The sequence below is a fragment of the Mustela erminea genome, chromosome 9 (genome assembly GCF_009829155.1).
Source record: "Mustela erminea isolate mMusErm1 chromosome 9, mMusErm1.Pri, whole genome shotgun sequence".
In the NCBI taxonomy this organism is placed as follows: Eukaryota; Metazoa; Chordata; class Mammalia; order Carnivora; family Mustelidae; genus Mustela; species Mustela erminea.
The window spans coordinates 28,757,977-28,902,155 of NC_045622.1; the positions used below are offsets into that span (position 1 = coordinate 28,757,977).

General features: G+C 48.3%; 1 protein-coding gene across 10 annotated transcripts; it reads right to left on the bottom strand.

Annotated features, from left to right (window-relative positions):
* Positions 1-17,673: 17,673 nt before the first annotated feature.
* Positions 17,674-73,962, bottom strand: IGSF9B (immunoglobulin superfamily member 9B). 10 transcript variants are annotated; one of them, XM_032358274.1, is made up of 21 exons: positions 63,750-64,656; positions 62,322-62,519; positions 60,344-60,490; positions 54,998-55,149; positions 54,606-54,723; positions 53,102-53,243; positions 52,610-52,755; positions 49,886-50,028; positions 49,428-49,568; positions 49,228-49,344; positions 48,800-48,950; positions 47,574-47,697; positions 45,032-45,207; positions 43,769-43,995; positions 42,804-42,888; positions 40,207-40,368; positions 39,787-39,832; positions 37,561-39,210; positions 36,808-36,897; positions 36,017-36,062; positions 29,744-29,856 (listed from the first exon to the last, which is right to left on the bottom strand). In XM_032358274.1, the coding sequence occupies exons 1-20, from the start codon at positions 63,970-63,972 to the stop codon at positions 36,017-36,019; spliced, it is 4,284 nt and encodes a 1,427-aa protein (XP_032214165.1). In that variant the 5' UTR covers positions 63,973-64,656; the 3' UTR covers positions 29,744-29,856. The 10 variants fall into 10 exon arrangements, with proteins under 10 accessions (XP_032214164.1, XP_032214161.1, XP_032214162.1 ...); XM_032358275.1 differs by lacking the exon at positions 29,744-29,856 and adding an exon at positions 29,994-30,090; XM_032358273.1 differs by lacking the exons at positions 36,017-36,062; positions 36,808-36,897; positions 63,750-64,656 and adding exons at positions 17,674-27,125; positions 73,640-73,962 and having other exon boundaries at positions 29,735-29,856.
* Positions 73,963-144,179: the final 70,217 nt, after the last annotated feature.

The window sequence follows — 144,179 nt, forward strand, 5'->3', positions numbered from 1 at the left end:
TGTGCCTGGTGCATTTTCCTTTGTATTTACTTTCTTTATGATTCATTGAGCATCTTGAATCTGTGAGATATCTTCCACAAGTTTAGAACATTTCTCTGACATTATCTCCTCCAATATTGCTTCTGCCCATTCATTGTCTCTTCCCTGTCTGGGCCTCCAATTATATGTACTATTAGACCGTTTTGTTTGTATTCCACATGTCTCTTTTACTCCATTCCTTTCTTTCCCTTTTCCTTTTTGTCTCTGCACATCTATTATCCTGGCTTCTGGTTTCTTAGCCCTATCTTCTGGCATGTCCAGTTTTCTCAATATATTTTTCTGTTAGAAATTTCTTAAGCTCTTTGAAGACTTTAACTTTAGTTCTTCAGTCTTCTTCCCCCTTACAGTTTCAAAATCTGACAAATGCCTTGAGGAAAAGGCAGACTGTATTTGAGGAGACCCCACTCTCTATCTAGATTTAGTCTCCTTTGAGATTATAGAATATTTCCCTCTGCCTTTTCCAAGTCCTTGCCTACTTCCCCACCCTCCTGTGCACAACCCCAGTATCAGAAAAATATCCTTTTGGGAGAACTTAACCATACATTTGGGGATCCTTGCGTTTCCAATCTGCCACACCAGCTCTGTGTGAACCCTAAAGCTTCCTGACTTCTGTTTGCCAGTATTGTCCCTTTTGTGGGGGGCCAAGACTAAATATAGAACTGGTCCTAAAATCAATAAATGCCTCCAGAGGAGAAAATCACCAGCAGTGACTGCCTTTCCTCAGAAGGGCTCCATTCTCTCTGGAATCCCAATTCTTTTCTTCCTTATTGCTTACATGATCTCCAAAGTCTTTTAAAATACACTCGTATAATGTGTCTGGCTTTTTTAAAGTTGGGCTGCTGTCATCCAATCTAGGAGAAATTCTAAAATCTATTCTTATTTCCCTTTCTTTCTTACTTAAAAAGTATATGCACATGCATACGCACATGCATTAAAAATCAACCATAAAATGTCGGTGGCATATAACAGTTAAGTGTTTGCTCCTTGTCTATCTAGAATTGTTAGGTGTCAGCTAGATATCTCTCCTGAGTCACCTTAATTTCTGGGGATCAGTTGATCTGCTCTGACTTCTACAGAGGCTGGCTTCAACTGGAGCAATTAGAGCACTCTGCCTCCTAGTCCAGCAGGCTACCAAGGGCATGTTTTCATGGCAATGGCAGCCCTAAAGCACAGGCTCATTCAAGTTTTTGCTTGAATATCTGCAATATCTGCTGATGTCCCATTGGCTGAAGCAAGGTACCTGATCAGTTCCAGAGTTCAAGAAGGAAAGCACTAGAAAATTACATGGCAATAGGTTTGAACACAAGAAGGGATAAAGAATGGACGACATCTACTATATCCTGATGTTTCCCAGATCCAGTTTATTCCAGATCTCCTCTTATCATCTTGACCTTCTTCAAAGTCTTTATCACTCTCTCCATGTCTTCATCTCCCCTTTAACCCAGTCCACTGCAATTTGGCTTCCTCTTCTGATATTTCCACCAGACCTGTTTTCAATTAAGGTTGCCAGTGGACTCTAAATTTCCAAATCCAGTATGCATTTTTTGGTCCTTATCTTATGTGACAGAGCCTGTTCATTGAGCATCAATCTAAGTCTTACATTCTGTAGGTAGATACGTTTGTGCCAGAACTCCTCTGATTGCCCCTCACCATCCATTCTCCACCCCTCTCCTCCATTCTTGCTTCTGCTATATGGGTTACATCAATGAATTCCTGTACCCTCTGTCCTCTAATTGGCTCCAACTTGGAATCCTTGTCAGGAGATTGGAGATAGAAAGGAGGGGATCATGGTATTTATTCTCTTGGTTCTAAGCCTGTGAGGTCACCTGGAGCTGGCTCTCTCCCTTGTCACTGCTCTTCTCAAGGTGGCCTGCTCTATATGACACCTTCTCCTTCCCAGTTATGGTGACCACTCCTTCTATTCTTGCCTTCAGGCATAAGATGGTGTCAGTCAGCCACTAATTGCCCTCTGTGCCTGTGTTACCTCACTCTGATCTTCCTACATCCCTCCCTCACCTATAAAACAACCTCTTTATAAGTAAACCTTACTCTCACTATCTGCTTCTTTATGGAACACGAACTGATACAATGTAGCATCATTCATTATTATCTCCATCCCCGTATGTCCATTTACATTTAGGACTGAGATGCTGCTCCTTTCACTCATGCAATCACATACAATAATTTATATTGAGGAAGAGAGGGAGAAAATGCAGAGTCCCTGATCCCTATCCCTTGGAATTTTAGGAATTAAGATGTCCTCACAGGAAACAAAAACAAACACCTAAAACAGAAGGAACCAGCACTTCATGTAGGCAATATGTGGCTTTCTCTAGACTGTGGAGCACAGCATTCATGTTTGTATCCTTCCTGCTTATTTGGCAAATGAGACATGGAGTCATTGAAATACTTGGTTTCAATGGAAAGCTAATGTGATTTCACCCCAGCTTGTGAAGACATATAGATGATATTTATATGACCTTTCAATTATATTTTGACTCAACTGACCACTTCCTCCTTGAGACTTTCTACTCCCTGGTTCTCCTCCCCTTTCTGACCTGTCCTTTTAGGTCTGCTTCTTAGGTTCCCTTTTCTCTGCCTTCCCCTTAAATATGGTGTTTCCCAAAATTCTGTTCTTGGCCCCCTGCTCATCCCTCTTGCCATGTTCTCACAAGCAATCTTGACCACTTCCATGATTTATCATGAGGTTTCATTTGTTCTTCCTCTGCAACGTATTAACTTAGGTACAAGTGTTGAGAATATCGCAAGGTCAGGAGAGGAAATTGGTGCGCAGAGATACCTGAGCCCCAGGGGAGAAGTAATAATAGCTCATGGGACTGTGCCTGTTCTCTCAGTTCTCCAAGGAGCAGAGGAAGGGCTGAGCAAATGAGTTCAGTGTTCTCTCTCCCCAAGCCCAGAAAAGTGAGAGATGATCAGAGAGCTGAGAGGCTTCACTCTGGTGCCTCAAAAGAGGGTTGAAAACTCCCTGCTGTTGTTATCACAAGGAGTCAAAAATTGTATTTGCACCTGTACCCCTGGGGCTAATAATACATTATATGTTTATTTAAAAATTAAAAAAAGTTGTATTTGCAGATAGACATGGTCCAGACACTATAACACCTACGACCCTATATAAGAAAAAAACTTGAGGAAAATCCTTACTCTCAATTTTCTTTAAGTCAAAGACTTCAAGATGGACAGTGATGGAGATAAGAAAGTGGTGAGTAATAAATACACACCTAGATGTCATTTTGACTACATATGCACATGTAGTCAAATGCATATTAAAAATGAGTATCTAAGAATATATAATCTAAGAAATAGGGATTCTTAAAACAGAAGAGACCTATTGTAGGATAAATCTTAAAAACAACTTAGAGTAAATGTATTGAGCTCGCTCAGGACCACATATTAGGATGGGGAGGTAGAAGAAAAAATATTCAAAGCTATTATTTCAGGTTGGAGAAAAGGAAGGTAGGAAAGTGAAATGTTCTAAAGCCTCATCTTATGCAGGGTGTAGGAAGCAGCCAGACAATAGATGATCGGGGTTGTGGGGGGAGTTGTTGGCATTTGTCACCATTTAATAGTGGTGAAGGAAAGGTAGACTTTCCCTAGACTGAGTACTCAGGGAAAGAAACATAATCATTAATGGAAATAATATTTAAACTCCCAAATTTAATAGAAGGGCAAAACAGCAATAAGTAGTAATCAAAAAGTAAATAGCAAACAAGCAAAAATACAGAAAAGGAAAACCAAGAGACCACAAGATGAAATGAAAAAAATATATGAAATAAGATAGAATGCTATAGAAAGTGTAATAGCTGTGACTCAGTGTGAATAAAATGAATTGAATGTTCCTTTGGAAAAAGACACCATTAGACTGAGTTAAGAAACATATTATAAATATGTTATTTAAAAGAAAAGAAGCAACATACAAAGACAAAGAAAAACTGGAGACTGTCAGTGTTGGTATGAAGGTTAACTAGATGGCCTAGAAACCTTCCTGCCTCAAAATTCTAGGATGTTGGGGGCGCCTGGGTGGCTCAGTGGGTTAAAGCCTCTGCCTTCGGCTCAGGTCGTGATCCCAGGGTCCTGGGATCGAGCCCCACATCGGGGTGTCTGCTCGGCGGGGAGCCGGCTTCCTCCTCTCTCTCTGCCTGCCTCTCTGCCTACTTGTGACCTCTGTCTGTCAAATAAATAAATAAACAAAATCTTAAAAAAAAAAATCTAGGATGTTGGATGAAATACAGCACATATATTTCTGAGTGCGGAGCTAGATCATAAGAAAGTACTAGTAATTACCAGTAGCCAAAAGTTAAAAGGGAATTGGAAACTAGAATCCTAAGCTTAAGCTGATGCTATGGTTGACCTGAACTGACGGCAGGGGAGGGAAGGAAGGGTCCAATCCTGTAAGTAAAGAGTGGGGGTTTTAACACCTGGAAACAAGATCCAAGGCATAGTCCCACATAAGGTTGAGTGTTGGTCCTCACATGCCACATAAAGCCAGGATCGCTGCAGAACCATATCCTCAGTGAAAAAAACAATCAGGAAAAATCCAGCCACCAACACAGGGAGACAGAGGTACTTGTCTGTGTCAATCTGTGTTTCACAGATTTCCTTAGTCTTCCTTCCTTCCTTCCTTCCTTCCTTCTTTCCTTCCTTCCTCTCTCCTTTTTCTTTCTTTCTTCCTTCCTTCCTTTCTTTCTTTCTTTCTCTCTCTCTCTCTCTTTCTTTCTCTTTCTTTCTTTCTTTCTTTCTCTAGATTTTATTTATTTATTTGTCAGAGAGACTGAGAGCATACGCAGAGGAAGTGGCAGAGGGCGATGGAGTAGCAAGCTCCCAGTTGAGCCGGGAACAAGATGTAGGGCTTGATCCCAGGACCCTGGGATCATGACCTAAGCAGAAGGCAGACACTCAACCGACTGAGCCACCCAGGTGCCCCTTCTTATGTCTTTCAGTTAAATTTTACCATTCAATCCATAAAGGTTTTGCCCAACTTTTGTTAGATTTATTCCCATGTATATTATTTTGTTGGTGACATCACTATTATAAAGGTGACTTTTAATTTATATTTTCTGTCGCTAGTATAAAGAAATAGCACTCGTCTTAAATCCAGCAATCTCACTTAGTTCTCTTACTATTTCTTTTTTTTTTTCAATTAACATATAATGTATTATTAGCCCCAGGGGTACAGGTCTGTGAATCATCAGGCTTACATACTTCACAGCATTCACCATAGCACATACCCTCCCCAATGTCCATAACCCAATCACACTCTACTATTTCTAAATATCCACAGATGCACACGGATTTTTTATGTAGCTATTCATAGTATTTGAAACTAAGGGAAAGTATTGTTTTACTTTCTAATTTTTAACCCTCTTATACTTTTAACTTTTTCAACTACAGTGGTTGGATTTCCAGTACAATATTTCATAATAGAATTGATGCCTTGTTTCTTTTCTTATTCAAGGCTTTAAAAGGATGCGTCTAATGATTCACCATTAATAATAGTACCTTCTACAGGTTTTTGGTAAACATTCTGTTCTGAAAGTGTGTGATCAATTACCAGCCCCAGCCTTCAGAGGACAGCCACTGCTGAGCTTCCCATCCATCCGGGTGCCCTTCTCACCAACATATTCCTCTCCACTGGTTAAACCGGGAATCCTCCAACCCAGTCAGAAGACAAAACAGGCCAGTGGATTTCCTCATTCTCTATAATGGTGCATTCTAGCATGCCCTTTTCTCCAACCCTCTTGATTCCTTCTTCCACATTCTGCAGTCGAGTTCTGATGTATTTATTTCACTTCATGTGGGCCATCACATTCATCTAGCCTTCAAGATCATTCAAAAAAAAAAAAAAAGATCATTCCAGCAGCTACTAGAAGCACCTTCCAGGGCTCTTGCAAGATTGTGAAGTCCTGTGTCATGGGAGAGTTCTCCCTTGCTAACAAATTTTCCCACAGAGAGAGAGAGAGAGAGAGAGAGAGAGAGAGATGTTTTTATGTTCTGGCAGTGGAGGGGGGAGGTGGTTGTTGGTTTGTTTTGGCTCCTTTGATTCAGTCCCTACTGAATCAACTTGCAGACACACTCTCTCAATCCCTTCCCAGGGCATATTATCCAGGCCCCAGGGAAAGCCCTGTCTTCTCAGCAGACTCAACAGTTGCCCAGAGGTTTGACCCTTATTATTTTGTCTGATGATAAGAAGGGAACAATGAGGTAGCTGGTAAGGAAGTGTCTTACAAGACACCTGCCTCATTTAAGGAATCTGCATGTTCTTCAAGCGAGGAAGGTGTTCTTCCTTCCAGCAAGATGTCAGAAGTTTGAGAGGAACCTGGAGGTTTAGCAATTTCCAATGCATTCATCTATATATTCCCATTCTGGATTACAGGGTCTCATGCCTTCTCTATCAAAGCTCTGACTAGGTAAGAGACTTGCCAGGCTGAAATTCAGCCTTCTCCAGAACTCTTCCAGTCTCACAATTAAGTCCTAGATTTGCTCTTCAGCTTTGTTTTCCCTCCTGCTGCAGGACATGAAGCCTCTTTCTAGGTGCAAAGGAAGCATTTGACTAACATTTTAATTTAAATTGGTTATTGATTGCTCTGATCCTGCATTTTTCTCTCTTCAGAGGATCAATGGCATTCTGCAGCAGCCACTCAATAATTTTCCCCAGTATCTCTCAAATAGAAGATATTCTACAATATCTATGATATCTACGATATTCTACAGTTCATCCCATTCACGTGAACTCTGTCTCAGTTCAGCAGATACAGGTGGTATCTTAGCATTTACGCTGTAAGAACATGCCTGGGGAGTAAAGGGACTCTTAGCACTGTATTCAGCACCATGATGGAATCATATTGCCAGAAAGTTGGCAAATGACCCAACACCAGAATGCTGTCCTTAGAGTCTCCTAGCAGCCAGTCTTAGAATGGGTTCCCTATGTGCAGAGCCTAAGGCAAGCAACTGGGCACATGTGGTATGTGGTAGAAAAACCCTTCAAGAGAAACACATAAGAGGGTAAGAAAGGCTAGACAGAATTGGAGAAAGAAGGGTATGGACTGGGGCACCTAGGTGGCTTAGTCAGTTAAGTGTCCCACTCTTGGTTTTGGCTCAGGTCATGATCTCAGAGTGGTGCAATCGAGACTCACAATGACTCCATGCTCAGTGGGGGGTCTCCTTGAGATTCTCTCTCTTCCCCTTTCCTTTGCCCCTCCCCCTGCTCACAAGCATGTGTTCTCTCTCTCTCTCAAATAAATAAATAAAATCTTTTTAAAAACAAAAAAAGGAGAGATGTGGTCTCAGCCGAGTTCTAGCCTTGCCCTAATCCAAGGAGATCACCATAAACTTGCCCTAGTCCTCTTGACCTACCCTCTTCCTAAGACTTAAATACCATGTGGTCTTTTGTATCCCTGTGCAGTCATTGTCCCAGGAGGAGGGGTATATGATCTCTTGGCAAAGAGACTCTGTCAGTCAAGGGCGCTTCTCTAGCAATGGAGAACTTGAGCCATTAGTTACCACCACCAGAGAAGCTGGAGGATGGAAGCACCTGTCCAATACAGGGGATCAAATTAGGACATTACAGCACCCACTGTGCTCCTAAACCTTTAAACAATGCCCTGGAAAACGTCCATTTAGTGGTCAGCAAATTCTCCCATGTTATCAGAACTTTCCCTCTGCCTCCTAGCCTTAGATTAGTCAATAGTCACTGTCTTGACTTTCTTAGCCCACTTCAGCTGAACTGCTGTCTGCACCGTTCCACTGAGGCTGCCTTTTTCACCACCATTAATTAGGTACCTCTACACTGCCCAAATCTATAGTCACTTCTCTGTATTTACTTTAGTTTTCTTCACTCAGTAGCTTTTAGTACACCCCTTACATACCCCTTCTCCTCTCTACCTACCCTCTTCCTAAGACTTAAATACCATCTCTCTGAGGATGATCCCCCAATCCATATCTCTAGCCCTAGTCTCCCTCTGGAATTCCTGACTCATATATCCAGTTGGCTACTTGACATCTCCAAATGGATATTTAATAATCATGAGATGTTACAAATTCTTGATTTCCCTCCCCTTTCATATCTCCTGCTCCTTCTGTCTTCTCACTTAGGTAAAAATTTTAGGAGTCATTCTTAACTCTTCTATTTCCCTCACCTCCCACATTAGATCTTTCGGCAAGCCTGTTAAAACCTCCCTACAAACATGTAACAAATTGGCATTCCTTCTCTCCATCTGTACTATGACTGCCCTAATATGTAACACCATCTTCTCAACGTTGGACTACATGCGTGGTCTTCTCACTGGTCTCCCTGCCTCTGCTCTTACCCTTCTACAGCCTACTACTCTCCACAAGCAGTGGAAGGATCTTTTTAAAGCATAAATCAAAAAAAATAAAAATAAAAAAAGCAAAAATCAGATCATACCTTTTCCCAACCTAAAACTCCCCTAAGAGTTTCCATCACCCTAAAACAAAATCAAATTCCTTATTCAGGTTTGCAAAGTCCCAGTGTATTTCTCAAGCTTTATCTTCTGTGCCTCTGCCACCCTTTCCTGCACACTCACATCTCACTGCTCTTTGTTCCTCAGACATATCAAATTCATTCCTGCCTTAGGGCCTTTGCATTAACTGCACCCTCTACCTAGGATGCTCTTTTCTGGTTGGTCCCTTCTTACCACCAATGAGACAAGACTCAAATGTTACTTTGGAAAGGCCTTCACTAAACATCCAATCTAAACCAGCCAAATAATTATTCTCTCTGCATAATGCCCACTACAATTTAATATCGATGGATTAAGTGATTGACTGGTTGACTGGCTTCCTACACCAGAATGTAAGTTGTAGGAAAGCAGAGACTCTACCTGATGGTTCCAGACCATTTCTCTTCCCTAAACCTGCACCTTTGAGATATGTGGCTTTCAAAGATACCACTTCCTCCCTCTCATTGTTGCTCACATCTCCCATCCTTAAGACCCTTCCATTCACTGAGCACATGCCTCAGTCTTCCTTTCCTCCCAACTTCTGCCATCACTTTCAATGATGATCTGCCCAGGTAAGCCATTCAGCACCCTTCTTAACTCTTTGGGCTCTACATCTTTAGTGAATTTTCTCTTACCCTATTTAAGCCATCCATCCACAGTGACAGCATGGACCTGGTCATTACCGGAATTACGCTTCCTTTAAATTATGAATACACTATTAACAGGATCTAACCACAAGCTCCTATTTTTCAACCACTATGGCCCAAACTGCCTTACCCCCCAAAACCAAGTAGCAATCAAGACTCCAAACCACTGGACTTTATCTGTAATTTATCTGTACTTTATCTGTATTTATCTGTATTATACTTTATCTGTACTTAGCGATCTTGTTCTATTTTATTTACTTATCAATATTAGATTCTCTGGTTTATTATTACTGTTATAATCTCCCTCAACTATATTGTCCGTCTTCCTCCAAATCACACTTTTCTAGAAAATCCCCAAGTCTGGATAAAGCACAATATATTGTCACCAACCTCAAACTGACACACAAAACAGCCCAGCAATTCTCAGCATTTCTCAAGGAAGTTAATTTATTCTTCATATTTTTTCCACCACCACCACAACCCCTCTGATCTTTCATCTTTCTGATAACCTTGTCTCTCACTTCATAAGAAAGCACAAATGAGAACTCTCCACTATTCCTGTGACATCCTGGCATCATCTTCCTTCCCATCCCAAAGGATAACATATCCCACCCTTTCTCAAGGCCAGTTCCTTCATATGTGGTCTGGATCCTCTTTGTTGATATTTAATCAAGAACCGTGTTACTTTTTTTACCATCCATTCTTTCTGATATCATGAGGCTCTTCCTTCATTGGCTCATTCCAGTGGCATAAAGCATACTTTAATCTCCTGACTTGAAAACAAATAAAACTTATCCTTGTGACATTATTCCTTCACTCCCATCCCATTTTGCCGCTCCCCTTTGCTACAAGCTATATTAACTCTGTCTTTTGTTTCCTATACTCTGAGGCACTGACATCTGCAACACAATGACCCTGGAGGGACTATCCCTCCCAGGGCTAGCCTATACCTACAGATAGTAGATAATTCACCCACAAATGCATTTTTCAAATACAAACTAACCTATCCAGTGTCTACACCCCAATCAGCTCCTTTATCAAACTCTCACACTCCAGGCCATTATCCCCTGCCAGAATTATCCCAGGGCCAGGGACCAGATGACTAGGAACAGCCCCTGTGCCATGGAGCAGGCCAAAATTATCCAAACTAGCCAATCCTTCACCTGTTTCCCCTGTTTTCCTCATTCCTTCCTATGGAAACTACAATAAAGTCTCATGCTCTCAGCTCCCCCCTCCATCTGAACGACTCTGGTGTGCCCCTGTGTGACCCCTAATGGCATGGCATGTCCCCTCCCCTAGGGAACTAGAACAAACCATCTTTCCAATGACAATTGTCTACTGATCTGTTGGCCCTACTATACCTCAGATATTCTATTTTTTTGAAACTCTAGGCTTCTTGAAAGTATTGCTTCTAGACCTGTCTCTCATGCTCATCCCCCCTGCCTCAACTGATTCAGTCTAGTTTCTTATCCCACCAGTGCACTGAAGCTGCTCTTACCAAGATCCCCAATGAGGAGCAAATTCAATGCTGCCAAACAGAAGAGGCATTTTCTGACCAGTCACTCATTCTTTCAATAAGTATTTATTAAATCTCTCTTGTGAGAGGTATTCAGACGCCAGCAGTGAAAAGGTCAGATAGGGCCCAATCCCCAAGGAGCTTACACACAAGTGAGGCAGACACACAATGAGATAGTGTAACAGTGTTAAGGGGCACATACCAGGCAACACTCTTGCTGTCTTCAAATGGGCAACTAAGGCTCCAAACCAAGGATAAAGGGAAGCTAAGTACTCTCCTTCTCAGGATAGCTGCGGTTGTCAAGAGGGCCAGTGACTCTACCACAACCTACCAAGAGGCAACACCCTCCACCCCATACCTCTGTGCTGGTAAGATAGAGGCCTGGGGAAGGAAGAGAAGGGACAGACTCAAGTCTACAGTCAGTGCCTTATGGGGAGTGTCTGTCAATACTAAGAGGCTTATCTCTCACCTCCCTATCTGGGCAGAAAGGGTATGCTTTCCACCCAAAACCAAATGAAATAAGGGCTCTAAAATAACTTGTCATAGAGATTGGGGTTGCCAGCAAGAGGGAAAGAATGTTGTCTCTCTCCTTGGAATGGCTACTGGCCGAGCCACAGAAACTTGTGGCTCAATCTGGTACTGCTAAGGGAGCTCCCCAAGAGAGAATGACCAGTGCATCCTGATGTTTGAGAGTAAGCGTCAACACAGAGAATGCATACCTCCCCCCTAGTGTTTCTTAAAGGAGGGGTGCTGACAAGAGTAACTCCATCAGAAAGGTTAAATGATTTCCCTAAACTCATCAGACTCAATGGCAGAACCAAGACAAAAGGGGTCAGGGATCTGGGAGGGATGGGGAGCAAACCATCATAAATACAACTGGTTTATAGACTGGGGCTGAGGGAATAAAGGAGAAAGGCAACTTCCCAAAAGCAGAGTGAGCTACAATTTGAAATTTCAGGGTCCTGGGGAAAGATCCTGCCCACCTCCCTTGATGAAGAAACTAAAGTATCTTGAGATCTTTCCTTAACACCATGTTTGTGGAAAGAAGGGTATGGGGCACTGAACATAGATTCAATGGATTCAATGGAAACAGGGCAAAGGATCCCAAAAGGGAAGGCCAGGGATACAAAAGGAAACTGCTGCTAGTTTATAAGTCTGACGTGGGCTCACCATGCAGTCTGCATGAGTACAGAGGTCCCTTACCGCCCAGGACCAGCCTGGTTTCATTCTAAAACCAAAAAGCAAAGGGTCTTGACCCCAGAAATCAGTCGTGTTTTGAGGTTTATACAGCTTACAAAGTTTGCTTATCACGTGATCTTTCCCCATCTTTCTTTGTCACTGTCATTTAGCTGAATTCCCACTAATAAATGTACTGGCTTTGCTTGGCAGGGTCCCAGAGTCTCATTCTCCAGAGTCAGCGGTCCTCACTGGGAGAATACAAGTATCCAGGCACTGGGTCGTGTCCTTCTGAAAGGAAGCCTAAGGGAAAAAGTACAGGACCAGAACTAATGTCTAAGGGCTCTTCTTATTTTCTAAGCAACTTCTTGCTGCCTTAAAGCCTTTGCAGAATGAGGAGGGGTATTGGACCGGCTGGAGGAAAGAAGAGAAAGGGGGAGGAAGTGATGCGCGAGTGGGGGGGGGGCGGTGGGAGGAGGGAGGGGGAGGAGAAGAGGAAAAAAGGGATATTGATTGGTTGACTCATTTGTTGGTTCTCACCCTCTCATTCCTCTATAAAAAACAGAGAAACGCCCAACTTACTTAAGCCGTAAGGTTACAATGAGCTGCAAATGAAATACGTGTGGAAGAATTCTTTAAAGCATAGAGCACTGGGTCAACGTGAAGTTACGGTCAATTTTAAAAATAGATTGAAGTCCCTAAAATGACACAATTTAACACAGAGAGGGGGCCTCCTGACCCATACTACTTATTGTTTTTTTCCCCACTAGTTAATTTTTTTTTTTTAACTCAGCTTTGCCACAGAGCTGACAAATGTGACAAAAATGTTCTTTTCCGTCCACAAGTTCCTCCTGTCAAATACACACCACTGGGAGATGAATCGACAACTGGGGTTTGTCACCTCACGTGTCAAAATTGAGCAGCTGGCCCGTGCAGGGGTGGGTTTGACGATGTAGCCACACTAATTTATGTGACTAGGAGGCTGTAAAATGGTCCTTCATGTATCGGCTTTTAAAAATCAAGTCCAGAGTCTATAAAAAGTATCAAAAAGATTTTCATTATGGCCTGCTAAGAAAAAGGGAGGGCAGAGGCCGTGGAATGGAAATTAGGTAGGGATGAGAACTGTGACCAGTAATCAAGGACAAGACAAGCTACCTGGACGCTAGATAGAAAGGTCCCAGGCATCACAGCCCCGTCCTACAGCATTCAGGGAATTTTATATGGAGACTTTTTACTCTATGGCAAATGTCTTTAAATTCGCAGATGGACCTATTTTTGCTTTGGCTGTGCTTGTTTGGCTGATGGGTTGGTTGGTTGGTCTCTTCACTTGAGACTCTGAGCATAAAAGGGATATCACGGTATTTGCCCTGCACCCAAAGACCAAATGAAATTAAAACCAAGCATCCTATGAGATGATAGATAATCAGAGAGTACTGGAGAGATAGAACACAGGAAGGATATCAGGAAACAAGAAAAGGGCACCTGGGTGGCTCAGTGGGTTAAGCCTCCAACACTTGATTTTGACTCAAGTCCTGAGATCAAGCCCTTCCTTGTGCTCTGTGCTGAGCATGGAGCCTGCTTAAGATTCCCTCTCCTTCCCCTCTGCTCCCTCCCCCAACTGGCATATGCATACACTCACAGGAGTGCTCTCACTCTCTAAAAAAAAGAGAGAGAGAAAAATAAAGAGAGAAAAATAATAAAGATGGTGTGTTAAGGGAGGGAAAGCATGTTTATTTAGGCCATCAAATACACCAAATCAACCTTGGGAATGATGGACTGAGATGGGAAGCCTGCTCATCTTTCAAGTGAAGGGAAAGAATAATTGAAGCATAGAAGAGTCAGGGCACTACTGACTCCTGTGGTGACATTTTGCCTCAGGCCATCTTCTGTTAGAGTGGGGGTCCAGTTAGACAAAGATGGAATCAAACAAAATCTGTCTTCATCCCATAATTGAAAAGCCAGCATATCTTCTAGTTTGTAAGGATCTCGGGCAACGTAAAAAAATCTACCAAGTTTAAGAACTTTACCGGCATTAGACTGAGCTGAGCTACCCATTAGTTTTTGCTCGAGTGTTATCCTCCCAGAGAGGCCCATTCAGGCAATGTTTTAGGGTGCAAATAACACCCTCCCTCTGCACTCCACCTGTCCCTTATCCTGCTCTATTTTTTTCCCCAAAGCACTTATCATCTTATTATAGTCTACGTAATTTTCTTATTGTGGTAATTGTTTATTGTGTCTCCCCGCCACTAGATTAGAAGCCCTAGAAGAACAGAAACCTTATCTGCTTTGCTCGCTGATGGATTCCAACTGAATGGAACAGGGACTCACGCATAATATACCCTCAGTACATATTTGCTCAATGAATGAAGAGTCCTTCCTTAATCTCCAAGCCTCAAATCCTTCCAGAATCAGGTTTAGTCATGAGTTTAAAAATTTTAGGGTTAATCAGAGATACCTAAAGCCAGAGGTGAGATTAGAAGATACCAGAAAATACTTCCTAGGTATAAATAAAATTAGAAAATAAACTTTTTTAGCAAATGTTTATTTATATCAAAATACAAAACATTTCTGAAGCAGAGTAATGTTACATGAGGAGCAATTGAATACTCAACTTCTTTTAATCAGTTTAACTTGCAACACTCCCAGGATACCTTCACCGGCTACACATCTTGTCGTTTGATATGCCCTTTGTCCTCTTTTTGTTTGCGTATGTACGTGTTTGCTTGTTTTGATTTTTAACTCACTATATGAACGTGCAGTGTTACTGGCGATGAGTTGGTTAGTATCCAGCAAGCCTGAAAGCACCAGCAAGTGGAGCCTGGCATGGCAGCCTGAGCCAACACAGGCTGCAGATCTTCTCCCTAATTGAGTTTGGGGTGTCACTCGGTTTTTTAACTGGCAAGAGTCTAAGGCCAAAGAAGTCCTTGGTAGCCAGGGCAGGCATTATTGCTTAGGGCCACAGAGCAGGTGTGGCTTAGGGGTCATCTCAAACCGGGTCTTCTTTATGGTTTGGGAAGCAGGGGTAGGACAGCCAATTGAAACCCATCTGGAGGGGTGGCAGCTAGAATAGACCTGGAGCCCAGGAATGGAAGTCAAGGGACCCTGCAGGAGGAGCCCCTTTCCCCAAGAAAGCAAGCAAGAGCTGGAGAGATGAAAGGTTTCTCCCCATCTTGGCAGTCTGTGATTTGGTGGTTGGAGGTGCCTGCCTCTTGGATGGGCTCTTCATAGATGCTTAGCATTTGGAGATTTTGAGGGGAAAGCACCTGGTTAAGAGTGTAGCTGTTTCCATACACCTCCATTCCCCGACAGAGAGGAAAGGGAAGGACAGGAAATAAGGGAGATGACACACTCCCCCTTTCATTACAACTAACCCACTTCCAGAGCCAACCTGGGTCTCCCTTTCAGACCCCCGGTTAGTGTATTCACTTTGGCATTGTACACCTGTAAGCACACACACGTACACATCCACACAGGCACACATACACAAATGCCTGGTTTCCCTTCAGAGCAGAACAGTGTCCCATCTTCACCATCATTCTCTGCTCCAAGGTGTCCCCTTGACCGACAGGTCCCCCAGCCCTAGCCCCAGCCCCAGGCTTGGCACACGCTGGCACTCCCAGACTTTTGAGAAGAGGGTGAGAGAGAGCAGGAAGCTCACCAGAGACAGGCTATACAGAGTGTAAGTATGTTCATATAAGGCTTTGGTACAGCACCGATTTAATGTTCTTATAGTTTGATTTCTAAATTGTCTCTTAGAAGAAAAAAAAAAAAAAGCTTACTGAAAAAATAGTGTTTTTATTTACTTTTGAGTTACATACCTGAAGTTCAAAAAGTAAGCCTCTAGTTGCCATTCAAATTCACACTTAAAGGTGTTCTGTGTGCAGCTGTACAATTTGTTGGTTTGTCTTTAATAATTAACCAAAGTCAGCCAACCAATACCATGAAGTCAGCTGCCCATGATAACTGACTTTAACCAGTCCATACATAAAGAAAAGGGAGAGAACACAAAAGCCACCCCCATGTCTCCCACCCCCAACCCCTAGGGGAAAAAAAAAATCAAATAGAAGACAAAATACAGCAAGATTTAAGGAACCAGTGGGACGAAGGAGGTTCAGGCCAGCTGGCCTCTTCAAGAACAGCACCATAAAGCACCCTAGCGCAGTTATGTGGTAATACTTGACATTCAAGAATGGAAACGAGGTTTGAATGGTCTTCACAAGAAGATCTGGCATGGGTGGGGAGCAACTCCCAAAGAAAGCTGAATAAGGGGAAGAAAGAGGTTGAAATGAGAGCAAGAACTGCCATGATGAAACTGATAGTCACATCCAGGTTCCTCAGAAAAGAACTCATAGAAGAGCCTGCCAGGCATCTGGAGGTATGGAGTTTTTAAGAGGTCTTGGGGAGGGGGCATTGGGAGCCCCTCCCCGCCCGCACTGCGTAGCCACCCCCACCCTCTGTGTGTCTACAGGCCACCAGGTGAAATGGGCAGAAGAAATTCATACAAAATTGCCTCCAGGTGTGTGATGGAAGAAGTCTACTCAGGATGACAGACTCTGTCCTGGTAGAAGAGAAAAAGCTGAAGGTGAAGAGATCCAAGCATCCCTGGCATGAAGCAGGATGTGGTCCCTGCGAGTCAATGGTTGTGGAAAAGGAGCAACGGGGGAAAGCGCATGCCATCCGTGCTGCCCTTGGTCTCTGGCCCCACAGATGGTAGTGTGGAAATGAAATCTGAATGAGATGTCAAAAGATCTTTTGAGATTGATGTATACAACTTGGTACATGAGGCTTTAAACTGCTATTCTTCCCTAAACCAACCATTCCATCTAAAGTTCCAGCAGTTGAGATCATTCCATAAAGCATTCCCTCCCCGTCCCTGGGCACTGCAGTGTGGTTTACTAAACAACAGGAGAGACCCCCACCGTCCAGTATCGTGGCCAATCCCTTAAGGACAAGAGGAGTGCTGTGCAGGCTCTCCTGTTTCCCCACCTCCCACTTTTTATATTTATATTGCCCAAAGTGGGGCAAAATGGACATCTACAGCTAAGGAGAGTGGAAGGGCCTACCAACAAGCCAAAGAGCAATAGATAAACCCTTCTTCCCCAAGCTCCTGGTTGGTGATAAAGAGGGAAAGGATATGACCCACCCAGATCCCTGGGTGAAAAATTCCCAGTGACTGAGTCTACTCCAAACTCTTGTTCCATCTAGCAGACAGAGGTAGCAAAAGTAAAACAACTCCACAGGTTCTGCCACCAGCTACCAAAAGGGAAAAGCAAATCCCTTCTACCTTCAAAATCCCTTCTACCACAGGGGGACCAAGGAGCATGGTGCAAGCTTATAGAACAGCTCATGTTCCCAAAAGGGGCTATGGGCCTCGCAGGCCTAATCAGAGCACCCATCCCATCAACCTGTCCCATTCCATTAACTGAGAGGTTCAAAGATAGGAAATCTTGCTTACTCCCTATATAATCAGATCTCAAACCATTTTGCTTCCTGTGCCTTTGTAAAAGGCTGGTTCTTCAGAGAAACCGGAGATCTACATTAAGTTATCTATCCTTCCCCCCTTCAGTGTCTATCTTCTCACCATCTTTCTGAGGGCTTATGGCCAGGATCATGAAAAGGGTAGAAGAAAGCATTACATCCCCTCCAAGCTCCAAAATTCCAAAGTAAGGGCTATGTCCCCTGTCTTCACTTTCCCTTCCCTAAATGAAGAGTCAACTAAAGGTTAAAGAATGAAATGGGAATGTGGTCAACAACTTCTGACCTTGTATACTTTGATGCTGCTGAGGATTCTTAAGGATCAAGCCTTGAGTATAATGTAGATCTACTGAGGGTACTAAATATCTGAGAGGCCTGGGATGTTAAAGTGATTTATTTTGCCGGTTGCATGAGTACCATAAATGGGAAAGGGCTTATGGAGAAAGAAAGGATGATCACTTTAAGAGAAACAACAAACAAACAAACAAAAGCCAATAATGGAAAGCCCTCTTTGTGTGGAGGCTTGGGTAGGTTAGAAGGGGTTAGGTTGTGAGCTGGGAAGGGACATAGAATGTGCTGCTTTGTCTCTTGCCCAACCTCCCTGAAAAATCTTACTAAGAAACACCTGGCTATATCCTCCTTTGGCCTCCTGGAAGACTGCAGAAAAAGTTAGTGAAGGATGGACACACAGCCAATTGGACTCATATTAAAGCCCTTCCTGTACTACATGGACAAAGCCCATTTTCCTTCAGTATCCTTGGAAAATCAGAAGTGTTTTGAGCAAGTTATCCTGGGGCCTCTAGGATAGTGCCTGAGAGAATGTCAGAGCCCTATAAGGTCTACACGGGGGTAGGGGGGCAGTCAGGTCAGAAGTCAGAGTCCAGTTCCATCCCAATCTACTCTTCCCTTAAAACCCCCAAAAGATAAAGAGAGCCCCTTCCAGTGGCTGAAGCATCGGAGTCTGTCTAATGATCAGACTCCCTAAGACAAAAGCTCTTGGGTAACATGACACTTTGGTTGGGGAGGAGGAGTTAGTATTGCCTTTTGTAGCTGATGAGCAGGATGAGAGCAGAGAGATTGCAGCCACAAGTCTCTCCCAGGCTGCCTGTACCATCTGGCCCTTTACCAGCTTCAAAGACATTACTCTGAGCTCTTGGTAAGTCGGAAGAAAAAGCTAGCATCCAAGAGACAATTGTTGACTCTGCGAGGTGCCCAGCCCTTGCAGCATATGAGGTCTTGAATTCTCAAAGAGGTATTCTTCAGGCCACACAGAGTTTCCTCCTCCAATACAAGTGAGCTCCCACTCTCTAGAATCTCCAATTCTGGGCCAAATTCTCCCAGTATATTGTTGGGTTCTGTTGGTTCCAGGCCAGGTGGCAGGAGGTTCTACACAGCCTCATCCTTCCCATCGTGCCCACAGTTCTCTCACACCTCATCTTCCACTCAGTATCCCAGGATCGGACCATCCCATTTCCAACAACACCTCATTTTCCAATTAAAATAATAACTGTAAAAAGCATATACGATATATCTATATTAGATATCACATTCACAAGGGTTCCAAGAATCTGCAGCAAAAATGACCAGGGTATTCTTCTCCATGTCTGAGCCTTTGCAGGCAGCCTGGCCCAGCTCTCTCAAGATGCTGCTGTCTCACAGCCACACCCTCCAGGAGTGTTCTGAGTCAGGGTCCTACAACCAGGACAAGTACTTCTGTAGGCCCACAGGTAATCCTAACCTTCTCCTTTCTAATGCTGCTAAGAAAGATTCCTTCAGAGGAACTGGGTGCCAACCCTCAGCAATAAGAGGATAGATTCACAGTCTTCAACTCTCCATACTCACTGTAGTAAGCACCTGTGCCAATGTGCTCAAGCCCCAGTGTCCTGACTAGTGACAAGAGATACTGGACCTGTGTTCCTTGCGGCTATCAGATCCAGCAGCTTCCCACAACCTTCAGCTCACTTGTCCTTTCTGCAAGTGTATTATTTGTTTTGCTATTTTTTTAAGATTTCATATACACACATTTCTATCAGAAAGACCCCAGCAGCTCTGAACAGAGAGTGTATCAGAGGAAGCAAGGCATGGAGAAAGGACGGGGGAGGTGGGGACATCAAGGCATGAGCTAGTATTCTAGACCACCTGCGGAAGGCAGTCCTGCTCAAAACATCTCTAAGCACAGGTACAAAAATAAAGCAAACTATGACTTCATATAGATATATAGATATATAGATAAGCTAGCTAGATAGACTTTATATAGGTTTTCTGTATATTTATATATGTGCACCAAGGGCGTGAGCCCCACTCCTCCTGCCTAGCTTGAGTCTCCTGTCCTCCCACTTCCCACTCCCCAGATGCCCCGTTTGCCTGAAGCCTCCCACTCTTGACGACTGCATCTGATCCTTGCACCCACCCACCCTTACATAAGTTCCCCTCTCTCCTTAAAATAGAACAAATTATATGTACTTATATAATTTTATATACAATCTCCATAAAAAATACACTAAAGATGGTATACTCCTAATTTCACCCTCCTACCTAAACAGAAGTTGCCTATCAAAGAGTCAACCAGAAAGAGGGTCATCTAGGCCTGCCTGATGCTACTCAGGCAAATTAGTGTGTCCTTATAAACCCTACACACACACACACACACACCCCGAACCACAAACACACCCCATACCAACACACAACAAACGTGCCAGACACAAACACCCACATTCCACAAACACACATACCACACTCTGACATACACATACCACAAACACGCCAAACAAAAACACCCACATCGCACCACAACACACGTGCCCCCAAACACCACATACACATCATACCCACTCACATCCACACACTACATACTCTCACACCCCACACATTCACACACGCAGACAAACCGGACACCCTCACACCCACACAGCGCACACATTCTCACTTCCTGAGCCCAGGAAAGGAACACAGACTAGACAGCTGGCTGGGACTGGAGGCCGGGGACATGACCTGGCAACTTTAGAGGGGCATGTGAGACAGCCCCATTTCTCTGACCAGCTAGGATGCTGTCTACTCATAACAGACCTCTGATGGTTCACGTAGGCAAGACAGATATTCATTGACAGAATGGCAATTGCCTTCCAAGGGTTGCAGGATGACCATGAGGAGGTTTATTCCTCTCCATCACAGATGAGATTTCTAGATGACCGAAGCCAAAAGGAAGCAAAAAGCCTCTAAGTCCTCATCACCCATGAGGGGGGTCGGCATTTGCCCCTTCCACTACTATGGAAAAACCCCACACATCACCCAAAAGCATGCTCACAGTATTTCTAAGGCTGAAAAATGTAAGTCCCCTATCCCAGCCCCACCCGACTCCCCTCCCAGATTCCCTGCCCCACCCAACCATCTCCCCATCATAAACCATGCACAAGTTCAAGATCCCTGGAGCCATAAAGAAGTGGGGTAAGAAAGGAAAGGCCTAACTGGTGTGTATATGGAGTGGAGGTGGAGAGCTTGCCCTAGTTCCTAAAATAAATCCAGGAAATCCAGTGCCAGGGAGAGGTGGGGATGGTAGAGCACATTTCGAGACTAAAAGGAAGAGGCCCAGACAGACATTCACGTCCCTGTCTAGGGAGACAGGAAAGGCAAACAGCCAAGGTACCAGGGACAGGGACTGAGAATCCGTACCCGATTCTCCCCAATCCGGCTCTCCCAGCCAGGAGTCCAGAGCTAGCAATCACTTCTTCAGCCCTCTTCAGAAACCCCAGCTACTAGTATACACCCATCACAGAAAAGAATACCTAAGTGATTTCAATTGCTGGTTGCTGTCCTACCAACGTATTTATTAATCAAGATATTGCAACTTTTCCTTTTATAAGGTATGACAAGCTATTAATGATATTTGTACTAATGCCTAATTTTTCTTTATCCTACCCAGAAATCTTTGGGGTAAGGAGGGTCTTTAAATCAGACCCAATCTATTGGAAATTATTTGATCAGCTTAAAACAAGGTTATGAAAATACTTCTACCCTCTCAGCAACCCAAAACACCGAGCACATGGTGAGGATATTTGTTCATGAAAGACTTATTTGAAAGTATAGACAGGGGGCCCAGAAATAAAGCACTGGGCCAGTTTGGTTTTACAACTAGTCGGAAGGAGGGGTGGTAATGGGTCCCCTCCCTAACCCAGCATCAAGCTGGTAGGAGGGCTAAAGTCCCACCTGGGCTTGACTTTTATGGACTTCTTCTAAAGAAGAGATTTTTAATTCTGCCTCTCGATCTGAAAAGAGGCAGGGTTGGAGACATCAAAAAGGACCGTGGAACAGCTGGTCTAACTTTAGGGAGAAACTCGTTTGTCCTTCTGTGTCAATCAGACTGTGGCCATACCCTGTCAAAGGAGGAGAAAGTGAGAATCAAACCTCTAGGTATAAAGCCACTGTGTGGCTTCATGGTCTGAAGGCGGTCTCTGTGCCTCAAGAAGAAAAGGTGACAAATAAAAAAGCAAACCCCAGTCCTTCCTCTCCATCACCAGCAACATCTTACGAGCAGTTTAAGATCATGGGAGACAGGGAAAAGGCCATCTGCCACTTCCACTTATGAAAACAAACTAATGAAGCTTATGAGAATGAGTCCTGCTTCTCTAACGACACAGAGGGGGCAATACGATGGGGATCTCAAGACAAGTCTAGCTTTGGGCCTGAGGAACTCTTAAAAACAAACACATGAAGCTGAAAGACATCACAGAGAATATGACCATGTTTGGTTTGGGCACTTAGTGTTATAGGCTAATTCTAGAGGAAGCAAGGAAGTCCGGCTAAGCAGCAAGACCTCTTACAAGATCCAGTCTGGGCCTATGTGCCAAGACACCTTACTCTTTTTTTAATGACTATATCACCCTCCCACACCTGTCCCACCAAATGACCTTCACTGTTACTACTCTCCAGCCTGCCCCACCCCAGACAACTGCTCCTCTTTCTTTTCTTGGGTTGACCCCCCCGACTTGTACACTGCACCCTTAGGGGTAACTAAGTTATCACATGCCCCATAGAGAAAGGTAAGGCTTAATGTCCCTCCACTTTGGCCTGTCGTATCTCAGAATCCCCACCTTCTTTCTACTTTGCGATTGACCGAGCTCTATATTCCCTTTCCAGCCTTACAGACACTACGCCAAAGAATCTGACCTCCTTTCTGTGCTCCAACTCTCTCCCTTTCTTGAAGTACCCCACCCGATCAATTCCCTTATTCAGTTTAGATCTGGACCTTCTCCCCAAAGCAACAAGTGCAGCCCTATAGGGCTCCAGCCCTCCGGCCTGCCAGAGCCTGTCTCTCTTTATTTTGGAGAAGATATGAAGGCAGAGCTTGCCCAAAAGGGCTGGTGAAAATGCACACTCTTCCCCAGGGGGAGCAGTGGGGATGCACTCAGGGGAGCAGTCTTTCACTCCTACCCATCTCTCCCCTTTGACTCCTTCCTACTGCTTCCTGGAAATCCCTGTGATGGCGCCCAAAGCTTTACATGCAAGCAAAGCAAGCCCAAGAATAACCATTAGCTTCTCTTTTCTTATGTTTCTATGTAGTAATAAAATGTACTTTATGTACAATTCTCCCCCTAGCCCACCCCAACCCCCCAGAAGGCTTTTCTAACAAAACTGGAAGAAACAGCTACAGCCACGCATCCCTTGGCCCTGGATTCTAATCCCGGCAAGTGGCAAAGTCACCCTGATGCTTTGTGAAGTCTGTTTCTCCCTTGAAGCTATTGTTTTGTCAACTCAGCAAAAAAAGCCAACCAAACAACAACAACAAAAAAAACTCAAGATTTTTTTTTTTTTTAAAAAGCTTGTCAGAAAATTCCACATCTGAACCCTACCCAGTTTCCTCTGTGTAAAAGACATAGGAAAACAACTGGAATCAGTACAACCCTAAATATTTTCAATCCCAAATCAAAATAAAGACAGAGAGCCTTGAAAAATATTAAATAATTACTCACCCCAATCCACCCCTGTTTGAGATGCCCCTAAGAGCATGATCATTGGACACAGGCTCTTCAAAGTGGCGCACAGACCCCACCAGGCCTGTGGGATGAAGCACCCTTCCTTCCTTCCTATAGAGAAAGTAGAATCTCCAAAGATCTCTCATACCACCCCCCACCCCATCTCTCAAGGAAAGAAGCTAGGGAGGCAGGTGGGGAGACACAGTGGTGGGGCTCACCAGCACATGCTGAACTTGGTCACAAATGATGATCCACACACATGACCCCACGTAAGCCATGAAACCCACTCAGTGTGGTCAGCCAGCAATCAAGAAACAGGATTCGCCTTCTCCTTATTGCTCATTTATTCCCCAAGCAATTGCAGTCTCAGACCCTCCTACAGGCTTTCAGCTTCAGGCTCCTTCAAGAATCATGTACCCTTGTCCCAGTCTGCAAATCACTTAACCCTGAAACAGTCACAGTTTCTAGTCAGGGTGCAGAATGAAGGGGCAGGCAAAAGTCTGAGACACAGGAGTAGGTTCTTATCCGAGCTGCTTCTACAGCAAAGGTACCAGACCATAAAAGACGAAGTCTGGAAGACATTTGATGGCCCACAGAGTGGAGCACAAAAGTCATAGGAAGCTCACGAGTGCACATGGCAATTGTTCAAGGGCAGAGTACAAAGGACATTTGGTCCCTAGAAATGGCTACACCCCCATCACACAAAGGTGCACAACCACACCCTCACATATGTGCACACACCCAGCATGGGAGTGTGTACCTACGACCTTTACCCTCCATCACACAGACAGAGGGGACTATATTCTGCCAATTTCCACTGCAGCTCTTCAAGGAAGGACTGAAATAGCTCCCAGGGGTACAGGAAGGCTGCCAGCCTTCAAGGACACTGTCACAAGGAGGCCGTCTTGGGAGGAGAAGTGAGTGTGAGGCCACTGAGAGATACGTTTGTTGTGTGTCCTTTGCCTAGCGTTGGGGATGCCCCAGCACAACTGCCACTGGGTGGCCAGCAAAAATCCCAGCTCCCACTATTTGGTCTGATGTGCTGAGGTAAGGGGCACTGCCAGAGGAAGAAGAGAAGACAGGAGTCAGCACCTTTGTTAGCCCTGGAGAGAGCTTGCTGGTGGGCCCCCTGGGAAAGCACAGCCACAGTCTGAGGCACCTCAGCCCAAAGACTGGCTCTCAGCCTTGTAGGATATCCAAGAGAGGCAAAGCCGTCCACCTCATCTTCCCCTCTTCTTTGCTAAGCTCAGGACCTGGAACTCCTAGTGCATGGGGATCAGAAGATTGGCCCAACTCACCCTGAAGTCCTACAGCTCTGGCATCCCACATTCACATTTCAGCCAGGATCCACCCTGGTCAGCAAGCCACACACCAAGAAAGGCTACAGACTGAGCCAGTGTGAGACCCGTGTCCGTTCCCCACACGCCCTAGGAGAGGTACTCAGCGTGTCACCCATCGGGCACAGTAGCAGAGGTAGTGCTTCCTCGGAAAAGCAGACGGAGTTGCCCAACCTCTGCTTTCCCGTTTCGCTGGAGCTGCTGCCCAGTGGTAAAGTCAGGGGTTTTAGATGCCCAGAGAATGGCGTTAGCCAGAAGGTCCAGGATCCACCCCAAGGGCGCAGGCCCAGCCCAGAAGAGTAGAGCAATCAGCAAGATGAGGGCCAGAAACTGCCCCCTCCCTCCTCCATCACAATGACTTATCGCCCTCAGAAATGAACTCTGGTTGTGTGACATGTGACAGAACGGTCCCCCCTCGCTAGGCGAGAGAAAGGAAGCACCAGGGCTGGTGTGGCAGAGAAGAATCCACTCCCCTAAGATGGAAGCTCCCAGTAAGGAGCAGCTCCCCAGCTCTCAGAGCCTCCCCCTGCCAAGGTCATCGGAGCTAAGCCACTAGCAACTGCAGTGAGACCAGCAGAAGCCTCCTGGGCTTTGACCTGGCCAACATCCAAGCAGACAACAGGGGAGAGGCAGATGTCCCCAAACCCACCAAGACAACAGCACCAAGAAGGAAATACTTCAAGGAACCTGATAGCCACCTTTATTCCCAGGCAGCCAGGGGGCAGGCTCCAACAGAAGAAGAGGGGAAAGAGCAGACACACCCCCATATATCTTCAGGACCTTCTGCCCTGCTCTTGAGCAGCACCATTATCTCATTGGGAGAGAGAGATCCATCTTTAGTCACTGTAGGACAGCCCCACAGAAGCTTCTGGGTGCTAAGAGCTTGAACTAGGACAAGATTTTGGCAGAAAGAAGGATCAGAGCCCAGGCCCCTACCTACCACCCCTTCCACCTTCACCCTCCGCCTCCGCCAGCTCCATGTAAATAAACCTCGAGGGAATGAGGGGTGTCAGGGGACCCCCAGAACCCAGAAGCCTGAGGCACCCTTGCTTCATCCGATCCCATCCTGTTGGAGCTTGGGTCACGGGTTGGAGGAAGGCCCAGGGCAAGGAAGAGTCTGCAGGCGGCACGTGCAGAGATGGAAAGGAGCCGCAGGCGGGCTCCCCACAAGTGGCAATTAATCAATCTGGGGAATTAGCTCCCACAAAAAGAAAGGAGGAATCCAATCAGCGCCTTTGGAACAGCACTCCAGAGGGTGCCGAGCCAGAGGCAGGATATAAATAGAGCCGCGGCAGCCTGGCGCTCCACACAGATGGCTCCAGAACAGGAGCCGGCCCTTGGGCCACAGGGCCCCTGGCCCCAGCTGGACCAAGAGGGCCTGACAGATGAGCGTGCGTTTGTGCAGGACCTGCCTCTTGGCCCTCCTGCTAAGCAGCTTCTACTTCTGTAGCAGGAGCCAACCCGTGGAAGAAAGAAAGACACCAGTCTGCCCTTTGCTGGCCACCCTCTCTTCACCTAGGAACCAAGAAGTAAGGGCTTGCATTTAGTTCTGTGGTAACTTATTACCTCCCCCCCAGAGCAGGCAGCTGGCCGTCATGGGAAGCCCCATTTCTGCTCTGGAAGGGAGAAGGTAGAGAGATGAACGGTGAGTTCAGCGGAGAAGGCATGAATCCTGTTTCAGGAGGAATGACACCCTGGACAGACATCAGGACGCCCAGCCGGCTCTCTGCCGATCCTCCTTACAAACCGCACAAGTCTGCTGCCCTGCTCTTCCTTCCTTCACTGACCACAGAAATAAACAGCACTTTGCTTCAATGTACATATATATACATAGAGAAACCCACAAACTACATACAGATGCATTTGTATCTATATCTATATATATGTAGAATTGGAAGATGGGGTGGGCAGTCCAGCCCTCTTCCAGGACTTGAAAAAACTGAAACAGAAGCAGAGAGCAGTAAAAGCCTTTGCTTTCCCCTTCTTCACTTCCAAAGGTATTTGAAGAGGTGAGAAAAATCAAGCCAGTGAAGAGGGGAGAGGCTGTCCCCAGTTCACTTCCTGATCTCTACCTACAGGTCTGCCCCTGGCCCGCTGTCCCCAAAGTGAGACCAGCTGGCCAGGATTTGGAGGAGGCTGCGCTCTCGCTGGAGAGAGAACGAGCAGAACGAAGGTCGGAGCAGCCCCCCAGACTATCCCTCAGCTGGCACACCGTCATCCTCCCTCCCCCGCCCCTCAGCCCGGCGGGACCACCCTAGGACAACTTAGAGTTGTGTCGCGTCACAGCAAGGTGGCGTGGCCAGGGTCATCATGATCCACGCTGTTAAGAATCGCCGTCTGGTCTTCCGGAAGCTGGCGGTGGCACAGGTCTGAGAGGCGGGCGAAGGGGTCAGGCCGGGAATGTCTCTTCTTCTTTCGGAGGCAGACGGCTTCATCGGGCCACAGAACCTGGGAATCTGGAAGCTGCTGAGCCTGGGAGGCAGAACCGTCTAGGGAGAAGGGAACAGGTGAACCAAACAAACAGGAAAAAAATCAAGTGGGTGAAAAGGAAGGTGGTCCCCCTCACACGCTCACCATTTTCATCTGCTGAGACATATATCCTGGCTCTCCAGTATGAGAATAAGAATCACCAAGTGCAACAGGGCCCGGGAGCCTGGTGGCCAAAGGGCCTCCTGTTCTAGAGTCATCTGTGCTGAGAACCAATGACCTGAGTCTGCTCCCCTGGTCGTTCCGAGGGTCAAGAAAGCAGGATGGGTCTAGTCCATCAGCATTTCTTTTTTATCTTTTATTTAATATTAAATACTTTTATTTAAATCTGTTATCTAGTATTTCTAGTATTTAAATTGTTATTAGAGTAATATCTGTTTATTTTTTAGTGCCTCCTGGGAACCAAGCATCAGTCTAGGTTTGAGGATCCGGGCTTCTAAGAGTGGGTTGGAACTCAATACACTTTCTTCACCCCCTTGTCCCCGAGCAGTGACAGACTTTACCCAAGATTTCCATCCTTTCAACAGAGCCAGGTGTGGCCCTTCCTAGACTCCCTGGGCCCCTCTTCTATCGCATGGCTCTTCTGCAGATACAGCAGTGAAGTGCTGGGTGTCTAGAAAACTATACTTTAGTGTGGAGTAAGAAGGAAGAGACAAACATTAAGGACTTAAAAAATACAGAAATGAAATTTCCAGACACTGAAAGACCTACAGAGAAAGAGGCAAACAGGGCCACGTGAGGGCAAAGGACTACAGCACAGTTCTAGTCTCAGAAGAGGAGTAGAGTCTCGAATGACAAGCCTTCCAAAGCTCTGAGGGAGAAGGGTTCCCAGCAGAAGGAGGGGCAAAAGTGAAACCCACGGCTTCAGAGCGCATGTGCCGTACTCGAAGGACCGAAGGAAGGCTATCATAGCTGAAGCAGAGCGCGCAGAGGTCAGCGAGGCAGGGAAGACGGAGAAGGGTATCGTAAGGAGTTTGAAGTCTGCTCCGGTTGCAGTGGGAAGCTTCTGGAAGGTTTTCATCAGATGCGTGTGTGTGTGTGAGTGTGCACACTGCCATGACTGAAAGAGGATGCTATTACATCTTATAAGATCACTTCGGTTGCTGAGTGTAGAACATACTGTCGGAGGAGCAAAGGATGAAGCAGGACAACCGGAGGCGAGTGCAAGTGTCAGGGTGGGGAGGGCAGTAACTCAGAGTTCAGTTTCAGCCATCGAGGTGGAAAACAGTGGTCGAATTTAGGATCTGCTATCAGAGTTGGGAGCATAGCCCTTACCAAATGGATTGGACGGGATGTGTGAGAGCAAGAGAAGGAGCAAGGCTCACTCCCCCAGCAGCGAGGTCGGGAGTGGTGATCTTTAAGAAGCTGGGAAGAAGCGAGGAGAGACAGATTTGGAGAGGATGGTCAATAACTCTATTCTGGACATTGCAGAGGCTTGTAAAACATCTAAGTGCATGTTCAGCAGGCAACTGGAAATATGAGATTTGAGCTCATGGAAGAGACCGGAGCTAAAAACAGACATTTGAGAGCCCCCAACATGTTACAGGGCACAGGATGGCTCTTTCTGTTAAAACAAAACAAAACGTAAATACATAGGTAGGTAGGTACATGGCTCTTCAAATGCAATGGGCTTAAGGGGGCTGAACATTCAGCTTTAGGCTCCAATTTCTCACCCAAACCCTAAAAAAATCATTTTCCTCTTTTCTGCCCCAGTATTCCCATCTATAAACCAATAGGATAAGAGCACCACCCAAAGGCTAAGTGAGAAACAAGTGCTCACATCTTCCAAAGATTCCGGGGGCCTCTGAGGACCTCTTTTCCATAACCCAGTCCCTAAAGAAAGTTACTCTCCAGTAATTAAAGATCTGCAAGGAAACGGTTCAGCTGCCTTTTTTTTTTTTTTTTGACACCTTGTGACAAGATTCCTAGAACCATTGATTAAAAGAAAAAAAGAGTACATAATAAATATTAAAGAATGTTCTAAATGTAAAAAAGGGCTGAATTTTTTTTGCACTATCTTAGCAGCTACTGATCAATGCTGGATATAAACATCAGACATACTTCAATAGAAATGTCCTTTCTATGTTAAGGAGATTTCATCCTATCTCTCTAAGAAAAGTCTGGTCATCCTGCAGAGGCTGCGTCATGCCATGATGTCCCCTAAGCACTGAGTAGGACCCCATAATTCCCACGTCCGACTAGAAGGTCTGAAATAATAGAGAAGAAATATATAAAGAAATAGAGATAGTTCCAAAAGATATATGGCAGAGTGGAAAAAATTAAGATACTACTTATGTTGTTTAAAAATGCGTTAAAAAAATACAATGTATTTTATCAAGGTGTATGCATGGAAAGTCTCTGAAAGCATGCATCCTGCCAAGAAGGACACTTCCCAGAAGGGAAGAAACAATCAGGAGGATGATCAGAGACTTTACCTTTCTAATTTTCACATGAAAATTATATTTATGTATTACTTGGTAATTAATATTAAAAAGAGACAATAACACAAGCTGGTGCATTTAATTCCAGAGAAAACCCGAAGACGGGATCCTGAACCAAACAATCTCACAATATCGGCGGAGAGGGCGGAAAGAGAGGATCCGCCATTTACCGGATCGTTTCTTTGACTTCGAAGAGCCCTTGGATGACTTTTTGGGCTTCTTTATCCGTTGGTATTTCAGAGCCTCCAGCCTCTCAGGTGCAGCAGCATTCCCGGGTGCAGGTGGATGTGTTCTGGAAGGGACAATTAGAGAGGCACAGGTCAGCTCCCAGAAGAGGGAGCTTCTGAAGAGGGGCTGGAAGAAAACCATACAGCTGACCCAAAGGAGGACAGAGTCCCAGGCATCCACAGTGGTTCCTTGACACCTGCCTCTTGATTGCTCCTGGAAGGGAGAAAGGCCAGTAGAAAGCTCCAGCGGTGGGAGGCCTGCCTCAGATGGAAACCAATCTGCAGGGCAACCAGAAGACCTAAGAAAGGGAAAGAGAGACTTTAATTGAGTTTCATCACATGTCACTCAAACCAGGAGGAGGAAAGTCAGAGAAGAAAGCAGCTTCAGTGACCAAAGTTGTTCGAAAGCATCATAGCAAAGACCTTTAAATGAAAAGTAAAAGGGCAGGTTAAAGCAGGAGGTGAGGAAACCTACCCCAGTGAACGGACTATCCTCCTTTGGAAAAGAGAAGGCCAGGGCCAAAGAGAAACCCCAGATCCAGTGAGACGGAGGGTACATAAAACCCAGCTTCACTGGGCTTCTTCCCGTGTGCCCTCCAGAGTTAGGCAGAACCCCAGCAGCTAACAGCAACAAATATTTGTCATCTGCCCACATTTCAACAGGGGGGGTCTCCCTGACGCTCTCAGATGTCACCAGTCATGCACGAGAATAAAAGAAGGTGGGAGTAGATTACGACAGTTAGTGGCCCAATTTGGCAGCCTTGCAAAGCCCTTGCCTTCAGTAGCAAGTTCCCAGTGAATCTCTGCATTTTACGATTCAGTAGAGAAACGGGTTGGGAGAGACGCCACGTGTGTCGGTCTCTCCTCCTCCCTCAGCTGCGGGACGGATGCTGTCATGTGCCTGATGGATCAGCCATGAGATTAGAACCGAGCCCACAGTTCCGCTGGAGCCTGTGCAGCCCCTGTGACAAAGGAGACCAAAGGGAGCTGAGAGAATGGACTGTCTGTGACAACCGGTAGATACTGGAGAGACTTTTCCAAGAGTCATAAAAGAAAATCTAGAAGACAGGGATCAATGTCATTTCTTCTCAAAGTAAGCCAAACGTGGAGCCCCAGGAATAAAGGCAGAGAGAGAGGAGTTGCTCTTTCTTTCCCACCAGGGCTGGCCTTAGCATGCCATCAGGGGAGCAGAGACATTCTAGGGCCACAGTGCACAGAGGTGAATCACATTCTTCCTCAGTCCCTGTATCTCCCTCTCCCACCTCCATCACATTGGTTTTGGGTAAATCCTGATTAAAAGGAGGACAGCCAACCCTGTGAGGGGAAAAGAAGTGCCCAGTGGTGAGCAAGCAATCTGAAGCAGAACAACAAATGACAGAGGATGGGAGGTCTGCAGCCCCATCTCCCCAGTCCTCATCACACTCGTGGGGATAAAGGAGGAAAAACTTACAGACTAATTGTTGATAAGCCTCTGGTCTCTGGGATTTCCTGCATTAACTGGCAATGAAGCAACCCCCATCTTCTTTGATGGATGTCATCACTCCATAGCCTTTTAGTAAATAAAGTATCAAGAAGCTCCTCCAAAGTTCAGGTCAGAGACAGCTTCTAGATTTTCCACATTACCCTGACAGCACGGAGCTCAGAGGCCCCACCTACACACACACACACAGGCAACACATGGTCTCGGAGAGAAATCCAACTCACCATGAGGTCTTCCACCCCCAAAGGCCCAACCTGCAAATTCCCCGTCCCCTCCTCCTTCAGACTCTACCCACAGAGATCCTACATAGCAGCAGTGGTGGCCGCAAGGGAATCTGGAAGGCGGGCAAAGGGTGGCAATGGCTAGGGTGGGAGGGAGCATGACTCTGCAATGCTGGCAGGATGTCCTCACCCCCTTCTCATCCTTGACTAGGGCTTCAGCTACCTAAAAGGAAAATCAAAGGTATGAATCAGCCGTTCAGTTTACCTCTCTCCTGGCCCTGGCCAGCCTCTTCAAAAGAACCACACAAGGTGAGCAACGCATGGTCCAAGGAGGCATCTGACAAGCAGGCAGCCCCAGGGAGCAGTGATTAAACCACATAACCCAGGGTGCCCCATGAGGGCATGAGAGAAACTGGTTCAGAACACTCCTAGGGTTTTTCCAAGCCAGGTGAAACTTCCAAGGATACTACTACTAAAATTAACATAGCATTACATTTATCATTTCTATCACATAGCATTTATTTACCACTTACCATGCCCAGCACTGGTCTATGTTCTCTACAATAGCTTGCATTCATCCTTACAATTCCCCTAAGAGGTAAACACTAGACTGATCCTGTTTCTCAGAGGGAGAAATGAACGCGGAGGGTTAAGCAGCTTGTCTACTTAATCCAGTTAAAATGCGACAGAGACACGACTCTCAACATTAGGCTAAACTGCTCTTCCAACTTCCTCCTCAAGGAAAATGGTCCAGAGGCTCTCTAGAAGCAAACAGAGTTCCCACACTTCACCTGAGCGGTAGGTCACTTCGCCGTGCTGCAGTAGTCCCAGACATTCTCTGCCCCGGTGGCACGGCCAGAGTCAGACAGACCAGGGATGGGAAAACGCTGGCTGAAGTTATATCTTCAGGCGAAAATTCCCAAACAGTAATGATCCATGGAGGAGGAAAAGCCAATTTTCCCTTGTGAAACAGCCAAGCGCCAGCCCTTCCAGGACACCTGCTGTCCACCTGTTTTCACTTGGGCTCAGTGCTCAAACACAGAAACATGACAGAAGGCTCCTGGAGGCACCAAGACACTCCACCGATGCAGGAGAGAAAAATAAAAGCAAATGTCTGGAAGGACGGGGTGGGTGAGGGGGCAAAAATGGATCTTTATTTTTAGCAAATGATACAGAAAAGACATGTGAAACAGGGCCCAACAGACTTTACCTGCAGCATGTTAAGCCCATTGGAATCAAATTGCCTCTCTTTTCTAGGAAGGGTGACCATGTCCCCAGTCAATATCAAGCCCACGGGGACCTATCAGATAATGAAGCTTTTGATGCTGCTGTCTGTCAGACAGTGGAAAGCATGGGTTAAGCAACTTCATCCTATCCCTGGAATAAAGTTGGTAAGTGAATCTGAGGTTGACCAGCAGGTTAGCCTGTTAGAAAAGCATCCAAACCTGGGCTCTCTAAGAAATGGAGGTCACTGTTCTCTTCCCAATCAAATTCAATTCTTCTGAAGTATACAGGAATCCAGCAAACTCTGGCGCTTTCCTCCTCACAGGAAGTCAGAGTATGAGGCCTAAAGGCCCAGAGGTTTTTCTGGATCTTCCACGTCATATGGAGTTCCCCGTGAACCCCAGTTCTCTGTCCCAGCGATGCTTCTCTGCAGTTCAGAACTACCAAAAACTGCCTGGAATTTACTCTCTCTCTCTGTCTGTTTTCATAAAATCCATACAAGACCCAAATCACAACTATTTAGCCCAGGGCCTTGGCTGCTTAGCTCTCTGCTTACCTAGGATAGTGGAGAAAAAACACAGACAAAAAGGTTCAAAAAATAGGCAAACCACAGGTCAGAGAAGTCAGAATCCACTGGACAGTTCCTGCTCTTACTGGCCTAATTGCTGACCACTCCAACATTTGTCGACTGTCCCCAGTCAGCAGGCAGAGGCAGTGATTTAAGGAGTGTTTTTCTCCTCTTCATAACTGCCTGACAGCAGACTCTGCTCACCTGACCTTAGACCATGGAGGGTGGATGAGGACATCCACTTGTATATAAGGCATGGCCGGGAAAAAGGTCTCCCCACTCTCCACTTATAAAACAGAAAGCCAGGATTGCAGAGGTCAGCTCCCACCCAGCAGTAATGACAGAGGGCAACCTTCTCCAGTGGGATCAGGGGACAAACCCAGTGTTTGGCCTCAGTGCTTGGGAGACTCTTGTTTCCAAATGGGAGCTCCTTCCTATGGTCCACCCAGTAAAATGGGGGCCCCATTCACCCTTCCAGACCCACCTGATTAGAGAGGCCAAGGTCGGCACTAACAGGAGAGGGGGCTTGAGGGGGGAGGTGAGAAGAGGGCTGCTCCTGGTATTGAGACAGGAAGCCGAGAAAACCACTGGCCTCCCAGCGGGCCCCAGAAAGGGCTGGTCCACGCAATACAACTCCCCACTCTGAGATGGGAGTTGGCAAGAGGAGAAAAAGGGGAGAGAGAAAGGAGGAGAGGCGGGAAGACCACTGCAGGTACAGGGGAGAAGGAACAGGAGAGAGACTGAAGGAAACAGGAACAGAGCAAGAACGAACGTAGACAAGACGTGTCACACCTTCTCCAAGCAAGACCAAGTGGAGACACATGCAAAGGAGCAGCATGAAGACAGCGTCTGAAGAGGAGCCTGACGCCTCCCAATGGCCCCAGCAGCTACTGCGCCCGGGGGAGGCTCTCAGCAAGCGGGAGTGAGCGGTGGCTCTTGCTGCCCAGCACCATCAAGGTCTAACTCCAAGGCTGCAGGGAGCACTTAATTCTCCTAGGCTGGGGATGCTGGCCAGGCCCCCAAGGAACCAATTCGCCCTCATCACTGCCCTTGGTTTCTGGATTTGCCACAGCAGGGAGAATATGATAGCTCAGCTCTCAGATCTGGTGCAGTGGGGAGGTTGTGCAGGGAGGGGTCAATGACTGGTGAGGGGAGTGGTGGTAACAACGGGGAATGGGGGTCCAGGCACTTTCCAGGAGTGGAGTAACAGCTGGTGCTGTAGCTATCACCTCTCTGGGGGTGAGAGAAGGGTCCTAACTGGGGTTCAGGGAGGGAGAGCAGGAAGGTGGGGCATGGCCCAGTCATTGTCACTCTGGAGCATCCACCCAGGAGGCCAGAGGAGGCCCCTCAAGAAAGTAGGCCCATAACTCCTTCCTGACACCCTCCCTGCTCTCCAGTGCTAATGGCCGCAGTGTGGTACCCAACTAGCCTCAGACACAATCCCACGGCCTCCTGGCTGTTAACGAGTTTATAGCTGCAGATCATAAAGAAATGGCAAAGCAGTCCAATCCTTCTTCTGGGAGGCCACTTTTCTGACCGAAGCCTTACAGTCCTGAGTTAGGATAGTCAGCCTCCCTTGACATTTCTAGGTGTGCAAGGGATGCAGATGCTTCTCACCTAGAGAAGCCAGGAAGCCCTCCTGTTCCCACTCTGCTTGTTCCCAGAGGCACAGGCAATGGTGTCCATGGCAAAAAGAAGCATCTTAGTCACCAGAAAGACAGTCAGTCTCGGGCGACCCTAAGCCTCTTAAAGAGACTTGATAACCGTCTAAACTGCCCAAGTTCCTGAGACCTCCACCTGGAAGAACACCAGAAGAGGACCAACCTCTGTGGAGAGCAGAGGAAAGAGCACAGCGCTTCACTGCTCAGCTTCCTCCTGCCGCGGGGGAAGCCTGTCCTCTACCCCTGGGACTCTCCTCCCAAGACCCCAGAGCTGTGACACAAGGAGATCAGGAGTGGCTACTACAGGGATCTTGAAAGCAATTTGGACCTGAGGGCGAGGTCCACATCTCAGTCCTGTAACAACCAAGAACAGACTACCAAAGGCAAGGGACATGAGACATGGTGACAGTCCCCTGCCCTTGCCCTCACAGGACTACAGGTGACCTGGTCCTGAGGATGACCCAGCTGAGGGAAGGAGCTGGGCCACACCCCAACCGTGCATTCCTTGAGATTAGAAAGATCTCAAGAAGACTGTGAGGGACCAGCAACCCCAGAGGAAGATCTGAGTCTCTGGGGTACTAGCATGGAACTGGGGAGGGGTGGGGGGCGCTGCCTGAGGTTGCTGGGAAAACAGGGCAAGCGGGGGGTGGTTCTGGATCTAAGTGTGGCCTGATGTTTCCAGAGGTGCAGAGATGCAAAGCGGCTCTTAGGCATTCTAGCCCCTCAGGGTGCATGCAGGGTCCCAGGGGGCTTCTGTGGGAGGCCCTGGGTGTGTGGGCAGCAGGGGTCCAAGTGAGGAAAACTGCAGGGAGGCTCTGGGAGAGGCTTGGCATGTGAGGTGGGAGTCAGAAGCTGCAGCTAGGCAGTGCCCGAGCGTGGCCTGGTGAGGCTGTGGGAGCAGCATGATGTGGGGAACCCAGAAGCCGTGGGGTCCAGAGCAGCGGAGGCTGCCGCCCACAGAGGGGGTGAGGGGACATGGTTTGGATTCCCCTGTAAAGGAAGCGATGGCCCTGCGGAAGCCCCGTCCGCCTGTCCGCCCCCCGCCCCGCCCCAGCCGCGGAGCTCCCTTACCTATTGAGCTGAGGAGAGGCTTGTCTCGACAACACTGCCCAGATAGCTGAGATCAATCAGAAACAAAGCAGTTATCAACACGGGCGTGGGGGAACCACCCACGCACACCCAGAGGGGAGGAGGGGAGGAGCACGGGGGCCAGAGAACCACAAGCGAGGCCAGAGAATGGGGTGAGGGGAAGGAGAGGAGAGAGACAGAGAACCAGACGGCACGATGGACGAGGCAGATGAGCGCTGCACAAAGCACAGACGACAGGGCTGCGGCGCACAGCACCTCCTGCACAGACGGAGGCACGGGGTCCTGTGGGCGCGCCACGCCGGGCGTCCCAGCTAGAGCTCTCCGCCACCTTCTCCGCCTGCCAGGAGCAGGGGCAGTGGGAGGAGAACCCGTACTTCCAGGTACCAGAGAGGGTGGGAGTGCCTGGGGCAGGGGAAGGGCGCTGGGCTCCTCCTCTCCAACCGCCTCCCATCCTGCCTAAGACCAGGCCAGCCTCCTCTGAAACACTCTGCTCCCCTGCACAGGCGGCCACATCAAGAAGAGAGACCAAAGGACGGAACCAGAGAGAGCGAAAGGGAGGGAGGGCAGGAGGGACCAGGGGGCCCTACGGAGACTTTGCAAACCCTTCGGAGCCAGTCGGGCCAACCCCAAGAAGATCGAGGAGGAAGAGACAGACAGAAAGAAAGCCAGACTTGAGAAGGAAGGGAGGGAGGGGGGTGGAGGGGAGAGGGGGACAGGGGAAGAAAGACGAGAGAAAAAGAGGCACAGACGGGCGTCCAGGCCGACTCTGGTACCTGGAATACCAGCTGCTACAGTTTAGAGTGTGCTCTCTCAGGCAGGCTGATCGCAGGAGCTTGTCTGTCTGTCTGTCTGTCTGCAGCTTCCTGCGAGGCACACAGGTTGGGGTAGGGTATGTGGCTCCAGGATCACAGTTCACAGGCCTGAGATTTTGCTCTCCCAGCCTCCAGGATGTGCCCCCTGGAGAGTTTGTTGGGTGGGGGGGACCCCGCTCACTAGGCTGCTAAGGTCAGGAGATTGGGAAAAGGAGCCCCAGGCCTGGTGGTCCAGGGAAATCAGGCTTCAGGGTCCTGCCTAGCAGGGAGGATGGGCTGGGAAAGAAAAGGAGGCTGGATACAAGGTCTCTGGGTAAACCCTGGAATCACCCAAAGCCAGGATCACAGGGATGCAGAGAGCCCTACACTGCAAGAGTAACTGAGGTGACCTTTCCCTCAGACACATCACACTCCCCCCCACCCCCCGCCCATGTGCGTCTACTCCCCATCACCCTGGGGGCCTCCTGAGAGCTCTGGGCTGGGTGGAGAGGCTCCCTCATGCTCCTGGCAGGGTACCTGGGCAGGTAAGCCCCACCCTCAACCCCATGTCCACACCCCGCTGATGCCAGGACCAGAACTCTCCCGAAGGGATGCTGCAGCATGTCCAGACAAGCCCTGTCATTTGGGTTGATGGAAGGGGCGGAGGGTGGGTAAGGAATGGGGGGTGGAAGATGACCAGGTGGAGGTGGGCAGGAGAAACCAGCTCACACTCACCCTGAAGTAGGTAATGGCGGTGGGGGGGGCTCTGGTCTGAGCAGTTCCTCCCCCATCCTTCGAGGGGAAGGCGTCTGTCCAAACACATCCAGGTTGTCCGCAGGCCCTGCAGGGCCTGGCGGAGGGGAAGGGTAGCCTGTGGCCAGCGTGGTGAAGCCCATGGTGGGCCGGTAGCTGGGGCTCCCGCTGCGGCTGCTCTGGGAAGGGGAGCCCGTGGATGGCGTGGATTTGCGAGAGAAGCTGACAGCGGCCGGCGGCTGCAGGGTGATCTCCGACATCTCTGCCTGCTGCAGGAGGCCCGGGCGAGGCCGGGCCCGGGCGGCAAGCTCAGGGGAGCCGGTGCGGGAGCTGAGGGGGCTTTGGGTCAGAGGCGAGAGCCGGGAGGGCTGTAGCACCACTTGATGTAAACTGGGCTCGGCGCGCCTGGCCTGCCGGGGGCTGGGCCGGGGCCGGGGCTGGGGCTCGTACCACCGGGTGTCCAGGCCAAATGTGCTGGGGCCGCTGTGCCCCCCGGGCTCGGCTGGCTCGGGGTAAGGCAACACGGGGATGCCCATACCTTGGCTGGTATGTCTTAGCTGCCCTTGGCTCACCAGAGGTTGCATAGGTCTGTCCTGCCACTTAGCGGAGGTGGGCACTGGGACGGGGCCTCTGCCCGGCGATTTGCCTGCCCAACCCTTTGGCGCCTCCAGAGACAGGATGCCTGGGTAGGCCGCGGGCACCTGCAGGGAGGTGGGGGGCAGTCCTCGGGGGAGGCAGGCCTTGGGCTGCAGACTCTCGGCTACATCACAGGGGTGCAGCTGGTGGGGAAACATCATGGCCGGGGTTTCCAGGCCCCCAAAGGGGAATTCTGGCCGGCCCCAGGGCTCAGGGGAGCGCCCTCCTGTGGGTGTCTGAGTCAAGGGCAGCGTGCTGTTGGAAGCATTCTCTCCGTTTTCCTCAGGAATGGTGGGGTGGCCGAAAGGCCCCTCAGTGTGCAGGGGTGGGGAGGACATGACCGAGCTCAAGGGGCTGCCCACTTCTGGCATGTAGAAGGGCGGCGGCTCCACCTCCCCAGGGCTGCTGCTGCTGAGGTACCCATAATACTGGGCATGGTGGAAGGGCCGGGGGGCGGGGGGTCTGGCCTGGCCTGTGGCCTGGAGCCGACCTTCCAGGCCGCTGGGGCCCTCCAACCCACGGGGCTGGAACCGAGGGCTATATGCTGGTGGTGGCAGGTAGGACTCCTGGCTGGACGACAGAGGGGTCAGCTGGGACTTCAGGGCAGCCACAGATGTGGGCACCAGCGGGTCCTCGTTCTCCTCATCCGACTGGCGGAACTCGGGGTACATGTCCGTCTCCTCGGCAAAGGGGAAGCCCTCGATGCGCCTGCTCTTCATCGAGGGCTCCATCTCGGACGGATCCATCACGAAGCGGCCATCGGGGCCTCTGCTGATGAGCTCGATGGGCGTTGTGGCCTCAGCCTCGGCCTCGGCCTTGGCCACACTGTACTTCTTGCTACTGATGGCCCTCTTGGTCTTCTTGTACAACGACAGCTCCTTCTCCCGGGTGGGACTCAGCATCCTCTTGGCTGCCGGCTGGCCTTGGTCATCGGAGGACTCCGACGGGGCCCGGAGTGTGCGGATGCTCTCGGGGCTCACCTTGCCAGAGGACAAGCTGTAGGGGTGAGTGAAGGAGCAGGAGCGTGAGGTGGGAAACGCCTGCTCCTCCACTTCTTTTTCTCCTCTTAACGGACCACCACAAACACTTAAGACAATACTCAAAAAAAGGGATGCAGATGGGCCGCATATTTTGGCGGGAAATACTTTGCTCGACGCTCCGCCGTCTAGATATGTCCCAGCCATTTCTGAATGAACACCCGCATTTCTGCTTTCATTCTGCCCTGTCCTTCCTGTCTGCCCCACTCTGTCTAGTTGCACCCCTAACTTCATTCCCAGCGTGCTCAAGAAAGGCAACCCCACCTTCGTACCAACTTAAGTGAAACACACTAGGAAGGCACATCCATTAGGATGGAAAAAACATCACAGAAACCCATTCCAAAGCTAAAGAGAAATGGATTGCCCACTAATTTGGACTGTCCACACTACTGCTCCCTCGGTGCACGTGGCCAACTTAAAAATACCACGCCGATCCGCGGAAAACAAATAGTTTCGAGGGGCTGAGCGGGGCCGACCACCTGCCTGTGTCCACCCTGCACCTCCGCCCACACACTAGCACAGCAGGGGCACTTACGGAGACTCCAGGCTCTTTCTGCAGTGAGTAATGGAGAGTGGAGGATCTGGAAGGAAGAAGAAGGGGAGGAGAGCCTACTGAGGCCAGAGACCCAAAACTCGTCTCAGGCGTCCACAGGTCCCGGAGCAAAGCCACAGAGGGGAGCCGCTCCTTCCAATGCTTGGTATCTCTGGGGCCAGTCCCCAGCCCTGGGCTCACCACCACTACATGTGTTCTCTCGCCCATTCTGGCCCCTCACTCCCTCCCCAGCATCCTTCTTCCTTACTCCCTCTTCCAGATCAAGTCCCACTGGCGATTCCACCCATAAGACCCCATTTCCCTGTTTTCAAGGGCACCCATGCTAAAAGTGGGCCGTCTCTTCCAACAGGGAGCATTTGGAGCTGGGCCAGGTAGAGCAGGGCGGTGGGGGCAGACACCCACCTTTTTTGCGCTTGAGCTTACGCTTGCGCTGCTTGTTGACAAAGCAGGCGGCCAGGGTGCTGAACAGGATGGCAGCTGCCAAGAAGCAGATGGTAGCTACGATTCCAGCCAACACAGGCCGAGCTAGCCCGTCATCGGTCAGGTCCGGCTGTGGGAAGATGTCTGTAGGGGGTTGCGAGGAACACGCATGACTCCTCCCCTGCCTCCCTCCTATAAAAGCCCCCACCTGCTCTGACACCTAGCCCCCACGTACTTTTCCCTACCTCTGCAGAACAGATAATGTTAAGGCTCGGGATCTGTGCTCAACTCTAGCACTTGGAGAGGTTTGGATAGAGGGGGAAGAGAGAGAAGAGACTAGTTTACGGACGTCGAGTGATTGCTACAGAGCTTAGAAAGAAGGAATCACATCTGTATCTTACCCCATAGCAGTAATAATTTCCATAATTATGTCTACTTGGCTAGTGCTTTTTGTAAAGGGCTCTCATGCATACTACCAGACACCCTCGTATGAGGCCAACAGAGCACATGCTATCGCTTTCATTCCCTAAGGTACAGAAACCGTCGCTGGCAGAATCTGAGCAACTTGTTGGCATAAATATTGCCCATCAGTTCCTGTACCACAAGACTGTAACTCTGGTCTCCTGCTGGGGATTTGCTGCCTTCTGCCATGCCATCTCGACAAAATTAGAGCCCACTGTGGAGACACCTTGAAAGTAAAATACTACAGCAGAGAGAAGAGGTTGTGACTACAGAATTCAGATCCATCCATTTCTAAGTCCTTACAGCACAGCTGAGCAATTCCTACAGGGAGGGTGAGCACGTCCGGGTCGTCCCGGGTTCAGAATGCTAGAGCCAGCAGAGACATTCAATATAGGTCCAACTTCATTTTATTTAGTTTCACTCTGTGTCCAAATCCATACAGCTCATTAGTGATGGAGCCAGGACTAGAGCCCCAGCTACTGTACCCCACTTCAAAGTCAGTTATAATAGAAAGTGTCAGTCTTTAGATTCTGTGGATTCTGATAAATTTGGCCAGAGCTCATCATTCTGCTGAAAATAACAATGGATGAAAATAACCCAAATCATGTTTATGAGTTGAGTAGGCAAATGGAATGTTATAGCCTTTGGTAATGGAGGAGCTTAGAGACAGGAGGCTGAGGTTGCTGTGCCTTCATTCACCCATGGGGAGTCTTCCCAGTATGTGGGCTTCCTTTTGGTGCCAGGCATAAAGCCACTGAACACAGAAAACCCTCAAGTCTTCTATTCTAGCCTTGACTGTAAGCTCTGTTCCCTGCTGCTCCTCTCTGAGTCCCCTACCTGGAGGCAAGCCAAGACAGGGTACTTTCATAATAAAAAGGAAGAAGGGAGAGAGAGAGGGAGGGAGGGAAGGAAGGAAGGAAGGAGGAAAGAAGAAAGAGACAAAAGCCAAGGGTGCCATGGTGTCTAACATAAAGGCAGAAGTCACACCCTATGGCCCCAGTGCTCTGGTGTCACTTAGAACCTCCCCTGTCCTTCCCCAAGTCTGCCTGCCCTGGTGCTTCTGTAGCTCGAAGTCCTGCTGCATGAGCTTCTTGGCCAAGCTCCTTGTCAACTGGTCCCAGAGGTCCTTCACTGCCCATGGAAATGGTGCCATTGCTTAATCACTAAGCAAAAGCCTCTTCCCATACCAAGGGAGCCACTTCACTGGGCGAGGGAGGGGCTCTGCTATGTTTCAGGAACTGTAGCTAGAGAAAGATGTGTAGAAATGGGATCAGGGCCAAGAGAAAGAAAGATAAATGGGGAAAATGCTAGGGAGTTGGCTTTATTTAGCCTGAAAAAAATCTAGGGAGACGAAGGAGTGGAGGAAACAACACCAAACAGCAATTTTCCAAATAAAACCACCATAATTATAAAGCAGTCTTATAATAGGCCTTCAACAAATATGTGCTGACCTGTTGTCTCTCCAATTCACCGCCCCAGTCCATTACAGAGGATAGCACTAGAGGAAACAGGGATTTCATAACAAAAGAACTTAAATCAAGTTCTTCATGACTACTATCATGACAAGATTAGCTATATTTCTTCCTGTGGCTATCTTACAGAAAGTGTCATAAATACAGCTCTATAGTTGGAGAAATCCTGTCCATCAAGGGAGAAGAAGGATGGGTTGGAGGGCCTTGAGAAATGACGAGACTCAGTCTCCACCAGAGCTCTCAGTTGTTTCCATTTCAGCCTCCCTCCCCATATTAGCTCTCTCCCAAAGGGCATCCACATGGCTCTTATGTCCTAGAACTGTAAGAGAACCTCCCCCCTCAAAGTACCTGTGCTGGAGATGCCCTACAGCTGTAAAAGAACCTCCTCCTTACCTAAGCTGGAGACTCCCTATAGTTTTAAGGAACCCCCCCCAAGTACCAGTGCTGGAGACACCCTATAGCTATAAGAGAACCTCTTTCCACCAAGTACCTGTGCTGGAGACTCCCTACAGCTGTACAAGAACTGCCCCCTCCAAAGTACCTGTGCTGGAGACATCCTACAGTTGCAAAAGAACCTCCCCCCAAGTACCTGTGCTGGAGACACCCTACAGTTGTAAGAGAACCCCCCCCCGCCCCTTCGAGTACCTGTGCTGGAGATGCCGGCGATGTTACTGGGTTCGCTGATCAGATCCTGCATGACGGCCAGAACCCGGAATTCGTACCAGGTGTCCTACAGCCCCCAGGACAAGACCCTGTCAGCCTAGGGACCTGAGACAGCGAATGACCCACTGCTGACCCTCCCCTACCCACCCTGCAACAATCTCTTATGTTACAGTGTACCCAAGGCAGTGGCCTACTGGAAGCGATGAACAACAGCTCTCAGTTTAAAAAAAAAAAAGCCCCAATCTGTAGCATTTGCCAATTTCCATGGTAAAAATACTCCCAACATGGCAGATTTCAATCTACAACTATAAGTTACTGAAAGCAGAGTTGGAAAGAGACGCACACATGGGTTCTCAGGAGGCCCCATGAGCCAATTCTACCACTAAATGAGTGTCCAGGGAAGGAAGACAGAAAGACAGATGAGATTGTCCATATCCAGGAAATAATCTGCTTCCTCTCTCCAGCTAGAGAGAGATCAAAGTTTAAAGGGGGTCTGCTAAGAAAAAAAAAAAATAATAATGTCTCTTCCTCTAGGGACTCTGAATTGTTAAGGCAGGGGTGCTTCCCTGGACAAAGCTAAAAGACTACCCTTCTGGAAAATTCTTTGCCCAGCCCAAGTTAGACTGCTAGCTAAGGTGACTGTCTAGTGACATATTCAGGGCTCCTCAGCAGCCCTGCCTGGCCTCGGCTTATGTGGAAAAGCCCTCACAGCAATAAAAGCCCATGTTGCCACACACTGGTCCTGAGTCTGTGGGACCTTGGCTGCCATGACCTGAAGATCCCAGATCTTGGTAGCAGATCTGAGAATAAAGAAATTGGTGTGGGGCGGCAGTACATGGCTGCGTCTCATACACCTGACACGGGTCACTCAAAGCTTCTGGTGACTCCAGAGAGTCATGTCACTTTCAAGATTTGGGAATAGCAGCAGGGAAACCTAGGCACCTCACCTGTGACAGATCCTTGGCAAAGAACTCTCCATCAGTGCCTGGGATGGCACCATCTAACGTCTCCCAGTGTTCCCCGACACGGTATTCCATGATGTAGCGGTCAATGGGAAAGCTGTGATTGGCAGGGGGGAGCCAAGACAGGAGCACACCCTGCTGGGTCCGATTGGCTGTGAGGCACCTTGGTGGGGTAACCAGCACCAGGGGTTCTGGAGTTGTGATAGGGAATGCTACAGCACAGAGGGAAGAGAGAGAGAAGGGACATGGTGGTGCTGAGGTCCCTGCTCCCTCAACTCTCTACATGCTGTCTTCTGGCTCAGCACGTGCCCCTCAGAACGTATCACATTCCCATGCATGACTCATTTCAGGGACAAGACTGTCACATAAAAGAGCCCTCCTCACCCAAGGGAAGTGGCCCACATGATCCTACTTTCTGAGCACTTCTAAAAAAATAGATGAGGGAACGGAGTTCTTCAAAAGGAAAGGGGGGGAAAAAAAAAGCTAACAAAGGGGAATCATGGGAGGAAGATGGAAGAATTAAATGTAGTCTTTTAGATAAGATAGTATCTTAAGAAGATACTACAATATGTGTCTACTTCTAAAGAAGTAGGAATGCCTTCCCCTAGCTCAGTCTACTCTCAATTGCCTTCTTGGCCCAGGTGGGAAAACAGGGCCAGGGAGGAAAGTTCCAGAGTAGGGGTAAACATCCCAACACTGCTGCACCCCTTGTTGGCAGTAAAGGATCCAGGAACAGGCTAGAGGGGTGCCACTTGTCCACTGCTCGAGCTGCTCTCGAGGTGGGATGGAGCGAGCCACTGGGCCCAGGAAGGAAGAGGTGGCAATGACTAGGAGATTCAACGGGGAGAACTGGCCACACACCGGCCACCAAATGAGGCCAAGGGCCAGAGGAAAGAATTGGTAAGAGCACAGAAGGAAGAAGGATTTCCAGGCTGCCCTGTGAAGCCACAGGAAGATACAAACATGTGGCTTAACAAGGAAGGATAAATGCTGAGCCTCTTCCTTAACAGCAATCTGTCCAAAAGTGCTCTGATGTGGGACAAGGCACTACGGTCCAGGCAAACCCCACAGAACAGTATGACAAATCCTTCCTGGGAGAGCAAATGACGTGATTATGTAAAGCACATAGGAAGGTGTCAGGCACAAAGTAATCAGTAAGGTTAGCTGCTAGGACCATCACCACCATTACCATCCTTACCCAGCTCCTCCAGGCAATATCCTCAAGACATCCCGGCCCGGGGCCCTCACCTAAAGTGTTCACAGTGACCACCTCACTGAAGGCGCTCGTTCCCAGCTTGTTCTGGGCCAGGACGCTGAACTGGTATGCTGTCTCAGGCTCCAGGGTGTCCACTAGCAACCAGTTGGGTCCCGGCGGCACTGGCAAAGACAGCCAGTCATGGGGCCCAAACTGTGCCCGCTTCATCCTGGCCAAAAGAAAGAGAGAGGATCGGGGACAAGGGGGTGGGGTGGGTTACACTGGAGACACAAGAGTACATGCAAGGTCCTCAAGGAGGTGGCAGTGGGCAGACCTGGCCTTCCCAGGTTTTAGGACAGAAAGAGGTAATGACCAAGGTGGGATGACCTACCCAACTTCGGCTGTGCCACATTGCCAGCCGCTGCTGATACCTCCTCTGCTAAGAGGAACCCTTAGGTAGAAGTGACGCCCAAGATTCTGGTCAAACCACCAAGTGCATTCTGGGAGAATCTCACCCTGGTCACAACCCTGAGAGCAGCTCTGCCTTGAGAGAGTCAGGACACACGGAACAAGGCAGGTACCATCATGGGAAGGTGAGGATGAGCAACTCAGCAATGGCAGACCCTATGGGGAAAGAACCCAGGTGACCTCAGCTGCACACCCTCTCCAGGACAGCCAAAAATGGGATGTCAAGTAACCCAGAGGGCTCACTCTGTCCAACCAGCTTTGAGTCTTCTGAGGAAGTCTAGGGTAGATGACAAAAATAACCAGGGGCTTCCCCAGTGAGGACCACAGTCCTTAAGGTCTCAATGGTTAGAACTCACATCAAGGGGAAGGTCACACTGTGCGTGGAGAACCCTGAAACTAGGAATGAAGGTTAGGCCTTGTTCTATACTGCCCACCTAACTCTCCGCAGGCACTGAGGCCGGGATCTATAGGTGCAGTGCCCCGGCATCACCACAGGGAGGAGACATCAGCCTAGGAGACTGAGACCCTGGGCAGCTTTCTGCTCGCAGCCCTGAGCTCAAGCTGTAACTTAGCGGACGCCCGCCCACCGGGTTCCCTCTCTGTTTAAAGGCTCACTACCATGAATGCTCAGAAGTTTGAGCCAAGGCAGCAGAAAGCACAGCAAGAAAGAAGCTGGTGCCAAATGTCTGAGTCAGTATTGGGAGAGTCAGGCAATCAAAATGAGAGGGAAGGAGACCTCCCCAAACTTCACAACCACCCGTACCCCCAACCCAGCCCCGGGTACCAAAGCAAGTGAGCAAAGTGTAATAAAGCGGTGCAGATGAGCAGCAGCGTGGAGCAGGACCGCAAGCAGTGAGGGAGACCCCGGTCTAGGCCCAGACCTGCCACTCGGACATCCCCGAAGTTGGCTTGGCCATGCCAAATGCACTTCCCTGAACACACAGCCACCCGGCAGCACCAAGATTCTTGCAGTGGTCCCCTGGCAGGGTTGTCAGGAGCACCCCCTTCCCCCAGGCCGCCACCGCTCCCCACCTCTGGAGGACCAGAGATAAGCGTCGGAGGATGTTCTGGTTGCAACTCAGAGAGCTCCGCATGCTCACCATCCAGATGCAGTGTGTCTCTCCAGAACTCAAAACCCCTCATGTATTCAGGACCTAGCCACCAAATCACCATGACGGGAAAGAGGGCAGCTGCCTTTCAAACTCCCTTGCTTTTGAGAAGCATACCAAGGGTTCCCCCTGAATTTCCACCAGTCGCCCTCTGCAGGGATGTTTCCTCCTTCCCAGGCTCTGGTTGAGCCTGACTGGGAATACACACCCAGATGAGGCAGGTCTGAAAAGGAGGAAGTGGGAGGACTCATCCTTCCTGCTCAAGGATGTCCCACGCTGCAGGTGGCCAGTTCCTGGCTCAGGATAGGAATATGTGGGAAGAGAAATCCTTGGGGAATGAGAAGGAGGTCAGCTATGGTTCCTCTCTCTACCTTTTCTGTGCCTCCTGACCTCAGCCTGATTTATGCATCTTTGAGATCCCTCACCTACCCTAAGGCTCAGGCAAAGATCTCAAATCACTACATCTGGCCAAATTAACAGCAGAGATAGAAACATACTAGAGACACAGGGTCCTACAGAAAATGGAAACGCTGAAGACAAGGCCAGACGGCAGACACCACTTCAAAGCAGTGTCTTCCCCAGAACCACTGGGGAAGTGACAATAAAAATTAGATTCTACACTTCTGGCTGAGCTGTTTCACAATGACCTTGAAGTCTAGGAGTCTCTTCAGACTCCAGAGGACAGAGGGACCTAAAAGCAGCATGAACGAAGGACACAAAAAGGGGTCGTGAGATAAGCTGAGGAAGAGTTGCAGAGGGCGATGGTCGCTTCAGACAACAACCTAAACTGGCATCCCAAACCTTCCAGGTTGGGAATGCAGAACGCCCCAAATCCCTCAGACACATACACCCCTCCCCCACAAGACCTAGTCACTGAGTCAACACACCTCGCTGCCTGGAGGTCTAGCAGGCGAAGAACCATATCCTTCTCATAACGTCCACCCACCCTAGGGACTGACTGAAGTCGGGGGTTGGGGGGAGGGAGAAGCAGAGAGCAAAGCATGCGGGGGTGACTCACAGAGGTCCGTACCAAACTGAGAATGTCTGCTCGAATCCTCCATCATAGCCTGGCTCCCAGGACACGTTGGCAGTTGTCATGGAGACCTGGACCCGGACACTGCCCGGGGCATGGGGGCTGGTGCCTGGAGACCAAGTGAAGTCCTCTCAGACTGAAATGAACTGGGCCCAGGGAGCTGGGCACCCACAGTGGCACTGCGCAGTAGCAAAATGCAGTGCCCCAAGTGCAGTGCTCAGGGGCGAGGGATGCTCGGAGGAGCAGACGCCCTGCGCGGTCGGGCTGTAGAAGGAAACCCGTCCCCCTGTGCCGTCCAGTCCTTCTAGCAAGACATGGCGTGAGCATCAGGAATATGGCCAAAGGGAATCCAGAACCTTTGTCACCCCAGGCCAAAGTCCTGTGCTCCCCTGGCAAACACAGAGACACTCTCCCTGAAGGTCACAGGCAAAGCCAAAAAGCCCCTGTCCTGTAAAGTTCTCTGGCCTCATGAGATAGCCATATTTCTCCCAAACATCAAAGTGAGAGGCAGCACAACACAACTGTTAAGAACTTCAACTTGGGTTCGAGTCCTGGATCCAGCACATCAGCGATGCTCGGAGAGGTGTGCGATCCACGCCAGCCTTCGTTTCAAATGGATGTACACTGGGGACTTACCAGTTCTCACCTCATAGGTTATAAATGATGGGGCACCACTTGGTATAAAGCCTAAAACTGGTGGTAAACGCTGAAAAGTGTTGGTCACTGTTACAACTGGCTGTCAGTCCCCAGAGAGGCAGGCTACAATGGTCCAAGCTGAGGTCATAGGGACACACACCTCAGGCAGAAGAAGTGGAATCATAATGCTTGGCATCCCAGGAAATGGGAACGCCAGGAACCTCCATGCCAGGCCCAGCCTATGGAGCTCAGCGCACAGGTCCCCTCCCGGATCCCCCTCATTCCGTTCTTCCAGCTCCCCTTCTAGGCCCTAGACACAAACCTCTGAGCAGTTGCTCCTGCCCACACACCTGCCCCATTTCTGAGTGGCAGTGTTGCTGGGGACATTCTGCCAGAAAAAGACCTCCCCGGGACAGGCCCCATGTCACCTTCCCTTAGGCAGGGTGTTACAGAGGGCTAGGGCTACACAGGGCAGGCTCCGGGCTCAGGGGTGGGCTGATTCAGGAAAGATGCCCAGAAAGGGTGGACAGTGCCCAGCACCCAGACCACAGCCCTCCTGCCCACAGCCCCCGTACCGATGACGGTCAGGTGGGTACTGGCAGTGATGCTGGTGACCACGTTGGTGGCGATGCACTCCCACTCCCCGTGGTCCTCCTTACTCAGGGCTCGGAACTGGAGACTCCCGCTGGGCAGGGCATTGTGCTTGCTTCTGCTGGGCTTCCCTACCTTGGCCAAAAAAGGGGGCAAAGAGGAAGGTGGGAGCGGGATGGCAAAGGAGGAACCAGGTCGACAGGGAAGAAGAGAAGCCACCAACACATCAGAAGGCCAAGAACAGGAGAACAGAACCCGAGCACTAGGCCTGCAGCCCCACCGCCCCTCCTCCAGAGGGCCCATCACTCTAGAAGTCAACCCTGCTACTCAGCACCTGGCTCTGTTAGAACAGAGCCACCACAGGTCTTGCCCATCCGCCACACTTCCCAGGAGCTCCAGAACCCAGAGGTACCTTTCTCCACGTGATGACAGGGAAAGGGTCCCCTGCAGCAGCGCAGGGAATGAGCAGCTCCCGGCCAGCCTCCTGCCTATATTCCCAGCCTGGTAGCACCGTAAAATACGGGGGATCCTAGGGAGACCACAGCAAAGCCATGAAGTCGAGGGTTTTGGGTGACCACTCCCACAGGGGCCTCTCTCAGCCCCAGGCCTCACCTTCAGGACAAGCCGTGCGGGAGCAGACTGGCCCATGGTCCCCAAGGTGTTGTAAGGCACACAGGTGTAAGTGCCAAGAGCCTCCTCTGTGGCCTCCTCAATCCGAATGGAGCCATCCTCCATCAAGGTCCAACCCAGGTTCTGCCGGAGCACAGACAGCAGAGCAGGGAGCAACGGTCAGGGGGCAGAAGCTCGGTCCTGGCCTCCACCAGGCCAGACCTCAGTTGGCAGGCCTGGGCAAAGCACCAGCCAGTCTAGGGCAGGGGCTGTCTACGTGTCCTGGGAGAATGGCAGAAGCTGCACCAGACTGCAGACCCCCCACCGGAAGCAGCTCTGCTTTCCCAGAGTTTTCTGGTGGAGAGCGGAGGGGTCCTGGCAGGGAACCAAACCCTCAGAGGCAGCATCTCAGTGGCAAGAGAGTGTATTTCACTGTGACCCCACATGCATCCCTCTAGCACCTTCTCAACCTGCAGGGGGCGGCCATCCTTGTTCCACTTGACCACGGTGGCCGGCGGCTCTGCATCCACAGGGCATCGGATATAGCCGTGAATTCCCACGGGCACGTAGATGACAGGGGGCATGTTGAGGACACGGGCTGGGTCTGCACAGGGTTCGTGTGGGGTGAGAGAGAAGAAAGGCATGAGGGAAGTCGAGGAGTGAGAAATCTTGGCAGGGGGCCAAGACCCCTCACACACCCTCAGGGTCTCATATAGATACCCTATCTCCAAGGAACTGCCCTTCACACCCACCCACCCATTCAGTAAACTCTGCATGTGTCCATGGTGCTCACAATAGTGCCAGGTGCCGGGATCGCCATGAGGAACAAGACGGACAAACCCCAGAGGCCACATCAGGCCACCCCAAAGCCTGCTCGGATCCATAACACTCCTCAAATGCTTCTACACATGGGATGAATGGCAGAACAAGCAGAACAAGGACTCTTGATGTCTGTATCTCCAGCCCCTAGACTCCAAACTTGAAGTCAACGCTTGACCACACCCTCCACCAATGGCTCCTTATCCCAAATCTCTCTTGGACGCCAAGCAGCACTCGGTCCACATCCTAAGCCAAAAGAGGAACGTCAGTTCTATGCATGAGGTGTTCAGAGGCATGACCACCGGTGGTTCTTTTCTCTCCTCTCCATTGTGCTAGTTGCCCAGCTCCACCCCCCCCCCACCGAGCCTCAGTTTCCCCTCTGTGCAGCTGGAATGCAGACTCAACCTTGGCCACAGAACAGATGAAAGGTTCTCAGGAGAGAAGCAAGAGCAGCACATCTTGTGATGTGAGTGACTCATAACCTTTCGATTCGTCCCATTCTCTCCGAGGACTACCAAGGAGAAAGATCCAGAACTTCCAGTGAGGCAGTGAGGATGAATGAGCTGGTATCTTTTAAGCATTTGGAGCTCTTCAGAGAACAGCATTACATAAATACCAGGCCGAGTTATATATTTAGACATAGCTTCCTACTTTTGTATGTAGAGTTTTTTTTTTTTCCTCCAAGATTTTCAAAGGGTTTATGAATGGGAAATACTCTGAACACTGCTTTTTAGCAGAAATAAAGATCCTTGTCTCACCCACCTGAAAATCTCACCCCCTGGATTCTCTTTGAAGGCAAGAAGGAGGTAAAAAAGGACAAGCAGGAGTGGGTGAGGGCACCGGGGACAGACAGGGAAACCACATACCCCTCTTGACCGAAAAATGGCCCAGGGCTTCGCCGATGGGGGGCTTCCTCCTGGTTAGATTCATCATTCTTCTAAAGACCACCCCTGTTGGCTTTCTCCCTCTGCCACTGCCACCTTCTTGCCCAAGTGACATAGCCAGACAAGATGCTACTACAAGCGGACTCTTCCCTTCCCCCGGCCCTTTCACATCCAGCAAGTCCTATTCAAATAGCTTCCTGACTGGCTTTTTCCCCCTGCAGGTCTGTTTGGGACAGGCCTGATGTCCTGGGTCACATCACATCACTTTTTTTGGGCCTCATAGCCCTTAAAAACTTGAGAATTCCTAATGTAGTGTGCTGAAAGCCTTTTTAGGTTGACGACCATGGAAATGGTGAAATGTTGCCTTTGTCCCCACCGGTAAAATTACTGCATCGAGAAGAAAACAATGAGAACGTGAGGTTAGCAGCTGAGCGGGGCTCAAAGGTCCAGCCAGGCTCCGTCACCCCGGCACCCATTCGACAGGAGACAAGTGCAAACACCCAGAGCTGCAGAATGGCCTCAGAGACCAGCCCCACCTCCTGGGGTCACCAACTGTTCTTCTGCTTGTTCTCACCTCAAATGCTGATCCAGCCATCTCCAGCCTGTCCTCCTTGTCCCCCTGCTGCTGCACGCCCCTGGGGGTGAGCGGCTCTCCCACACCAGCGCTCCAGTGATGGAGAGCCTGTCACCTCCAGTAACACCCCAGCGTCTTTGTTGTCTGAGTGACAGGGCCATCCACAAACCAAACGGAAGAAATTAATCCTCATTACTCATACTTCTCTCCCTTTCTCACAATGATCAGCTTGCCAGGGGGTGGGAAAGCATTGACTACGCTGACGGATTCAAGATTAGCAAACTGAATTATTGTGCTTGCACAAAAGCCCTCGATTGTGCTGGCATGAGGAGCAGCTCATCCGTGTGGATCTCTGGCAGCCCTAGAGAAGAGCAAGGAGAAAGCCAGGAGGGAGCCAGGTGTTGGCAGAACTAGATCAAGTCACCCCAGAAGAGGGTCCTGTCCCCTTCACCTCACACACCTATCCACAGTGGGGGAAGGCGGAGAGCTGACAAGAAATCTAACCCTGTGTCGGTGTCACCTCCCTCATATACCTGAGGGAAAAAAGGCACCAGAGACATCTTGCTCACGGTCCAGAGAGAGGTACTGGCTAGCACTGACTGCAAGGACAATTACTCAGGTCTGCCCATCCTTGAATCCAAACCAACTTGGCTGATGGAACAAATCAGCCAACACGTGTAGCAATGCCTGGCCCAAAAAAAGATGCCCAGCAAGTGCTAGTTTCACCTCAGTTGACCAGTCCAGGTCTCGCCCTCCTGTTGGGCTATTCCTGCTTCCTGTCATTCCTCTGCCCACGTTCCCTCAAATGACCCTCGGTCTCCTGCTGTCCTCCAGCATCCAGTCCAGCTAATGAGGCCTGTCTCTTCTGGAACCCCCACCATGTGTGGCTCTCCCTCACCCCTACTCACACTGCACAGTTAAGTATGCTGAGGCAGAGGGGGAGCGCCCCAGGCTGTTGCTAGGGACGCAGGTGTACTTCCCCGCATCCTCAGGCTTCACTCGGAAGATGATCAGGGTCCCATCAATCAAGATCCGCACTCTCAACTTCAGGTCGCTGCAAACAAACAAGAAGACAAGGAAGGGTAGGGGTTGGCATGGAGGGGAGAAGGTCTTCCAAGAGCCAGCACAGCAAGGCAGCAAGGAGTCCCCTCACCCTGCCAATAAGGCGAGAAGAGCCAGCACTTCCTCACATTCCTGGTCCCTTTCAAGGCCGCTCTGTGCAGACACTGGCCTTGCACCTGGGACAGACTGGATCACCTCTCTGTAAGCTCCCACAGCCCAAGGGCAGCCCATGGCAGCCCCTGCTCAAAGGCCTTGCACCTGGGAGGCCTGGTGGATGAGGACCACCACTGCTCCCCCTGCTCCAGGAGCGGGGATGGGGGGGGGGGCAGCATACTTACTTCTGGAAGTAGACGTTTTCATCCTGCCAATACCAGGTGTAGGTGAGGTTGCCGGGATATGCCTCTGCCCGGCAGGTGAGCAGAGCATCCTGGGATATGTTGACAGTGATGTTCTCAGGAGGGGAAACTATGAAGGGAGGCCCTGGGGAAAGAGGAAATAAACATGACCTTACCTGGTGCAGGAGGAGAGAGCAACAGCTCGGGGTCCTCCCAGGAAGTTCTGAGATGACTCAGGAAGGTGTGCCCAGAACTCTGGGAGGGAGCTGGAGGGCAGCACTGGCCCAAGAGGAACAGCATATGCTGGGCAGCTGTCCTAGATATCTTTCTAGCTGCTGCTGTGCTCAGGTCTTACTCTCCTTACAGGTCCAAGATGCAAAAGGTCCTGGGATGTGGTCACAGCGTGCCCCAGCCCCTTGAACCAGCTGCAGACACCTTTTTCGGTGTATGTGTGCCCCTCGCCTCCATGCACACAGCCTCGGTAAATCCTGGCACCCCAAGCCAGCTATCTAACCTCCCTAACACACACACACACACATCCCTTCCTGCCCATCCCTCTCTCCAGCAGAACAGAAGCAGGGCACATGCAACAGGGACAAAGGCCATCTTTTCAATCCAGAGCAAGGAGTCATCTGGCCTCTGAAGGAGCTAAGAGGCTTGTGCTGCTTATCTGCCAGAGGTCAGGAGGGCAGATGTGGAGCGAAGAGCCAGGGGGCAAGCAGAGCCAACAGCAGGTGAAATCCCAGCCCTCCCTTGAGCTGGCTTTCCGGACAGTCCACAGCTACCACCTGGCTCTCTCCTGAGAAGGCAGCTCTTCTCCAAGCTGCAGAGGGACCTCTGACCCACACTGCCACTCAACACTCCAAGTCAGAAGAAGGCAGAAAGAACATGTGTCTTAGCAGCCCCGGCAGCCTAGACAGCCACCCCCAGCCCTCGCTCTTCCTCCGGCAGGCAGTGGGTGGGAGGCAAAAGGGTGGCCGGGCTCAGCATAAAAGCACAAAGAGACCCCACCTCCCAGATGCTGCCCCCTCTGGGGCACGCTGGGGCCCTAGGCAGGGTGGACCGGCATTTCCCAGGACTGACCAGGCAGACCCTGGCTCTGCCAAATGCCCTCTGTGTTGTTTAAACGTCTGAGGTTTGGACTGAGTTCCTGTCGTTATTTATTGATGCCATCACTAATGGGGTGGGAACCTGAGAGAGGTCCCCTCCCCTGGGGAAGATGGAGGCATGGCAGGACACCATGTGGACAGAAAGAGAAACCCAAAACCCACTCAACATAGTGCCTCCCACCATCCCAGGTGATGGCCATAGCAGGCCACCATGGGGGCTCTGGCTGTGAGCCACACAATACTCAGGAGGAGCCCGACCCCACTACTCATAGGCTGTCCATCTCCCCAGCCACCCCAGCTGGGCCAGCCATGCCTAGGGCAAACCCCTCTACAGCTCAGATGGGCTGGAAGTCCCTGCAAAAGGTCCAGGGCATGAAGAGGAGAGAAACTGCTCTTACCTTGGACAAGCAGATGAGTGGTATGGACAGCCTCTCCCTGGATGCTGTATGCACGACAGGTGTAGGCACCTCTGTCCTCCCTACTGACCGATGTCACTGTCAGGCTGCCATCACTCACCTGGAGCCAAGGAGAGACAGAGCTCAGCACCCACCCTGGGGTCCCACCAGCACCACCCCCAGGTGTAGATGGACCTAGGGCTCATGCATTAGGGGGATATGGAGCCAGGCACTTCGTGTTCCATCTCCCTCCAACCAGACACCAGCCAGGCTGTGTGCTGTGCAGAGTGTTACCAGTCACGTGAAGTGGGAGGCTGCCGTGGAGAGGGAGGAGGCAAAGGAAGGGTAAGCAAGGAGGAAGAAGTACAGCAGCCCCAAAGGAGAACCACACCTACCTGGTATTTCCCACTAGCACCTAGGAGTGTCCCCTCCTTAAGCCAGGTGACAATGGGCTTGGGGTTTCCAAAAGCTGTGCAGGTCATGGTAACACTGCCACCTTCCTTGGCCTCAATGTATTGGGGGGGTGTTTCTGTAAAGGTGGGAGGAGCTGCAGAGAGACCCAGGGTGGGGTTAGCCAGCCTGCTGCCCCACGTACAGCACCCACACACACCAGGCACCACATCCGCTGTGTTCATAGATAACCCTCTGCGAAGTGCTGGGATAAATGAAGGAAGAGGGAGATGGGCAAAATCATCTGCCCATGAGTCTGACCGGGGGAGGAGAGACCTGAAGTTCAAAGTCAGCCCGGCTGGGTGCAAATTCTAAACTTCTCCTGCTGTACTTGGCTAATTCCCAAGAAACAAATGTTTGCTGAGCATCTATTACGAGGCTACTACGCTTAGCTCTAAGGACAGAGCAATCAACAAGACAGCTTTCTCACGGCCTGCACACCCTTGCCAACAGCTCCGAACAGTTCTGTGATCCTCTTTCACCTCAAGATCATCCCTGATACGCCTATTTCCTTAACCTCAGCCCAGCCAGGCCCCCCCATTTCCAGGATGTCTTCTATCTGAGCGTCATCTAGGCCTAACATAGACCACAGGCCATGGTTACAAGGAATCTTACGTTTCCAGATTCTGCAAAGAAAACCTTCCACCCTTTCTTGCGTCCAGGCAGAAAGACAGCCCACTCTGCAGGCTACTCCCTTCTCAATGCTCTTCTGATTATGCCAGGTTATCCCCACATCACGACTTGCATTGATTGGAGTTTTGACTAAAATCCCATCCTGTTTGGATAATCAGCTGTTAAGAGACTCAGCCTCATTAGTCTGAGCTGCTTGCATAGGCAATCAGGTCAATCTTAACCCGTTGGACTATCAGTGCTTTTGAAGTGACAAGGAGGGGCCCCATGGTTGAACACCAGCCCTGGGGTTCACAATGCCAGGCTGGGGCAGGACATTTTTAGCTCATCTTAAGGTACCCAAAGGTCAAGACCAAGTTAAAGTGCTAGCCTGTCACTTGTTGGGTAACCCTCGGCCTCTCTGAGTTTTACCTAAATCTGCCCCCCTCCAGGACTGAGGTGAGGAGTAAGTAAGATAGTTTGTGAAAGGGATCTTGTAATGTAAATACATGTGAAATGCTGGTTATTTTGTCATTACTCTTATCATTATCATCTCCCTGGAAACCTCTGAGGCATCCATGAGAAGCTTTGAGATGGATGTCACCTCTCCAGACAGTGCTGCCCTGAGAACCAGTCAAAGAGCTTCAGTATTTGGTCCTGCCTCCCCGACAGTCTGCCAACCTCGTCTGCTACCACATACCTCCTTCACTGTGCTCTAGGCCCACTGGCCATCTTTGTCTTCCTTGAATATGCCAAGAACGTCCAACCTCAGGGCCTTTGCATTTGCCATCCTCTCTGTACCCAGACCTCACTCCTTTGGTTCATGCAAAATTTTGCTAAAATGCCACCTCTGCCGTAAGTGGTCAACCCATCTAAGATAGCACTTCCGGTACTCTCTACCCCCTTGGACTGCTTTATTTTCTTTAAAGCAGCGATCACTGACTTTCCCTGAGAACAAAGATCTTTTCTGTAAATCCCACTGCATGCCCAGCTTTTCTCCCAGTTCCTGGCATGTAACAGAGCACACAACAAACATATGTTGAATAGATGAATGAACTTAATATACACACATACACACACCTACAAACCAACACAAATTCAAACACACGAAACTTCCCAGGAGCAAGATCATGACAAGACTGCTTTCTTCAATCATTTCCAACACCCTTTGCCTAGTTTGGGCATACAAGGGGAACTGGATATACTGAGTGAATTAAGAAGCACACTCCATCACACACGAAAAATACACAATGGACACCTGCAAGCATGGCAATCCTCATCCAACATCTAATACAATAAAAATGATGGCAAAAACCATTCCAAATCCTTATACGGAGATTCTGAAATCCCAACTTCTGAAATGGAATGTGTGCTCATCTCCAACAGAGCCCCTCTTGCCAAGTCTGCCCCTTGAAATAGAGCTAATGCAGCCTCAGACTCTATTACCTCTGGTGTCAAGCTTAAAAGAAAAGATAATAAATTAAATTACGTCCTGAAGTGACAAATTAATTACTAATTACATAATTACTTTATTATTTAGGTGCTAATCAGGAAAGTACTTTGAACAATCTCGAGTTTTCAGGAAAATAATGGTTTGACTCTCGATTATTTACAGAATTAGGTGTTAGCTTGCCAGCTGCATTTCCAGGCTTAATTCTTTTTTACAAGTGCCCTATAATTAATAGTGCAGGTTAGAAACAGGCTGGCCTCTCCTCCAAGTAATTCACTAATCTAAATCAAGACTTGGCTTGGGCTTTTTGGGTCTTTTATACGTGATAAAGGAATAATTGGGTTTGTTTCCACCCAACTGGTCTTCAGGAAAACACAGAAGGGGAATGAGACCATTTGTAATTCTAATTTTCCCTGGCCTTTCATTTTCCAAAGGTGATCTCTGTCAGAAAATGCCTGACACTAAACATTCTAGTTTGGAAGCAATGGAATGTTGGCGATCCAGACTCTTTCCTTCCATAATGGAAATATTTATGCTGGAAGGTACCCCAGAACTCGGGGTAAAAGGAGGGGGGGAAATAAAGGGAGAGCTCTCTCACCTTGAAAGGTGTCTGTTCTGTTCTCCCCATTTGGGAGGTAGGTTTCTTGGTAAGGGCCAAGTATTCTATGGTAAGCTCTGGTTCTGAAGCCTGGGGCAGAGAGGGGAGCATTCTTAGCTATTCTGCCCAACACTTCCCTATGAACGACCTGCCTGCCCTCCCTGACTGCACTGACTCTCATTTCTCTGGGCTTCCAGGCATGCTGTTCCCTCTGCCTGGACTACCCTTCTGTACCTCTCACCCCTGCGCCTGGCTAACTCCCTAGTCACATGTCTGCACAGGAGTCATTCCCTCAGAGAAGCTCTCCCTCCTTTGTTCTCCCAAAGCCCATATTGCAATTGTCCCTGGACTTGCTGCCTCTGAAAGTCTCCTTAAGAGCTAGGTCTGGGCTGGGCCCACTGCTGTATCCTCAGAGCCTGCCACAGAGAAAACATTCAAGATGTGTTTGTGTATGTGTGTTACTTCTCTTTATTTACAAGATTTACAAGGAGCACTCCAGTCTGATCTCCAAGCCCAGGGTATACACGTTACTCATGTAAATACTAAAAGCCAGGATTCCAGATGTGTTGTGAATTGACAACTACTTTCCAACTACCACAGTCCTCTGCATCTTCCAGTCTGAGGACCTTCCCGTGCTCCTGCCTCCCTGCCACTACATGCTCATCTGATTTCATCTTCTTTCTCTCCTGAGAAAGAGGCTGGCCAGCAGCTGACCCACATGTAATTAATGTTCCAGACACTGTGCAAGATGCTTTCTCACACAGCATTTCATCTGATCCTCACAACACCTCCGCAAACAGGCACCGGAAGCTGATGCTCAGAGACTTACTTGGGATCCTACAGCTATTGGATTCATGAAATGAATGCAGTGAGTTCGTGAAATAAACCAAACCTTCTCAGGGTCTTGTCCCGTGCTCATTCCACTCTGAGCAATTAGGAGTTCTCAAAGAATCAACTCCCACTCATGCATGCAGGGACATAACAGAACACACAATTTTTAACTAAATTCTACTTTGCTGTCATGTGAGCACCTACTGAGCACCTGATGTCTCAGGTCGCCGAATGGACACTGCGAGGATAACGTGAAAAGAAAAGGAGGTCCAGATTTCAGCCCAGCTTTGGAAGGGTGTTAGAGAGACAGAAACCAACGTGGGGACTCTTGGCTCAGTGTTCAGTCAGTGAAGCTTTTAGCAGCCGATTTACCTTCCTAATTATGTTTTGCTTGGGCTAATATTAAGATGAGTTTTCATTCTCGGCACACACAACAGCTGGCATCAAAAGGAGGTGACTCAAAAGCTGACTGTGTGGTGGGGACAGCCCACCGGAGACTTAAAATAAGCCTCCAGTCTCTTGGGACTAACTGACGGGAGCCAACTGCATTGAACGGGTTGGGCAGTCTGGACCAACACTGTTCTAGGACTGCCATGGCTAACAGACCAGTGCCCTGGCTAAAATAGTCTGTTCTTTCAGGACCCTGGAGAGGTTCTCAAGCCATGGAACATGGCCTGACTCCTATGGGAGGAATAATCCAACCCCACAAGACAGGGCAGACAGAGTTGTTCTTCAGAGCAGATCGATACCATCAGAAGCTTCCAAGCCAGGAATGACATCAATTTCTCTCTCCCACCCACAGCATCTATAGTCACAGACATCACAACCATAAGGACCCAAGCTGTGTGTGGCACATCCAAAGCATATATGCCACTTCTCCAGATTTTTCTCCATGGTTCCAGCTTCTTCTGGCTCCTCCAGAGTATCTCCTCCCAAGTACGGACTCCCAGGGACACAAAAGAGACTCTCCATCTGGGGACACACAGAAGGTCCAGTGCCTGATGTGGTCACAGCCTCAGAACCAGACTGCAGCCTTCACCAGCACTGGGAACTGGGCCAGCTCGCCTGAGGCCTCTGCAAACACTTGAAAAGCATCAACATACAGTGCCAATTCACTTCATGTGAGCTATCAACACCTGATAGCCATTAAAACGGTTACTCTTCACAGGATCCTTACATTTCCTTACATTACTGGGACAGTAAACCCAGTACAAGCAGGGACTGTGTCTGGGCTTCGTCACCACTGTTTTCCCATCACCAGTGTGGAAGAGGCACACAACAGACCCTCACTGCATGTCACTCAAATGAACATATTTAACAAGGAACCAAAATATTCATCTCAAAAGGAAAACTGTCATGGTGGAACTCCAGGAATCCCACTAGAGTGGGAAGGCATTTCCTGGGCTAGCAGGGTCTTCCCAAGGCTGAGAAATGGAGCCAGCAGATACAAATTTGGCCTCCACAAAGCCTTAACCCTCCTGGTTTCAAGAACCAGATTCTGACCTCCCTGTAAGGAGCTCTGATGCCAACACCCGCAGCAAACCCTGCCTCATGCCTGAGGGGCTGCACCTCCCATGTACCTCCACTGACCCCAGAAGCTCTAGGGAGACAACTGAGGGAGAAGCAAGAGGTGGGAACTGCTAACTCAATGGGGCCCAGCCCTGCTGACTCCTCTTTGCAGCAGAGATTTGGAGCAGGGATACGGTAGTCAGGAAAGAGGCTTTCCCCAAAGCAGGTCCTTGGGGTGTAGCCTTCCAGGTGGCTCCCCACCCACCCGTCCCCAGGAGTGAGCCCCATACGCACCGTTGATGGTGAGATGGACCCAGCTGCCGTTGTGAAAGGTGTCATACTGCTGGTCCAGCATGAGCACTTTGCACTCGTACCAGCCCTGGTCCTCAGAGCGGACCTGTTCCAGCCGTAAGGATGCTTTATCATGAAGGCTTGCCCGGCCTGCAGGAAGACAGTGGGCAAAAGCCCAGGAGGCCGTCAGGGTGGGGTGAGCAGCACAACACCCACCAAAGGCAGAGGACCCATTGTAACCTTCGGACCATTTCCCATGGCATGGCCCCAAAGTAACAGCCGGCACCAACCCCAGGCAGCAGGTGGCAAAGGGAAAGGTGCACAGCCCAGCCATGGAGCCATTCTCCCAGCCTCAGCTGGCCCCACCCAGCTGTAGCTGTAACTCTGGGTTTGGCACTGGGAAGAGCTTCAGTCCCTTGGAATACTCCTGTCCTGCTACAGATCTCTTGGGACAAAGGAAAGGCATGAGGGACGAAAGAGGGTGGGAGGAAGCAAGAGAGGGAACAAAGGTACAAACAGAAGAGGGTGAGGTAAGGGACCCCAGAGCAGACTCCTGAACCTCATTTCAGGTTGCGTGACATCCCTCTCCCTGCTGGGTCCTCACCCCCTGCACCTGTCTGCCAGGCTTTCCTATGATAAAGCAGAGGGAGGGCACGCAGGGACCAGAGTGGTGGGGTCCCCTCCCAGTCCTGCTGCCCAGGCCGGACAGACTGCTCATCTAGCCAGAGCCCATTGTCCCCAAGAGCTGAGACACTAGGGCCCATAAGCCGGAGAATGAGGATAGGACTGGCAAGCAGAGCAAAGCCCCTCCCCCCGCCAGCTACTCTCCTGAACGCCATCCTCTTCCCCCATTAGGAAGCCATATTTGTCTCATTCATGGTGATGTAAGGTAAGACATGCAACAGGAGCCAAGCGGAATGGGAGTCCAGGATGAGGAGCAGCCCTCAGGGCCTGCCCCTCCCTCACCCAGCACCTTAGCTCACCCCTCACTCCAATGTCACCACAGTCTCTTTTTTCATCCTGTCTCAATACTGGCAATCTGCCTAAAGACCAGAATGTCAAAACCAACCGCAACCAAAAAGAGAATAAGAGGTCCAAGAGGGAGAGAGAGAGAAATGGAACTTTCTGGGAGAAATGCAATTCAGACCTCAGGAGCCAGAAGTAAAGATAAAAGCAAGGTCTGCCAGCTTCCTGCCTTCCTTTGAAAATCCCAGCACACACATGCATTCATGCACACACACACACATGCTCACACTCACGTTTACATAAGCACACTCACACACATACACACCCCACACTCTTCTTCCTCCAGCCAGGCAGGCTGGTGGTCAGGCACTGGCAGTGACTCAGAGCGAGGCCCCTGCTGGCAGGAGCAACTGCAGAGCAAGACACCCAGGATGCCCTGAGGAGGGAGGCTGGCATGGCAGAGGAGGCAGAAAGCAGGTGCCCACCGCTATGGCACGAACTAGCCCCCAATGTTTGCTTCCGCTCAGGGATGGGATGAGGCCCCAACTTCAGAGCCAGAGGCAGGGAGTGGGCCAAGGCAGACACAGCAAACTCCACAGCTGCAGCCAGCATGCCTGGCCAAGGGCAGCAGGGCTCTGACTCAGCTTCTTCCTGCACAGAGCTGCCCTTCAGCACAGCCCTACTGTCCCATGGTGGGCTCTGTAGGCTTCCCTGTCCTTACCACTGCTCCTGTCCCTGCACATCCCTAACTGTGCTGTGATCTTTGTGTCTGCATCACCTCGTCCCTCTCCTCCCCACCACTTAATTAAAACCTCCCGAAGTCCGAAGGATGGAAGGAAAGAGGCAGAGACTGTGCAGCACAGATAACAGACCAGTTGTAAAAAGATAAGTGGCAACAGAGAAATAGGCAGGAGGAACAGTGATCATGACCACTGAGAGAGAAGGCCAGCTGTGTTAAAACCGGGAGAAGAGATGGTAGGGTGGGGCAGGGGAGCCCCTGCAGCCTAGACCTTACCTGCATACTCAGGGTCCACATGAGGTGGATAGTAGCCAAACTTGATGAAGATAGGGATGGGCACCCCAAACTTGAACCACTCCACGACATAGGGCGGGGGCTGTCCCGTCACCGGATGAATCACGTCGCATCGCAGGACCACACTCTCACCGGCTCTTGCGGTCACAAACTCGGGCTCCTCTCGTAGGCCGTGGGCAGCTAGTGGGTCAGCAAAGTCGGGATGCACAAAGGGAGGTGACAAGGAGATCCTGACCCAGCAGCCCAAGAGGGAGCCCTCTGCCCATCCACTCCCATTCCCAAGGGCAGCTGGCCACCCAGCCATCCTCCTGAAAAGGAACTCAGTCACTCCCCAGAGGGTCCACAGTGCACCCTGAACCCCTTTCTCCCCCCTCCCTACTCATATCTCCACAGCCCTGGGGGCCCCAGGAATCCATGAACCTGAGGTGGGGAAGAAAGGGGGAAGAGAAGGAAGCAGTTCTTTCCAGTCCTGCAAGCCAAATCTTCCCTCCCCAAATCCCAAAGAGCACAGCCGTAACCATATCATCCCCCACTGCACAGCCCCGCCCCCGCCCTCAGTTCTAAGAGGTCTAGCTACTGAGATAGTGGAGGGGGTCTCCACTTCGTTGTGGAGACCCACAGCCTGGGCTACAGGGGCCTGCTGTAGCCGAGAGTATAAATATGGAATCTCTTCCTGTACTGGATGCTTCCTACCAGAGCCTGGTAGGAACCGCAGAGCCAGCCTCCTCCTACGCCCCACCCCCAGCTCAGCCTGATGTTCGCAGCACAAAACAAGAGTACTCCATACAGGAGCAGGGGAATCCCTAACAAGCTGAGCAGAGGCTGCTCATGGCAACACCGGAGGGAAAACCCCACAGGCCTGACTGGCCTCTCCAGGCCCCTCCTCTCTTGCCCCACTGCACCTGCTGCAGAAAGGGGAGCAGGAGGGGCCTCTAGCCCTCCAATTTTTAAACCCCAGACATCACCACTAGGATAGCAGGATGTTGGGACAGAGCGGGGCCCTTGGGACTGCTGAGCTCAGCCAGCTAAGGGGAAATCATCCCACCTTTGGCAGAGATAAAACATACAGCTGGATAGGGTGCACCCATCCTCTTGGCATCGGGAGGGCAACATGGAGAGAGACTCACCCCCACCCCCACCCCCAAGCTGGAGGACACAGAGGACAGATTAACCCAGGCAGGGCTTCTCTAGCCTGGCAGCCTCCTCCTGAGCCCCTACAGGAGGCGTGCCATCCCCACCTTCAGCCTGAAACTGTTCCCTCCCACACAAGGACTCCATGCCCACAAAGTCACCTTGTCCAGCTTGTTTCCCAGTGAAAGGGACAGCCTGGAGAAGCCTCTCTCTCAGCGTTCCCTCACACTACCCAACACAACTCCGGACTAGACCACAGCTCTCCCCATCCAAACTCACCTCCCTTCCCAGTCCCTGCTGGGCCCCTCCAGGCAGCACCAAGGACAGCAGCTGCTCTACTAGAGGCGCAAAGCCAAGAGCTGAAGGGTCCTCCCACCACAGAAAATATGCCCGGAAGAATAGCACCTGCCTGTCCTTCTATCCCTGTCTGTCTGCCTATCTGTTGTGGTGCCTCTGCATCTGACTCTGACTGCATCTCGGACCCCTGTGTGCTCCCGCCCATCTCCTTCTCTCATCTCTCTCTTTTCCTTCATGCCCCTGCATCTCTGGCTCCTTCTACGTGTCTGTCTCTCTGATTCCTCCTGTGTCTCTCTGGCTCTGAGACAGAAGTCGCTCTCCTACTCCTTTTCCATGTCTCTCTGCGCCACTCTGTCTCTCTTCCAGTCTCTGTCTCTGTCTTTTCCTCTTTAGCTCTCACTCTATGTGAATGCTTCCACTTGTCAGTCTTTCTCAGTTTTCTTGTCTCTATCAGTATGTGTGTCTGTGTGTGTGCACTGGGGGAAATATGTGGATTTCCCTTGCCTATGCACCGAGAAGGGGTTTTGCCAGCATGCCTGTGTGGAGGGACCTCTGTGTGCTTACGTTTCTGTGTTTGCATTTCTCTCCATGTCTGCCTACATGCTGTCTGTTCATCTCTGTGTCTCTCCTTCTCTCCCTCCCATCCCCCTTTCCCTCTCCTCCCTAAGTTGCGGAAGGAGGAGGAGGCAAGCTCTTCTAGAAGCTGATTGGCTACTGGTGACATCACTGTTTTCTAGAGAAAGAGCTAAGATCACAGAGTATTTTTGGAGCAGAGCAGAGTGTTGCACTCACCTGCCTGAGGCCCCAGCAGGTTTCCCAATTCCCCCACCCCCAACCTTGCTTCAGGCTAGGTCTGAATTCCAACCCCTCAGGGAAAGCAAGGAGAGAGCTCAGCTGCAGCTGGCCCCTCCCCCATAACCCCAGGGGTACCTAGAGAGGGACAGAGCCTGCCTCCCAGCCTCCAGGAGCACAAAGGCTGATCCTGGACTCAGAATGGGCAAACAGCGGGCACCATGAGCGAGCAGGGGGAGCAACGTGTGTATGCATGTGAGAGTCTGTGTGCATGCGAGTAGCTCTTGGTGAAAGGATGTATGAGTGTGTATGAGTGTAATATGTGCATATGTGTAGCTCTTAGCAAAAGGACAAGGATGAGTGTGTATGTGGCAGAATGTATATGTGCATGTGTGAGTATGTATATGTGTGTATGTGACTGTGTGCATGCATATGTGAATGTGTGTCACGCAGAATTTCCAGGAGGTGAAATACAGGAGCCTAGGGAAGAGGAAGGAGTTATTCCAGGGCCTGGTTACTGGGTGTGGGGGAAGCATGGGGGAGACAGGCTGTCCACAGCAGGGAGCTTCTTCCCCAGGGGCTATAGCACCCCAAAGCCCAAGGCAAGAGGAAGAAGCTGTGAGGAAAAGGCCAGCACTGCTGAGCAGGCAGCTGCCCACCTTCAGCAGCAAAGCTTGACTCTGTAGCTCCCCAGCTCCCGGGGTTCAGGGCTCTGGGGGGCAATGCCAGGAGGTGGGTCGGCTTTGAAATGGGTCCCTACAATGCCTGCTGCTCAGTGCTGCCTCATTCTCACCGCATGGCAATGAGGCAGCCTCTTTCACACCTCCCCCAGCACTGGTGTTGGCTCCAGGTTTCCACCCCCACCCCCTAGCTGGCCCCTGGGCTCAGGACTGAGCACCCAACCCAAGGTCGGCCCTCTTGAGCCAGTCAACCCCACCCCTCCTCTGTGTAAGGACCCTTTCAACCAAGGACAGGCAACAGAAGAGGGGACTGCATCACAAAGATTCTAACCAAGGCAAAAAGAGAGGGTGTTTCCTAAGAAGAAAGTAGAGGGGTGAGAGCCCCTCTCGGTCCAAACCTCCTGGTTTTCGGAACCCTAAAATATTGTGTTTTAAGATTATATTTATTCAAGAGAGAGAAAGAGCAAGAGTGAGACCACAAGCAGGAGCAGCAGAGGGAGAGGAAGAAGCTCCCTGCTGATCCCAGGGCTCCATCCCAGGACCCAAGACCAAGACCTCAGTCAAAGGCAGATGCTTCACTGACTGAGCCATCTAGGTGCCCCTGAATCCTAAAATATTCATCAGCTTCCTCAGTTCTTCAACACACACGCACACACACTCGTCACCTACAAGCACTTCTTCCTAAGCCTGATCTTTTCTGAGCCAAAGCATGTCTAATAAAACACATTCCCCAGAAAAGCTCAAAGCAAGAAAGAAAAAGTAAACAAGCAGGCAGTAAAAAGGGAAGAGGGGCTTGGTGGAGCAGAGATAAACTCTGACCCAGGAGGACACCAAACCCAAATCGAGGAGTGAAAGACTCAAGAAAGGAAGGAGAGAGAGGCAGGGATGAGTACAGTGCAAACTGGACACAGGCAGAACCCAGCCCAGGGCAGGAGAGAGAACTCTGGGGCACAGGGGACACAGAGACACAGGCCTTCAAAGGACCCCAGAACCAGGAAGGGGGCAGAATGGAGGGGATTCCTTCAGGGAGCAAGTGGACTTCTCCCCAGCAGGACTGACTGGAGTAACTGCCCACCAGTTCTGAAGGGAGCAAGAAGGAGGGAGGGAGAGAGGAAGGGAGAGGGGGAGGGAGGAGGGGAAGGGAAGGACTGATAGTGACCTGGGTGAGGACGGGCTGCGAGAGGGCTGACACCCCCAGGCCCCTTCCCCACCAAAGAAGCCTACAGCAGTCCCTAGAGATGAGGCTCCAACCTCAAAGAGGAAACCGGCATCTGCAGGGGTGAGGGCGGCATCTGCAGGGGTGAGGGCGGCATCTGCAGGGGTGAGGGCGGCAGGAGGCCTGAGGTGCCCTGGATTCTGCATACCCGTTTTAGAGGAGGCAAGAAACAGCAGTCCCCTGAGCAGAGCAAATCTGCATTTTGGGGCTCTGCCCAACCCACTCTGGATTTGTTTTACCAGGATAGGGAAGAGAAAGCAGGAGAGCAAAGAACGAGGTAGCCCCTGCTGTCTGGCTGACCTTTTGGGAAGCCCATAGGGTACAAATCCCCTGCTCTCTATGCCAGGTGGTGCCCGGTGGGCAGCCAAGTTCAGGCTGCCATTGGATCCCTCGTGGGCATAGAACCATGAAGATCCAGGCCCTGGCACGGATCAGTGTGCCTGACACTCACAGCCTAGGGCTCTTCCACCAGGGCAGGGCTGCAGGAGGAAGGGCACCTGAGAATGAGAAACACTCTAAATGCCTGAGAAGGTCTAAGATCCTGTGGAGGAAGAGCTTTGGCTGTCAGGCAACCCAACCTCCCCTAAACAGCTACCACATACCAGGCTCGGGGCCGGGCGGGCACGTAACACAAATTTCCCGTAATACTCACAATGCCCACCTGACAGAACTACTACCAGCTCATCTTCACAAATGAGCAAACTGGGAGGCTACCTGGCTCAGCAGTCACTCGGGGACAGGTGGGGGAGTCAGGGTCCAGCTGCCATGTCCCCTTTATGCCCACATTCAGGGATACCATCCTGCCGGACCACAGGCCCAGGCACTAAGGCCTCTCCAGCACTGCACTCCAGACACAGCGCCCTGCCCCTCTCCTCCCTGAGTCAGAGGGCAGTCCCTCCCCACGGCACACTCTGCTCAGTCCTCCACCAGAGAAGGAAGATACAGTGGACCTGCTGTGGGACGCAGCTGGTGCTCTCTGGCTGGTTCTGGGCTCAGCATCACTCTGCAGTCTCTGGCTAGGTCTGGTAGTGGCTGTGGTAAGGGAAAACCTCGGGGTGAGCAGCAGCCTCCATGATTCATGAGCACAAGTCCTTACTGCAGCCTCCTGTTCTAGTTCCTCCTCCTCCTCCTCCCCCTCCTCCGCCCCTTCCTCCGCCCCCTCCTCCTCTAGGTCCCACTCCTCCGCCCCCTCCTCCTCCTCATCCCCCTCCCCCTCCTCCTCTGGGCACCAGACTCCCAAACCACAGGCCTGTTGTCTAATAATACCAGCGACAGCCACCGCCACCTCCATCTGCCAGCCTAAAAATAATCCCTGCTGAGTCCAAAAAAGGCACAGCCCCCAATAGTCCCCCAATCGCTCCTCCCCAACAAGCCAGGAGGCTCCAGGAGATTCCAGGAAGCCCGGGACTCAGGCTTCCAGGGAGCCTCCCACAGCAGTACACACCCAGAGGGATGGCCTGAGGAAGGCAGAGGACAGACTCCCTACTGCCCAGAGCAACGAACACTACAAGTGTGTGATGGACACAGGACCAAAACATCTGGCCATGTCCTTGTTCCTTCCAGAAGGCAGGTGAACTAGCGGTCATCTGGCCATCATTCTGCCTCCAGCAAGGGCCCCCATATTCAGCCTAGGCAGGCTCTCAGAAAAGTCCTTCCATGGTCTCCCCATCAGTGTCCTCACAGCCCTTTTGGGTCCCACTCCCCATCAAACCTCTCAGGGTGGGAAATTGGAGTTCAGGTGAGCCCAGATGGGCCCTAACCAGGAAAGCTTCCCATCTTTCAAAGAGCAAGGCACTGGGGAGGGAGGGGCAGGAATTGCAGGCCTCCTTCCTCCTGTGGGTGCCTCTCCTTCCTAACCCTCTTGGCTGGGCTCCCCTCAGCAGCCCACGAGGCAGCGATGCTATTAGCAACCTTAATTTGCTCTCAGCTAGATTGTATTTCCAAGAGCCTTTTCCCCATGAGCCACTGACAGGAAGCAGTCAGTAATTCAACCTCCGCTCTGCTCCTTTAATGGCTCCTCGGCAGAAAGGCAGAGCCACACCCCACCCCCACACCCCACCACGCGGTGGAGGCTTGCACCCTGCACACTCACGCATGGCCAAGTGCACGCGTGTACTCCAGAGCCAGCAGGCAGGCAGGCCCAGACAGGTGAGGGCACTGTGGGCTCTGCCTGCACCAGGCACCCTCCTCTCCTCAGGTAAGACAAGATAGGGAAGTAGGAAACGGGAAGCTCCCATATATACTCACAGTGAAGCACCAGCATTCTCTACACTGAAGCCAGAAAATGAGGACAGAGGCTCACCTCAAACAATTTGTGAAGGCGAGCCTGTGTGCAAGCTATCTGCCACCGACCTTCTGGGTGGGTGGGTGCCTGTGACCAGAAGGGTGGTGAGGACCTGGGGATACGACAGACTGAGGGACTGTCCCAGTCCCCTCTCTTCTCAGAAGGACAGTTAGGCTGGCTGGCACCCCCTCCAAGCTTTGGCTCACATGGAATTGTTCTCCAAAACCCTTACAGAGGCCCTGTCTCTGCTCACCAGTCTCCTGCTTATTCACGCAAGAGAGAACAGAAAAGCAGGAAAATTCCTAAGAAAAATAGGTCAGCTGCCTCGGGCAGACCGAGCTGGCACCCGTGGGCAGTGCCCCAGAGGGGGCCAGGCTATAAGCTGCCTCTGCAGCCCCAGCACCCTCTCCCATCTCCCCAGGGATCCAGCCACTTCTCTACTCTAGAGTGCACTGGGTTAACAGGGAACTGATGCCAGAGCCCACTGTAGCAAGACAGGCCCATTTTCTATGTACCCCGGAGCTCTGCCTGGCTTTGTCCCCCCCCTCCCCCACCCTTTAGGCTTCCTCTCAGGACCTCAGGTATCTTTCAATCCTGCCCTTGGGCTGAGCCTCCAACTTCGAAAACTTCTGGGCTGCCTAGATTCAGGTGCAAAGCGGGGGGATGAGGAAAGTCAGGTGTCTGCTCCGAGTGCAGTCTCACTGCCAACCACAGCACTTGGAGGGGAGTGGCTCCCCACGTCGTGCCTGGAGCCTAACTGTCCCCCTGCCCTCCTGCATTCTACACATATGCGTGCAAACACACAAGTAAACACATACACACACATAAGGGTATATACACACACACATGCACACATATAAGCACAGGCATGTATACACACATGTGCAAACGTGCACACCTATACAGGCATGTGCACACATCTGTAGACAGCTCACACCAATTACAGCTCCTTTCATAATTCAGACCGATCCTTCATAAAAGCTGCTTAACCCATCCTAGGCAGCAGACAGAAGGAAACGGCCCCCTGAGACCCTAGGCCCCAGCCTGAAAAGGTCACAGGATGTGTCTGGGGAGGGAGGAGACTTTCAAGGGGAACACAAGTGTGTTAAATCTCAGGCCCAGCCCCCTTATCTCCCCACCACACCACCTCCCTCTTTATCTCCCTGCCCTCACACACAGCGCCCCCCACCCCTGCCCCCAGCACACAGGAAGGCTGGGAGAGAGGAGCAAGCAGCCAGCAGGGCTGAGAAAGACAGGGCCAAGGGAGAAGACAGAGCAGCAGGCCAGACTCTGAGAGCTGAACCCTATCTGGGGTGCATCAGGAGAGCAGTGCCAGGAGCCAGGAAAGAGGGAGGAGCAGAGAGATTCTGAGTTGCAGCATCTCCCCAGCTAGGCAGCCTCTGCTCCTTGGGTAACCAGATCCCAACTTTCTGTCTCAGAGCCACAAACATGAAACCACCCAGCTCTGGGACCTGCCTACTCCAAGTCTGGCGCATGTTGGGCCTCGGGCCAGGAGCTGAAAGCTGATTCTTCCCACTGCCCCTCTGCCATGCCCTTTCCGACACATCCCGTCCTCAGCTTCTCCCAGGATGCATGCTGCCAGACACACCCCCGCCTTTGGTGTGTGTGCAGGGGACACACACACACATACCACTTGGCCACTTGCTGAGCAGAGTCCTTCTTTGCTGATGGACTGCCCATGGGATCTTGCTAGCAGCCTCCTCATCTACACCTCCTCCTTCCCATCTTCATCGGCAAAGGGAAAAACGGAGGGTCAAGGCCAGGCTGAGAGTAGAGGGCACTCTACCAGCAGGATCTGAGTCAGAACCCTTCTTGGTTTGGGTACACTATAGTCAGGGATAATCCAACCAAAGACTCTGTGGTGGACAGGAGGCAGCCTTGGGAATAAAGACCCAGACTTCTCCTCTATGCCAGGCCCAGGGTCATCCCAGCAGGGCCCAGGGTCCTCCCCCAAGCTTGCTCAGTCTGGGATGCTGAGTCTCCAGTTACCATCTCCCAGAATCCAGATACCTATCTTCTCCATACCCTCCCCAACCTCTCCACTGACCTTTATCACCTTCCAGACACACATGATCAGAGTCAAAAGGAGAGCCCATCCCTAACTCTGTCCCAACCTGACACTGCCTAAGAGCCCATTCCTTTTTAACCCTCTGATAGAGCAACCCCTGCTTCAGCAAAACCCTAAAGGTGGCATCTTCAAGTCCCTCCCTCGCAGGAATCTCCCCCAGAAGTTCCTCTGCCAGTCAGAGAACAGCTGAGCTCTCACAAAGAGCCAGCATTTGAACAGTGGCTGGTATTTCCCATGTGAGCAAAACCCTGCCACACAGGTCTCCCCTCCCTCCCTCCAGGTGCTGCAATGCTATGACCTGTGTGCCTCCTGGGTTTCCTGCATCCTTCCCACAAGCCTCTGGCCACTGACAAAACTCCCAGTTCTACAGATCTTTGAAAGGATTTCCAAGCAGTCCTGAGGTCTGCACACCCTCTGCTAACCTCCTTGGGATTCAGAGGAACAAGACGTTCTCCCCAGACAAGGTCAGCCTGCGAAAGGGTACTTGGTTCCTGACAGGGTCAGCCTTCTGAGCTTCCCTCAAGACATTTCTAGCTCCCAATGCTCTGAATGGTCCAAGGGAAAGAAACTGAGAAGGGGTCTGGAACCCCAGAGATACTGAATATAGTAATAATAATGTTAACATTTATTGAGCACTTACTATATATCAGGTAGTCATTCATTTCTTTACAGCACTAATGCTCACTAAAAAACCCTACAAGCTCATACTGTTCATCCTATTTTCCACTGAGGCAAGTGACATTCAAAAGGTTAAGCAACTTGTCCAAGGTCACAGGGCCAGCAAGTGGCAGAGCCATGATTTGAAACCAGATCATTTGACTCTATACCTAAGCCCTTAACCAGCATACAAGTAGTCTTTTTAAGCTAAAAGGACCCCAAGACTAATTGGAGTGGCAGGCTCAAGGGTGCAGATCAAGCCATCCCAGATAGAAGAACCTCTCCACACCCAAAAAGAGGGTATAACCTTCATGCCCAACAACCTTCCATGCTGGGAAGTCCTTCCTTCTGTCTGGCCATTCTGTGTGTTGCTGCAATATAAACCCATTTGCCTTTATTCTGTATTTAAACTTGCACAAAGTCCATTACCCTCACCCTGACTTATCAGGGTGAAGGCTATTTCAGAGCCTCCTTTCAGTGTCTCTTTTTTATTCAAAGATCCCAGCAGCTCCTTTTGTGCTTTCAGCGACAGTCCCATAGCAGGAATGTACCAAAAACTGGAGGGGAGGAGGACGAGGGCACTGGAAGACTACAAGAACATAGGGGAAAGGAGGAGGCTGAGACTAAGGGCAGATTCTCATACACAACTGGACCCACCCCACCCCCACCCCCACTCCATAAGCTTCTGAATCTCCTTAGTCTCAGTGTTCCCACCTGACAAATGGAGTTTTTAAACCACCCAAGTCAACATACTATTTAACAGAATCACCCTTCCTTTCTCCCTCCTCTGCTTCGGTTTTTAGACTCACTCCCTTCCTCAAATAGCTTGGAAGACACTCCGTTCTAGAAACTTTTTCAAATCACTCCCCTCTCCCCCTACACATACCAAGAGAAGTAGAGAACCCTGGCTATAAAAGGCGCCTCCTGCGACCCCCTCTGCCCTAGGGCGGCTGGGAGCGGGTTCTCTCTTCGCGGGGTCCTCCCGGCTGATTACCACCCACCAACCGGCTCTCTCCCAGCTCTCCACTCCTGCCAGCTTCGTGAACTTGCCTGCAGCTGGGTCGTGTCTGCGTGCTGAAAACAGTGAGCTCAGAGTCCTAGCACCCTCCAGGCTGGCTCCTACTTCCATACAAGGGCCGAGAGCCTGGGGTGCCACCCAGAGGCTCGTAGGTCGCTTTGCCCGTCTCCAAAGCAAAAGCGCGCGCGCTCACGCACGCATCACCCAACTCGATGGCTCGCGTCTTGTCTCATCCCCCAGCTCAGAAAGGGAAAATCAGAAAAAGAAAAACCTCCCTCTGCTAGGAGACGGAGCAGAGGGGACCCCTAGTCCGCCGTCCTCACCCCCAGCCAGTTCTGCCTCACAGCGGGGAACGGCGGCGTGGGGTCTGCCAGGATGCGGCCCGCTCCCAGGGAACTTTTGCCTGGCCCGGGCCCAGGTATGGCTAAGACAGGCGCGGACACCTGGCAGGGGTAAGCAAAAGCGAACACTCCTTCTCCGAGCCGGCGGAGGGACCCAAGCGCTTAACCAGCTCTTCCCTCTCCTGGCTCCGTGCGCCCCGTGCCCCGCGAGGGGGATCCAACTCCCAGCTGCCAGATGTGTGATTGGAAGGGGTGTGAGCTGGAGCGGGAGACGCCCGCGGGGCCCAGAAACCTGTCGGTTTAGCTAGCGGTGGGTGCCAAGAGTCCCAAGGCTTTGGGTCGCGCCTCCCTGCAAGGGCTCGTCTGCGGAGCGGTGGCGCTGCGCGGGGCTCGAGCGTGCTGCAGCCTACCCAAAGACCCGCAAACTCCCCGGCAGCCAGTTAGGAAAGCCGCCGACTCCCCAGCGCTAGAAGAGGCTGCTGCTCCGGCAAAGAGCACCTGTCTTGGCACACTGGTATGAAGTCCTGGGGCCGAAAGTGGGCGAAGTCGACCCGAATCCTAAGATCTTTTCCCGAGTTCCCAGCAGCGTATGGACTCGGGCCCCTTACCCGCCCGGCCCCTCCGGCCCGCGGCCCCTAACCCTTCCCGGCAGTGCCCCGGAGAGCGCCTCGCTGGAACAGGAGCCTCGCCCGCGGAAGGGCGCAGCGCTCGGCCGGGCCGGGGAGCCCCAAGCGGGAAAGAAGGGGCTGAAAGCGCCGGAGAGGGCCAGAGGAGGGGCGCTGCACTTCAACTCACCTTGAGCCGCAAGACCTCGGGTGCTGATCACACTTGCTATCAAAGTGGCCACATACCAAATCATAGTACTACCGCGCGCCAGCCAAGAGCCTCATCCTATCGCAAAGTGCTCCTGCGCCCGCACACTTCTCGCGCCCGAGCGCCTGCTCACGCCCGCTCGCGCCCGCCTACGCCCCGCGCCGGTGCTCCTGCAGCCCGGGCGGCCCGCTCTCCATCCCTCCCCGGCTCCACTCGGCTCGGCGCGCAGCCTCCCCGGCCCCCGGCGCAGCGGCACCTGCACTACTAGCCCAGGCAGAGCGCAGCCAGCTCCACGGTGAAGCCTAGCCAGGCCGGGCCTCCGGGACCGCCCCCGCCGTGCTCCCATTGGACACTGCTCGCAGGCCTGGGGGCCGATTGGCTCGAATGTCTGTCCGTCGCGGCGCGAAGGAGGCGAGCCCATTTCAAGGTGCGTTGAAGTGTGGCGAGCACAGAGCCGCAGAATCATGCGCATTGCCAGGGAGAAGGCGTTGTAGCGTCTCCGCTCTGTTCTGTTCTCTGCTCACACTGCATGGCAAGTTTCTGGTGAACGGAATGGTAGCTTCTCGAGCTTGCAAACGGGACCCCGGGAATCTCAGTTATCCCCAGACAGGTCCGAGGGGACGTCGCCCCCGCCCACCCAGGAAACCCAACATCCGGTTTTTAACCAGCAAAAAGCTGTTCCCTGGAGAATGATGCTGTTTCCATGATGGGGAAACCCAGGAACAGGCAGCCTGGGAAAGCTAGTGAACGTCCTTCGCTGGAGATCTTTTCAAAGAGGTCACGGGATACCCTCCCCCACTCCTTTCCACACACAGATATTCCTCCCTCCGCAATACACCCCCTTCAACCCAAACGTGATGTTAAGTCAAACTCCATCCGGCCTGAAGGCAAGGGGATGACTAAAATGACCTCCAAAAGTCGCTCCAATTTAGAATGAGTCATTTGGCCCAGCTGAGGGAGTGTCAGAGACCCCTCCTCAGGAAAACAAGTACATACACACATACTGCCACCCCCAGTGCAGGTCACCGTTGCTCATTACTAAGTCTCTACTTTGAGCAATAAAAGTTTTTTTTTTTTTCTTCTCTTGAAAAAAGCCTGCCTCTTCATGCACAAAATCCCTCTCCTTCCCACATATCTGGGAACCTAGTTGCATCTCAGGCAGGATGGATTTGTGAAACAGTTTAGGGGTTTGGGATGGAGGGACCCAGGGTAAAGGCCAGATGGACTTATTCCTACAAAGGAAGATAGATGAGGCAACTGGAGGGTTCCCATATTTCTCAGTCTTTCTACTCTAACCTCTCATCCCCTCCCCCAACACAGTTGTATCTGCAGAAGAAATAAATGAGTGTCATGGAAACATCTACTATAAACAATCACCTCACACCAGTGTTCTGAGGCTGCAGAGAAGATGTTTGTTCTTTCAAGGAGTGAAAGCAATGTGAGAGTGGCACAGTTCCCTAGGATGGGCTGTGGGCCAAGGAAGGAAGACATAGGGGCAGCAAAGGAGAGCTCAGGAATTTCACTCTCTCAAAGCACTCATTGACCACAAAGCACTGACTCTAGGACATGAAGCTCCTAAAAGAACAAGAAGGAGACTTGCTTCTGGGAAAACACATCCCCACACAACATGGCCACACATCAAACCTGGCCTTGACTGCTGGAGGAACAGCCTTCCCTGAAACCTGAGACTTTTCAGCTCACAGCCAGCCAGGAGATGAAAAATTGGGACCCCTAGCAGAGTAGCAGACCCATTGATAAAGTTTTAGCATCTGGATGTAACCTGGAGAACCAGAACATCCCTACCTACCCACCCCCTCCAGTCATGCAAACACACTCAAGAGCATAACACTGAGGACATCTCTCCATGAGTCTTTGCTCTAGGCTCCCTTTGTCTGCCTCAATGCTTTTCTTGGGAATATGAAGTGGCTTAGAAACTCTGAGCCCCCATTGACAGGCTAATTTCCAGCTAGCTTACCCAAGAATAACAATTTCATTCTCAACATATATCTAAGCACACATACACATGCACATACTTTCCCAGGGTTCCAGGTCTGTAAAGCCTTATGGGGCTCCATTTGCAGCAGTAGTGATAACTGAATACTTTTGTTCCAAAACCTCTAAGCAAGTAACTGGCATAGAGAGAAATGCTGAATTCCCAAGGGCTAGCCCCAGCTCCATAAAGAAGGCAGAGTGGGAATCATCTATGCTCAGGAAAATGTTCTTCCAATGACCTGCAGAGTTAAAGAAAAAGATGGAGCCACTCTTGCCATCCGTCCTGATTGTATCTGCCGCTTTGCCATCTGCTTTGTCCTACTCAGTGTGGAGATTTCTGCTAGAGAATTAAAACTCTGTCAAGTTGGCAGCAGAAAAAAACAAAAACAAAAAACATAAAAAGCTTAAAAGCATGAGTTGCGGTGGGAAGAACTACAAAGGAACTTTCTTAAAAAGTGACTACATTTCTACTTTTTTAATTTTTTAAAAGATTTTTATTTACTCATTTGAGAGAGAGAGAGCACAAGCAGGGAGGGGCAGAGAAAAGGGAGAAAGAATCTGAAGTCGACTCTGCACTGAGCACAGAGCCAGGCCTGGGACTCCCTCCCACAATTCTGATATCATGACCTGAACTGAAACCAAGAGTCAGACGCTCAACCGACTGAACCACCCAGACACCCCAAGACTAAATTTCTTCTGAATAAGACTATTGGAGATGAAGAGGAACAAGAAAGTGAAGACAGAGAGAAAAGGGAAGAAAATTGAGGTACAAAGGGAAAAGTTAGCATCATTACTGTCATCATCATCATCATCAGACATGCCTCAGTTTGGTTTCACATGAGCTCAAAGAGCTAGACTATTTCAGGTTACAGTGAGGAGTCAGTCCGATTAAACCTTCACTTCTTGGCATATGGCTAATTTCTGGACCTATAAGGATGGCAGACCCTCCCTGGCATGGACACATATGGTGGAGTATTCAAGATGAGCATGGACCCCAGCTGTCCAAGAGGGACATTAGGGAAGAATAGGAGCTGCTCATGGGAGTGTACCTGATTAATCATTAATGACACTAATAAACAGAGTATATGTATATCAAGGAGGGGTATATGACATCCCTTCTTCTTTTTGGAAATACAAAATGCTAGTCTTATTGGTTACTCCATAAAAAACCATATCTGGTTACCTACCTCCACATCTCCATAGGCCTTGGAGCTGACAGAAGCTTCAAACCTAGGAGAAGAGGACACCATCCTTACTCCCTCTTCATATCCACTGAGTAAATAGGACTCAAAGACAACAGTCCACTCACCTGTCACCACTTAGCTTCCTCAGCAGATCTAGACATCTCTGTAGAATCTAGGCTAGAACACTTGTTGGGACAGCTGCTTGTGAGAAAGAGAGGCAGCTCTAAGTCAAAGCAACTTACCCAAAATAAGCACCAGAAACCATGTTTAGGGTTTATATAACTAAGGAACTGTATCAGTTATCTTGCCTTGTAAAAACCATACCAAAATGTAGTGACTGAAAACAACAAGAGTCATGGATTTGCTAAATATCTGCCATTTAGACAGAGCTTGGTGGTGGCCGCTCTTGTTTACTTCATATGATATCTGACCAACTAGGGGATGAAGGTTGTATTTCAAGATGGCTCACTTACATGGCTAACAAGTTGATGCTGTTAGGCGAAGCTGTAGACAGAACTGTAGTTTTCTCCATATGGGCTTCTCCACAGGCTGCTTGGGCTTCCTCACAACATGGAGGCTGGGTTCCAAAAGATGGCATCCTAATAGAACCAAATGGAAGATATATTACCCATATGTCCTAGCTTTAGAAGAGGCTTAGCATGACTTCTGCAAGAGTCAAAACTCTGCCTCAATTTCAAGGCAGAGGATGTAGGTCCCTACAGCAGCAATGTCCATGTTCCATTGTAAGGAAAGCTCATGGGATGGGAGGGAATGTTGTAGCCACTTGGAGATGATATGCTCTACCACAAAAATAATCTCCAAACTTGAAACAAAAATAAACTTTAGAGAAAATCCCTAATAAGAAAGGGTTTGCAAACATCATCTAGATCTTAGGATTTTCTCACTTCAATTCAAGCTGCTGCCACAAGTCCCAGGCACAGGAGGATGTATGCTTGACCCTTATAAAAGTCTAACCCATGTGTGAAGCAAATCCTCTCACCTCGTTCTCTCTGAATACACCAGGGACCAGTCAGCATGTTTTAAAAGAACTTGGAAGGAGAGAAGAAAATAAACAAAGGAAATTGGATTTCCAAAATATAAATATCTAATCTTAAGATCTGATACAGGAGAAGTGGAGAAAAGCTTTACAGGATTTTCAAAACTTCTTATCATAAAAATTTTCTATCTAGGCTCACAGAATTTCACAGAATTTTACAGGCACCCTTCTTGGCTTACTTCTCTCCCAGATCCCTGCTCGTCTCTTGGGCAGCTGGCCTCTGGTCATATATTGTTTTTCCAGACATAAGTAACTACTCTAGCAATCTACTTTTCCCTCTCCAAAAATAAATTCCTGAAGACTCTGTCTTAATAAAACTCAAACTGAATTGTGACTCAAATTTTTCAGAGGATCCACTGTTCCCTATTCTGCTCCTGTTTACCCTAAGACCCATATCTTGGTTAGGAGGAGGTGACCAGCACAGAAACACATCTAGTCCTTTCTGGCTTAATACACTTGTTCTGATTATCATAGGATCATCTTATGATATTTCATCCAGATGAATCTCCAAGCATGCGGAAGAGAGGCTGTCAGAACCCTAACCACTACAGAGGTGCAGTATGACATTGCTTAACTGTACCCTAGCCATCATGTGCCTATGATAGATAGATACCCACCAGTGAGTGGGTAGGAGATGAGATGACACTCTCCTACAAACTACTTTGGTCATATATGTATGCACACTTACCTTTTCCTGGAATTTGAGCCACACTATATTCATCTCCTGCCTAGCTGACAGGGGAACAAGTTCTTGCTCAAGAAAGAAAGTGGGTCCACAATTTGAGATAAGTTTATTTGAAAACCAGATAGATATCCCCCTCAGCCATACCAACTACTTTCTTCTTGACTTTCTAGGACAGCTCTGAACAATCTCAAAGAAGGTGTGCTTCATGTTTCTATAACTTAGTTTAGGAATGAAGAAAAGAGGGCCTCTGCTTTGGATCAAATTTGTCCGCAGAACCCAGGTACTCTAATGTTAGCCTTCCTTATGAAGTGCCCCACAGGAATATGTTACCATCAATCTTTACCAACCCTCACCTTGCCAAGGGCTACATCATAGAAAATGTGATTTGTAGGACTCCCAGGCAACTCTGGCCCACCTGAGTATGCTCTTGCCTACATAAGACCAAAGGCCCAGCAGTAAGGTACTAGAACAGATGGGCAGCGGTGGTTCCCACTTACACACTCTGGCATTCAGGAGTCTAAAAGACAGCTGGGAATCAGAATTCTTCTGAACCATCCCAGCTCTGGCTCTTCCAAGTGGGGGGATCAGTGTCATTCTTTTGTCTGAGTTATAGTTTCTCTTTGTACAGGAAGGACAGCAGACCAGAGATAGGAATGAAGGACTGCAGGAGAACGTTCTAAAGGCTCTTACGTATTGTTGCTCTGTCTCAGTCTTCAACAGTCTCAAGCTATAGCCCAATTCCATGCCTCTGTTACATTATATAGGAGGAAAATTGGACCTGACTTTATCCCCAAGCGTCCTGAATGGTCAGGGATTCTAGTATGGTATAGGAGCTTCCACAGAGGTATGGATTCATGGGTTAGAGCAGCTGGCATCGTTGCTATTGGCAAAAGATTGATATTAGCAGAAGATCAGGAGGATATGGGGAACCAGCCAAGAAGCAGGTCATGCTAGAATGGAGATCAAGGGCCTAGGCTCAAGAAACACCGGAAGAAGGAATTCTCCAATTAACAAGTAGCCACTGCACACCAATTCACAGCATTGAGTATTCTAAGTATTGAGAAGGACACAACAGTGACAGACTGGGATTCCTATCACTCGAGACCTTAGTATCTGATTGGAAAGCTAAAGATGACCACCTGAACAGCACTTAATAAACTGCCAACATGGAACCTGGAGAGAGAGGGTGGCCCCAGCTGGAACTGCTATAGAACCTCAAGAAGGTGGAAACAGTAGGAATAAGTGAGAGCTGAGTGGAGAAAGTGAGGTGTGAGCCAAACCTCAGATGAAGGAGAATGAGAGACAGAATGGGTCCAATAAGGCCCTGCAGTCCTGGGAAACTGCCAGTCTGTAACTCCCTGAGAGCAAAGAACTGGTCTATCTAGTTTACTGCTGTCTAGTGTCCCCCCGGTACCTGCCACAAAGTGGGTGTTCAATAGAGATTCTTGGGAAATGAACATACAGAAGTGGTAATGAGTGACATGGCTGGCATGTCTGAAAAAGCTTCCTTGTTTAGAGCGGGGACTGTTTTAGGGGAAATGAGGAAATAGGTCAGCTAAGAAAGGTGAGAGGAGGAGTAGGCAAAGAGGAGTAACACAAGTGAGTGTGGGGTTAATTAGAGAGGAAAGGAGGGAGGCAGTGAGAAGCAAGTCTGGGCCCAAGCGAAAGATGAGGAGAAAGCATCTCTTTTGGCTCAAATAAAACCAAGGGGTAAGGAGGTGGGGGGGGGGGGGAGTGACAAGGAGCCCAAGCAATGGTGTGGGAAGGCCTGTGCTTCTGCTTTGGACTCACACATGGATGGGCTGGGGATGGGGGAGGAGAACAAGCCTTGGAGCCACAGCTGGAGGGCTTTAGGGGGTCGATTTCTGGCACACATTCGACCCCCAGACCTCTCATTCTTGGACCCCTCCACACTTAGTTCTCAACCCCCACACAAAAGGGCCTTGTGTAGAAGTGCTAAGAGATGCCAAATGCATCTTTATTCCCTTGCCTCCCCTCCCCTCCTTCCCCAGAGCCTTGGCTCAAGCATTGCTCTGCCAGGTGCAGGAAACAGGAAGAGAGGGGCTGGGGACCAGACGTGAGCCAGAGGTCAGATGGAAATGTCAGCCCTGCCCTCCCTGGGTCCAGTCCCCCTTAACTCTCTGGTGCTTCCTCGACGGCTCCCCATCAGCTGCACCCCCATCTCACCCCGTCCCTTTTGTCCCTATCCCCATCCTTCCTTCACTGCCCTCCTTATCACAAGACCTCACTCCTCAATGCTCTCCTCCCTGTTCCTCCCCTTCTTGGGATTCAGAGTGGTGTGGAAAGCCTAGAGACAGAACTGGATTTATTCTTGGAAAAAACATCCATGGCAGAGGGTACCACAGCAACAAGTTTCCATGGTGCTTGGACACAAGGTAAATATGCTATGAAGGAGCAATTACCGGACTCAGAGTCGGAAGACCCGAGCTCCACCCCGGCCTAACCTCACCAGCAGGCGTATCCTGAAGCAACTTGTGCAACTTCCCTAAGCCTCATTGGGAATTCCACGAATGTCCAACCATTTAAGCAGCAGCTGGCATTCACAAGTAGGTATTGAGTACCTATTGTGAGCCAAGCACTCTAACAGGTGCAGGATGAGCAATGCAGACGTGGTTCTTCCCTTCATAGAACTTACAGTTGATAGCCGGTAGCACTGTTCAGAAGAACAGAATGAGTAAAAGGATTAATGCGGTGGCCATCCCATAGTAGGTGTTAAAGAGGCACTGTGCACAGGAGGTACTTCAGAAGCCCAGTGAAGACGGTGGTCTGGACGCATAGTCCCCATGATATGAGCTGCTGTATACATGTAGCAGCTGCTACAACACTGATTTAAAATTAGAAGATGGTGCTGAACTTCTAACCTTGCTTGCAGCTCGGTGTCTGTTTCTAAGTAGTTAGAAACTAGAGAACAACGTGAGATAGTGAAGATTTATTTGCATAGGAGACAAGATTGTCCAACCTGGGAAGGCCCAGATGTGTGGGAGATTCTGGTGGATATGCTTGAGAAGGGTGTATTCCTGGGGGTAGGATGGGAGAAATAAATAAATAGTGATTTATTTATGTAAATATAAATAGATATTTGGGAAAGGAGAAGAATTCATCCAGAATCCTGACTTCTGAAAATTTAGAAGCTAAGCTGCCTCTCCATCACTTTCTAGGAAACCAACTTGGAAAAGCTTGTGGACTTGGGGGTAGTCACAGCTGCCAGGGAAGCCCAGGGCAGGAGGGTTTTGTGGGAGGAGGCCGGTTCAGGCACTGAAAAGAGAGTCTCACAGGGAATCCCGAACAATGAGCTGATAGAAGGAGGAATGTGGAGAGAAGGAATGAAGGGGGCAGGCTGCCATGACGGCTGCTTTCCTGGCAACTCCCCAAGGTTAATGGAGGGACACCAAGAAGTCACTGCAACATTCCAACAAGAGGGAGGCTAGTCTGAAAAGAACATTTGCTGTGGGGAGAAGGGGCCTTTCTCTGCCCTAGGCTGCTGTTCCTTTGTGAAGGTTCTTTGAGGCATGAGCCCTGCAAAAACACGTGGGGTGGGGGTGGGGGGTGCAGAGTGGATGCTTCACCATTCATCGTCCAGGCAACTGGTGTACCCCTGGCAGACAAGAAGGGGTTGGAGGCTAGTTTGACTGCCTTTGGACTCTGAGATGACAGTAGCTGGGAAATTTCTATGCATGGAATTCCAGAATTTAACTGCCGCATGAACTATGGGTATTTAAAGAAGGACAGGGAGAAAGAGAGAAAACTGAGTGTTAACTGGAAACTAGGCAGTACCTTTAGAGGGAGGGAGGATCAGGAGTGTGGAGTAGGAGATGCTGACACTTCCCAAGCTCAGGGCCCTGTGTCCAGATTGAAAGATTTGGTATAAAATGCCAAGGCTTTTGCCATATGGTAGGTTAATACAACTAAAATCCATGTCTACACACACACACACAGAGGCAATACACTGTGCTCAAACTGCTCTCAAGACTCACATACACATATGCAAAATCACACACATGAATGCAGGATGCTCTGTGTGTGCACACATTCACAGGTAGCATCTTTTCATATAACCACACCTATGTCTATGTCTAAATCTGTACATATTTACAAAGTCCACATTCTTTTAAGCTGATCACATGAGCAAGTGGATGCCATGCCATATCCTCGTGCATCACAAGGCTGACACACATTAATCCATTTTTATATGTATATGGGATCTCCTGCTTTCCCATACCAAAGCTCCGAGCATGGATGTCCCTAGAAAGTTCTTCTCTTCTTCTGCCCAAATAAGGTCCCACGGACACTTGTCCACATGAAATCCACCTTCTCAAACTCATCCTGAGCCCAGTGTCCAGGTTGCCCTAGGCTTCACTCTAATTTTTGTCTCCAGGGTACCCAGCTCCCCATCCCCAACCTGTTACAGACACTGGGTAGCAACTACCAGCAGGTGGCGCCAGCAGGAGCCTCATGTAACCAAGATTTGTATTAATGAGAACAAATCCACATTTCTGGTGGGAAAAGTGGTCATGCCAGTGTGTAACCCTCCTTACTATGTCCAGGGATGAGCCCAGTAAATGGATCTACTAAGAGCACCAGGCCAAGGAAAGCCACTCCCAAGGAAGGGGAGGAAGAGTACAAAAGATGGAGAGTTCCAGGGAGGATGGGAAGCTGAAGATCAGGGCTAGAAACGAGAAAGGGGAAATCAGAGAGCATTTCTGTGTGATCTGCCAGAGGTTTGCAAATGGGTTCTTCTGTTTTGTGTACCAGAGGTTTGCAAATGGGTTCTTCTGTTTTGTGTGCACGTGTGTTAGTGTTGTCATGCACATTTGAGTGCTGTATTATAATGCTGATGGGTTACTTGTGTGTCAGTGAATATGGAAGAAGTAAGTGTGAATTAGCTTGAGAGTGCAGGTGTGTGAGTGCATCTGTGGATGCTGCTGTGTATCGTATGGCCCGAGAGGAATAAAGATGAAGCTGAGCAGACTAGACTCCTCACAACTACAGTGCCACAGGCACCACACACACACAGTTGTTAGCCCCCTCCCACACGTTTTTCACACACACACACTCCAGGGACACACACACACACTCTCTAACACCACCCACACAGACAGGTGCTATGCCACCATGTACAGACCTGCCCACCCACACACTTTCACACATATATACGGGCCCTGTACAGAACCACAGGAATACATACAGATGTAGCCAACACGCACACAGACACCCAGGCACACATTGGCCCTGCACACACATGCACATGTATGCATTGCACATTCTGTCCTGTATCTCCAAATTCTCAGTGCCCCACCTCACTCACAGGAAAAGGAAAGAGAGATTAAGGATAACTCTCCTGGCCTGTACAGTATCCTAATTTCTGAGCCTCTGAGGATTAAAAAGAGATGTGTAAAATCTGAGAACTCCCTTGTCTGAGGATTGTGGGAACACACAAAACAACCACTCTACACACCCTCTGCTGGAGTCATGAGCTGCAGTGGTAACTCCCTGGCCCTTGGTTCCTGCTGAGATCCCTCAGCACTGTGGACAGCGCCTCAGCTGGCAGAGTCCTGCATCCCCAGAGCAGTTCACAGAGGTTCAGGACACTGGCACTCCCAGTGTCAGGCATCCAGAAGGACAAGTGAAGTCAGACACATTGAAGTCCTAAGTCCTTTGACTTTGGAGTCTTGTGATCAGGGAATAAAAAAACCTGCCTTTCTGGACTGTTGTGAGGATCAAATGACGTGAAGACCATAACACTCCCAGAACTATGCCTGGCGTGCACCAGAGGAAACTTTAGAAATCACACGTGTTTGGGGTTCCATCCCTCATGAACTTCCAGCCCAGAAGGTGAATGGTCTGTGCAAAGAATATTGATTGACTTGGTAATGTGGCATTGCTGTACTGTGGGACCATGAGCCGGCTGATCTGAGTTCAGCCCTAAAGTTGCCAAAATTTAGCTCTAAAACTTGGGCAGATCACTTGCCCCACCTGAGTCATAGTTTTCTCTTTTATCAACCTGGAATAATAACAGTAATGATAGTAACACTAATTGTGCTTTACACTTTAGGCCCTGTTATAAATACCTTACAAAGATTAAATCATTGGATCCTTGTGATATTAAATTTGGTTATTATCCTCATTTTATAGAAGAAGAAATGAAAGTGCCTGCCTAACATCACACCAGCAGTAGGAGCTGAGACAGGATTGGAACACAGATAGCCTGCCTCCAGAATCCATGTTCCTAACCATGAACTTCACTGCCTCCTTCACAGTGAGTTGTGGGCATCAAATGACATCATGGGGATAAAAGTAGTTTGAAGATGGCAAAGCATTATACAAATGTGAAGGTATGTTGTTGTGCATCTCAGCCTGGCTCAGGCTGTGAGTAATTGCACAAGGAGTGAGAAGCAAGATGAATACAGGAAACAGGTTGGGGATGGGTGCCATCTGGGAATGGCACATCACACCAAGAAGAGAGAAATGGGTAGAGGATAGACCAAAAGGGACAAACAGCCATAAGTATCTCTGTATTGCTTTTCACTCTTAACCCATTACCAGGTTGGAGGTGAAACTACTTTGTAGTACATTAAGAAGATCATTTGTCAAGTCACCCTGAAATGTTCCTCTTAATTCTAACCCATGGTCTCACCAGCTCCTTTCCCCTCTGCACCATTTATTACTACTCCTCAGCCACAGCCCCTAGTGTAAAACATGTCACCTACTCCATGATGTATCGTGGTTATGGAAGACTGCTGTTATTGCCCAGAGGATCCTGGGGTAGTACAGTCAAGTCAAGTGGCCCCTGTGGATCAGAACAGGTCCCTCTGCTCTCTCCAAGATTAGTATAGGAGACCAGGAACTGTGTTTGCAACTTACTTCAGGAAAAGAAACCTCTGGACACTCTCCTTGGTTCCCTACCTGACATATGCTGATATGACCTACTGCTTTCTGAAGAAGATCCTCTATTCCTCAGAAAAGAATCATTCCATGTGCAATGAGGATTGTCTTTTTGAAGTCCCATTTCCCTGATCCTTGGATGGCTACCATATAAGATAGAATAGTCACTGGCCAGGGAAGGAGGGTGCTTAAAACCCTTATGTTATCTCATCTCTTACTTTCCCCCAATCCTCCTGTTCTTTCTAGAATCTCCCCAGCCTAGTTCTTCCTCCCTTCTTCTCCTGGCTGATGAGTTCTTTCCTTGAGACCTTCAAGCAGGCAAAGTGAACCCAGATGTTTAATAGGAATGGCTGTGAGCCTGACACAATTAGCAGTGCAGTGAGGACACACACGGACTCCTGGCTCCCTATTTGGTTCTTGCTCCTTTTCCATTTCCTAACATGTTTCCATACAACTTAATTTGGACCACCCCTCATCACTGCCTGAGAAGGCTACTATATCTTGTTCTCTAAGTCCAGGTGGAAAAACTGTGAGGAAGTCTCAGTGAACCCCAGAATAGCCTGAGTTTTAAAGAATTGTCATTCTACCCTTCTCTCTTTGTTCATGGTTTAAAGATCCCACTCTCTCCAGCAGCTTCCCTTCCTTCTTCCAACTGCCACAGGCAGACAAGATGCCCCACCATTTATATTTCCTTGTAGTTGCTCTCTGACCTGAGCTGGAACCAGCTGCTTCCTTACATCCATCCTCCTCCTTCTACTCCCTAAAGCTATGTTTCTCCAGACATGTCTCCTGGGTTACCTGCAGTAGGATCATTTAGAGCATGTGATTTTAAAAAACTCAGAATCCAGGCCCCATCTCAGCTCTGCCTCAGACCTACTGAATCAGAATGTCTGGAGGTAGAGGCTGAGAACCCACACTCTACAATGTTTCTTGTGCCTCAGGCATGCTACAGTTTGAGGAACTACTGCCTTAATGTAGCAAGAACCATCCTCCATGCCATCTGGGTTACTTATTTTCTCATCAGCCTTCACTCCAGATGACTTAAGGTCATACACATGTATGTCTGTGCCTTATCTGAGAATCATTGGTATAGGAGAACTCCTATTACAGCCCACAGCTGGGTCTAGATTGTGACCCCCCCCCACACACACACATAACTCCCTATGGGAACTTAGGCAAGTCACTTTGCACGTGTGCCTCCATTTCCTTGTCAAAAAAATGGGGCCTGATACTTGTGTTTTCACCTCATAATTATGTTGTAAGGCTCAATGAGAAAAGTGAAAGCTTGCTGAAAAGCTAGAAGTCTTGAATAAATGACATTTGTTTTTATAACTATGCAAGAGATACAAGAGAGTGAAAGATACTGTATTTGTCAAGAGATCCTGTTCCCATGCTGCATATCGAGGATATGAAAAGCAAGTGTGTCTTCCAGTCCCCACCACTCCACAGGCAATCTTCTCAGAGCTTGTCCTGAGCCTGGTAGAAAGAGGAAGGCTGAGTTGGCATCATGGGTGCAAAGAAGAATGCCCTGGATCCCCTTAAATGAATCTCCTCTCCTCCATGCTCTGCCACCTAGGGCCCCAGTCTGCTCCTAGGCCAGCAGCCTTGTCAAGGGCAGTGGGCCCAGCCCTTGGCATCAGCTCCTCTCCCTCTAATTACTTTTCACACACTCTGGCGCCAGGCCTTCCAACCAAATAACAATTGATTCTTCACTCCTCCTGGATCAATGCCATCGACCCAGAACAGGGAGGACGAATCCAAACTCACCCTCTAGGAAACCAATGGCCCAAGGCAAAGCCCAGCAGAGAGATCTGCCTTCCCAAACTTTGGCAGCAAAAACACAAGTGCACACACACACACACACACACACACACATATGCACAAGAAGGCATATGAATGAGTATGTTCGTGAAATGCACTGGGCCACACATAGATATTTACATGGAAACACATAAATAGTTTGATATATAGACCTCGATACTCTCATATATGTCTACACATGTGTACACAAACACACACATACATTAACACATTGACTAGAAGAGGGCCCTTTTGGAATCACAAAAAGCATGTTTTGGCCAAGTTTTGAACAGAATTCTAGCTCCTAACCAGCCTCCTTTCCACCTGCCCTCTGAGCTGCACACTCAGGAGCACGCACTGCCTGTGAGTCATGGTGTGATGAGCCCGACACGCTTATGACACACACCTCCAGCAGAAGCTCTTCTGCCAGTTGTGTAGGACTTTGGCTCCCACTCCTATGGGACATGCCCTGCCTGCTAATCTCTTCGGGGGTGTTGGAGAAATGCCCAGCCACTTCTATACCAGACAGAGCCCATTATAACTCAGCTGGGCTTTCTCTGCACCTCCATCCTCAGAGGAGCTTGGAGCACATCTGCACCTGAGGCCCCAAACAATAGGAAATGAGGTGCCAAGCCTTACAGAAGCCAATGCAGAATGACAGCCACCAGCCAGATCTCATCAGGCACAGATATGGGGACACAAAGAGAATGTCAAGTGCAGAATGGGACCACCCATTCAAAACAGCCCAAGCACATGCCCAAGGCCTCAGATTATACTGCCTCCTGCCCCTGAGGCCTCAGACTACACTGCCTCCTGCCCCTGAGGCCAAGCATGTCTATTCTCCACTGGCTTCATGCCATGTCCACGTCTAGGTCAAATCACAGAAATACACAACATGAGGAGTAGAAAAGCCCTTAGAGATTTTTAGCCTCTTCACCCTCTCAGTGCCTAAGTTTCCTTAATGACTTTCTCAACAAGGGACTATCCATCATACTGAACTTGTTCACTGGGACACGTTAAGGAATGGAGGACTTTCATCCAGCAGCCAGTTCTCTGGATGAACTATAAAATTCAACACAGAGTCAAAATCTTCCTTCCCATAATATCCACCAATTGGCATGAAGAAGAAGGAAAGCCATCTTAATTGGAGATTGTTGGTGGTCTTACTGAACCTGCTTACAGGAAGGAATACTGTTTTACACTTCTACTCACAGTTCTTAATATGGGACTGTGTGCAGAGGTTGAAGACCTAGACCCTGGGCATAATCTGACCCTTGGAAGGATGTGCAGGTGACCTTAACCTCCTGTATGCAAGAAGAAGACCTTGAAAATGGCTAAGATAGGGGCACTGGCTGGCGCAGCCAGTTAAGCAACCGATTCTTGGTTTTGGTTTAGGTTGCGATCTCAAGGTTGTTGGATCCAGCCCCACATCAGGCTTCACGCTCGGCAGAGTCTGCTTCAGACTCTCTCCTTCTCCCTCTGCCCCTCCCACTTGTCCTCTCTCTCTCAAATAAATAAATAAATTTAAAAAAAAAAAAAAAACAGAATGGCTAAGATAGTTTTCAACCTATGGAGAAAGCCCAGTTTTGTTTTGTCTCCAATTTTGTCTACTAATTTTCTTATGTGACAGTAGGAAAATTCTTTCTTGAGACCTTCTGGGCTCAGTCTTCCCCAAAACAAAATGAGTTAATGGGATTACAACAAATGATGATGTGTCTAAGGTCTGAGGAGAAAATTTTCCATGCTGTGCATGCCTGCTGGCTCCAGCACCAGAGTCTGTACCTTCCCACGTAACGAGGAAGTCTCCAAACTCATGTTCTCCAAGTGCATGATTTGAAACTTCTCCATGTAATCTGTTGCCATGTCTCACTCACACAGAGCTTTTCCAACCACTCCCTTAAGGGCCTGAGGACCACCGATTATGACCCTGTGCCCCCACACCGCAGCACCTAGAACTGCTTAGACTGAGGAGCATTTCTTGCTGTTCACCTGTCACTTTTAGGCCAACAGAGGGTCATCTGTTGCAGAAAAGAAGCCTGTGGATGGCTCCGCCCCACACCCTGTGAATTAGATGCCACCCATTAAATGCATTTACACAAGATTTAGAGGACAGACGGAAGATGGAGGTGATCTTTGTAAGGCTGCTGATGGTTGTCAAAGTCATAATAGTCTTGTAGGAGTTTTCAGTGTTCATTCTTCATTTTCTGAGTTTCAAAAACGGCAGCAGTGGCCTCTTCATCTGACTGTTAATCCCTGGATTCTACTATTTTCCCACCTCCAGCTCTCCAGAGGTTTCTCTGGGGCCAATGGCAGCTTCAACCTTGATGAGCTTAGCCCCAGGAGCACCTCAGAGCTGCAGCATTCCTAACTCTGCATTGCTGTAGGAGTCATTCTAACAATCTCAATATTGAATCTGCTTCCTCTGCACCTCTAACAAATGTGTAAGACCCCAAATTTCTGTATTAAGCCCCTTTCTGCTTGAAATCTCCACAGTGGAGAATTTTCCTTCACTCAAGCTTGACAGACAAGGTGAAGCTAGGTTAAGAGGAGTTTTGCTCTCAGCTCAGTTCAACAGATAATTAATGGGCACAAACCATTTATCTTGGCACTATGCCCACGGAAACATGTAAGGCACATGTAAGCAAGGTCCTGACATGACAGGGTGGGAAGGGCATGGAGAGCAGAGGTTTTAGTATCCACACAGTCAGACAACAAAGAAGAGAGGCATGCAGAAGAAAGGCAGCCTAGATAGGAGTCAGATAGATTGGGGTAGGATCCTGGCTTCAGTGTTTACCACTGAGAGAACTTGGGCAAGTTGCCTATGCTTTGTCTAAGGCTCAGTTTCTGTCCTTTACTTCTGCTGCTGCTCCTCCTTTCCTTTGTGTTATTTTATCATTCATCCTTCAAGACACAAGACGGATGTCCTCTCCCTGAAGTCTTCCTGGATCTTCTCCCTCAATATCTCTGTTCTATGCGAACGTATCCCCTGACCCTTTTCCATGTGGTTCATGGAAAGTGTTCAGTAAATTGAATTAATCTGATTCATTATCTCTCTCTCTCTCTTCCTCTGTCCTTTTCTCTCTCTTCTCTCTCTCTCTCTCTTCCCCCCGCTACACACACACACACACACACACACACACACACACCCTTCCGTGGAGTAAATTATGTCTAAGGTCAGGTTCCCTAGATGCAGAACCTGGGATGAGGATTCTTGTGCCAGGAATTTATTGACGGAGGGGTCTAAGAATGAACCTAGGAGAAGTGAGACTAGCAGGATGGGTAGAAAAAGCCAGGGAAGGACGGATTTCAGCTGAAGCTTAGCTTCTGCTTGCTCTCCCGCTGAAGTTCCCGAGCATGAACTGCATGAGTGCTGCAGAGCTGTCCCATCTTGAAGAAGGGGAATTGCCCTTTGTGATCTGCATTGGTCAGGTTAGATCACCCCAGGTGGAGGACATAACGTCCCAAGCAGGCAAGGGCACATTTATAAATCAATAGTGGCCAATACTTATAGAGCAACTGAGGTGGGTCCTGCAGCCCAGTAAAGAGATCTGGGAGAAGCATCAACTGCAAAGAGGTATAAAATAACAAATGCACTACAAGATCCTAGAGAATAAGAATTGGGCAGGTGGGGTCAAGGGAGAGAAAGCGGGTTCCTAACCAAGTTGCCTTTCTCCCCCATCAGTTGAGCCAGAGCTTGGGCAATGCAGATTCCCACCAAGACAGCACCATGACATAACAAAGAATTGGTTATGTTTGCAGGTGTTTGGGATTAATAACAAGCTTAATAATTAAGCAACATAAAGCTGCAGGATGTGGTGTTTTTTTTTTTTTTTTCTTTTGGCCACAAACAGAGATGTTATTTTGTTTGCAGTAAATTTTGACTGTGTAATTGGACCTGTGGGTCACAAAAGGGCATAGTGGGTAGAAGACATCTGGGACTGTGCTTTAGCAGCAAGTATGCCACTCTGCCTGAAATGTTTTCCAAAGCCACAGGGTCTCAGCTTCTTCCTGGGAGACAATGGAATGTCCGGCCCCTCTTCTTTTTGACAAGCTTATAGGGAGACCTCCTTCCTCCCCCTTTGGAAGTCAGTGATGTTCTATCCAGAACCCAGGAGTGGACAAGAGAAGTTTTGTGTCAGGAATGCAATGACAGCCTTGTAAAGACATAGCAATCAGGGGATGTATTGCCTGAGCCAGTCCTTAGCCCAGAAAGAGAAAAAGCAGAGCTGACCAAAGCTGGCCTTCCTCAAACAGAAAAGACATATCCCAGGAGCCTGCAGGGTGAGCTGGATCCTTGCACAGTTATGAGATCCCACCTAGAGGCTGAGGCAAGGAGGGACAATGTCACAATGACCGGATGCCTGGACTTCTGTACCCAGGGGACTGAGAGAACCATGAGCTATTTGCCTTAAGGTGAACCTCCAATCTTAGTTTGTTAGATTTTTTTTCACCACTTAGCCAGGAATCTTGAGTTCTACACCCCCTACAACGGACTTCTGGGAGGCCAGAGTCACCAAATCAGGAAAAGAATGGCTCTGGGGAATTCTGCAGAAGTCTTTTTTAAGCTGGTCTGCTTCTGCTACCCTCAGCCTTACTGTCTTCCCATTTCTGCCTTTTCTTGCCCTAATGGAGCAGGTGGTGATTCTTCTCAGAGCAGAATTAGCCCAGGGGAGTATCTCTTCTGGCCAAGAAGAGAAAGTGACAGCAACAGGTCCCAGAGAATATGCCTGTCTGGGGACGTTGATGCCAGAGAATTGAAACCTGCACCTGGCCCCTTCCAGCTCCAGGTCCCTGGCAGGGTGCCCCCATTCTGTTCCTAAAGAGACAAGACAAATGGTAGCTTCCTGCTCACTAGTCTGGCATTGAGTGAGCTACAGTAGATTGGCTCTTGTTTATAGGGTGAGTGTTGATCCAGAGCATTGAAGAAAGGGTCACTTTTTGCAATAGGACCATTCCCCACCTGGTGAGAAACTCCTAGAAATGGAGGCTTAAGCCAAGAAGATGGGACTCAGGCTCCAATGAATTAAGAAAGATGGGAATGATTGGGCTGGGGTAGAGAGGAGGAGGTATCAGCAGCAAAGCAGGCACAAGCATACAGTTTGCTAGGATCAGCTGGTAGGCCCTGCTCAGTCTCTCACACTAAAAGCTAGCTACCCTTATTAACCTTTCACATCCCCCATGTCCTCCAGCCAGCATCACCCACTTACTTCTTCAACCTTTGCAATGCTGCTTCTGCCGTGGAAAATGCGGCTTTGGCTCCTCTCCAAAGACTGTTCCTTCTCACTTGAGTCATTTTCATTGGCAATTGCTGAAAACTGGAAAGGCAAAGGCTTGGTGAACTTGGGGGTTATGCAGAGAGGTCAAGCCACTTAACCCCTACCTCTAGAAATTTACACCTCTTATAATGTGAGGTATTCTCCTATTACTATGCATAAGTCATGTTAAGATAGAAGATGATGCTTGACCAGAGATCCAGAGCTGTCTTGCCTACATCCTGCCCTCTCATAGCCACTGTCAACTGCATCCCAACCTTGTAGTGTTCCTGTAGAGAGAGATACATACATGGAGAGCAGAGCTAGGCAAGGCATGCTCTTGAAGTTTGTGCTGCAAACCCTAAAACAGCCCCTGGGGAGCAGTCTATACACATAGAGGTCTCTTGTGGCCAAGACTGAAGGCAGGTATTCTTTCTTTTCTCTCTAGATCTATACCTTCTTGACCAAAGAAGAGAGAGAACCCCAAAGCAAAGCACAAAATGAAAGCAGAACATTTCTTCTTCTTTTTAAAGATTTTATTTATTTATTTATTTGAGAGAGAGCATGAGAGGGAGAGGGTCCGAGGGAGAAGCAGACACCCTTTTGAGCAGGGAACCCAATTCAGGACTCGATCCCAGTACTCCAGGATCTCGGTCTGAACTGAAGGCAGTCAGTCAGTCAAGCAACGGAGTCACCCGGGCATCCCAGAACATTCCTTCTTAAGGCTCCTGCCAGGAATCCACGGGTCAGGACAGTTCATGAGTGAGAGAGAAAGAGATTCCTAGGGCTTCAATCCTGAGGAGAAAAGACCATAACTATAGCACCTTCACCCAAAACAACGCTTGCCTTTGGCTCATGGTGACCCATCTCTTTTCCTTCTGTGCATGAAATGAGAGCGGGTGTACGGGAGCAGAGAAATCCTAAAGCTTCCCCTGGTAGCAATGTCCCAGGCAAGCTGGGTCTCTAGGTCAGTCAGCACGTCTCTGCATAAATCTGTTAGGAATCTGACTGTATTTCCAGTGTCTTCAGGGTCCTCTTACTCTCACCTGAGCTAACATGATGAGAAGCCAAATTGCTGTTGCTGTGGGAGGCTTCAAATGGTGTTTCCTGTGGGTATTATTTCCAGCCTAATGTTGTATTAACATAGCTCTGCCTGGTGATTACTATATTATTATATATTAATCATAGGATAATGATGCACACTCACCCTGCTTCTCTCCTCAGTCAGTTATGAGATCCCACCTAGAGGTTGAGGCACCACACCTTCTCTCCCTATATCTGCAACCCCATTCCACCCTCAGGGACCAGCCTTGGGCTCAGCACCCCTTCTTACAGGTAAAGTCAGAGGAGGATAATTTGTGTGTGTGTGTGTGTGTGTGTGTGTGTGTGTGTGTCTATATTCTAAGGTAACAGTGTCCAAAGCCAGAGTCTGGAGCCCACAAGTCTTAGCTACCAATTAGCCCTCTTTCCTACCCTCAGTTGGGGAAAGGTCTAGAAAGCAAAATAAGGTCCAAGAAGAAATGAAAGATGATTTTAATGATTTGCTGGGTCCAGAATATAAAGGAGAGGCTGGAGCTATGGCAATTTGAGACTTGTTAACTCATTCACGTACTGCTTTAGCACTACTTGGTGCCAGCATTCATTCATTTAATAATGTCTGTTAAATCTTTACTTGGCAAGTACTGTTTGAATCAAAGTGGACAAGACAGACAGAGTTCCTACCCTCATGGAATTTTATTTCTGGAAGTTTCCATGACAGTCCTTGGAGGTACAACAGTGAAAGACCTTGGTCCTTGAGCACCTACTGAAGTCAGTCAAACTAGGCATTTAAGGGTAAGCCAGATTCTCACTGAGATACTCCCCTTAGAAGGGGAGAAAGATACCCCAGGGAGAGAAGACATTCTCCTTGACATCAAGGAATATAGGGTCAAGTAGGAAAGAAGTACAAATGAACACATTGGAACTGATAAGGCAGCAAAGAACCAAAGGAATGTACCACTGAGATGAACCTGATAGAGCTATCTGGGGAGATGCCACTAAGTGTATCTGCCCTGTTCAGGGGCCAAATCCTATGCATGTGATCTATGCTTTGTCCTTGCAGTCTTCTACCTTTCTTCAGGAGTCTCTGTGTATCATAAAGGCCATTTGTACATGCTCACCTACAATATGACCAGGACACAGAATTTGTCAAGATACAGGGTATAACGTCCTGTGCTTTATAGTTATTAATGGTGGTACCATGAAGAAAAGGAAGCTGGTGGTGATGATGACACTGGAAATAAGAGAACTCCCTAAGCAGGAGAATTGGCTGCCTAGAGATAATATAGGCATATGCCAAACTCCATCCTTGCCAATTTATTCACAAGACACGTGAAGCACAGGGAATTTTTTCAACTTACTCATCTTCCTATCCTCAAGTAGATCTACAAGATGGCCCCCAATGCTCCTGCCCTTTTGTATAGGCTCCTCACTTCCGCGCTTTTATATAGTCCCCTTCCTTAGGGCTCACCGATGTTTCCAACAGAACTCTGTGGAAGTGATGGTATGCAACTTGCAGTGCTGGATCGTAAAGCTATTGTAGTGGGATGCCTGGGTGGCTCAGTCAGTTAAGTGTCAACTTCATGATCTCAATGTCATGAGATCAAGCCCCACAGTAAACTTTGTGCTGAGCATGGAGTCTGCTTAAGAGTTTCTCTCCCATGGGGGGTAGGGAGAGGGTGGTTGGGTTATGGACATTGGGGAGGGTATGTGTTATGGTGAATGCGGTGAAGTGTGTAAGCCTGACGATTCACAGACCTATACCCCTGGGGCTAATAATATATTGTATGTTATTAAGAAAAAAAAAAAAAGAGTCTCTCTCCCTCTCTCTCTGCCCCTCCCCCCCTGATTGGGCACTGTGAAAGTTTAATAAATAAAGGTATTGTGGCTTCTGCCTTTGTCTTGTGAACTCACTTGGGGAATGTTCTTGCCATGCCACAAGGACACTTAAGCAGCTCATGAAGGATACACATGGAGAGAAACTGAGCACTCCCACCAAGAGCCATAGCCATTCTGGCAGCCATGTAAGTAAGCCACCTTGGAAGCAGATCCTCCAGACTCAGTCAGGGCTTCAGATAATGACAGCCCACTTTGGCACATGATTACAATCTCATGAAAGATTCCAGACCAGGACCACCTACCCAAACCACTGCTAAATTCCTGATCCACAGATACTGTGAGAGATAATAAATGTGTGTGGTTGCTCTAAACCACTAAATTTGGGGATAGTATGTTATGCAGCAGAGATAGCTAATGTATACCCCGCGCATTAACACAGTTCCAAGAACACAGCAGACACTCAAGAAATATTTGATAATTGAATGAATGAATTAATGAATGAATGAAGCTCCTTAGCAGAGGAACCACATATCAAACATTGTGACCTTTGGCAGGGAAAGAGGGAGCGATCATAACCAGGAGAAAAAATATTTGAAACTTTGAAAGATAAAAAACAACCCATAAATGTGGATATTTAAGAAATGTCCTAGTACTTAATTTTCTTTAAATCAAAGTAAATTGGGTATAAGTCACTGTTGCTACCCAAAATCCCTTTCTATCCCTACTTCAACCTCACTCAAGAATCTAAGAAAGGACCCCAGGTGGGGGAAGTGTCTCTATTACACAAGTCTATTACAGTCATCTCCAAAGCCTTCAAAGCCCACACACCATGGTTCCTTAAAGCTGTGTTGCTCTACAACTATAGGGAATTTCCTAGGAATCTCTGTGTCTAGAATATAGTCTCTTAGAAATACAATGAAGCCATTTTTTTCTGAGGTCCTACACCTCACTTAGTTATTCATTCAACAATATTTATTGGGTACTATACTGGGGGTTCTTCAGATAAAAAATCAATAAGATATAGAGAAAGATACATATACATAGAGATACATATCTCTGGGTGGCTCAATGGGTTAAAGACTAGAGTGGTCTGAGCAAGGGGGTGACTCTCCATTCACACAACCTCAGAAGTTGCGACAGAGAGCTCCCTGGAGAGAAAGCCATGTGGTGCCCACTGCACCTGACTCTAGCCTGTGGTCAGGCCCTGGTGTCTGAGAAGAAGACTTTTAGAAGCCAGGCCCAGAGAGCCTTCTCTCCCCCAGGGAGAGACGGAGTCAGTAAAGGACACTGTCCTCCCCACGACTGAGCTGACTTAAGGTCGCAAAGCTGGAGGAGAGGTAAACTGACATCCAATACCTTCCGTAAGAATGCTGAGCCTATAGCTAGAGATGGGGGGGAGTGAGGGGCGGCGGGGAGGCACGGAGGAGGAAAAGGAGTCAGAGTGGCTCACGGCCAAATGGTCTTTTTTAAAAATTTAATTTAATTTTTATTTATTTGACAGAGACACACAGCAAGAGAGGGAGTGCAAGCAGTGGGAATGGGAGAGGGAGAAGCAGACTTCCCACCAAGCAAGAAGCCCGATGTGGGGCTTGATCCCAGGACCCCAGGATCATGACCTGAGCCAAAGGCAGACCCTCAAAGACTGAGCCACCCAGGCACCCCAAGGCCAAAAGGTCTTAAAAAGATCTTATGGCTTCCATGAACCCTTTCCTTCCCCCACCCCCTACACTCCAGCTCCAACACCCACCCACACACATGCACACACACACACAGCCCCTGAAAAGATGGTCTCTGGAAAATTGAAATCAGTTCCATTCAACAAGTGCATGCATTAATGGTCTCCTCCATACTAGGGACCCTGCCAGTGCTGGAAATACCAAGAGACTCTAAAGTCACCTTTTGCCCTTTGGAAGCTCACCCAAGGTTATGGCATGAGAACTGGTATGCCATTGTTAGGAATAAAATATAATAAGAACACAAAGGAGGAAAAGATTAATTCTGCCTAGGGGGTTGTGGAGGAGGGGCAGATTTCTTCAAGATGATGATGATGTGACCCTTGGGGACTGAGTTGGAGTACAGAGAGCAACTTCACCAAGGGCGAGAAGGCCACCTTCCCAGGGTGGCCTCAGATGAGACCGGGGAAGGAGCAGTGCTTCCATTATGAAAGAACTTGACTTTTATCACAGAGGCAATTCCTTAAATTAAATGTCCTTAAACAGGGAAGTACTCCTATGAACCCTTAGCTGCATCAGCAGCATGGGGTGAAGGTGGGGTAGAGGGGAAAGGTTATCAGGGAGAACTTGGAAGAGACCAGGAGTCCAGGTCCATGGTCCCACAAGAGGGTTTGCAGGCCTCTGTGAGGATGGAGAAAAGAAGCGTATCTGAGCAAGATTTCAAGTGGAATTCCTAGGGTTGGGGGATAGCCAGATGGGGAGGAGACAGAGAGAGAGCACTCAGAGATTGCTCTTAAGTTTCCAATTTGTTTGGAAGAAAATGGACGAGGTCTTTGTCACTGTCATCCCCTATCCCTAGCACAGTGACCAAAAATAGAAGATCCCAGTAACCTGTCTGGACCAAATGAGTAGAGTAGTGAAGGAGGAAAAGGAATGGTCAAGTCTCCTGGCACTTTAGGAACTCCTAGGGACAGCTGTGTTTCACAAAAGGACACTTAACACACAGAAAGGGCCCACTGCTGACAGAACATTTGGCATCACTGTAGAAAACATATCTAGTTGGTGGGATCTGCCACTTGGTCCTACCTGCTTAGCTTTCAGGCCAGGGTCCAGTGGTGAGTGACAACAGCAGACTCAGTAGTGAAATGAGAGCTGCCAGGAGGCAGAGGGTCCAGCGACCACAGCAGAACAGGCAAGAAGAGAAAAGCAAAAGAACTCAAATCTATTAACAGCAGGAAATCCATAACTGGGTCTGAGGCCAGGAAAGGGATTTACAAAGAAAATTCTATTCATGGCGTATTTCCTTCTTATCACAGCAAATGGTCTGCCAAAGTGGTATTGCTCCGTATTAAAAACCTGCTATCCTTTCAAAATTGCACGCAGACACCCATGCATTGTATCTGCTGTGTGTACATAAAGAGAGAAACATATCCACAGCTCCCATTCATAAACGCAGGGCCTGAGGTGCTCTGTTTGAAATGGGGCAGGGGAACTATTTCTGTAGTAGAAACCCTTGTCCCTTATGCAGGGCTTCTCCTCCAGTTACAGATTATCCTAGAACTTGTGCTTCTGGATAAATTCCATCCCTTCCCTTTTTAAAGGTATTTTTATTTGTTTAAAAAATACTATGGAGAAAAATTGACTCTTTTTTCCATCGCTATGTAGTTCTGTGAATTTTTACCCATGTATAGATTCATGAGATCACCACCACAACCAGACATATAATAGCCCGTCACCCCAGAAAACTCCCTCCTCCCCACCCCTCACAACCACTACCATTTTGTCTCTGTCAGCATGTCAAAATCATACAGGGCATAGTCTATGAGACTGGCTTTCCTACTCAGCACAAGGTCTTAGAGAGTACAGAGCTGTGGCCTGTACCAGCAGCCTGAGCTTCTCTCTGCCAAGTCATGTTCCCCAGGGTGGAGGGACCACAGTGTGCTCCCTTCATAAGCCCTGAGTACCTTTCTCAAAGACTGGACTGAGAAAGGAAGAAGGAAGGACACACTGACTTTTCACCTTCTTTCACTCAATAAGTGTTTGGGCATCCGTCATGTGCCAGGCACAATTCGATGCCTGGAGATGCACAGCGGAATGAGACAGGCAGCCCTTCCCAGGTGCCATAGCTCTAGAGGGGATAAGAGGGGAAGATGCTTAGTGATAAGCACTAAGGGGAAAAACAGTGAAGGGCAGGAGAAATCATAATTGTGGGGAAGAGGCTGGGTTTAGAAGTGGAGGAGACATTCAGAGACTTGAAGGAGAGAGAGTAAGACTTGCTGGTTTCTGAAGGAAGAGCAGCCCAGCAGAGAAATACGGCTTGGTGGGGGAAAGGCCTGGAGAGTTCTGCAGAAGCCAAATAAGCAGCACGGTAGGATTTGGGAAAAGAGCTCAACCACCACCACACCCCTCCAGCTCCCTCTTACTGTGACATCTCAGAACACGCAGGACAGACAGCTGTCTCTCACTCATCTCTAGAGACCCAAACCCAGAAGAGGTTCTCGAAGCAGACTTCAGCATGTTCTCATGGTGGGGAGCCTTTGGCAGGCTTCCCCAAGCCCCATCATAATGACAGTCAGCCCCGAAAGCAACCTGACAAACTGAAAGACTCCCAGGTCCTGACCCAAGAGACTTTTCTCTGCTCCCAGGAAAGTGGGATTTGGGTTACACTCTGCCAGCAGTGCCTAGAGCCAAGGAGCCAACAGGAGATGTGACAGAGGTCAGAAGCATCCTGAATCCTGGGGGCATGGGCCTTGTGAAACTGAGGTCACAGGGACACTTGAGTCTGACAATCATCCCCCAAGAGCACTCTTATTAAGCCCTTCTCCTAGAGCCAGGCAGAAGAGCACTAATCCATGCCTGAACCACTGGCTAAGGTTCCAGATCTCATTAGCATTTACAAAAGTTGAATTAATCCTCCCTTGATAATCTGGTGGTCATTGATTTTTATTTTTAACTCTTGTTTTATGAAGACAAATAAAATGCTTTCAGTGGCACAGATGTTCCTAGAAGTGCAGAGAAAGAGGAGAGAGGGGAACCAGGCATTCAGAGAGGGTCAAAGAATCTCTTGTGGCCCAGACAGTGGGTCCTGGGAACAAGGTAGTAGGTCAGATGTGACCAGCCAGTTCAACTGATCAGGAGCAAAGAAGACCCCCAAAGAGGACATAGAGATCCAAAACCTTAATGCCCCAGTTAGGACCATCTGCAGCTGGTAGAGACAGCTCTGATTCATCTTAATCACATGCAAGTTAAAAATAAACATCAATAACCAGTGCATGGAGAAAGGGGTGACATTTTGAGGTGTAAATGATGTGGGAAGTCCCAAAGCCAGGCAATGAGAGTAATCAACCTTGGCCCCCCTCAGCATACCTGGCCTGAGGACAATTTAGAAGCCATTCCCCAACCCCCATACCTCTCAGGAACCAGGGCAAACAGCAGCTGCCAATTTTTCAGTGCTGGAACTATCATGTCCCATTGTACCCAGTGCCTTCAGAGTAAGCAACGGCCTGCTGGACAAACTTGGATCTTCCCAGCTGTGTGAGCTGGGGCGAGGCAGAGACCCGCACACCTCAGTTACAGGTACAGTGCAGGTACAGTGCCCAGCAAGGATCTGGTGCACAAGTGCCAATAAGAACTTACCTATTCGTTCATGTTCTGCTTCTCTCAGAACATGAAATTCACCATTTAGAAAGTTGATTTAAATTACAGAAAATAAAAATCTTAATTAAACATCTCATACTAAATCAGGTGCCAAGGATTTTACAGGAATATGTGAGATCTTTGGAATATATCCTAAATAATAAATTCCCAACTCCTGCCCACACAGAGCTTAAAAAAATCAAAGAAGGGTGTCAAGGCCCCCGAGCACAGGGGAAACAGTAGCTGATAAGGCTGTGTTATCCGCTTCCACGTAGGTACCGCCGTCCGGCTCAGATTCAGTTCCGCCCAGAAGCAACAGCGAGATGGGAGGAGAAAGGCAGCTGCCATTCAGATCTTCTGCCTGCTTGCCAAGCACGTCTACCTATGATCTCATATTCCATCCTCACAGGTTTGCAGATGAGGCAAGGGACTCAGGAGAGCAAGGTGACTTGCCCAAGCCTGGGAATCAGACTATCTGCCCAGAGTGGTGGCTGCTGCTCGTCCCACCCAGACATGCAGTTAGGAGAACCTCCGTCTGGAAAAGAGATGAACTAACTCACTGTGATTGACTCATAGTGGCAGCCTCTCAGAGCACATCCAAGGTCTCCTAACTTGCCCTCATTAGCACAAGCTCCCCGAGCCCCTTTCCTCATGTGCTCCCCTCAGCTTCCAGCAGGTTCTTCTCTGCTCAGCTCCTGAGCCTAAGGGCCTGACAGACTCCCAAGCTGCCACCACAGCCTGCAGGGTTTTGGGGGCTGGGGTGGGGCTTAGCCCACTGTCCCAGTGCCTGCCCCTGCCACGAGGCCAGGTCACCTCCGGGGACAAGGGAGACTTTTATCTGCAGAGGAATCATCACCATCTCATTCCTGGTATGGGGGATCAGATGCAGCAATTGGCTGATTAGGAAGGCTGCATTAACACGCAGTCAAAACAGCTCTTTAAAACTAGCTTTGACAAAATTGTCACATTAGATGTATCTGAATAAAGTCAGCCGGGCGGCTGGCAGAGCACACTTCTACATCATTTTGACAGCCTGCATTAAGAAGCTGCAGGCACCACCAGGAAATTACCTCCAAGCTAAGTCCAAATTATAGCCAATGCAGCATATTCAATCCTTGGTGGGTGATGGGCTACCCGAGAGGGGGCTTGGAAGGCAGAGGATGGACAAGTTTCCTCTCCTCTCTTCCCACAGTCAGCGCTGGAGGAGCACCACCACCTGCTGGGGAAGCAAAATGGATTTCAGTGCAAGTAGGGGAGACCCTTCCTCCTTCCAGCTGTGGAGCACTCGTGCTCACATTTCTGTCTGTGCTCCCAGGTTTGGGGCCTGGGAAATCCTGCAGGAATGTGGAGGCCATAGACCCAAGTCTACTTCTTTCCTTCTGTTCCTGATGAGCTGCTTGATCTTGAGCAACTTACATTTCCTCCCTGGCCTCCCATTTTCTTTCCTGAGGGAGAGGGGGAAATCATTGTTTCATAGACTGTGTTCCTTGGATCTCCAGAAAGTATCCCAGAAGTGATCTGATGGGAGAGTAGGTGGAGAAGGCAGAATTCTTTCTATCCTCAACTGCACATTAACTGGACCGGTGTTGTTTTTATCTGTTCTATGGACTGCACGTCTAGGGAAGATGCCTTTAAAGGAGTCTCTGTTGTTAACTGAAGGGGGAAAAAAGGGAAAAGGAAGGAGATCACCTAGGTGGTTCAGCTGGTTACATGTCTGCCTTCAGCTCAGGTCATGATCCCATGGTCCTGGGATCGACTCCCGCAGCAGGCTGCTTGCTCAGCAGTGAGTCTGCTTCTCCCTCTTTCCCTCCCCACACTAGTGCGCGCTCGCTCTCTCTCTCTCTCTCGCAATCTCTCTCACAAAAATAAATAAATAGAATCTTTAAAATAGGAAAAGGAAGAAATTAAGAAGGGAGAGGGTGAGGCTAGGAGGGTAGGAAGGAAGGGAAGGCGGGAGGGAGCAGAGAAGGAAGAAGGAAAGAAAGAATGGAGGCAGGGAGTGCGTGAGAGAGGAAGGATACAAGGAAAGAAGGAAGGAAGGGAGGAAACTGCCAGCAGCCAGGAGCAACCAGACTTAAAATTGCTCTAATAGGGGCACCTGGGTGGCTCAGTGGGTTAAAGCCTCTGCCTTCAGCTCAGGTCATGATCCCAGGGTCCTGGGATCAAGTCCCGCATCAGGCTCTCTCCTCGGCAGGGGACCTGTTTCCTCCTCTCTCTCTGCCTGCCTCTCTGCCTACTTGGGATCTCTGTCTGTCAAATAAATAAATAAAATGTTTTTTAAAAAAACAACTCCCTATCTATTCTAAAAAAAAAAAATTGCTCTAATAGTCTGTGCTTAAAGGACCATATAGTCTAGTGCTCAGGGTAGGCCTTTTCCAGAAGTAATCAACTTCATAGACTTTGTGGCAAATAAAATAACCTGTGCATTTTGCATTTTCCAAATGGGGAGATCTGATGGACTGAGCTTTCTGGCCCTAGAAGAGGGGAGGTGGTGAGAGCTAGAGAACCCTGTAGCTCAGGGAGGAGGTCTGAGCTCTATGGGTCTCCGTCTCCCATCTGGAGATGTGAGAATACAATTTGATGGTGCAGGCTGGGTTGGGAGACACTTGAGGGAGGAAGATGCAGAAGGGCGTGAGGGTTCTGAGTATTCATGTTGCAAATTAAGCAACAGCTAATTGGAAAATGTTGGATTTTATTAAAACCTCAGACTTATATTGTTCCAACAGGCACCAACATAATAACAATTATCTAATGGGCACTTTGGGTTCTTTCCAGAGTTTCTTTCTTCTCCCCCTGGCTGTTAATGTGCCAGAGAGAGCAAGTCAGTGAGTAGATGAGTCCAAGGGAGCTAGATTTAGAGCTTGGTTTGTGCAGCCTAGAAGCAGAACATTGGGCTGGATGATGGCCCATGGAGGCTCCTTCCACATCACCATGAGTGGAGTTGCCGAAAGAAGGGCTGGAGGTATGTTCTGTCTTCTCTGCACCCAGGATTCCTGAGACTGGGGGAACAGGGGGATATGTAGAAGGAACAGAATTTGCTACCCTCAGAGGTGGGAGAAAGATTCCATCTGAGCATGATGCCTTGCACTCAGCAGAGAGTCCATAAAGATTAGTGATGATGATAGGAACAAAGTGGGCTTTAGGACAGAGTTCCTGCAGTCAAAATGACTTGATCTCCTGTGGGGCCGGGTACCGGCTACTCCTCGAATCCTGGGGGAAAATTTCTCAAGGTCTATGTCAACCTGAGGCATAGAAGGAGCCCAGAAGTGAGAGAAACTCCAGTCTACTAGTTTAATTCCCCTACCCTGCAGAGAGGAAGAAACACTGCCTTAAAAGGAAAAAGTATAAAAAGTAAAGGGTGCCCTGGATCCTTTGAAAAATGTCTAATATGACACTGATGTTACATTAAAGGGCAAGATGCAATCATACTGTCTCTACCGTGAGATTTGCTCAAATAGGGCAGGGTATGAAGGGGAGCAGGGAGGGGCTGTCCTGGAAGCCCCCTCCTTGTGAATGCCCCTGTTATTTATGACAGTATCAGAGCTCAAACACACGGTAAGTGCACAGTTCCACCTTTATCATAGAAATGATGAAGAGGGAGGAGTAATAAATGTCTAGTTAGAAAATAAAAACTGAACATTAGAGTCAGGGGAAATAGCCATAAATACCCCCTGATGAGTGGCATATTTGATTAATCTACCTGCCTGGCAGAAGAGCCATAGACACCAGCAATAGGCGGCTGCTTCCCTGGCACCTAAAGCTCAGTGGGGGAAGCCAGGGACCCCTGAATGAGGAGCAGGATGCGGAGCTGCTCCTGGGCCCCATCCGTACGAGAGGTGCTTCCCTTCCCACACATCCTGTAGCAGACCACCGTCGCCCTCTACCTCCACTGCTCTTCCCAGCCCAGACCACAGGCCCATGTGACTTGATCTGTAGGGAGGTCCTCCCAGGGACGGTCTTCCTCAGGCAAGTGGGGCAGGCCTGAAACCCCACAGCCAGGCAGCAGATGAGGAGAAAGAGGAACATAGGATCAGTCATGGCCAGAAGACCCTGGCTCCCCTCAGCAAGGAATGCTTTATGACCAGGAAGCAGAAGGCAGGCAGGACAAGGAGCATCTCGAGAATGGGTTCACTACTTGAGGGATTTTATCATGGGGAAAGAACACCAGAGGCCTAAACTCTGAAAATACCTCCTTTTTTCCCCCAACCAGTGGCAAAGGTTTATTTTTACGGACAAAGAAAAATGTTTGTTACATTTAATCAAAAAAAGCAAACTGGGGGTGCCTGGGTGGCTCAATGGGTTAAGCCTCTGCCTTCAGCTCAGGTCATGATCTCAAGGCCCTGGGATGGAGCCCCGCATCAGGCTCTTTGCTCCCTGGGGAGCCTGTGCCCCCCCCTTCTTTGCCTGCTTCTCTGCCTACTTGTGATCTCTGTCAAATAAATAAATAAAATCTTTAAAAAAAAAAAAGGGGGAGCTGGAGAGGAGCAATTTCTATGCAAATTAAACCAAACAATATATTCTTTTTAAAAATATATATATTTTTTAAAGATTTTATTTATTTATTTGACAGACAGAGATCACAAGTAAGCAGAGAGGCAGGCGGGGGCGCAGGGGCGCAGGGGTAGCAGGCTCCCCGTTGATCAGAGAGCCCGATGCGGGGCTCCATCCCAGGACCCTGAGATCATGACCTGAGCTGAAGGCAGCGGCTTAACCCACTGAGCCACCCAGGCGCCCCAACAACAGGTCTTTTTGAATGGAGCTAACCATCTGTCCAGACCTTGCCTAGGAAAGACCTAGACTGTAGGCAGTGTAACAGAAGGTTCAGTCCTTCCAAGGTAGGGTCCCATGGGAGCACCACACAGCCAGAAGCCCTGTTCTTGGCACGGAGAAACTCTGCTCGCCCTGGGGGTTCTGCAGGGAGAGGAGGAGAGCAGCTCACTGGTTTTCTCCCTTTTCAAAGGTGCTACACTTGGGGGAATGCAAACAATATATTCTTAACATTTTTTCACATCGGTTTGCTATTGGGAGGATCTTCTTTGTCCACTTTGGGAAAATATTTCCCTCCTATAGACTCTAGATTAAGATGTAGTGTTACTACTGCCCGTGGTTGCTTTACCTCTATCATCAAAAGCTCATCAAGAAAAACATGTGGAGGAGGAGGAGAATGGGAACCCTCATGCACTGTTTGTGGGAATGGAAGTTAGTGTGGCCTCTATGAAACACAGTATGGAGGTTCCTCAAAAAAACAGAACTACCACATGACCCAGCAATTGCACTTCTGGGTATTTATCAGAAGAAAACAAAAACATTCCATTTGGAAAGATCCACGTTCCTTGTAGCATCATTTATAATCACCAAAATATAGAAGTAACCCAAGTGTCCATCCCTAGACAAATGGATAAAGAGGATGGGATGGATATAGAGTGAAATATTATTCAACCGTGAATCTTGTCATTCATGATAACATTAGCAGCCTTGAGGGTATCATGCTAAGTGAAATGAGTCAGACCGGGAAAGACAAATACCATATGACCTCACACGTAGAATCTAAAAACACAAACACATACAGAAATAAAACAAGCTCATAGGTAGAACCGATTGGTAGTTGTCAGAGGCAGGGGAGGCAAGGAGTGAAACTGGTGAAGGGGGTCAGAAGCTACAAACTTCCAGTAAAAAATAAATAAGTCAAAGGGTTGTAATATACAGCATGGTGCCTGTAGTTAATGACACTGTGTTGCATATTTGAAAGTCGCTAAGAGAGTAAAAATTACTTACAAGTTCTCATCATAAGAACAAAGAAATTTTGTAATTACACATGGTGACAGACATTAACTAGATTTGTTGTGATCATTTCATAAAGTATACAAATATCAAATCATCACGTACACTTGAACCTAATACAATGTTATATGTCAATTATAGCTTGATAAAAATTAGTTAATTAATTTATAAAAAAGAAAAAGATGATGGATAGATGGGTTGGTGACAGGTAATAGATGATGATAGATATAGGTACAGTTGTGACTAGAAATGATAAGTACAGACTTATGAAACAATGTAAAACCTCAATGTTCAACAATGCTTGCAGAATTTTTCCAAAATATTTTAAGGCACTTCGCCATCTTTCCTCAGATGTAGTGACAAAGGTGGCACCTTTATAGGTGACACCTATAAAGGTGGCAGGGCAAGTGCTCTAATGACTATTGCCACAGCTGAGGAGCATACAATCCAGAGAGGAATGTTACTTGCCCCGGGTGCCACAGTCCAGAGCGCTTTCTCTTCTGATGGACTTCAAGGGAGCAATTAGTCAATAATATTTTTGAGTCCCAACTGAGGGCTGGGAGCAGAATACAAGAATTTTCATCAAGGAGGAGGGGGAGGAGGAGGAAGAGGAAGACGAAGAGATGGACTGATAGCTAGAATCTCTCTAGAGATGTTGTATCTAAAGCCAAGGGGAGCCACAGGTGTGAAGGTTAGCTGAGTTTCCAGAGTTCCCTCTGTGCCGTTCTGTCAAGGGTCAGAGGAGCCCCCTAACCATCTGTGCATCCTGGGGCCTGCTTGTGGATGTACCTCAGCCCTTCAGGGAAGTCCCAAAGGGGACTCCTGCCCCCATGATTATACACAGATAAGAGTGTCAGAGGGTTCCTCCACAGTAGAGGTCCCCACACCCACCCACTCAGCCTTCCCAGAGCCTATCCTTGGGAGCGGCCATCTCCCTGCCTGCCTCACTTCAGGGGAAGATTAAGGAAGGAAAGAGATGGCTCAGTGTCTGCCAGTTACAAGTTAAGAAAAAAGAAGACACTTACATTCTCCCAGTAATTTGCATTGGTCACTACAGAGTCAGCATCCGTCGGGGCTGGTTTCCCAGCATGGCATACCACAGATCTCAGGAACCTCAGGGCATATTCCAGTGATGTCTGACCTTATTTGCCCTCAGCCCCAGCAGTCACCTCACAACCCCTGATATTCTGGGGACAAAGACTTCACGGAACCCACCCAACTCTGGCCCAAGCTTCCTTCAATCTAAACCGTGGTGTCCCCGTCTGTAGGTGGCTAGAGTAAGCAGCAACCAGAGTCTGAGGAGAAGTAGTACCTGGATGTCTTTGTGCATGGTTCCTTTGTCAAAACTTCCCATGAGGTCTACAGACAGTCTTAACTCATTTCTGAGCTCTGCTGCACTGCAGACAACTGAGTCTGGCTTATACCATGGAAAGGTATACTTAAACAGTGGGTGTCAGTGAAACTGGCACAGAAGTGAGGGTATGCATATTAGAACAGAGGGTCAGAAAGAGGGGAGAGGACGGGACACAGAGGGTCACACCAGATGGAAATGGGGGCAGCTGCCTACACCAGCAGTATGGCCAGGCCCACGTGGCTCAGCACTGAGGAACACATACATCCAAGACGGGAGCCTGTCCTCACTTCGGGCAGTCTGCCACCAAAACCCGTGGACCACACCACATCAGGTTGCCTCAGAGGAATCCGCAGGGAGAAAAGAGTCATTATTTTCCAGATCTCCACATTTTCTTCTTTTTCCTTTCTTCATGATTGTATTTCATTGAGAGGAGATAGCCAAGCCAGTTGAAGCCCTCCAACCCTGTCTCTCGAGACTGCCAGCTTCACCCGCCCCTTGACCCCCTGGCTGGGTCCAGACTGCTCTCCTGTGGCCTGGAGTGAATCTGTTTCCTGGACACTGACAGCTCAGCCAATGGAACTGCTTGCCTTCTGTCCTTTTGGTGGCACAGTATTTTTAATTAGCTGTCCTCGTCCCACCTACACTAGGAAATCCTGAGGACAGAGCCCCTCTTTCCTTCTCTGAAATCCCAGAGGACCTCATGCAGCAACATGCAGGCTTCTCTCCCTTCAGCAAGCATGCATCAGGGTCCCCCAGGTGGCAGCCACAGGGCCAGGTACCAAGGATCCCAACATGAAAAGACTCAGCCCTGGTTGATTGACACTTTAACAGAAAATACTGGGGAGGCCACAGAGATCTTAGCTTGCCCTACTTCTCTGTGCCTTCACCATCAATAATGAAAGGTCCTAGAGCAGACGCTCCTGACACTTCTTTAGCCCAAGCATCCAAGCAGGAAAGCGGGTCCAGGCAGCAGCTCCACGGGGGGTCTCCAGAAACTGACTGCAGAGACAGAGCTGCCCCCACCCTGTCTTGCATGTCCCTGGTCTCATCCTCTGAGGCTATAGGTGACAGATTTGGCTGCTCCTCGCCCCAGTCTGGCTGTCTCCCTGCCAGGCCTGGGTTTCTGCTCCCTCTGAGTCACCCTGACCCCAGCTGCCACTATCAGCAGGCTCTGTCGGCCACGGCCGTCTTTTCCTGGTAAGTGACAGGTCTGCTACATCACTGCCGTGCGGCAGCACAGTGCGCCCTTGAAGATTTTCTCCTGCCTGCAGTGCATGCACGTGGCTGTCCCCTTGCCCTCTGCAGCCTTCTCCACGCTCTGCAAACCAACCTGCTCTTTCCACCCTGAACCCCCCAACATCTGGGGGATACCAAAGTCACCCCAGCCCTGTTTACACCATGGCAACATGTATAACCTAGGTAAACCTCCGACCTTTTCTAAGTCTCTTTTCTCATCTGCAAAATAGCAATAATAATACACCCTCACCCAGCTCACAGGATTACAGGGAGGTCAAATAAGATCATGTATGTGGATTTGCAAAGTACTATAACACTTACTATCCTGCTTATTCCTATTTAATAACCCATCTCAAACCTGATCATCATAAAGTGGGATGGGGGGCAGTTTTAATGCCTGGGGACTGTCACCTCCTACCTTTCCCAATCACATTCTGCTGGAGTCTCTCATGGCTCGTCCCAGCAACCTCAGCTCTCCCAGTTCTCAACACACAGAAAGAATATCAATGCCCTACATGGTTGTGATGGTTAATTTTGTGTACCAACGGGGTGCCCAGTTATTGTATGTGTCTGTGAGAGTGTTTTTGAATGAAATTAACATTTTCCTCTGTACACTGAGTAAAGCAGATTGCTCTCCCTAGTGTGGGTGGGCCTCATCTAATCAGTTGAAGGCATGACTAGAACAAAAGGACTAATTCTCCTGCGAGTAAGAGTGAACTTCCCCTGCCCGACTTACTTGAGCTGGGACACCAGTCTTGGGAAACCAGGGACACCAGAATTCAAGCTACAACATCAGCTCTTCTGGGGTCTTGAGCCTACTGGCCTTCAGACTGGCACTTACACATCGGCTCTCCAGGGTTTTCAGTCTGCTGACTACAGATCTTAGGACTTGTCAGCCTCCATAATTACATGAGTCAATTCCTTATAATAAATGTCTTCATATATAAGCATCCTGTTGGTTCTGTTCCTCTGAAGAACCCTGACTAATACACTTATCTTCCAGAGGTCTTTATTAAGCAATGTGTGGGAATGGAAACATGGTGGGGAATTTTTTGGTTGTCAGAATGACTTGGGAGAGGAGGCACTACTCACGTTTAGTGGGCGAGGGTGAGGACGCTAAATGCCACCTAATATCCATGCTTGTCTCGCCCTAAATGCCAAGAGCACTCCTTTAAGGAAATCTGGATTGATTCTCTGCCAATCTCTCTAAGTTCATCCCCTCTACTTGGAGTGGCACACTCCACCAAAGCCACATGAGCAACACTGACCTCCTTTACTATTTCTCAAACACAGGAATTTTCCCAAACACAAGCTTGCAGAGGAATTTTGTGTTCCCCATCTTCTCTGCCCAGAGTGGTTTCTACCCCCTACCTCCAAATTGTTGTGTCATTCTGGTCCCATGTCACTACCTGAGAGAGGATTTTCCTGGCCACCCAATCCATGGTGGTCCTTCCACCTACAACACTAATCCTCTATTCTCTCTCCTGAGAGTATTCAATTCTCTATGAAATGAACATGTGCATTTTCTTACTTGCTTCACTATTGTTTATCCCCTCCCATGAATACAGGAACTTCATGTCCTCTACCCCTGTATTCCCAGAAGGTGGTAGGAGCTAAATATTTATTAAACCTATGTTGGGAACTAACTTTGATTCAGACACCATTCTGGGCACTGAAAGATGTAGAGTAGAATAAGCTCTCCCCCATTATGGGGGAGGGGGGCAGGCTCTGGAATTGGTTTGGCAAAAGCAATCATGGTCCCTGGCATTCCTGGGTGAAAGCTCTGGGCACCTTCCTGTCTTTACATAACCAGGCTTGCCCCCATCCACAGCAGAGCTAGTTCCCCCTTTTCACCTCTAGGCTGCTTAACCACAAACTCACCTCTGCCCCACTCTGGCTTTCATCAGCTCCCTCCCCCAGGGCACTCCAGAACCAGCTGTCTCCAGAAGTCTAACTCATGGTGTGCTGAGGACCCACCAGGATGTGCAGCCAGTCCTGGGCTCTTCTTGCCTGAGCAGTCCTCCTCACATCTGTTAGCCCAGAGGGGCCCTTAGTCTGCCCTGCCTCTCTGAACTTCATCTAACGGCACCTGTCAATACAGGAAGCAGCCAGGGAACATGGTCATGTTTTCCATAGCCCCTACTCTATCTAGGGCTGATTTCTTACAGTTCTCCAATTTGGGTTTCCAGAATCCCAGCTTGCCTTGTCTACACAAATCCACTTACATTCAGACCAACAGACTCATCCTGCCCAGGGTTTGGTCTTAAGAACATTTGCATAGCAACTGACCTTTAACTTAGTCCGAAGTATATCCTCACTGGCCCCATGGCACTTCAGTTTAGCAAAGTCTTGGGAGCTCATTGATAAATCTCTTAAATGATAGCAGATAACCTAGAAACCAAGTGCTAGGGCTATCTGCAGAGACTAGTGGGCCTACTCATGGCAGCAAATGTTGTAAGCAGCAGCCTCAGACATGCCAGTGACCTGGCCCAACAGGTAAATACCCACTTGCTGTGACTTGGGGTCTCTGTTCCTGGCCTTTAATTCCCTGTCTCTAGAAGCTTTTTGTTTAAAATGTAAATGGTATCATTAATATGCAAACTGGAAGAAGTGAGACATTGATGTCACCACATCAACAGATCATATACGCAAAGAGAAGGGAACCAGAATAGGGTATAGGTAAAAGGAAGGGGAAGCAAGTATTGCAGACAAAGGGTTTTGTTTCAGAATTTTGCCTCAGGTCACACCTTGGAGATATTCTCTCTGGAAGGGAACACCCCAGGCGGGAAAGATCACCAGATGTCATCCAGCTCACTTCACGGGCTGCCTCAGCAGCACCCCGTTCTCTGAGTGGGAGCAGTCACAGCTGTCCCTCCCTCCCCTTTAGGGTTGCTCAACTGATCTCCAAGCTAGTCCTGGACTGTGAACAATCATCTTTTTGCCTTAGATTAGTTGATATAAGGTTGAAATTATTCCAAGGGATTTCTTGAAATGTAACAAGAGAAAAGCAAAATGAGAAATCAGAAAATAAGGCCCTTTTTTTTTTCTCCCAACACAATGTCTCTTTTTCTACAGGTGGGATAACCTCACTTACTAATAGAGTTTCCAAGTGTCCTCAGGATTTGAGATTTCTGTTCATTAAAAATAATAGTAAATCTACAAAAGTCCTATTTTTCTTCAAATTGGGTTTTTATTATAACTCATTTGCACAACAGCAGTATACACTCTAATAAATTATATAAACTGCAATATAAAGTGTAGTCAAATATTCTACAATCATGCATTTTCATTTGACCTGTACACTTTTATCACGTATAGCTAACATATTTACTGAGACCCTTCTGGGGCAGGGATATCTCCCCTGGGTGTCTTGTCCAGGCAGGGGTAGTTTTTTGCCCTCTGCCCAGCTGCTATGGCTACACTCTGATCTCTGCCCCCAACCTGAGAGATGAATTACTCCCTCTGGCCCACAGGCATGTCCATCCCTGAGGCTGAACCATGAGGACCCTTTCTTTGTCCTCCTGCTGGAAGGGCCTGTGGCTCTCAGCCCTGGAAGCCTCCTCTCATCTCAGTCTTTTCTCTGTCACTAAGCAATTGTTGTTAAGGGCTCGGTGAGATGTTTATTTGGGACTAAACTTTCTACTTCTGTAGATAGGACTTTCTGCTATGATGGAGATGTTCAATATGACAACCACTTAACCAGCATGTATGACCTTTGAGTCCTGATATGGGTCTAATGCAACTGAGAAATTAAGTTGTTAATTCTATTTAATGGTAATTATTTTTAAATTTAAAGAGCCAGATGTGACTAGTGGCTACCATGTTAGATAGTGCAGCTCTAGTCCATATGGCCTGTGGACACTACCATCATCCCGGTGTTGCCTGGCTTGTGTCAACTACCTGTCCATCATTCCTTTAAGTTACAAGAGCATTTACAGTAGATCTTACATTTAAACTCCTATTTAGTCTAAAAATTGTCTTATTTTCATCATATTTCCAAAGCAGATATCTATCTTTAACTTCCAATTATACCTTTAACCCATTAAATGACCTGTTTCTTTTCAGTTTAGGGTTGTGAACTCTGCCACTTCTAGGAACTAGGAACTTCTCCCTCATGGGTACCTGAGAAGCTGAGGAGAACTCCTTGACTGGAAAGGAGAAAATAAAATGGTATTACGAAGAAACTTTTTTTTTCTTTTTTTAAGAGAGAGAGAGAGATTGCAAGGAAGGGAAGGCCAGAGGGAAAGGGAGAGAGAGAATCTCAAGCTGACTGCTCACTGAGCAAGGAGTCTGGAGAAGGGCTCGATCCCATGACCCTGAGATCACCACCTGAACTGGAATCAAGGGTCACTGCACCACCCAGGCACCCCTATGATGAAACTTAATATGAAGGAGAAGGAATTTAGATGTGACGACTTAAAAAATGAAAAATCACTGAAAATCTCGTAGCCAAAAAATGGTAAAGGTAGCAGGCATTTGAAGAAAGCGTGAGATATGAAGCCTAAATGAGCTGGATTTACATCTTCTTAACTAGCTATGAACAAGTGACCAGCCATTTCTGAACCTCAATTTCTTTGTCTATTGAATGGGGATAATACTCACCTGTATTAATCAGCGTTCTCCAGAGAAACAAAGCCAATAGCATGGGTCTATCAAAAGACCAAGAGATCTACTTTATTGTTTTTAAGACTTTATTCATTCATTTTTAATCTTCTTTAAATTTTATTTATTTATTTATTTATTTTAGAATTTATTTATTTATTTATTTGACACACAGAGATCACAAGTAGGCAAAGAGGCAGGCAGAGAGAGAGGAAGGGAAGCAGGTTCCCCGCTGAGATGAGAGCCCGATGCGGGGCTCCATCCCAGGACCCTGAGATCATGACCTGAGCCAAAGGCAGAGGCTTTGACCCACTGAGCCACCCAGGTGCCCCCAAGAGATCTACTTTAAAGAATCAGTACATGTGATCCTAAATCTGCAGGGTGGGCTGACAGGTTGGAGACCCAGCGAAGAGCCAATATTGCAGCTCAAGTCCAAAGTCTGGTCTGCAGGCAGAGTTCCTTTTTGCCTTGGAGAGTCAGGCTTTTGTTCCATTCAGGCCTTTGACTGATTGGAGGAGGCCTTTTCACAGCAAGGTGAACAACGTGCTTCACTAAATGTGCATTGATTTAAATGTTGATTTCATCCAAAGACACCCTCAGACACCATCCAGAATAAAGTTTGACCCCGCCAAAATAAACATAAAATTAAAGTAAAACAAAACTAATTAATATACTGCCATGGAGTGAGGGCCATATTCACTCACATATCTGACAGAGTGTATATGAAGGTGTTTTGAACCTGTCACGTGCTGTAAGAATGCAGTCAGGATGAGCACAATGTCCGTGGTCCGGAGGGAATCAACAGGAGTGGAGTGAATCTAGAATCTAGGTGGGTGAGGCAGAGGAAGACAGTGCAGTAATGGCTCCGACGATGGGGATGGGCATGGTGGATGTGGATGGCCATGGACTGTGGGAGCCGTGGATGTGAGTCCCACTTTAAAGAAGGCCCCCGTGAACATGATAAGGCGTCAGACATGGCAAGGAGAGAGAGCACAAGGGACATAGTTTCCTTAAAGCTAAGAAGGGACCACTGACAAGAGGCAGGAACGCTGTGCTATGGTGGGGGGCAGGCAGTAGGAATGTGAACGATGGTTTCAGCTCTCAACATGTTGAATTTAAGGTGGCAGCAAGGTGTTTCAAAGAACCTTCCCACAAACGGTGGAATATTCCAGTTGTTAAGCCGTGGGGAGGGTCTGAGATTTTACTCCATCTGCAAGCTAACAGGGTGGCCTGCTATGACCTTACAAATGCTGGCAGAAAACAAGAGACAGCTGCGTCAGAGACAATGACTTACTCAATTACATCAGCCACAGTATCAAGGCTTATGCTGGTTCCGCAAGCCCCATCCCACAGGGCACCATGAAAGGGGCCAGGTGATGGCTGTGTGAGTGGGGCAGATGTATTCCAGGAGGGGGGGTCTCAGCTTAGAAAACTCAGAGTCTTGGGACACCTGGGTGGCTCAGTCAGTTGAGACCCTTGATCTCAGCTCGGGTCTTGATCTTCTGGTCATGAATTCAAGCCCCATGTTGGGCTCCATGCTGGGTGTGGAGCCTACGGGGTCGGGGGGGAGGAAACTCAGATTCTTTATAGTGAGCTGGAAGCCTGCCTGCTCTTTGTCCTGGGGAAGACATTATCTTACCTGTAATGGACAGTAAACAAGCCTGCCATTGACTCTGAAAGGAGACCCAGTCTCCAACTCCCAAATCTAGCTGCTCAACAAATATCCTTAGAGAGATTGTCTGGAAGAAGGGAGTCAGGGTCCTTGCCCATAAGATGTGTGGGAGTGTGAGACCCAACCTCAGTGTGGATGTTAAGGAAGAGAAACAGCCCCAACAGCAGCAGAGCCTGCCGCCGCTGGAATGATCTCTTTCAACACAGATTCCCCTCAGTGACTCGCCACCACTCAGTGAATAAAAGGAAAAGTCCTTACTTTCGTCTGCAAAGCCCTCCACAATGCAACCCCAGCAAGAAGATTTCTCAGCCCCAGCTTCTTCATTCTCCCCTTCTCCCAGAATATTCAAGCCATCCTAGGCGCTTTCCCTTCCGCAAACACGTCAACCACGGTCCCCATCTCGGGGCCTCTACAGTCATCGTTCTTTACATGGAATTTTCTTGCTTCAGGTTCCGTATGGATTGCTACTTCTCTTTATTCAGGTGTCTGCTAAAAAATTAAAAAAGCAAATTTCAGGAAACCTTTCCTAATCATTGTAAACGTAACCCCCCTCTCCCTCCTCCTCCCCCATCTCTCTTTCTTCCCCTCTCCCCCTCCTTCCCTCTCTCCCTCTCTCTCAGGCACACACACACACACACACACACACACACACACACACCCCTCTTAACCTTCTCACCTTGCCTTTCCCCCCTTCATTTCCTCATATCCCTACTTAACAGTTTATTCATCTGATTCCCTCTGGGTTCCCCACTAACAAATAAGCTTCATGAAGGTAGGAACTTGACTCCTTTCCACTCTGTGTACAATGCCTGGAGCAGCACAGAGCATCACAAAAGTCATTACTGAATGAACACAAGAGCGAACAAATGTGTTTGTGAAGCAGATGGGGAGTGCGGGGGGTTCCACACTGGACGCTCCGGCCCATCCTTTTCCGTTTCTGCCTCCTCTTCTCCTGACAAAGCTTGCGGCTGTGATCTTCCAAGGGTTGACTCAAGTGCCTCCTTGTGGGGCTTGGGTCTGCTAAATATTGCAGAGCCCTCCTGGGCAAAACAGATGCTGGATGTCAGGAGAAGGTTTGTCTCCAGGAACAAAAGCAGGAAATGCGCTCACCACTCTGAGCCTCCAGATGTCGGGGTCCCTGACACGGCAGGAGGGAGAGTTGGCTAGACGTCTTTCCCTTTAATGTAGAAAGTGATGCTCATCTCATCCCATTTGCTCGTTTCCTTCTGGGACTTTCTTCAGGGAAGATAACTGCCCCTTGTTTCCCATTGGCCTCCTCGTTATCCCACAGAAGTACAGGAGGGAGGCAAGAAGCACAAGGAAGGGGGGGATTTTATTTCTTTTTCTCCCTATCCAAAAGAAAGTAGCTTCCTTGGTGAAACTATTTTTTTTTTTTAAACCCAGGGGCTTCATGAGTAATATTTCCAAATATTACATAGTAGGAGCTTATTATATATGTTTTTAAAGAATAATAATGAGATATTGCCAACCTCCGTGAGTCACGGAGGGTGAATGAGAAGGACTACTCCTGCTACTACGCAGGAGGCTCATGGAGAGATAAAGCCCAAAGCCCGTTTTCCACTCTGGGACCACAGTGTAGAGTCACAGGTCCAAACTCTGATGTGGCATCGGGTCATCTCCTTTCTCCCGGCTGCCTCCAAGGACGCTGGATACAGGCCTTTACACAGGGAAACTTAAACAGGGAAAGAGGGAAGCCTGCCCTCGGAGCTCTGAGAATTATAATTACAGATTTTCCAGATCATTCACCACTGACATGGTGATTTCTAAACCCCAGAGAAAAGAGTCTCTTGCAAAGTAAAGAAACCGCAGCAGTGAGGGCCGCAGGGCCCAGGCCAGGGCTTCCGTGGTGGTAGAGTTGCAGCAGGGGTTGTGAGAGCCCAGATGGTCCCCAGTAATGTGCATGGGAGCTGGGCATTCAGGCCTCTCTGTGCAAAAGACTCCCCAACAGCGGACACCTGGCCGGGGCACTCAGGGCTGCAGGGAGAGGCCCATAGGAAAGCCAGGGGACCCTGGCCTGGAAATGAGAGGACCTACTTCTGGATTCAGCTCTGCCACCAACTCATTATGTGTTTTGAGCAAACCATTCTACCTCTTGGCAGCTCGTGTTTGCAAGACTGATGACACATCCCTCAAACTGTTACACACAAAGGCTGGGCTCAGGGCCTAACTCTCCACACGATCCCCACCTCCAGGGCTGCTGGAAAGGACCTGCATTTCCCATTCCCTTAGCCCTCTCCTTGCCCAGCCATGTTCAGTGTGACCTGGTGGAGGACACTCCTACTTCCTTGGCCAGGAGAAGGACAAACCTCCTTCACCTGGCTCTGTCTCTGCATCTCCAGCCTTGATTTTTACCCATGACACATGATTTGACACAGATAGGAGGCAGTGGGTCAGGGGAGGAGCCCAGGAAACAGCCCTTGCTGCTGGGCCTTGAGGCAGAGGTCCAGGGAGCGAGCAAGTCCCTGGAGCAGCAGTCAGGCATGACGAGGAGAAAGCCAGTATTCTCCAGACATTTTTCCAGGTCTGAGCATTTGTTTGCTTGTGGAGTGGAAGCTGTGCTTAGGCTCAGGTCACAGCAGGGGGCAAAGGGTGCCATAGGGACTCTGATATCCACCATTATACTTCATTTCTCCTCTTCTAGATATAAGGCGATGATATAAGGTATCTGCCAGAAAAGGCTTTGACACAAAACTGGTCTACTGTCTGGAGACCTGTGGTAGGCATCATTAGAATCCCTCTGGGGTGACCAGTCATCTTGGCTTGCCAGGGACAGAGGGGTGCCCAGGATACCCCTGAGCACACCACTCTACCCTTCCCCACCCTCAGCAAGCATGCTCTCAGTAATGGGATAGGCAGCCTTGTGATTCCAAACCTGCCTTCTTTCTCAAATCCCTCCACTTTCCACAGAGCCCTCCAGCCCCTATACTTCCCTCCATTCCTGCACTGGCCATATCTCCTCCAGGCCAGGAAAGAAAGAGGTGCAGAAAGTCTACGCCCATCTGAGTCCTGGGCACAAGGAGAAGTATTTCCAAGCAGGACTAGTCTTTCTAGAAGCTGACCTGGGATACAGAATGAAGGCAGAATCCAGAGGTGGGTCAGAAAACAAAAGAAGGCTCAGGGTCATTTTATTAATGAAATTCCACCCACATTTTTGAAAGCTGGGCCCAGTCCCCCAAAACCTTCCCCTCGGGCTCTGTATGTTCCTACTTCCTTGCTATACTTGAGAAGGCAGTAATATCCTGCTGACAGCTTTGACAGAAACACATCTAACTTAGACACAGCAGCAAGTCCTTCTCCCTGGGCCTATGTCCGAAAAGAGATGGACCTTCACCCCCCAGGGGAGTCTCCCTTGTCCCTTCCCTAGGAGGGCTTAGGGCCAGGATCAGGGCTCAGTTGCTTGTGTCAAAAATTTACCTTTGAGAAATCATGGTATTTCTGACTTTCAGAGAATTTTAAGCCTTTATTTTTTCTTTTTTTTTTTCCCCCCTTTAAGATTTTACTTACTTATTTGATAGGGAGAGAACTCAAGCAGGGGAGCAGCAGGCAGAGGGAGAAGCAGGCTCTCCACTGAGCAGAGAGCCTGATTCGGGACTCGATCCCAGAACCTCAGGGTCATGACCTGAGCCGAAGGCAGACACTTAACCGACTGTCACCCAGGTGCCAACTTTAAATCTTTCTAAGTACTGTTGTCCAGACATCTTTTCTTTAAGGAATTTTTCTTTATTTTTCCAGCTTTATTGAGCTCTAACTGACACACCACACCATGCAAGTCAAATCATTACATCATATACCTTAAATCTATGTCATCTCTTGATGTTCACGCAACCCTGGGAGCTCCTGGAGTCTGGGTGATCACTCAAGGTCACATAGCGCAGCTGTGCTGAGGTCCGGACACTGGCTGTTCACTCTTCCCTATGGCCTGTTTTGCTTCACTCATGGACAGCGCTGTCCAACAAGGCCTGCCAGGCTCTGGGGTGCCCCAGGCCGAGGAGGAAAGTGTCACAGCCCCATCCTGACGAGCACCAAGCCACAGGCACCAATGACCTGAGACATAGCCCAGATGTCGCCACCCCCAGGGGCTCCACTTTAGCTGTCTCAGCCTGGCCTGAAGCCAGAGGAAACACCTTTCAGGACAGACTGTACCTGCAGAGCTGTCGGCAAGAACCCAGCGGGTCCCTAAATACCAGCATTCTTTCCAATGGATACCAAAATATAACAGAGGTGTCAGCTCTTTTAAAGCTGCATTTCCTATAGTTTTTCCAAGTTAAAGAATCTTTCAACAATCTTACATCTTCTGGGTGCTTTCCTGCCAAAGGAGAGGGGTGGAGAGACCATACACACACCAGTGTTGAGGATGGCTGGACATAGGAGGTTTCCCATATAGTCCTTCCTCCAAGACATTAGCACTAATGGGACACTGACATTAGGAGCAAATACAAAGGGTGAGGTCCTTCCAACCAGTTCTTGGAAACTTCATGGAATCACTGTGTCGAGACAATTCTTATTCCAAACAGGAGGTGCAGCCTTTGGTGACGAACTGGAGAGTGCTGTCCACGGACTTCCACGCACACATAGTGGGCAGCATCATTGAGGCAGGGTAGGCAGATATGCAGTGGGTTTGGAATAGGGCCTTGTGGGCCACTCCAGGTGCTAGGGCTTGAGTCTCAGTGCAGTGGGAAGCCCTGAGTCCCCAGCCTCCCTCATCTATAAAGCGGGAACCCTCATACTGCCCATATATGGCAACACAGGATTGTCATAGAAACCGCATGAGTGAAAACAAATTGATAGGGAATGTCCTATAAATCCTAGCTCTTCTCATCACTGTGCTCAGGGAGCACAAAAAGAGGTACTCATAGGAACTTACGTGAGCCGTTTTGTCTAATCTTTTTTTAGAAAGCTGAAACGTGTGGTATTAATCCCTATTTTACAGATGAGAAAATAGAGGCCTGGGTCTGAGGGACATTGGGGTGAAGGTAGAGCAAAAGAACAAAAGATGGAGATCACTTTTATTTAATTTTTTTAAGATTTTATGTATTTATTTGACAGACAGAGATCACAAGCAGGCAGAGAGAGAGAGAGGAGGAAGAAGGCTCCCCGCTGAGCAGAGAGCCCGAGGCAAGGCTCCATCCCAGGACCCTGAGATCACCACCTGAATTGAAGGCAGAGGCTTTAGCCCACTGAGCCACCCAGGCGCCCCTGGAGGTCACTTTTAAAACTACAAGTCCATATGGGGGCACCTGGGTGGCTCAGCCGGTTACGCATCTGACTTCGGCCCAGGTCGTGATCCCAGGGATCCTGGGATCCTGGAATCCAGGGATATAGCCCCATGTGGGTCTCATGACTGAGCAGCGAGTCTGCTTCTCCCTCTGCCCCTCCTCTTATTCATGCTCTCTCTCTCTCATAAATAAAATAAAATAATAAATAAAGTCTTTAAAGAAATTAAATAAAGTCTTTAAAGAAATTAAAAATACTTTGGGGCTTCTGGGTGACTCAGTCAGTTACCCATAAGACTCTTGATTTTGGCTCAGGTCTCTATCTCAGGGCTGCAAGATCGAGTCCCGCATTGGGTTCCTCGCTGCAAATGGAGTCTGCTTAAGATTCTGTCTCTCTCTCTGCCCCTCCCTCTCCCGTGCTCTTTCTCATATAAATAAATAAATAGAAAGAAAAGCCCTCACAGACTTCCCACTGCACTGAGACTGAAGCCCTAGCAACTGGAGCGGCCCACAAGGCCCTATTCCAAACCCACTGCATATCTGCCTACCCTGCCTCTTCAGGGCCTCCTCCCATGTTCTGAATCTGACCTTTCTCAGTGTCTTCCTATATCTTGTTCCCTCCTTTCTGAGCACCTGTCACCCCCGCCACACCTGGTGGCACCTCCTTGGGGCAACTGGGTGAACAAGGAAAAAGCATGCACTTTGGGTGGTCAGGCCATGTAGGCATTCATCCTGGAATACACAGAGCAGTGGGACCTGGCTGCCATTCCTGCTTACAATCACCACACAGTTCAGAGTGGCTCCCAAGCTCACAGCAGCTACCTGACACCTAGCACTTGCAAGTCATGACTGTGTATTCATATGTGTTTATTTGTACATATTTAATGCATCCCCTTCTGGACTCAGTGAGAGCAGGAACTGTACCTGACTTATTACTGTCCTTGGTATATACTAGGTACTAAATAAATAAGAATTACGTGAATAATTGGATGGAAGGAAGGAAGGAACGAACGAACGAATGAACAAGATATGCTGCGATGAACTCAGTCACCTGTCTGGATTCTGAAAGCATCCTTGGTTAAGGTGAAAGAATATCTCTGGTGGGACCTACAAAAGGACCTCAACCAGAAGATCTGGACCTACTCATAGTGCTCTGTATATATTCTGAATTTCCAAAATAGTGGCTGCCACCACAACATAAAAGGAGGGCCTTGCTCTGCTTACTCACAATTATTTCCCCAGTGATGACCACATGGTAAGTCCTGATAACATTTTTGTTAAATGAATAAGTGCTTCTGGAAGGTGTGGTTTCAAAGCTGTCACGTTTCTGTGTGTAAGCCAGAATCCTAGTTCATTGATGAAGTGTAAACTGGAAACCCGTGGTGGCTGGAAATTTTCAGGAATCTCCCTGGAAATTCAGGGGATGAGCATCCAAACATTAGGCTATCGAGGGGGTAGATGCCGGTGCCATAGTCTCTTTATTAGTAACTAATACCATGAACACAATAAATACGAACAATCTCCATCCAGATCCAGTCTCCGCCATTTTCCGTCATATGCCCTCTGAGCCTCAGTTTACCCACCTGTAAATGTAGGGGAGTAAGAATGTTTACTGCCTAGGGAAGTTGTGAAATACCACCTGACATGTACCAAGCAGCTATTATCATAATGGCTTAAACAGACGGCATCATTTCCAAACGAAGCTGTTTCAAGCTCTGAGAATATATTGTCAGAAAATTTCCCTGACATCATAGATACCCAGAGGAAGCAAGGAAATTCCTTGAAATGCACCCTCCAATGATAGTATTCCCTCCAAATTCCACTTCTACAGCAATCAGCTATCCAGTTTGAGGTGGATTCTGATTGAAATTATAAAAAAAAAAATTGGCAACAAGAATGTATATTGCAAAACAAAATGTGTTGCTTTTAAAGTGATTTTGGAGCCTCAGTAATTAGTCTAGCAAGTTCCAAAGATACATTCTGTAGTCATCATTCAGTATTTGTTTCATTTGGTAATCTGCCTTTCTAAAAAAATAAGATAAAAATAAAAATAAACTGTGGAAAAAACATCTGTTATGAAGCTGTTTGGGACCAAAGGACCCCCCCAGGTTTTGTTGGTCTCCATATTATAAGGAACCCCTCCTTGGATGCCACATTCTCTCTTCCTGCCAGGCTGCTCCTGGGTCACTTCTCAGCTCTGGTGCCTGCTGAAACAAGACAGATGCTGCTATACAAAATAACTCAAGAACATACCAGAGCCTGTTGCTTCCAGCACTTGGAAAATTTGACATTCAAATATGCAAATATTTTATGGCACGAGGAGAAAAAAAGAGAGAGAAGGAGCTGGAAAGTCACATTTGAAATGAAACATACTAGAGATGTAAGCAAACTGGAATTTACACTTCTCGATTATAATTAAACTGGTGCTATTATCAGAGAAAAGCCCAGAATTTGCCTTGATCCACCACAAGGGTCTCCTGTTACTGCTGAAGCCACCAGATGGGGCACCCAGACTTCAGCACCTCCTGCCCGCGGCATGGCTGTATTTGAAGCCCCAGAGTGCATAACTTTCTCCACCCCAGTGAAAACACTTATTGGCACAAAGGGCCACAGGGAAGTCAGAACACTGTCTTCACCCCATTTTCAATAGTGCGATCTTTATGTTGTTTAGGAAATGGCATGTCTTTAAAAAGGTGGGCTAAAACTCTGTCAAACAATCATCAAAGTGCTCCGAAACTTTGAGTTGGTTTTCCAGGAGCCAAGTCAGTCTTACTGTCTCAATGATGAAGTGAAGAGAAAAACAAACCAGAAGTCCAAAATCAATCTGGGTTGCACCATTAATAGCTGAGCTATTTTGATCAGTCGCTTAACCTCTTGAAGTCTCTATGTCCTCATGCATGTTAGTGAAGTTAGTTCATATGATTTCGAAGTCACCTTCCAGACCTTCGAGTCTATAAAAAACTACCTCGGAAAGACTTGTATCAGATGGACCTGAGTTCGAATAACAGCTTCATTATTTACCTGTTTGGTGGACTCAGGCAAATTGCTTCATAGCATGGGGCCCTGGTTCTCATCCATAAAACAGGTATCATAATAACTTCTATCGCACAAGGTTGCTGCAAAATTTAAACGCAATTATGGAAGTGAAGTCCTTGCCATAAGGTAAAGTCTGGTTTTACTTTCTCTCTCTTAGAATTTCTTCTTTTCTGGGATGGAGACCTCAGAGTACAACTAGATGAGAGGAGCAAGAGTTTGTGGCTGGGATACCTGCAACGTTAACTTCATAAACCCCGAGATAACTTTTAAAGGTCTAAATTCAGATGCAGTCACACATGGGACTAGTCACTTAAATGAAAGACTCCCACTTCACGTGCACTTATATTGGCCATCCTCTAAAGTCAGTTACACTTCTGCTGCCCTACCATCATGATGTGGTACGTATTTAGTGACAGTGGTTATTTTTAATACCAATCTAACAATAACTTGACTGACTTTGCCAAATTTACTACCTGACTTCCCCTCCCATATAAGTCACAAAAAGATGTACAGAAATGAGTTTTATTTTGCTTTAACTTTTTTAACATTAAGATTTATTTATTTATTTTGGAGACAGAAGGAGAAAGATGACATGTGATTGGGCTACGGGACAGAGGGAGAAGGAGAGAAGCAGACTTCCCGCTGAGCGTGGAGTCTGACAGGAGGCTCCATCTCAGGACCCTGAGATCATCACCTGAGATGAAATCGGTAACACTATTCTCCTTTATTTAACATGGAAACTTGGAATTCCATTTGATTTAATTACTTCAGCTAATTCCACTAACATTTGCTTCCTATTTTTTAATACTGAGATATTATTTACTAGGCATTATGCTAGTATTCAAAATAAATGAGAGGAACATTTCTTTGTTTTGGTAAATAAAGCAACTGATTTATCAACAGGTGTGGCTACGTTAAAAGACATTATTGGAGGGGTGCCTTGGTGACTCAGTCTGTTAAGCAACCGAACTCTTGATTTCAGTTCAGGTCATGATCTTAGGGTCATGAAATTGAACCCCACATCGGGCTCCATATCCAGTGTGGATGTGCTTAAGATTCTCTCTCTCCCTCTCTTCTGCCCTTCCACTCCCCCCACATGCACGTGCACTAACTAAAAAAAAAAAAAAAAAAAAAAAAAAAAGACATTACTGGCAAGGATACAATGAAAAAATACTAGTCCTAGAGAAACACATTGTAGTGGTTGTCTACCACTGTTTAACAAATTACTCTGAAACTTAGTGGCTTACAACAATAAAAGTTTCACAAAGTTTGTAGAATCCTGGAGGAATCCAAGAGCAGCTTAGCTCGGTGGTGCTGGCTCAGGGAGTCTCATGAGACTGCAGTCAGGTGTCAGCCTGGGCTGCAGTTATCAGAAGGCCTGCTTGGGGTGGGGGATCCACCTCCATGGTGACTCATTTCCATGGCAAGACAGTCTGTCTGGTTTCTGGCAGGTGCTCATCCTCTAGGGTACCTCTCCATAGGGCTGCTCGGATGTTCTCATGACCTGGCAGCTGTGTTCCCAAGGTGAGAGCAGTCCAAGGGACAACGAGGTACAAGCCAGCGCCTTTTGTGGCCTTGGAAGTCACGCTGTCACCTCGGCAGTTTCCTACTGGTCACATGTGGAGCCAATTCAGTGTGGGAGGGGACCTCGAAGGATGGGAGGCTGACCACCACATGGATTGAACAGAATGAGAATTTTGACTTTAGGCCATGGAGAGGACACCTGGGCAGTAATTCTAACCAAAGAGTAAAAGAGGAAGGAACAAAGCCATCCATTGGAATAAAGATCAAAGAAGAAACTGTTCGATACATATCACCTCTGTTAGGAAGGTAGGCAGTGGCTCTGATCACCAGAAGCTAAGCACCCACCACAAGGAGTGTAGGCAGGAAGGAGACTGTGGAAGGGTTAGAGGCACTGGGTCTTGGGAGGGCTGATGCTGTCCATCTGGGGTCCAGTGAGCAGAGGGAAGAGGCTGTGTGGGGCCGAAGTCATGAGTAGTGCCATCACCTCCAAGGCAACATCCTGTCACAACATCTGGGACACAAAGTGGGTGGGAGGGTGTGCAGATGGCCTTGTACCATCACCCTGGACTCAGCCTGTGGTTTTTTTTTTTTTTTTTTCATCAAAGAAAACAGATCAACTCTTACATTTAGCCCACCCACAGGCTGGACATCGTTTCCCTTCCCTTGTTCCACATTCCTCCTATGAGCCCAGGACAATCCCAAAAAAGAAATATTATAAAGACCCTTCATTAAGAAGTTTTACCTGGACATCAATGTCCATGTGGCCCAAAAATTAGACCCTGAAACTGGGTCTGGCTAGGTTTTTTTCCCCTTTAGTAATTTATGTGGTCAGTATTGTCCTTCAAAATGATGATAACTTATATTTCAAAGTGTTATCATCTAGGGCACATTCCAACACTCCCTGCTCCCTATTTCCCATTAAGCAGATAAATGTGGTTTCCTAAGGCTCTCTTTTCTTGCCTAGGCATATCCTCTAGGCCCAGGTCTGGATAGCTCCTCACAAGTCTACCCAAGCTGTTTGCTAGCCTCTACCCCAGAGTGAACCCCTAAGAGCAGAGATGATTGTGTCTCTACTCCCCTTTGAGATGCTGATAAGTAATAAAGTGGGCCTCTTCTTTCCCTTCCATGTCCGGCCCTGAAGATCCCAAATGTCAAGAAGAGGAAGGAAAGGAAAAACTGCCTACCAGTGCATTACTCTCCTTCAAGGGGCTGACAGAAGAGGGCTGGTGTTGTCCTCCTGGGGTCCTCAGTCCTTTGGGGAAGTGAATCTGATTTCGGAGATTGGTGGGCTGTGCTGACACTGTTTACTCTGGTGAGGCGAAGAATAAAATCAGGATCAAGTGCTCAGAACCACCTGGGTTTTTCCCTCAAGGGACAACATGGTGCAGAATGCTGACCGTGAGACGGAAAGGCAGCTGGGAGCTTGTCACCCCGGAAAAGGATTCTCTCTGACAAGAGAATCATGTAGAGATCTTTGGCCTCAGATCTCCTGGGGGAGAGCTTCTTTACTGGCTTCTATACCCTTCAGGGCCCCAGGTAGGTGCCAGGATCTCCGCCAGAATGTGGCAAGTCTGGCCAAATGAAACACACTATGCAAATCATAAGATCTGCCAAAGGGGGAATTGAGATGCAAATATGGAGAACAGAGATCACATTTCCCTAAACTCATGTTTCAGCAGAAAGATGTTCACCTTCCACTCTGTCCGTCCATCTGTCTGTCCATCCATCTTGGAGCTCCTTAGTTGCCTGGAGAAGTCACCAAACCCTTGCCAACTCCTCTGCCTGCGCTCCACTGCCCCAGTTACGGCAGGCTCGGACTTAGCTATTTGGCCTCTAGGTCCTTCCGTTTCTAGGTAACCCCGATACCTAAAAGATTCAGTCATCTCACTTCCTGAGAGCTGTAAAACGTTACTATGCTTCACTCTAGTGGTTTTGCATGGATTATATTATACATGGGTTCAAATCTTACCTTGGTTTAGAGCCATCTTGTTTCCAAAATGCAATATTTGTTTCTCCTGGCACAATGTCCAAAAGAGGAGAATCTGCATATATTCCCCTTCAAGAAGAAAAGTGCCTAATCTGAATCCCAAATCCGAGTCTCTAATCCCTTACCTAATGGCCTGGTAAAGGCATCCCTACCCTGACAAAGGGCTTGAATACACTCACACACACACACACACACACACACACACAATGCTCACACACACATTCTAAGAAAATTTTATTTCCGAAAATGTATTTAAAGAATATTTTTAAATGCAGGCACCCCAAAAGTAAAGTGGACAAGAAAGCTGAACAGGCAATTTACACAAAAGAATATCCAAATGGGGGGCACTTGGGTGGCTTAGTTGGTTAAGCGTCTGCCTTCAGCTCCGGTCATGATTCTAGGGTCCTGGGATGGAGCCCCACATCGGGCTCCCTGCTCAGTGGGGAGTCTGCTTTCCTTCTCCCTCTGCTGCTGCCCCTGCTTGTGCTCTCTCTCTCTCTCAATCTGCCAAATAAACACATAAATAAATAAAATCTTTAAAAAAGAATATCCAAATCACCGTTATATAATGAAAATATCTCAGCTTAAGTAGTGATCAAAGAAATGCAAATGAAACGCACAAAGAGATACCACTACACACCCATCAGGATAGTTAAAATTAGGGGCGCCTGGGTAGCTCAGTGGGTTGAAGCCTCTGCCTTCAGCTCAGGTCATGATCCCAGAGATCATGGGATCAAGCCCCATATCAGGCTCTCTGCTCAGTGGGGAGTATGCTTTCCCCTCTCTCTCTGCCTGCCTCTCTGACTACTTGTGATCTCTCTCTCTCTGTCAAATAAATAAATAAAATCTTAAAAAAAAAAGGATAGTTAAAATTAAAAAGAGTGATAATATAAAATTTTCACTGGAATATAGAGCAACAGGAATTCTCATATGCTTCTGGCAGCTGCTCAAAGTGGTACAGCCCCTATGGAAAACTGTCCGGCGGTACCCACTAAAATTGAACACATGCATCCCCTATGACTTAGCAGCCTTACTGTTAGATACATACCTGACAGAAGTGTGTACACATGTCCTCCAACAGACATGTATTGGAATGTCATAGCCGCAGCATAATCTTTAATGAAGACTGGAAACAAGCCAAAGGTCCATCACCAACGAAATGAATAAATTATGTTATATTCATATAATGGAATATTATTTACTGATGAAAATTAACAAACTGTAACTACACAAAACCATATAGATGAATCCCAGGAACAACCATTAATCAAAGAAAGTAAGCATTAAAAAAAACATGCTGCATGATACCACATATATAAAATTTGTAAGTGGGCAAACTACCACCAGTCTTAGGTTGTTTTCATAAGAGAAATGTTCATGATTACCTTTAGGGCAATGGGAGAGATGGTGATTGGGAGAAGTTACCAGGGTACTGGCAGTGTTCTGTTTTCTTGACTTTGGTAGTCAATATTTGGTTTCAGATTTTTGGTTTTTGATAATTCATTGGGCTGTACATTTTTCTTTTTTTTGAGATTTTATTTATTTATTTGACAGAGAGAGATCACAAGTAGGCAGAGAGGCAGGCAGAAAGAGAGAGGGAAGCAGGCTCCCTGCAGAGCAGAGAGACTGTTGCAGGGCTCCATCCCAAGACCCTGAGATCATGACCTGAGCCGAAAGCAGAGGCTTAACCCACTGAGCCACCCAGGCGCCCCGGGGCTGTACATTTTTCTGTATGCTGTTCTGATCATGTATATGTTCAGCAATAAAAAAAAATAGACAAAAAAAGATCACCCCTTCCATCCCTACATGCTCCCCATAAGATGTGGGTTAAGGACACAGATGGGCCCAGGCCCACATAGGATTAAGTCATAGCTCCTATCTTACCACTTACATGACTGTGGCAAGTTACTTAACTTCTATAAGCCTCAGTTTCCTTTCCTATTTGGTGGGATGATAATGATTAATAAATAGGGTTAATGAAAGAGTTAAATGTTCAAGAACATATTAAGAGCCCAGGATAGGGCTAGAACATGGTAGGTGTTCAGCTGGGGGTAGGTGAGACTGGCAGCTGTTAGTGCTTCTTGCTCTGCCATGAGTTCGCCTTGATCTATTCAGCCAAAACTGTGAGAGAGGAAAGTACTCTGAATATGAAATTAAGTTGAGAACCATTTGTCTTCTTTAAGATTCAGTTACCGTATCTTTAAAATGGGATGAGTAATACCTGCCCCAGATAGCTCATAAAGATTAAGTGAACTAACATGTGAACATTTCTGGCACACACTGAAACCCCGAAGTTCATTTTTTTAGCAGGTTTTTTTTTAAGATTTTATTTATTTATTTGACAGAGAAAGAGAGGTCACAAGTAGGAAGAGAGGCAGGCAGAGAGAGGGGGAAGCAGTCTCCCTGCCGAGCAGAAAGCCCAATGCAGGGCTCAATCCCAGGACCCTGAGATCGTGACCTTAGCTGAAGGCAGAGGCTTAACCCACTGAGCCACCCAGGGGCTCTGAATTTTTTGGATTTTGTTTTTAACTTGGGATCATCCTTTAGTGAGGTACTATAGGAAGGACTGCGTAGAAAAGACTGGCTAGGAAGACTGTGGTGCTGCTCTGGTTTTCAATTGCTATATAACATTCATAGTACCCCAACTCAGCAGCTGAAAACAATTTTCTTTTATAAATTTCTTTTATAACTCCATGGGTCAGAGAAGGGAGGGAAGGCAGGGGTCAGCTGGGTAATTTTCACTTGAGGTCTCTCATGCTGTTGCATTCAGATGTCAGCTGAAGCTGCAGTCATTTGATGGCTCAACTTGGCTGGACATCCAAGAGGTTACTTTCTTTCTGGCGGTCAATGCTTGCTTTTGGCAGAGAGCTCAGTTGGAGCTACAGACTCTGACTGAGCACCTCCACATGACCTCTCCATCTGGTTTGGGCTTTCTCAAAATATGGTGGCCCCAAGACTCCAAAAGGGAATGGGCTGATGGACAAAGCAAAAGCCACATTGCTTTTGATGACCCAGGCTTGGAAGTCATCTAGTGTCACGTCCCCCAGAATCAGTTGGTCAAAGCTATCACACACCCGCCCATATTCAAGGGATAAGGACATAGAATTTGCAGCCATCTTCCAAAGACATTTGTTTATTTATTTATTTTATTTATTTGACACACACAGAGAGAGAGAGAGAGAGAGAGCCCAGGTAAGCAGAACAGCAGGCAGAGGGAAAGGGAGAAGCAGGCTGTCTGCTGAGCAAGGAGCCTGATGTGGGACTCGATCCCAGGACCCTGGGATCATGACGTGAGCTGAAGGCAGTCTCCTAACCCACTGAACCACCCAGGCACCTCATGCAGCCATGTTTTAAAACTGTCATAGGTACACTAAGACTGCATGTGAATTCTAGAAACCTTCCCTCTCACATTATAGGCAACATTGCATGAAGGTTAAGAGTGCTACCTGGCTTCAAATTCTAATTCTACCACTTGCCGCATATCCTTTCAAAGTTTCCTGATGATCCTGTCTCTTAGATTCTTTATTTGAAACTGGAGAGTAAAAAAAAAAAAGAAAAGAAAAGAAAAGAAACTAGAGGTAAATAATAGTACCATCTTCCTTGGTCCTTCATAGTGGTCCATGGTAAACAAGCTCAATGAATTTTAACTTTTAATATTATTTCTACCCACAACTGTATCCAATTCCATAACCCTGGACTCTAGTTGTATCACTCCCAACAAACTTGGACCTCTGCATTTTTCCTATCAGATATCACCTTATTCCTGGGATGCTTGCTATTTGATTGTTTCTGGGGAAGATGGAACACCTATGTTACAGTAGGATAAGCACTTGAGTTGGAGTCAGCTGGTCTTCAACCCAAATCCTATTGCTGCCTTTTTTTTTTTTTAATGGATATGGGATAAGTTGCACATTCTCTAAGATGCAGTTTCCTTTAAAAAAAAAAGAAAAGGAGAAAAATAATACCTCCTTGACGAAAGGGCTGAAAAAATTAAATAAGGAATTTATAAAAGCACTCAGTACAGAGTCCAGCTCTGGGTACTTGGTATTTTGGGGTTTGGAGTTTTTTTGTTGTTGTTTTTTAGTTTTCAGGAGAAATAAAACATCAGTCTCAGAGAAGGTAGTCAAAGAAGCATTTCTCAGTGGCTGAAAAAAACACCTGAATTAAATCATCCCCTTCAGCCAAGAAGTATAAACTCCTGGTCAAGAACAGCATGGTGATTAGACTCCCAAGCATCACGTTCCCTCTTTCCTTGTCCCCTCCTTGGTACCTCCCTGCAAAGTTCCTTGCTTTCCCTGAGCCCTGGACGGCACAACTTGCCAGCCATTCTCTACAAACACACAGGCTAGATGGGCAGGTTCATGTGGCTCTCAATGTCTCTGATTCTTTCTAATGCCTTATTTTCCCACTGTGGTTGCTTTGACACAGTAACTTCGATGCTGGGATTTTCTTGGGCTCTGCCCTCAATCCACCTCATGGACAAGTCACTCTGGTACTTACAGGAATTTTCCAAAGAACAAAACATCAAGAAAGGACTTGGGATCCTTGCTGGGAGCAGGCCATGTCCTTCTTCATCTGCTCATTTCCTTCTCTGTGTCTGCTTTGTATCAAAGAGCTCTTATTCTCTGCCTCTTCTTCTCTCTGCCATATTCATTCATTCAGTCATATTCATTCATTCAATAGATATTTATTAAACACCTATTGTGCATAAAACAAACAAAAACCTCTCCTCTCCAGGCCTTCATTTTCTTAGTGAGTGTGTCTTCACTGCCTCCCCAAGGGTCTCCTCCAACGGCTGCCACAGAGGAAGGGACGACCCACCCAAATGGCCCAGATGGGGTACTGCAGAAAACAAAGGTTTACTCTGGTGATGGCCCCTAAGAGCTTGTGATTACTGCCATGCCTGGACCACAAGGATAGCTTGGCCGAAGGTAAAATGGGATTAAGGGGGTCAGTGCAGGAATTCAGAAGCACAGATACCTCCTGAATTTGTAGAAAAGTATCAGTGTCAGAACTGGATGAGGCGCAATGGTCGGGGGAGCTGCACCGGTCGGGTCCATGCAGAAAAGAGGGTCAAGAGACTATGGGGTCCAGACACAGTTACTTCTTCTCTCAGGGACCCATGTGTAATGTCAGTGGCCTAAAGATGGAGGTTGAAAACCACTCTCCCACTGCGGTGTGACAAACTGTAAACTAAGGGATAGTTCTGCTTTTGAAAGCAGAAAATGCCATCAGACTCAGAGTCCCTGTTCCAGGGCCTCGCCTGTTCTCATCTCCGATGAGAATCAGATACTGGGCATAAAAAGGGCTCTTGGCTTCAAGAAAAGTAGAGCTGCTTCAACTTCCCTGGATTCCAACCAACAGTGAGTTTACCATTTGTCCAACCATAAGATGTGAAGCACTTCAGAAAGATAAAGCGGAGCCTACCTAACCCCAAAGCAAACTTGAATGTTAACTTTTTTTTTAAAAGATCTTATTTATTTTTTTGAGAGAGAGACAGAGAGAGCATGAGCAGCAGGGAGGAGCAGAGGGACAGGAAGAAGCAGACTCCCACTGAGCAGAGAGCCTGAGGCAGGGCTTGATCCCAGGACCCTGAGATCATGACCTGAGCCAAGGTCAGATGTTCAACCAACTGAGCCACCCAGTTGTCCTGAGTGTTAACTTTTTAAATAATGATTATATATACTATATACACAAAAAATAAAAATTGTAGAAATGGGTCAAACCTAAACAGATGAGAACAGGTATTTTACAATTTTGAAAAACTGCCCAAGAGTTCATCAATAGTGCTCAGTTCTCTTGAGTCACCTCATGACCTTTAGCTCAATCCGTCCTCACAAATTACGAATCAGCATCAAATCAACATCTCTCACAAATCAGCAGGAAGATTCTATCATCAGAAGGTTACACAGATCTCAGATCTGTTGTCTCTGTCCTCTAAAAAGAATAGACTTAGAAAATCCTTTTGGGTATAAGGGAGGGAAAGTTTCCTTCATGAGGGAACAGTTAGGAACAAATTAGCCAAATTACATCAGGGTGGCATATATATTTACATTGATCTATGCATGATATAAATGCTTAATGTTTTGTGTTACTTTTTAAAACTTTGTTCTTTGTGCCCTATAGATGGTTGCCCATATTGTGACATCTGTCTTTAGACTACCGATTTCTCCAAGACAACTCTTTGTCTCAAGTAATAATTGTTATTTTAAAATATGAACAGGTATATGATTCTGCATGTTTTTCAACAACATGGAGAATATGATTCTGGGTGTGCTCTCAGGAAAAAAGCAAATCTGTCCCCCAACCCACCATTTGTCTTCTATCCCATCTTTTGCCCCTCAAGTTAAGAGGCACTTGAGAGGAGGTTAACACAATTTGGAAACCTCTTGAGCAGAGAGATTAGCAGGAGTGGGGCCATTGTGCCTGGAGAGTGAGAGCCTGAGTATTCTTAAATTGCGATGGAAGAAAGGGAGAGAATGTGCCAATGGTAAATGTTCCCAATCATTAAGAACAGAAGGTTCATAACTGGAAAAAGCAGACTAGAGAAAATATTTGTCAGGGACACATGATTTAGTGTTAGAAGAAGTAGGATCCTGAAACAGAGGTAGACAGAGAATGAGGAAGCCATTAAAGCCAAGTTATAATTGTTATAGAGAATAGTGGGGAGCCATCAGAAGGTTTCAAAAATTCATGCAAACTTTCCCCCAAAGTGGGTGTGTTTTTAGATTTTTAGTTCTATGGCTCATTGAACATATAGGCTTCACTATCAGACTGGACTATTTCAAAAATATAACAGAATCTAAAACCAGATGTAACGTTCTCCCCAACCTTACCAAACTGACTCATGGTTCAGTCCCCAGAGCAAGAGCCTGAGATGTGTGCTACAGTCGGCCCGTGCTCTAAGTCTCACGCCTTCCATGGAGAGCTCACACCCATGCCTGCACTTTTTGATCACGCTGTTCCATGGGTATTTTTAGCTTGGCTTCTTGGCAGTTTCTCAAAAGCTTTGCAAGATACTTATGGGCACATATTGAGAACTATACTGTACCAAACTGGGGAAACCTGCCCACTGCATTCTTACTCTACATCCTCCATCTATGAGGGTCCCTATCTTGCTCTCTGTCCCAGTTTTTCTTTCTGACATGCTTGGGTGCCAGAAGCCCAGGCTGGATCCAGTGTATAAATCAACTTTAACTTTGGCATGAAATAAAAGAGAAAGCTTTTAAAGATATTACTTTTTTGTCATTAGGCAAAGAGTCAGTTCTCCAATAGACTAACCTTTATTTGACTTTAGGGGGCTAAGTATATGGCTTATGAGCACAGACGTTCTGTTACATTAACTTCAACAAGAGAAGGCTAGACCAGAAGAGGGGAGACAAGGCTAGAGGAAGGACAAATTTGCCTATTTAACACCTATGAAAAAGTATGTAAGACTAGATCCCCTTTTTCTATTCACCGCAGAAGTTTAAGAAATATGGCAGCAAGACGAATGAAAATCAGAGTTTGTTGATGTTAGTTAGATAGCATGTCCTGTCTTAAAAGATTTAGAAACACTTTCCCTTATAAGATGTTTAGGAAGAGGATGGCTTGAAAGGAATTGTACCTAAACGTGAAGGCAGAATGAGCGAATGCTGAGTGAGAGTAGTAGGAAGAACATTGAGGAAAGAGTGACTTGAAGGTCAAGTCCTTTAACATCTCTGGACTGTAGATTCCTCTTCTACTGAAAAAGTTTAGGTGAAAATCTTGGCCTCTAACATTTTATAATTCTGGAGGTCTCATCCAACTTGAGAAGATTTTGATTCTAAATGGTGATTCCTGGAGTTTGTAAGGTTACATCACTGGTAAATGGCAAGTCAATGTTCTCAATTATCTGTAGTAGTGTCTTGGACTCCTCTGATGCCACAAAAAAAAAAAAAAAAAAAAAAAAGATCATGGCCAGGCAGAATGCAGGCTCACAGAAAACCCCCATTAACAATGCAAATGAGACAGATAATCTTTGAATTACTGAAGACTTTCACTTGGAGGGGGTTAGTGGAAAGAATGGGGGCTAGGGGAGATATAAAAAATAAGGCAGGAGAACCAAGACTTTCTTCCAAAAAAACACCGTTTGGGGACTTGGAGCGGGTGGGAGAGAAAGAGGAGAGAAAATCTTGTCAGAGGAAAGCTTGTGCATATTTATTCTTGCTCCTAGACAAATCACAAGCTGAGCTGGGAGACACTGACCTTATCATCATACTAATGTCCAGATCTTCCACATCCCTTTTAGACAGGAGGCCAGTGACAGGAAGGGCAGAATCACAGGGAGGGCAGACTCACTTCTCTCTGCCAGTGATAAATGGTCCTACTGCAAAGGAGTAGCATTCACTAGGGCTGAAAACATGGCAGGATCTTAAAGCAATTGTTCTTCATTCAAACATCAGTGCCGCTTTCCTGTTCTGTATTTCCCTCCATCACCGGGAAAACCCATTGCTATGTCCTTTGATCAAATGTATCAGCATTGGCTTAAGCAGTACAGCCTAGTCAAAAAGCACTATGATTGGGTACTAGATGCATATCTGCCCCTACTTTGAGAACTCACCACTCTTTCCCACCTGTGAAATGATAGACATCAAATTGGCAAGTTGCCCTCCCTGTGGCCTTATCTCCCCTCCTCTGGTCTAGACTTCTGTTTTTGAAATTAAAGAATGAGAACTTCCTAGCTCATGAGTCATATGCTTAGCCCACTGAAGTCAAATAAAAGTTATAATCAGGGGTGGGCGCCTGGGTGGCTCAGGGAGTTAAGCCTCTGCCTTCAGCTCAGGTCGTGATCTCAGGGTTCTGGGATTGAGTCCCGCATCGGGCTCTCTGCTCAGCAGGGGGCCTGCTTCCCTTCCTCTCTCTCTCTGCCTGCCTCTCTGCCTGCTTGTGATCTCTGTCTGTCAAATAAATAAATAAATAATCTTTTAAAAAAAAAAAAGTTAAAATCGGCCTCCTCTCGTAGGGTGGTAAGATGATCAAATAAGTAAATGTTCCTGAGAAGCTCTGTGTTAAGGCAGGCTGTTGCCCCTGGCTTCTCTGCTCAGTGCATCCCTGTCATCCTAGACTTAGTTGCCACACAGAAGATTTCTCTGTCTCCCGCCACCTGGCACAGACATCTTGCTTCTCTCTGTTTCAGAGGTTGCTGTCTAATTCTCTTCCTTGCATAAAAAATCTCTTCTCTCTGGCTGATGTGTCTTAATTTCCCTCTCCCTTGACTGTTATTTCAGCAGCTCTGCTATTTAGCTCCATGGTGTCATATCAGACAGTTGGTAGATTGGTGGGGTATATCAGACAGTTGGTGGGTTGGTGACATAGCATCAAAATCCAGGACTGGCTTCTTGGTGGTGAGGAAGCCCTCTTCATAGCTCATTGCCATTTCATTGCTTTGCAGGGAGTTGTTCCCTTTGGTGAGAGAAGAGAAAACACCCTTTAATCCCACTTCTTCACCCACCTATTGAATATACCACGTGTTCCCCTAAGAGGTCATCCTGTAGGCCTTTAGGGCCAACAATGTCACAGCTGTGACTGCTGTTCCTATCCTAGCGGAAGGAGACAGAGCTGCAATAGGAGCTTGGGTATGCCAGTCCCTATTCTAGAACCGCAAGAGCCTGACTGCCTCTTGCTGTTAGAATATCTGCAGAGTGTTTCCCTATTTGTACGTTTTCTTCTCAGCACGTTTGAACTTGGTAACACTGGAGGTAAAGCTGGTAGGCTGCCTGGCGTGCGTGACGATGCCTGCTGGCAGTCAGGAGACGAGAGTTCCATGCCAGGCTCAGCCTCTTACTTGCTGGGTCATCGTGAATAGTTAATTCCCTTTTCTCTACAGCCTCAGTCTCTGGATTTACAACAGAGTTCATGGAACTGCCAGGACACTGCTGCCTTAGTCCTTTCACCAAGAAGAACCACGATGCAGTAGAAAGAAAATGAGCCTTGAATCAGGTGGTGTTCTAATCTGATCCCTGTTCCTACTAACGGTGTGACCATGGGTGAGATATAAAATGAGAATCAAATGATGAAATATGTAAATCTTCCATTCCTACCCACGTCTTTAAGGATTTTAAAGACAAAATAATATAATGTATGCAATGCAGGTCTGTGAGGAAACTGGCCTGGGACTTTAAGACCCTTTATGTTCCAACAGTTCATGATTCTGATTCTTTAATAGACTTATAAATCCTGAAGCTAGAGTTATAATCATCAGCAAAATCAATTATTTATTATTTATTAAAAACTTACTGTGTATTACTCTACTCTTTTCCTTGAAAGGCTTAAAATATAGGTGGGCTGTATTTTCTTTAATCACTAACATATAAGAGAGCATATGCTGAATGACAAATGATGCAATTGTACAAACAAAATATCCTCCTGGTTTCCGAGGAGGAAGTGATTATCCAGGGACACCATGGTAACATGCTCTTCCCACCCCATCCCTCACATGACTCAGGGCTCCACTTGACCTTAACCAATCTCCATTTCAGTCAGAAGTCAAGCAAAATGAGTTATGGGCAGGATTTTAAAAATTCCAAGGTTTTAGTTTCCAAAGGTACAGCATGTGGTCCTTAGGTCTTCCATGAAAATGTTCCTCTTGCTAGCCTAGGGTGCTAGCCTTGCTAGCTGTTCTGGGCTGTCAACAGGAATTCCATATGATGGCTCTGTGAGAGAAAAGGGCAGTGCTCTCAGCAATGGGAACAATGACAGAAGAGAGAGGCGTGGTTTTGATCTAACCAATCATCAGGCTAGAACTGAGTCCTAGCATTTCCCTGGGCTTGTAAAGGAAAGCTGGTGTCAAGAACTTTCCTCCCCACTTCAGAGATATAAACTACAGCACAAAGTCAGAGAGTGCTGATTAGCCAGGCTTCAAATACATTCAAAGTAGAAACTTGTAGAAAGCACTGCTAGCCCAGGACTGTGAAGGCAAAGCATTCTGGGCAGACTCAAAGATGAAACCAAGCTCCTCTTGTGGACCACCCCTGCAGCCCTTCCCACACAGAGTGGGCTTACAGTGAGTGTGAAGCAGGTCCTATGAGCATGGGGACGTCTTGCAGGAGGAGAGGAAGAGGACAGAGCTCTCCTCAGGGAGCCAGTTATTCTTTTGCTGTTTGGTTTATGGTTTTGGAATAAATTGCTTGGTATAATAATAGAAATGAAGGCGCTGGAGTGAAACATCGTGACAGGAAGAGTTCCCACTGGCATCTCAATCAATTGTGGGTTTTGGCCCCCATGTCCTCTTGCTCATAAGCGAAGAGAATACTGACCCAACAAAGGGGGATGAGGTTCTCTTTTCCCCTCTGGTCCAATCTACCCACCAGGAAAGGAGAGTTTCTCTCACCACCATCTTTAATGACCCCAGTCTGACCTCCTAGGAGGAGGTCTTAGTGTGTTTGAACCTTATTTGTTTTCGTTTGGTTTCCCAAATGTTTTAGAGGGAGAGGATTGTTCCAGAGCTGGAAGAGACTTTAGAAGTCTTGTCCAATTCTCTCACCATACACAAGGTAAGGCTTAATGATTTGCCAAGAACCTATAGTTAGCTCACAGCAAACCCAAGGTCTGTGCCTGTGTCTTTTTACTTTGCTTGTTGGAAGGTTCTTTTTGCCATAACATCCTATCCCTGGTGAGAAGACTGCTTACTAGGAGCCCAGCCATTTCCTGGATGGAGAGATATCCAGTGAATTCAAGGCAACTGTAGGCTTGCCCAGTAGTCTTCTACTTTGCATTTTCCCAGGTGAGAACAGGAGTAGCCTTCCCTCATGCCCTTCCCCTCAGCTTTATTTGCCCAGTTCAATTCACCCCCATCCATCCTCCAGTGCTCCAGACAGGCATGACTTTCTCGAATGCTTTCTACTGCCCTGGTTTGTTTGACTGTCCCTCCATTTTGTTTTTAAAACTCCTTTTGCAGAGGTTCGTTATGAGCCAATATATAGGTCCATTATGCTGTAGTGAAGGCATTGGTATACCTGGTTGCTTCCTCATTTAACCAAACACTCCTCTGAGGGCAGAGACCCTCTTTTAGGTGACAGTGCACCCTCAGCATCTGGCATAGTGCCTGACACGTAACAGGTACGCAATAGAAGTTTGCTGGTTATGTACAGAATTGCTTACATCACCAGCAGGTTTCTGGTCTGCTGAAAGATGTATGCTCTATCTCTGGGTCCTGGTGAGCCTCACTATGCTCTGGTCCAGCTTGGGGAGAAGAAAGTATGCCTAATGGGGACAGAGCGGCTATACAGAGTACTGAAGGGAGCAACACCTGGAGTGGAGGAGGCACCCGTGGAGGTGGAGGGAGGGGAGGAAGCACTCTTGAGATCAGCTGTGGGAGTTGTGATGATGACAAGTCCAAATACACAGAAATGACAGCAGTCACTGGGAAAATCATGAGCCACCTTGGATGTAGGAGAAATGAAGGAGACTGAGCAGAAGACCCAAGTAACAGAACCAGGAGGTTTAAAGAAATTTGTGACTTTGTTCAGAACTCTGATTTGTGCAAAGTCTGGGACCCCTCTTCAGGTTTAATGCCTAAAGTGTCATGGCCTCCCTGTATGTTTCTCCCAGATGTTTTCAGGCTAGGACAGAACTCAGAATGTGCATGACCCTTGGTGAGAGGCACAGGATGCCTGAAAAGTATCTGAGGTAACAAATGATTGGCAGGGTTGCCATTCAACTGCCAGAGTGGTGCAGCCCTATCATCAGCAAAGCTCCCTGCTTAGACAGGCTCAGTCAGCAACAGAGAGGGCCAGGAGTTCAATGACCTGAGTTTTAATCTTGCTCTTCTGCCAGTGTGCAAGATCTTTGGCAAACCATTTCATCTCACAAGACATCAGTTTCCCAGTCTGGAATCCCAAATGTATTTTCTAAGTCTATTCTCCTATGGTTACCTGTCCCTCAAGCTCCCTCACCCCATGTGATCCCATGCCCCCAATCTGCTCTCCCACGCCCCCACACCTAGGGGGGATCAATGTTGCATCTTAAATGCCTCACAGTGACAGGACTCAGCAAAGATCTGGTTGCGGCAGAAATTCAAAGTAAGCGGATTCGAAGAGGACCAGGATTCAAATTCACAAAGAGGATGTATAGCAGAAATCTTCCCAGCAAGGACATGTTCTGAATGATCACCTGGTGACTGACAGATGAAGGGAGGAACAGAACACAAGTCAGCAGGCTGGGCCCAGCTTAGGTCTTCCCTTCCCCCTTTCTTTCTGCTCCTGTATGCTGCAGGTGGGGGTAGGCATTGTGATTAAAACCCCCTGTTAAAACACTCTCCACCTCCTTGACAAAGTGACAGAAGCAGCTGGTTTCCCCTCCTCCAAGAAGTTATGTTCTCCCTAGAAGAGGCCAACCTGGCTCCCTAACATTCTTTTCTCCTTTCTCACTTTATTCTCCTTATACTAGCAGCTCAATCTATATGCTGATTGTTGTTGTCCGTGCATTAAGTGGCAAGAGGCTGCAGCCCACGAATGTTAAGTGGGGAGGAAGCTTCCTGGTAGAGAGTGGTTTACTGCTCTGCAGCTGGTGGAAGCTGAAGCATTTGTGAGGAGAAGGACTTGGGGGAGAAGAACTGGACTGCATGTTGTGGAGAAGGGTGCTTCATAGGCCACCACGGAGCATTGTGCTTCGAGGTAGGTGTAAGAATTAGGACTTTCTTTCTTTCTTTCTTTCTTTCTTTCTTTCAGTAGGCTCTACGCCCAGCATGGAGCCCAACACAGGGCTTAAACTCATGATCTGAGATCAAGACTTGAGCCAATATCAAGAGTCAGATGCTTAACCAACTGAGCCACCGAGGTATCACTGGGGTTTTATTTCTAATGGTCTCCACGGGTAATGTGTTGGTTAAATGGCTACCCAATCTGATGGTTAAGTCATCTCCATTGTGGAGTTCTCATGGCTAACAAAATGCTCTGGATATAGTCTGCATCCAGAATTCAGACAGGCTCAGAGCCCAGACCTACCAAGGGACATTTGTGAAAAAAAATGACCTTTGCTCTTCCTAATTTCATACTAAACACTGAGGAATGGAAGGAAAGCTCTGTGTAAATCATTTGCACCTGCCAAGCAGACTGAATCATGGCAGGAGTCCCTAAAATGGTCAGTCAGAGGTGGCATCAGAGCAGGAGGGAACCAAAAAACAAAAGAAACAAACACACAAACAAACACAGAATAGAAAGAACATCTCAGAGTGAGCAGAATCCTAACTCCCTTGGTTGGGCCACCTTCAGCCGTGGATCCTCACAAGAGCTCTGGGGCACTTGAGGAGCTGTCTGGGAGCACACCCTCATCTCTGGCTCATGTGTCCTTGAGGTTAAATATATGACTTTCCCAATTTTGTCTATTTGGATCTCCTGTCAATCATCCCATCTCTACATTCTCTGCAAAATCTAATCCTCATTCTTCTTACTGGTCAAATTTTCTCCTCATTTGAGATAAAGAGAAATCAAAAAGAGTTAGATCTTCTTTCAAGGCATATGTTTGATGCTGCCGCAGGCAGAGATGGAACAGCTGATGAACCCATCCAAAACCTAGCCACTGCCCCATGATATGGTCTGCTCAATCTCCCTCAGAACGACAGCATGAAAACAGTTAGACTAAGGTATCTTCATTGTTCTATACTCAGCTCTTCTGAAAGCGCGCTGCCTAATTTCTAATTCTGAAGACTCTGAATACAAACAGAAGCAGCACCAACTAAGTCTCTTCAAAAGCTAACTAGGCACTTTCAAGATAGGTATGCTTTGGTGCCTTCCCAGAAGGTGGTAGCCAAAAATAAAACAGTCTCTTTTATTAAATATTTGTTGTAATTTTTGGTGATTTGTATCTTCATGTCATCCATCTTACTGTTTCACTGTGAGAGTGATGTGTAGCTTTTCTTCTCTTTGGAATAGGGAAGAGAGAAACTAAGAAGTAAGCACTTCTTTTTCTAAGGTGCATGCTTTGTGTTGTCTCTGCCTGTGGTTGCTGCCCCCAGAGGTCCAGTCTCCACTCTGTCGGAGGCTTCATGTGAGCCATCTCAGTCCCCACAGTACCCTGTGGGTAGGAACTTTTCTCCTCTTTGTGGAGATGAGGAAACTGTCATTCAGTGAAGTTGAATTATTTGTGCAGATCTCGTGAGTGCATATTAGGATCCAAGTCCACATCTCTAGCTATAGAGCCTTGGCTAGCATCTCACACCAGCAAGTTCCCCAGATACCCTGCTTCTTCCTATGGGGGCATATCACTGTCTAGCCTGTCCAGAGACCTAGGAGCTCCTGCCCCTAGTTCTCAGAGAAGACCTCCAACCCCTTCACATTACCACTGGAAAAGTAAAGAAAATATCTTTGCTTCAGAGTCTCAGAAGTTCCACAGCTTAAGAAATGCTGCTTTTTTTAACTGCCTCTGAATCACTCACCTTTTCAACCAGCCTCCCCGCTCCAGGCTGCAAGCGGGGCAGGTAAGGTGGGAGAACAGAGCAGCAATGAGCCAGCTTCATCCCTGAGTCAGTGATGACTCCCAGCGGTTTCTCCTCCACAGATTAATCACCTCCAATTATGGCTTCTGACTGGGCCGCGAGTCATTCGCAGCGTTGCCTCCTTTGTCTGACCCGCGCCTCCCCGCCATCAGGCTGCCTCTTTGTCCAAAATGCTGGCTGCGTGATACACTTCCCAGCACCCCGAAAACGTACCCCAGCAGCCAAGTGACTCAAGAATAAGGACTCCACCCTCTTCCCCCTCACCATCTGGTCTCAGCACCATGAGTCTTTTAGGGGCAAAAAGAAGAGGGAACATGAAATTGCTCCCCTTAGGAGCCTATAGATGACTATGAACCCTCCATTAGCTGATTGGATAATACCTTGTTGTGTTTCTCCTCAGTAGTGACTAATAAAGCTTTTTCTCATTTCCACTAATTACCCCCTCCTCACGGAGAAGGATGCCACACAGCCCTAAAGGGTGTTCCATGGCTCATCCCGCACCCTCACCCTCACGTCCCTCTCTGGCCCCACAGGAACACCTGCCTCCCTTCTATCCTGCCAACAAAGCCTGGGGCAGCTGGGCCCCTGCTGCCTTACTGCTTCCTCTTTGCAATTCCTAAGCATTCTCACTTTGGCTGCTGACCCAGGCACATGGGTACCCAAAGACACGGTGCCATCTGCCCACCTCAGGGAATACCACACTTGGCTTCCTGCCTTGGGCTGCCAGCCATGGGAAGGGCACCAAGCCCCCTGGGGGCATGAGCGAGAACTTAGTGCAGAGAATTGGGTACATCTCTGTAGTCTGGCTAAATTTATGAGAACTTTCCCAGACCTTGTTTCACTTGATCTTCATGTCAACAATTGTGATTCTTACGCACACTATCCTCTGAGAAGAGGTAGTGCATAGTATTCCTGTTCTTTAGAGACAGGGAAAAGGAGGTCCCATCTGCAGATCCGAATCACTCTTACTCAGTGAGTGGCAACCCAAGTCTAGACCTTGTTTTCTCCCTGATACCATGATCCAGCCCTACCATTAGGATTGGGAAACACTGCCTGGGCATGATATAGGAGCTTAGAATTAGGTAGACCCATGGTTGAATCCTACCCTAGTTCTATTTTATTTTGTGACAGATACTATTCTAAGCACTTTTCAAATACAGAATCAGCCCTTGTAACTCCCACAACTTCCTTTGGGCAAGAAATTATCAGTACCCTCAATTCGCCACTGTGAGAACGGAGGCCAGGCCACAGAGCTAACAAGGAATGTCACTGGGGTCAGACATACGCATTCTGGTCCAGGGCCAAGCTCTTAACCCCTCCAAGATGCTGCCCCTCACTTCTGCAACTCCTGACTGCATAAAATTGGGCAACCACATCGGTTTCCTCATGGTTTCAATATTCTCATCTAAATGTGATGGTAAGACAACCTTTCTCCCAGGCATTGTGTGAGGTTTAGATGGGAAGACGTGCATACTGTATATAAAACACCAACCTCAGGGTCTGATACACAGAAAACAGTAGTGATTAGCACAGTGGACCCAAGGGCAAAACTGCAAGACAGAGGAGAATGAGAAGGACAGAGT

Bases quoted from the DNA above. Each gene is read 5' to 3' on its own strand.
- IGSF9B (XM_032358270.1), bottom strand. From the start codon at position 63,972: ATGGGCGGGAGCACACAGGGGTCCGAGATGCAGTCAGAGTCAGATGCA. The intron at 50,029-52,609 runs GTGAGTAGGGGT...AACCCTGTGCAG, and splicing joins AGCATACTTAACTGTGCAGT to ACCCAGCCCGTGTCCTCAAC. The intron at 40,369-42,803 runs GTACTCGAAGGG...AACCCCCTACAG, and splicing joins CGCCGGCATCTCCAGCACAG to ACATCTTCCCACAGCCGGAC.